The 141,931-nt window shown below is 38.4% G+C and overlaps 3 protein-coding genes and 1 long non-coding RNA gene across 5 annotated transcripts; 2 read left to right on the top strand and 2 right to left on the bottom strand.

Annotated features, from left to right (window-relative positions):
• The first annotated feature begins 34,175 nt into the window (after positions 1-34,175).
• Positions 34,176-35,120, top strand: LOC137012306 (olfactory receptor 5M3-like). Its single transcript, XM_067375429.1, has one exon. It carries the CDS (start codon positions 34,176-34,178, stop codon positions 35,118-35,120), a length of 945 nt encoding a protein of 314 aa, XP_067231530.1.
• A 20,631-nt stretch (positions 35,121-55,751) lies between these two features.
• Positions 55,752-68,663, top strand: hmgcrb (3-hydroxy-3-methylglutaryl-CoA reductase b). The gene is made up of 20 exons (XM_067377031.1): positions 55,752-55,848; positions 56,675-56,861; positions 57,122-57,233; positions 57,416-57,503; positions 57,588-57,672; positions 58,658-58,763; positions 59,086-59,192; positions 59,284-59,403; positions 59,499-59,623; positions 59,705-59,919; positions 60,075-60,181; positions 61,303-61,497; positions 61,590-61,748; positions 61,857-62,014; positions 62,106-62,211; positions 62,464-62,634; positions 62,827-62,967; positions 64,294-64,452; positions 64,546-64,700; positions 64,920-68,663. Exons 2-20 carry the CDS (start codon positions 56,691-56,693, stop codon positions 64,969-64,971), a joined length of 2,532 nt encoding a protein of 843 aa, XP_067233132.1. The 5' UTR covers positions 55,752-55,848; positions 56,675-56,690; the 3' UTR covers positions 64,972-68,663.
• Positions 68,664-68,803: 140 nt separating this feature from the next.
• Positions 68,804-109,969, bottom strand: LOC137013332 (ceramide transfer protein). 2 transcript variants are annotated; one of them, XM_067377032.1, is made up of 18 exons: positions 109,634-109,969; positions 106,960-107,094; positions 87,691-87,807; positions 80,914-81,021; positions 80,677-80,815; positions 80,246-80,329; positions 78,473-78,630; positions 77,731-77,823; positions 77,552-77,638; positions 75,533-75,625; positions 75,291-75,371; positions 73,475-73,570; positions 71,957-72,089; positions 71,342-71,412; positions 71,137-71,265; positions 70,890-71,019; positions 70,589-70,723; positions 68,804-69,197 (listed from the first exon to the last, which is right to left on the bottom strand). In XM_067377032.1, the coding sequence occupies exons 1-17, from the start codon at positions 109,775-109,777 to the stop codon at positions 70,596-70,598; spliced, it is 1,926 nt and encodes a 641-aa protein (XP_067233133.1). In that variant the 5' UTR covers positions 109,778-109,969; the 3' UTR covers positions 68,804-69,197; positions 70,589-70,595. The 2 variants fall into 2 exon arrangements, with proteins under 2 accessions (XP_067233133.1, XP_067233134.1); XM_067377033.1 differs by lacking the exon at positions 75,291-75,371 and having other exon boundaries at positions 109,634-109,968.
• A 22,062-nt stretch (positions 109,970-132,031) lies between these two features.
• Positions 132,032-135,028, bottom strand: LOC137013092 (uncharacterized). The gene is made up of 3 exons (XR_010893657.1): positions 134,749-135,028; positions 133,474-133,550; positions 132,032-132,365 (listed from the first exon to the last, which is right to left on the bottom strand). It is a non-coding gene; the product is annotated as an uncharacterized lncRNA (long non-coding RNA).
• Between the last annotated feature and the right edge of the window lie 6,903 nt (positions 135,029-141,931).

Genomic DNA, 141,931 nt, shown 5'->3' with positions numbered 1-141,931 from the left:
AATATATGCAAAGGGGCTTCTGAAGCCTGCTCTCTTCCCCTCCTTTCGCGCTCGTTCGACAAAAGGCCAAAGTTTGTTCCTGGCGTCTTTGGTACTTTGGGTTAATTCTTCAAAAATTCGGATTTTCCTTTCTTTGAGAATGACCACGGTTCTAGCATCCCTCCAGATTTTATCTCGGACATTGCGTGACAGAAACTGTACGATGATGCGACGGCTCGAGTAAGCTCCCATGGGCTACATCAGGTGTGTAGAAATCTGGTCTGCAATCTCCGGAGACACTTTGCCGAATAAGTCGATTAGGATTTTCTGGACATCTTCTCCTCTCTGCTCCTGAATACCGGCACATGCTGATTCCACCTCCTCTTGTAAGCGTCTAGTTCCTCACATTTGTCACGTACACAGTTCTCTTTTTCGAGTGTTTCCACCCTGTTTTGTAATGCATTTACCTTGCTTGATACCTCTTCAATTTGATTGCTCGTAAACTCAAGCGCCTCAGTCACACTGTTTAGTTAACTTGTATTGTCTTTAACCATTGCCTCCAGAGTTTGCATACAATTCAGTTTCCATTTGCATATATTCAACTCTCTGCAAAACTTCCATCAGATGCGAATTGGAGACCGTCTGATTATCCGATGTCGCTCTGTCACCCATTTTTTATTTTTTTGGAAGGTGGTTTAGGAGTTTCAGTTAAGGAAACTTTAAGTCATTCGAAGCATCATTGACTTTGAACACAACATCCAGAGAATTCTTAGCATATTAATGCATGGCACCACAAGTAGGTTTATTTACATCCATCGCCCTCGTTGAAAAGTTAGAAAAACGAAAAAAGACTTACTCAAATCAGTAAAGTTATTATTTTTTGTCCTTTTACATATTAAATCTTCTGTTAATTATAGATGAATGCACATGGATGTTACTCAGTCGTCATCCAGCCTCTTCTTTTGAATCATTCAACTCTTTGTTTAAATGACTCTCTCTGGCCTTCATTTATCAAATGATCATAGGCCAGAAACTGTGCGTACGCTCGTTTCCATGCAAAATTTGGCATTTATCAATATGAGCATGAGCATGCTCTAGTGTGAGCATGCAGTGACTACGATAAAATCTCACGTCAGGTCTCAGCTCGTGTACGCATGTTTTTGAGTCTTGAACTTGCGTGCAGCATAGTAGATCTGGTGGATAATTGTTAAGAGAACAGTAAGTTTATTTTCCTGACCGACAATCACTCACTAAACGATCATTAACTATTAAACGACACGATTAAAATGTCAAATTAAAATTAAATTAGAATAGATGTCTTAAAATACAAATCCTTTTTTTTTCGCTTTCCATGTGGAAATGGCAGAGACAATACAGAGAATAACAGAGTAATATAGGTATAAAATAATAGAACTAGGGCTGTCACAATATTAGATTTTTCACACCACGGTTATTGTGGCCAAATTTCACGAAAACGATATATCGCGATATTTATAGAATCCTTGGGAGGGGGGTGTTTATCAGTCTAAAAATTTTTTACTTTGTTTATTTAGTTTTTCTCTTTCAGGGTTGCTGCACATTTTTTAAAGTCAAATTTAAGGCTTTTTAAGACCTGAAGAAATAAAAAATTAATACTAGCCTATACATTATGGCTGTTACCAATCAAATTAAATCATTATCAACAAAATCCATGTTTGCAATACAGAGGTGACACAGAATGAGAAGTGGCATTAATATATTTACACAGCATTTACAATTTTTCTACATAAATTTAATTCAATTTAAATATGGATTTTTTTCTAATTTTAAATTTTTAATTAAAATGTCCCTTAAATATGAAACTAAACTAATCTGCCAGTAGGTGGCAGCAAGTCACTGTCTCAATTAGTGAGTGAGTCAACCGATTTGTTCAAATGACTGATTCATTCAGGAACGAAGCTCGGATTCGTTCGTTCTAAATGCGGATTCAGTCAGAACAGTACCGTCGCAAGGGCTGTGCCAAGTGTGCGACCGCACAGGGCCTCGCGCCTCTAGAGGGCCTCGCTCCTGGCCTGCATTTTATGTAGTTTATGTCTATTTTTTTATTAGTTTTCCACCAAACATCGATAATAAATAAAATTCATCTGTCTCGCAATTATGTATAATCAAGGCCACATGAAAAGAAATCTGCAAATAATTATTAATTTTCAAATTTCGATATTACGTTCTGCATGCTCGCACCACTATGAGCTGCTCACTCTGTGAGGAAAAAATGTCGGGTGCTGCACGAGAGCGCGACCGATTTCGTAAACACGAGTCAGGGTGGCGAGAAACGGAAACGAATTAAAAAGAAAGATGTCGCGGTGGTGGGGGAAAGGGAAAACTTACATGATAAGCAAATAGGCGTAGGCTATGCATTTATAGCCTACTATGAAAAGAAAGTTGATCAAAGACTAGCTGCGTCACTTTCAGTTTTCATCTTGAACTCTTGTCACGGATTGTGAGTGAATGCGATCATCCTTTCCTCTTTACTACTGTACAGAACGAAATAAACATGAATGAAAATAAAAAAAATATGTTGAAAGATAAAGTAGTTTACCGAACGTCAGTTCAATCAGTGTTGCAAACAATGTCACGTACCATTATACCTCAGAAAAGCCATTCGTTGACCATTAACTTAGCAAGAAAAATAACAAAACTTAATTATGTAAGTAAGCATAAGTAACTTTATTATTATACAGTTTACTTAAACTGGGTGCTCGTCTGTGTGTAATCCATCAAGCGCATCGTTTTCATTTAATTCTGGAGACTGAACTCGCGCTCTGCTGCCACACTGGAGCGCGCTCACCACCTACTGGACGGGGTGGGAATTACAATCTTACATACAAACTACATAATCTGTCAAAATGACGGACGGACTGCAGATTTTTTTCCGTCACTGCTAAAAAAAATTCCATCAAAGACGGAAAATTTTCAGTTAACGCGATCTCTGAGATATATAAATATGTATTATATATGACGTCACACTACCGCCGGTGACGCTCCACGACCGCGGTGGCGCGGTTGTCATGCCTACCGTCACAGCCCTAGCCAATACTGCGACTACAAGCAACACAACCTACATCACTGAGGCTAACCAGGCCACCGGGTTGCAACAAGATGAAGTTCAAGGTGAGGCATAAATTCAACAAGTGGCCGTGGTGACTAAAATATATAATCCGGCATACAAGGGTGAGCGATGTGCTGGTAGACACGATTAAACAGTAGAAATGTGTCAACTGATAACGATTTAATAGGCTGTTTTAGACTATCTAGTGATAGATTATCTAATCTAGTGATGCAAACTACTCAACTTTCTATGAAATTTCGCCGTTTTGAATTTAAATTATGCCATAATGATTCATGTAAATCATAAATTAATGTGACAAGAAACGTTTGCGTTTTCACTATTGGATGAATAAGAGTGAATGTTTGCACATTTTAAAATAAAATATTTTTAAATGATTACCTCATAACTACAATTAGACCTAGATCTTATTTTACCATTCTTATTTAGGCTAGTTATTATTCCCTAAGATCGCTTTTAATTATTGTTGTTGTTGTTGTTGTTATCATTATGCCATATAGGCTAGATCGCACAATAGCCTATTACCACACACGTCAAGATTGTATACAGAGTTTTACTCACTCCATTTTAAATTCTAATTGCAGCATCTGAAATAGGTCAGACCACTTTTTTACAGATGCGCGAAAGTTGGATTCGTTACTATAGCAATACCCGCACACATGCACGCAAATCAATTGCAGAGAGGGCCTCGCAAGTCAACTTCGCACAGGGCCTCGCACCTCCCTTGCGACGGCCCTGAGTCAGAATAACAAAAACATTTCTGTTGCACGTGGGCTGTTCTGCTGTTCATAATTTTGAAATTTTCGTTGGCGAAATGATGGAAAAAACAATATTAACAATACTGTGTCTGAAACTGTAACTCACATTGTTCATTTAACAATAAGTTGAAGGAACATTGCATTTGTACTGATTTGGGGAAAACGGCACTCTTGCTCGTGTGATATTGTAAAACAACTACATCTTATAATATGATAATGAAATAATAAAAAAATCGTCGGGGCAAAACATACATATGTATCGTGAATTTTGAGGGCATATAACTGCATGCATAACTACATCACGCTGAATAAGACGAGTAAAGAAAACGCGGTAGGCTACTTATTAAAAGAATCACACTTTATTTAAATATATGAACACAAAAAATCACTGTTAATAGGTTAATATAACATTTCCCATTCCATGACTAGTAAAATAATCACAACTTACTCTCTGTAAAATGGCGTAATCTGCAGGGTGATGGACACGGAGGTGGGTAATTGGTTGATGGTGTTGCCACCCTTCGCACTGACTGTAGCTAGGCAAATCCTGCGGATTGGGCTGTCTATGGAGCCGAGAAAATCCCATACTGTCGAGCTTATTTACTTTTTTCGGGTGTGGACAGAGCCTCACACACTCCCGCTCGGAATAGCTGCGCTGCGTCTTCTTGTTTGACAGGTGTCAGCGTTAAGGTGCAATACTGCCACCTGAGAGCTCAGCCAGGTACTGGCGCTGAAGTATTTACATGTCATGATATCATAAGCGTCCTATTCATTTTAAATATTGTGGTTATCGTCAATACCGGTATATCTTCACACCCTAAATTAACACGATATCGATATTTCATGCTTTGAATATCACGGTTATCGTCAATACCGGTATATTGCGACACCCCTAGACTACACAAAATAAATATTTCACTGAAAATAATAAACAGATTAACAAAACAAAAGAAAAAAACTGTGCATCAAGTAGGTTTAGTACAGGCTACGCTCATTTGACATGTTATATTAGTTTTCTTTATTTTACTGAATCCAATTGATCGCGCAGGCACCTCACTCACTCATGCAGACGCTGCAGTTATTGCTAGGGCTGGGTACCGAACTCGATACTTTTTAGGTACCGATCGAACAGCCTCGATACTACCGAGTATCGAAAAGTGTCTTGTCATTCGGTACCAAATTTCGGTACCTCAGAATGGAGCCGATCGAGGAAAGGGGCGGAGAAATGCTTTCGCTGTCTCGTTGAGGAGCAAGTAACGTTGCGCTACATTGTTATTTATATCTAAATATATAAAACTATACGCGCGAGAGAGACCCTATGTGCGAGAGGGCGATTGAATCAACGGTTTCGTTTTCAGTTTATCTCCTGGACGGGTGAGAAACGGCTGTTTATGTGAGCAGCCGGTTCACTACAGATACTGTTAACAGAAAACAAAAGTGTAGCACTGCCTGCAGAAACAGCGGAAAGCGCAATGTTTTTTAGTCTAGTTATGGACAGGTACAACACACAGCAGCTTTACATCAGCGTTCGTCCCTCAAGTCTATGGAAACACGCGACCGGTTCGTGACAGGCTCGTTCACCTGCACGAGCACAGGCTCTGCCTCTGGCTCCAGAACGCAAACAATTCTGCTGAAAAAGGGGTATCAGCGTCCTCCTGATACTGCGGATAATTTGCGGGTCGGGCCAAGTAATAAAAAAATAACATTCAAATTAATTGCGGGTGGATGAGAGATGAATCATTAATGTGTTGATTTTAATGAAGACACAGAACTCTTATTTCACGGTAAGACGCAAGGAACTTATGCTTTGATCTTGTTAATAATAATACATTTTTTGAAGAACAATTGCTGAGTGATTTAAAAAGAGCCTCACATACTTAATTTTTTGCATTGAAAACTAAACTTTATTAAAACTATTTGCACTGATTTATTGTGTTGGGTAAATTTTGTTAATTTGTGCTTTTTTTATTCCCCGCAGTGGCTCAGGAGATGAGTCTTTGAGTCTGATAAAAAGTCAACAAAGTTAAAATATAAAACCAAAGATTTTTTTGAGGTTATGTAATCTTGTTTAAACAGATTTTATAAAACTGGTACCGAAAAAGGTATCGTTTAGGTATCGGTATCGAAGTCAAGGTATCGGTATCGTCTCGGTATCGAACATTTTTGAACGATACCCAGCCCTAGTTATTGCTAATTTACATTTCAGCCATTTATCAACAAACTAAATGCAGAGAAAGATAACACTGCTCAGTTTAATGGTCCGCTATAGGTGTACATCTGTTGGCGCGTGCAATGCCCAACCAAATACATTTTTGTGCATGCGAAGGATGATGTTTTATGTGGATACTGAAACAAGAGTGAAATACAAAGCCTTAGTTTACATAATTAACAGTAGTTCAGCATCCAATGAATGTTACATTGCGAACATGGAAACGTTTGGATTCTTACCGAATAAGAGAGGTTGGTTATGTCAGCCCAATTCAGTTTTGATTTAAATAAATTCATTTCTGCTTTATAATGAATGCCACTATAGCCTAATATGTGTTTCAATTTATAATTTAATATATAATTTTATAGCAAATTATTTTTCGTTCTTGTTCCTATCTGAATAAAATAAATTTTAAGGATTTTCTGTGGAGTGAAGAGGGGCACTAAAATAACCAATTGTATATATGTTAATATTGTTTGTAAGTATTTAGTTTTATTTACCCATATTTTCTTTTTAAATTAATTTTATTGTTTGCAATTACGAGGTTGAGGGGTGTTTTTAGAGTAAGACACATTTCTTCTTCTTGCAATTACTTCCTCTTCATGGCCGGTTATGTTTCTCTGTCATAAACTATAGGGCGAGACTTCTAAAATTTGGGGTGTGATATTTAAATGACACACATTTATCAACACCCGTTCATTTGTGCAACGGAATTTGCCGCTTATGAAAGTTTAATGAATCACACGTGAGCGTTGTCATAAGCTGATTTTTTTCGTCTGGATGTACGCTGGTTTCTACATTCGTTTGATAAATCAGGGCCTCTGTGTTTGGATTCATGCAGCTCTTTGTTTAACTGATTCTCTCTGCCTTTTAATTAATTCAACTCTTTGTTTAACGGAATCTCTCTGCGTTTTGAATCACTCAACTGTTTCTTTAAATGATTCTCTCTGCCTTTAGAATCATTCAACTCTTTGTTTAACTGACTCTCTCTGCTTTTGGATTCATGCAGCTCTTTGTTTAACTGATTCTCTCTGCCTTTTAATTCATCCAACTCTTTGTTTAACTGAATCTCTCTGCGTTTTGAATCACTCATCTGTTTCTTTAAATGATTCTCTCTGCCTTTGGAATCATTCAACTCTTTGTTTAACTGACTCTCTCTGCTTTTGGATTCATGCAGCTCTTTGTTTACCTGATTATCTCTGCCTTTTAATTCATTCAACTCTTTGTTTAACGGAATCTCTCTGCGTTTTAAATCACTCAGCTCTTTCTTTAAACAATTCTCTCTGCCTTTGGAATCATTCAACTCTTTGTTTAACTGACTCTCTCTGCTTTTGGATTCATGCAGCTCTTTGTTTAACTGATTCTCTCTGCCTTTTAATTCATTTAACTCTTTGTTGAACTGAATATCTCTGCGTTTTGAATCACTCAGCTCTTTCTTTAAACAATCCTCTCTGCCTTTGGAATCATTCAACTCTTTGATTAACTGATTCTCTTTCCCTTTTGAATCATTCAACTCTTTGCTTAACTGATTCTCTTTCTCTTTTGAATCGTTCAACTCTTTGTTTAACTGACTCTCTCTGTGTTTAGAATCATTCAACACTTTGTTTAACTGACTCTCTTTGCTTTTGGATTCATGCAGCTCTTTGTTTAACTGATTCTCTCTGCCTTTTAATTCATTCAACTCTTTGTTTAACTGACTCTCTCCGCGTTTTGAATCACTCAGCTCTTTCTTTAAATGATTCTTTCTACTTTTGGAATCATTCAACTCTTTGTTTAACTGGTTCTCTTTCTCTTTTGAATCATTCAACTCTTTGCTTAACTGATTCTCTCTGCCTTTTAATTCATTCAACTTTTTGTTTAACTGATTCTCTCTGTGTTTGGAATCACTCAACTCTTTCTTTAAATGATTCTCTCTGCCTTTTGAATCGTTTAACTCTTTGTTTAACTGGTTCTCTTTTTCATTTGAATCGTTCAACTCTTTGCTTAACTGATTTTCTTTCTCTATTAAATCATACAACTTTTTGCTTAACTGACTCTCTCTGTCTTTTGAATCATTCAACTCTTTCCTCAACTGAATCTCTCTGCCTTTTGAATCATTCAACTCTTTGTTTAACTGATTCTCATTCTCTTTTGAATCATACAACTTTTTGCTTAACTGACTCTCTCTGTCTTTTGAATCATTCAACTCTTTCCTCAACTGAATCTCTCTGCCTTTTGAATCATTCAACTCTTTGTTTAACTGATTCTCATTCTCTTTTGAATCATACAACTTTTTGCTTAACTGACTCTCTCTGTCTTTTGAATCATTCAACTCTTTCCTCAACTGAATCTCTCTGCCTTTTGAATCATTCAACTCTTTGTTTAACTGATTCTCTTTCTCTTTTGAATCATACAACTCTTTGCTTAACTGATTCTCATTCTCTTTTGAATCATACAACTCTTTGTTTAACTGACTCTCTCTGCTTTTGGATTCATGCAGCTCTTTGTTTAACTGATTCTCTCTGTCTTTTAATTCATTCAACTCTTTGTTTAACTGATTCTCTCTGCCTTTTGAATCGTTTAACTCTTTGTTTAACTGGTTCTCATTCTCTTTTGAATAATACAACTCTTTGCTTAACTGATTCTCTTTCTCTTTTGAATCATACAACTCTTTGCTTAACTGATTCTCATTCTCTTTTGAATCATACAACTCTTTGCTTAACTGATTCTCTTTCTCTTTTGAATCATTCAACTCTTTGTTTAACTGACTCTCTCTGCCTTTTGAATCATTCAAGTCTTTCCTTAACTGAATCTCTCTGCCTTTTGAATCATTCAACTCTTTCCTTAACTGAATCTCTCTGTCTTTAGAATCATTCAACTCTTTCCTTAACTGAATCTCTCTGCCTTTTGAATCATTCAAGTCTCTCCTTAACTGAATCTCTCTGCCTTTAGAATCATTCAACTCTTTGTTTAACTGACTCTCTCTGCCATACAAGTAATTCAACTCTTTTTTAAACTGATTATCTTTTTCTTTAGAATCATTCAACTTTTTCCTTAACTGAATCTCTCTGTCTTTAGAATCATTCAACTCTTTCCTTAACTGAATCTCTCTGCCTTTTGAATCATTTAAGTCTTTGTTTATCTGACTCTCTCTGTCTTTAGAATCATTCAAGTCTTTCCTTAACTGACTCTCTCTGTCTTTTGAATCATTCAACTCTTTCCTCAACTGAATCTCTCTGCCTTTTGAATCATTCAACTCTTTGTTTAACTGATTCTCATTCTCTTTTGAATCATACAACTTTTTGCTTAACTGACTCTCTCTGTCTTTTGAATCATTCAACTCTTTCCTCAACTGAATCTCTCTGCCTTTTGAAACATTCAACTCTTTGTTTAACTGATTCTCTTTCTCTTTAGAATCATTCAACTCTTTCCTTAACTGAATCTCTCTGCCTTTTGAATCATTCAAGTCTTTGTTTATCTGACTCTCTCTGTCTTTAGAATCATTCAAGTCTTTCCTTAACTGAATCTCTCTGCCTTTAGAATCATTCAACTCTTTCTTTAACTGATTCTCTCTTTCTTTAGAATCATTCAACCTTTTCCTTAACTGAATCTCTCTGTCTTTTGCATCATTCAACTCTTTGCTTAACAGTTCTTTGAAATCAACCAACTCTTTTTTAAACTGATTCTCTCTGCCTTTTGAATCATTCAACTCTTTGTTTAACTGAATCTCTCTGCCTTTTGAATCATTTAGCTCTTTGCATAACAGATTCACTTTCTTTTTTGAATCATTCAAATCTTTCCTTAACAGTTCTTTGAAACCATCCAAGTCTTTTTTAAACTGATTCTCTCTGCCTTTTGAATCATTCAGCTCTTTCCTCAACTGAATCTCTCTGTCTTTTAAATCATTCAACTCTTTCCTTAACTGAATCTCTCTGCCTTTTGAATCATTCAACTCTTTGTTTATCTGACTCTCTCTGCCTTTTGAATCATTCAAATCTTTCTTTAACTGAATCTCTCTGCCTTTTGAATCATTTAATTCTTTGCATAACAGATTCACTTTCATTTTTGAATCATTCAACTCTTTTTTTAACTGATTCTCTCTACCTTTTGAATCATTCAACTCTTTTCTTAGTTTATTTTCCTTTTCCTCATACTCTTTCTGAAAATAATTGCTAGCTTTTCTGAAATACTCCAGATGTGTTGTGAAAAAACTGCTGTCTTTACTCTCTGTCATTTCCTCTATGTTTTTAAACAAATAATTTACACTGTCGTCAGTGTTGTGTAAAATGTAGTATCTGCCTCCACACATCTTCACACATGAGTTCTGTTCTGGATCATTGTCAGTAGCATCATCTATAAATAATACCATACAATAATCCAAGACCTCCTTCCCGAACACTTCACTGAGAGCTCGTAAAAGATAATTCTCTTTACCAGAGTTTTTCACATCTCTAAGTACTACTAGAAACGCATGAGGCCCAGGAAACAACATAGACTCGTATGACTCCATTTCATCTCTGATAGCTTTGACTCCCCTGCCAAAAAACAGGGGTGATGTCAAGGTTTTCAGCCAGCTGAATGGAGTTTTTAATACAGAAACCTGTCGTCCACAAATATGACCTGGCCTTAGTTTCAATTCTCCAAATTGAAAAGCATCCCTGTTCTGTCTTTTCCCAAGGATTGTGGCACATGCTTTATTCATAAGAGCATCATCACCTCCAAGCACCATCAGTCTCAGCTTCTCATTGGAGCCTGTGGACGGTCCGGCTATATCTGTGAATATGAATGATTGTTAAGTGAATAAAGTCAGAGAACAAATGCATAAATGCACAGCCAAAGAAAATTCTAATTTAATATCTGCAGACACAAATGTTTTAAAAAAAAATAAAGCAAAATTAGCAATAGCTGAAGATATGATACACTAAAAATGGTGTAGAAACAATTTTCACCAAGAAATAGTAATAGTAGGCTACTGAAAGGAGAAAACCTGAAATAATTTATTGCAAAACATACCCCAATAATCTTTGTTTTACCCCAGTAATCTTTGTCTTTCAAATACAAAATATAAAAACAAAAAATAAACACAAAAATAAAACTGTACACAAAATAGATATCTAGGCTTTAATTTGCATGAGGTGTATTTGGGCTTTTGCACTGCCCTTAAAAAAAGTTTATTCAAGTGTGCTATTAGTATATTTTTAAAGAAAGAAAGAAAGTATACTTTCAGTCTACTTTTTATGTACTTGCACTTAAGTATACTTGACTTACACTGACAGAAGTATTTGACCTATATTGTACTCAGTCTTTCGATCGAAATGTACTTAAAAGTGTAATTAAATATTCTAAGTGTACTTGACTTGTAGTTGTGTTTACTCTTTTGACATTTAATTTGTTAAATATTCACTATGTGTTTTTTCCTGTATCTATGATTCCTCTGCTTCTGTAACGTGACCTGCAGGATCTTTCTCTTCATTAAAGGTGCCCTAGATTCAAAAATTGAATTTATCTTGGCATAGTTAAATAACGTCTAGGTTACAAAGGTAACCCTCGTTCCCTGAAGGAGGGAACGGAGACGTACGTTGGACAGACCGACGAATAGGAATCTCGCCAGAGAGGCCAATCTACTTCGAGTGTAACTAAAACGAGCCAATGCATATTGGCATGCAATCATCTGCATCAGCTGCTCGCCTCGCAGTGCGGGTATATAATGAGCAGCAGGTGCGTTGCATCTTCAGGTTTTCGCTGAGGAGCCGAAATAAGCAGGCGGCAGCACAGCAGGACAACAACTGTGGCGACGGGACGTACGTCTCCGTTCCCTCCTTCAGGGAACGAGGGTTACCTTTGTAACCGAGACGTTCCCATTCAGTCGGTCACGTTCGACGTACGTCGGACAGACCGATGAATAGGAATCCCCTACCAAAGCGCCACAGGAGCTGCCCTCCTCCAGCGCTCTGTTTTTAAGCGACCTGAACCCCCTTGCCTGCGGACGGTGGGACAGGGCTAACACACAGAGAGGGTCGATCACTGTTATTCCAAAACCCATTCAGTGAGACTATTGGATAACGCTGGGAAAGCGTAACCTTTCGTTAGGAAGGAAACGCTGCGGAAGCCACATCCTTCCCCGAAGGAGTTATGTGGAGAAGTACATATGGACTAACCCCGTAGGGCTGTGCTACATATGGAAGAACTGGGGTGACTCCAATTCGGTTAGAGATGGGTTCTCCCAGAGGGAAAGACACGGGCTTCATTTAGGAGCAGCCGTGGAGAAAGCCATATGGGATCCCCGTAGGGTCACACATATGGGACCCAGCCTAAATCTGGTTCTCAGGGATGCAACGGAGTATAGGCCTGGCGCCAGACGCTCCGCCACGTCGGCTGCCGAAGGGTAACTGGAGGACTCAACAGGGTCTGCCCATAGGGACTCTCTGGAGCGAAGAAGCACATGCAGCGCAGCAAGCCGACACTAAGCCGGGGCCTCTCCGTGCCTCTGACCTGGGGCGAGAACACGGGAGGAGACCGGCTCGACACGAAGGCTATAGTATCTAGCGAATGTGTTAGGTGTCGCTCAGCCCGCAGCTCTACAAATGTCTGTTAGCGAGGCGCCACGAGTCAGCGCCCAGGAGGATGCTACACCTCTCGTGGAGTGAGCATGCAACCTGAGCGGGCAGGGCACGCCCTGAGCTTGGTAAGCCAGGGCGATGGCATCCACTATCCAGTGGGCCATCCTCTGCTTGGAGACAGCCTTTCCCTTCTGCTGGCCTCCGTAACAGACAAAGAGCTGGTCTGAGGTCCTGAAGCTTCGAGTTCTGTCTATGTACAGTCGCAAAGTGTGGACAGAGCAAAGCCAGGGCTGGGTCTGCCTCCTCCGAGGGCAGCGCTTGCAGGCTCACCACCTGGTCCCTGAAGGGAGTGGTAGGAACCTTGGGCACATAGCCAGGCCGGGGTCTCAGTACCACGTGGCTGTCACCCGGCCCGAACTCCAGGCACGATTCGTCGACCGAAAATGACTGCAGGTCCCCTACCCTCTTGATGGAGGCCAATGCAACCAGCAGCAAAGTCTTCATAGACAGAATCTTTAAGTCTGCCGATTGCAAAGGCTCAAAGGGAGCAATCTGAAGTGCTCTTAGCACCAGAGCGAGGTCCCAAGAGGGTATGGAGGGGGGACGAGGAGGATTTAACCGTCTCGCCCCCCTAAGGAACCTGACGACCAGGTCATGCTGACCAACAGATTTGCCATCTATGTGGTCGTGGTAAGCGGAGATAGAAGCAGTATGGACTTTGAGGGTGGAGGGGGACAGCCTACGCTCCAACCCTTGCTGCAAGAAGGAAAGCACGACTCCGATCGAGCACCTTCGGGGGTCTTCTCGTCGAGAAGAGCACCACTCGACGAACAGGTTCCACTTCAAGGCGTAAGCACGTCTCGTAGACAGTGCACTAGCCGAAGTGATGGTGTTAAGTACCTCGGGGGGTAAGTCACCTAGAACCTCCGTGTCCCATCCAGGGACCAGACATGGAGTTTCCAGAGGTCTGGACGCGGGTGCCAAAGAGTGCCCCGTCTCTGAGAAAGAAGGTCTTTCCTCAGAGGGATGGGCCAGGGAGGGGCTGTCGCGAGGAGTGAGAGTTCTGGGAACCAGGTCCGGTTGGGCCAGTAAGGCGCAACTAGCAAGACCTGCTCCTCGTCCTCCCTGACTTTGCACAGGGTCTGTGCAAGTAGGCTCACTGGGGGAAACGCATATTTGCGCAGGCCCCGGGGCCAGCTGTGTGCCAGTGCATCTGTCCCGAGTGTTCCCCCGGTCAGAGAGTAAAACAACTGGCAGTGGGAGGTTTCTGGTGAGGCAAACAGGTCTACCTGAGCCTCTCCGAACTCTCTCCAGATCAGCTGAACCACCTGGGGGTGGAGTCGCCACTCTCCTGGCAGCACAGCTCGTGATAGCTCGTCGGCCACACGGTTGAGCACACCGGGAACATGAATGGCGCGAAGTGACCTCAGATGCTTCCGACTCCAGAGGAGGAGATGGCGGGCGAGTTGCGACATGCGACGGGAGCGTAGACCACCTTGACGGTTGATGTACGCAATGGTCGCAGTGTTGTCCGTACGGACCAGTACATGCTTGCCCCGTAGCAGGCCTTTGAGGCGGCTCAGAGCAAGGCGTACTGCCAGCAACTCGAGGCAATTGATGTGCCAATGCAGATGGGGTCCTGTCCAAACCCCTGACACTGCATGCCCGTTGTACGTGGCACCCCAGCCGGTGGCAGAAGCATCTGTGAAAACCACAGCATGCCGGGACACTTGATCTAGGGGCACTCCTGCCCGGAGAAACAAAGGGTCCGACCACGGACTGAAGGTTTGGCACCCGGAACGTGCCGCGTTGCCACGCCCATCTCGGGACTCGGCCGTGAAGCCAGTGCTGAAGCGGCCTCATATGAAGCAGACCGAGCGGTGTTACAGCCGCTGCAGCCGCCATATGCCCCAGGAGCCTCTGAAAGAATTTCAGTGGGACCGCTGTCCTGCCGTTGAACGTATTCAGGCAGTTCAACACCGACCGAGCACGTTCCTCTGCGAGGCGTGCTATCTGTTCGACCGAATCCAACTCCATACCGAGAAAAGAGATCCTCTGCACGGGGGCGAGTTTGCTCTTTTCCCAGTTGACCCGAAGCCCCAACTGGCTGAGGTGTCTGAGCACCAGATCCCTGTGTTCGCACAACTGATCCCGAGACTGTACTAGAATGAGCCAGTCGTCGAGATAGTTGAGGATGCGAACACCCTGTTCTCTCATGGGAACAAGGGCTCCCTCCGCGACCTTCGTGAAGACGCGGGGAGACAGGGCCAGCCCGAAGGGTAGGACTCTGTACTGGTATGCACGTCCTTCGAACGCGAACCGCAGGAACGGCCTGTGCCGCGGAAGGATCGAGACATGAAAGTACGCGTCCTTCAGGTCGATCGCTGCAAACCAATCCCGGGGACGGATGCATTCGAAAATGCGTTTCTGCGTGAGCATCTTGAACGGTAGCTTGTGAAGGCTCCGATTCAAGACTCGCAGGTCCAGGATAGGTCATAACCCACCGCTTTTCTTGGGTACAATGAAGTAGGGACTGTAGAACCCTGACCTCATATCGGCTGGAGGGACCGGCTCTATCGCGTCCTTCGCCAGTAGGACTGTGATCTCCGCATGCAAGACAGGGGCATCGACATCTTTCACTACAGTGAAGTGGACGCACTTGAACCTGGGGGGACGCCGGGCGAACTGAATCGCGTAGCCGAGCCTGATGGTCCGAATGAGCCAGCGGGACGGACTGGTGAGCGCTAACCAGGCTCCCAGAGACCGCACCAGCGGGACCAGAGGAACCACAGGCGTACCCGCAGCGGGGCAGCGAGGTGGAATGCAGGGACGCGGCCCGGGAGGCTCTCTCTGCGAGGCGGCCCGAAGTGGTGTGCAACACTTACCTGCTTCCACGGGTGTACAGAGGGAGCAGTCGAGGCTTTAACTGCCTGCTGCACGCTGCTGTCCGCTGGCGACAGAAGAGGGGGATGAGAGTGGTGAGGTTCTTGCCCTCCCACTGCTCTCCGAGCCCTCCTCGGACCCGGAGATAGAGGAAACTGCTCTTTTATTGAGAATTTGGAACAAAAACAGAAGGAAACAGAAGATTCTCCACCCAGTCCTCCTCCGGGGGAAGGAGCGGTGCGGTCACCATCTCCTGTAGAGCAGTCCCATCCATCTCCGGGTCGCCCGTCCTAGGGCCGCTTGGACTTGGCCTTGCCACCCTTCTTCTTGGAGGGTGGCGGGACGGGCTGGGCGCCCCGACCGCGACCGGCTCCATGGCGCCGCTTACCTGGAGGCTGCTGTTGCTGGGGCACGGGAGCGGGGGCGGCCGCAGGGGGGCGCCCTCGGCGACGGGCAGTCTGAGGTGCTGCGGGCGGTGGTGGAGCAGCAGCTGACCGCCTCGGCAGGATGTGGCTGATGGCCTCAGACTGCTTCTGTACAGCCGAGAACTGTTGGGCGAAGTTCTCGACCGCGTCGCCGAAGAGGCCGGTCTGGGACACGGGGGAATTAAGGAACCTGACTTTGTCGGTATCCCTCATGTCCGCGAGACACAGCCAGAGATGACGCTCCTGGACCACAAGCGTGGACATCGAACGACCCACTGACCGCACCGCAACCTTCATCGCATCAAGGCGCAAGTTCCTGGAGAACCTGTGGGTCATGACCACCCTCATGCAGATCCTTCAGTGCCTTGGCCTGATGGACCTGCAACAATGCCATAGCGTGTAGGGCAGAGGCAGCTTCCCCACAGGCCTGGTAAGCCTTGCCGGTAAGATCCGACGAGTACTTACAGGCCCGGGAAGGGAGAGACGGCTCCCCCCACCAGGTGGAGTTAGGGCACAGTTGCATAGCAACGGCCCGTTCCACAGGGGTTATGCGCGTATAACCCTTCGCTGCCCCGCCGTCAAGGGTGGTGAGGGAGGAGGACCCACCGACACGGTTTCGGGCAGTAAAAGGTGCCGTCCACGTGCCAGTGAGCTCTTCATGCACTTCCAGGAAGAAAGGCACTGGGGTGGGGGGCTGAGAACCAGCCCTTGCCACCCCGAGATACCAATCGTCCAACCTCGAGGGTTCGGGACACAGTGGAGGATTCCACACGAGCCCGACCCTGTTGGCAGCCCGGGAAAGCATAGCCATCATTTCCGGGTCTGAATCGGGCACAGTTGTCACTCCAGAAGGAGGCAGCTGCGCCAAATCGTCATCCCCAGAAGCGTCAGGCTCACCCTTCGATGCAGCGATCGACATCCGGTCGTCTTGGGGAGCTCCGAAGGATACGGATGGTACACACCTCTGGGGCGGTCCACCGCGCTCCCCCGGCAGCTCTACTGGCTGCGGAGTGCAGGAGGGGTGAGGGTTCCTAGGGGGTTGGTTCCCCGAAGGAAGCGCGCTCACCGTGATCCTCAGGTCACCAGTGCCGCTGCCCGACGCAACCCTCTGAGGAGGATTGGAACGAGGCAGCGGCACTGGGACTCCGCCCCTTTGCAGGAACTGGAGTCTAGACCGCAACTCCGCGACGGTCATCTTCCCACAATGGGTACATGACTCGTCCACGAACGCCGCCTCAGCGCGCCTTAAGCCCAAGCACGCGATACAGCGTTGGTGACCATCCCGAGGCGCCAGGCAACGACCGCATCCAGCAGCACACAAGTAGAACGACATATTTAAAAAGACGCAAACTACTCGTGTAAGCTCTTTCAGGGACTAACTCTCTCAGTGCCGAAGCACGCAGGGGAAAAGCCACTGCAGCACAGACAGGGAAATGTGCAGCCTGTCGTGTGCACTCTCTTTGCAGACGCTGCTCTTACCAGCTGTCAAAACAGCCTTTTAGCGCTCTAAAGCGCACCGTTACCAGCCATGAAAACGGCCTTCACGCTGAAACACAGCTTTTTTTGCTCAAATAAAAAAGGCAAAAACTAAAGCAAAGAAGAAGAAAAAAAAGATCAGCCCCGCTGCTGTGCTGTTCCTCCTGCACCGGACGAGAAGAGCAGTCAGAGAGAGAGCTGGCTCGTTGAAGTCCGTTCTTCAAACACTCGCTCGTAGAAACTGCCGTGTTTGACATAGTAGTCCAGCTCCGAAGCGAAAAGCTGAAGATGCAACGCACCTGCTGCTCATTATATACCCGCGCTGCGAGGCGAGCAGCTGATGCAGATGATTGCATGCCAATGTGCATTGGCTCGTTTAGTTACACTCGAAGTAGATTGGCCTCTCTGGCGAGATTCCTATTCGTCGGTCTGTCCGACGTACGTCGAACGTGACCGACTGAATGGGAACAAGAGTTCAGTACATGGAAAAGACATACAGTGAGTCTCAAACTCCATTGTTTCCTCCTTCTTATATAAATCTCATTTGTTTAAACGACCTCCGACGAACAGGCGAATCTCAACATAACACCGACTGTTGCGTAACAGTCGGGGTGTACGCCCCAATATTTGCATAATGCCAGCCCATGTTCCCAACATTATGAAAGGGATTAGACAAGGGCAGCCAGTTAACGTCTGGAGCTGCACACAGCTGAATCATCAGACTAGGTAAGCAAGAACAAGAGTGAAAAATGGCAGATGGAGCAATAATAACTGACATAATCCATGATAGCATGATATTTTTACTGATATTTGTAAATTGTCTTTCTAAATGTTTTGTTAGCATGTTGCTAATGTAGTTACTGTTAAATGTGGTTAAAGTTACCATCGGTTATTACTGTATTCACGGTATCCGTCGCTATTTTCATTTTTTAAACACTTGCAGTCTGTATAATGCATAAACACAACTTCATTCTTTATAAATCTCTCCAATAGTGTAGCATTAGCCGTTAACCACGGAGGACACTCAAATTCACTCAGAATAAAACTTTAACATCCAAATAAATACTTTACTCACATAATTCGAAGCATGCATGCACGCTGCATGACGAACATCTTGTAAAGATCCATTTGAGGGTTATATTAGCTGTGTGAACTTTGTAAATGCCCTGTAATATAGTCGAGAGCTCATGTGGCAGGGAGCTCGCGATTTAAGGGGGTGGCGCCGAGTGTAAATCAGTGCATTGTTAATGATGCCCCAAAATAGGCAGTTAAAAAAATTAATTTAAAAAAATCTATGGGGTATTTTGAGCTGAAACTTCACAGACACATTCAGGAGACACCTTAGATTTATATTACATCTTGTGAAAAAGCTTTCTTGGGCACCTTTAACTTCCCTTCCCTTTTTCATCATTTTTGCTCAATGACTTTGAATCAACTGCTGTTCTGGTGATTTTTATTGGATATAAAGTCAGCTGCTGTCTAAATATGACACTTGATTTTTTATTTTGTTAGACTTTGACATCTCTTTGGTCACACTACTACAATTATCTTATAATTACTTGTAGACAGACAAACATTTTGGAATGCATCTTTTCATGTTTCAAATTATATATATATATTTTAACTTATATATATTTTACAAACTTAAAAAAGGGCTACATAAAAATTAAATTAGGTAGCTCATTGTTCAAGAGACCTGTAATAATAAAATAATATAGTGTGACAACTGCCTGATTTGAACATTTAACCCTAAAAATCGTCTCAGGTTATGACTATAACCATAGTTCCCTGAGAGAGGGAACGAGACACTGCGTCCCGAAGGGGGCGCTATGGGAACGCCCTCAGCGTGAATGCGTCTGATGCACGTGTGTCAACTAGTCCAATGGCGAGAGTGAACGTCACCGGCAGGTGACGTCACGACCAGGAAAGTATAAATACACATCCGGAAAGACTGGCTTCAGCTTAAACTGCCGAAGCAAATCGATCACAGGGATGCAGGGAGTATGGCAACGCGACGCAGTGTCTCGTTCCCTCTCTCAGGGAACTATGGTTATAGTCATAACCTGAGACGTTCCCTTTCGAGGGAACTCGCACTGCGTCCCGAAGGGGGCGCTATGGGAACGATATCCCAAAACGCCATAATTCCAAAATGCCTGTCTGTGTGAAACTGTGGCACACTAAGACAAGAGCACTGAAGAGCCTGGAGCTGCATCCAGGTCGAGATACATCATCTCACAACGTGAGTGGCGAGGATCAGCCCGCCACATCACAGACTTCCTTGAGGAAAACCCCCAACATCAAGGCCTTGGAGGCCGCCATACTCCTAGTAGAGCGAGCTCTGGCAGACAGTGAATACTGCTGGCCGGAGACCTCATACGCAAGTGATATAGTCTCAACTATCCACTTGCTAACCAATTGTATGGACGCAGGGAGACCCCTAATTGCGCGGTCCAAACAAACAGTTGATCTGAGATCCTCCACAGGGCAGCTCTGTGGATATCAGGTGTCCAGTGCTCACACTGGACACACAAGAATCCACTTTTCCTGGTCTGGATCTAAGAACAGAGGACAGAAAGCTTGCAGCACTATAGGCCATGTCATATTGGTCAGAACCATAGGTATATAACCCGGTAGGGTAAAGGAACACTTTGACCACCCCTGGTGCACACTCAAGGCACGTAGGGGATACAGATATGGCCTGAAGGTCTCCTACTCTTTTAGGGAAGAAATGGCAAGGAGGAAAACAGTATAAACAGAATCAAGCGGCTCAAATGGAGCTGCAGATAAGCCTTCCAACATAAAGGCCAACTCCCAAGCAGGAACCCTAGTGCATGTTGCAGGCCTCAGCCTCAGAGTGCCACGAAGGAAACGATACCTCAAAGGGTTATTCCCCACAATTGTACCAACGAGGTACAATCCAATACGAGGATAGTTTCCTTGTGGTTGGAGTTCTGGAGTAAAGTATGGTCACCACAACCTCGGTCGAGAGACCAGATACTATGAGTTGGGCCCCCTCAGGGGCCAAACCCACAGGTTGAATACTTCTGGGCGGGGTGAAAAATCAGGCCCGTCGCATGAGATAGGTCTCTCCTGATCGGAATCTCCGAGGGAGAGCCGTCAAGGAGAGACACAAGGTCCAAGAACCATATCCGACTTGGCCAGTAAGGCGCTACTAGCAGTAGACTTATCCCTTCCCGGCGAATTTTGTCCAGAACTCCTGGGAGCAGAACAATTGGGGGGAAAAAACGTACAGACGTAGCCTCGGCCATGTCTGTACCATGGCATCCAGTCCAAGAGGAACTGGATGTGTAAGGGATAACCACAGTGGACAGTGTGTCGTATCCTGAGACGCGAAAGATCCACCTTCACGTAGCTATAAATCTCCCAAATGAGCTTCACCACTTTGGGGTGAAGTCTCCATACCCCTGGCCTCAGCCCCTGTCTCGACAGGATGTCTGCTCCTATACTGTAGGTCCCTGAAATAAGATTGCTCTCGAGGAGAGCATCTTCCCCAGGGACCACAGGAGGATCTGGTGCGCCAGATAGTGGGCGCAAACGCAAACCCCCCTGTTGAATTATATAAGAGACCATCGATGAATTGTCTGTTTTCCCAGACAGCTCGATGACCTCTCAGGTCTGGAAGGAAGAACTTCAACGCATTGAAGCCCGCCATCATCTCCAGGCAATTAGTGCCACGAAAGATGATGACTCCTCAACAGCCCTTGAGCTGAGCGGCCTTCCATTACCACTCCCCAGCCTGTGAGAGAAACATCTACCATGAGAGTGACTCAATGATATTAAGCTCCTAACACAGGTCCCTGGGACAGGAACCAACTTTTCCTCCATATAACCAAGGCGCGGAGACACCGCTGCGTGATCTTGATCATAGGAAGTGGATTCCCCCTCAGGGAAAACCCTTGGTCCTGAACCACCACTGTAAGGGTCTCATGAACAGCAGGCCAAAAGGTATCACCGTTGGTCATCAGTTTTACAGTGAGTGACTGGCCTAGTTATATCTCCTGTGTGACTGAAAAGATTGCAGCAATACAAGTGGGCGACAGAACGGCCCGCAGCGTCACTGAATCCATACCATGCCCAGGAAGGTGGTTCTCTGTAATGGAGAAAGCACACTCTTCTTGGCGTTCAGCCACAACCCCAATTTTTTATGAGCAAGAACAACATCTCAATGTTGAACTGACCATCTGTTCCGACTGCGCTAATATTAGCCAGTCATCTTATCAGTTCATAATGCGTGTGCCCTGCAGCCTGAGCAAGGCCAGAGCTGCATCTACGCATTCCATGAACGTGTGGGGTGATGGATCTAGACCAAATGGAAGAACCTAATATAGGTATACTTTGCCCCTGAAAGCAAACCCGAGGAACTTCCTATGCTGTAGAAGGATGGAGACATGGAAGTATGCACCCTTTAGAACTATCATGACAAACCAGTCCTCAGATCTGGTTTAGAGTCAACATTTTGAACCTAAGTCTCCTGACTGACTGATTCAAATGATTAAGATCTAATATAGGATGCAACTCTCCATCCTTCTTTGGAACAAAACAGTAGCGGCCCTAAAAACCCTAACTCTCTGCTGGGAGGAGGAACCCATTTTGTAGCTCCTTTCGCAAAAGAGTTTACTTTTTGCTCCATTACCAGAGCCCGCCCATTGAGATACATCTTTGGCAGAAGCCTCAACTCTGCCAGAAAAACCACAAAAGGGAACCAGCCTCTCAAGACTGGTCTCTGGTATACCTAGAGCAGCCACTTTGGTGACCTGAAATACACTGGCAGGAAATAACCCATATGACTGCTTTTCGACCCTCCTCAGAGGGTGCGAACCTGATCCAGCGTCGAGTGAGCGCTGAATCAAAGCTTGCTGGAAACCGCTGCACCCCAGAGCACTAAGAGTGATGGGGTTGGCAGATCGGTCCCCTGAGGGCAACGAAGTGGCACGGGCACCGTATACTGAGGTGTACACCGCTCCACCCCGCAGGGGGCTGCCCCAAGAAGCCTAACACCACAGGCGTCAGGATCTACATGAAAGGCTGAACTAATACATGAATCTAACTACTTAAAGTCAGATAAATATGTATTATTTTAATTTCTCAAAATTAAATTACAGCCAACTGTCCATTTAATTCCTCAAAATTAAATGCAACAAATGATCTATCAGACACGTTAATATGGTCTGAAAGAAATGCTAAATATAGTATGTATGTATATATAGGCATATAGGCCATACAGGCCATACACACATCAAATCACATTTAATCTCTCAAAATTAAATGCAGTCACATATCAACCAGACAGGTAACAACGGTCTGGATGAAAGTCTAAATAAAGAGTTATTAGTGCAGACATATAGCTTTTTTTAAAACCAGGCAATATCCCATTTAATTCCTCAAATTAAATGGATCAATGAACCACCAGACAAGTGTACACGGTCTGAATGATTGGTTTAATATTTATAACTGCTGTCTGCACACCCTAATCTACGCGTTGCCTCGGCAAACACGCTAGATCAGAGCCACTAGAATCTTTATTGCAGTTTGCAGACACGAAATCTACGCGTCGCCTCGGCAGACGCGAGATCCGTGCCACTAGATTCTTTATTGCAGTTTGCAGACTCGAAATCTAAGCGTCGCCTCGGCAGACGCGAGATCAGAGCCATTAGATTCTTTAATGCAGTTTGCAGACTCGAAATCTGAGCGTCGCCTCGGCAGACGCGAGATCAGAGCTACTAGAATCTTAATTGCAGTTTGCAGACTCGAAATCTAAGCGTCGCCTCGGCAGACGCGAGATCAGAGCCATTAGATTCTTTAATGCAGTTTGCAGACTCGAAATCTGAGCGTCGCCTCGGCAGACGCGAGATCAGAGCTACTAGAATCTTAATTGCAGTTTGCAGACTCGAAATCTAAGCGTCGCCTCGGCAGACGCGAGATCAGAGCCATTAGATTCTTTAATGCAGTTTGCAGACTCGAAATCTAAGCGTCGCCTCGGCAGACGCGAGATGAGAGCCACTAGAAACTTATTGCAGTTTGCAGACACGAAATCTACGCGTCGCCTCGGCAGACGCGAGATCCGTGCCACTAGAATCTTTATTGCAGTTTGCAGACCCGAAATCAACGCGTCGCCTCGGCAAACGCTTGATCCAAGGCCATAGATTCTTTATTGCTTAAGACTTTATTCCCTCGAGAAAAAAGCCAAGAGGTGCAGAGCTAAAAATCTCGATAGTGCATCACATCGGGAAAAATGAATGAACACTGTCAGATCCCCTTTTTTTACAAGAACTGACGTGCATGCTCTGCTCTAAAACAAACAACACATGAATCGCGTGTATCCCCACTCGTACAGTGGCGAGGGCAGGGAAGCACACATGACTCAAGTTGCTATTTGCTCGCCAATAAGCTTCTGTCTAGAATATATATAATGCTTGAGGACAAACAACAATAAATAGACAGAGACAGTTTAACACAGAGCGCTTTGCTGAGGCACAAAAGCTGAAGCCAGTCTTTCCGGATGTGTATTTATACTTTCCTGGTCGTGACGTCACCTGCCGGTGACGTTCACTCTCGCCATTGGACTAGTTGACACACGTGCATCAGACGCATTCACGCTGAGGGCGTTCCCATAGCGCCCCCTTCGGGACGCAGTGCGAGTTCCCTCGAAAGGGAACATACATTAATTTTTCTCCCTAAATGTTTCACATTAGTGTTTTTTCATTTGACATTCCAGAAATTCCACATTAAGTTATCGATGATCATGTGTAGGCTACATGGAAACAGCTTCAAATATGATTGGCCTATCTGTCAGTTCATGCAACACTGATTCAGTAAATTAAAGTGAAATGAAGTGAAATACAAAATACAAAAAGTTTTGTTAATTAATTTCATACAGATACTGACCTCTGCGTCTCATCGCCATACTGTAAAGAATAACCAAAATGTGAAATGGAGCAACAAAATGTCAAATGACTGTTAAAAAAACTCAAAAAGAACCCGTTTTGGGCCGAAAAAGATCTATTTCAAAAGTGAAAGTGACAAAAGCCTGATCTTATACCTGTGTTCTGTCATGCCCCTTTGGCCTTTTAAGGCTTTTCTTAACCCTACTGGAAAAACCAGCTCAAGCTGTTTTGGAACATGTTAGCAAAATCTATTTAAGACAGATAGTCTTTGATGTTGGCTGGTAGATGGTAGCATGATAAGACCACCCAAAACCATCTGATAACTGGGCTATTTCTGTTTTGGGTTTGAAGCTGGTTTCTCAGCTTGGTGGAGCTGAATTATAGCATCTGTAAATTAGATAAGATTATTTCTGATAATTTCTGATAAAATAACACTTTAAGAATAAAGCATACAGACAAACAGACACAGAGTATATTAAATTTATTCCTGAATATCAATGAAACATATTCATTAAAATATATATATTTGTGTTTCTCAAGTGATAAATTATTTAAAAGGCAGCAGTAATAAATAATATTTAAGTACTTAGATTATTCAAAATCATATAAACGACTCAATTTATTATGGCCTTCAGCTCTTCCTCCAAACAGTCACATTTTGAGAGGCTCTGAAGCATAACACTTTTTCACCTACAGAAACCAAACTTCATATTTATAGACCTCATCGGGCCTGAAAAGTTCATGCTCTAAGTCATAAGCCAGTTCAACAGGAAGTTGGCTATTATGGGTTGTTTGAAAAATGCATGCTCTGGAATTTGATATACTCCGCAGCCAAACTCAGTCAGCATGAAGTCGATACATTGAGGATGCTAAATTGAGAGAGGATTTTTAATATCTTGAACAGTTTGGCCGTGGCGAGGCAACAAATTTATGGTGAAAAAAGGGAAACAGGAAGTGTGTTACAACTTTTGCATACATTGATTTTGATGAAACTTCAAGGCAGCAGGAAGTGTGTCACTTTCAAAATAGTTTAAAACCGCCCTTTTATCTTTACCTGGTTTGCTTCAATCTTCATCAGAATAATGCCAAGACACTGCAGTTGTAGACCTGTGAAAGGATTCTTGATATCTAGAATACTGTTGTCATGGCAACTCATTAAAATTCATATTCTTTTTAGGGGTTTCTGAGGCATTTATCATGCTTCAAATTGCATGAAACTTGACACGCACTTGTTGTCAGCCAGAAGACATGGTCAAAGCCCTAGAAATGGGTGTGGTGGAGGGGTCTAAAGCACCACTTTTTGACTAAAGTTAGTGTTGCCATGGCAAGGGATTAAATTAATGACGTAAAATGGAACCTGGAAGAGTCTTGTATCTTGTAAATAATAACCATCTATTTCTATATAATACTATAAAATTATTTCTATAATAATGCATTATTTGCAAGTTAAGAAAATATGCAGATAAAAAAAATGTAATACAAAGTATAATGACTTCAATTTTAAACAGGGTTGAGAAGTTTCAGACATAATTAATTACTATTATTAGCTATCTGTAAAAACAAATCTGCATTATTTATCCTTTTGATCTTGCATTAAAAAATAGCAAAAATCTAACCTTTCATTGAAGTAAAAGAATTGAAATTAGGGGAAAACTCACATTATGAAATAAATGTTTTTCTCCAAAACACATTGGCCACAATTATTGGCACCCCTAGAAATACTTATTACATTTTTAGCACACAGGGTGACTAGGAACATGAAATTGTCTGGCCATGCCTTCTTGTTCCACAGGAGTACAAATATGAGGAAACACAAAGGCCAAATTCCCTTCATCATTCATCACAATCAGTATAACCAAAGAATGTAGTTCTATCAGAAAGAATCAGGAGGCAAGAAAACATTGGACATGTCCATACGTACAATCCAGAGCAGGGATGGGCAACATCAATAGTGATGAGGGCCAACATTTTTTCTCCTTGATACCAGGGGGCCAGATTACTAATCCGCACTCTTACCCAATTTACTTTTTATTAAGGGAAATTAATGTAATTTGTTTTTAAAGATTTTATGTACTGTAATACAAATGGGGAAACTTTGTTTTCAGTTGACAAGCAATATTAACTTCTTTATCAACATCTCAATGGCATTTTCTGTAAATTTGCAACAAACAAATGTACAGTCTATTTTTGATTACAAGCCTAGAGAACATTTTCAACTCAGCCTCGTTAAAAAGTGCTTATTTTAAAATAGTTGTTCCATATGGCATTACCATAATCCACATCTTACCATGAAAATACTATTTTAAAAAATGTATAATTAAGTCATTTAATTAAGTGCATACATTCCTGTAACGTTAATTCATTTGGCAAAAAAAAGTTTTGTTGACTATGCATTTTACCTTTGAATTCTAAAAAAACTGCAACTCTGAGAATCACCAGTTTCTATAGAAAGACGCGCATTTAGGTCTGCGCATGCGCATTAGCTTGATCCAGCCTGAAAAATAGTGGGGGTTTTTTTGGCATGATTCGAGCGTTTAGAAACTAAATTTATGAGCCGGTTGTTGTTAGATTTCATTGGTGATTTCAAATATGAAATTTAATCGTAAGGTTGGCGAGTTTTGGAGAATTTTATGTTTCCCCATTCAAAGAGATTGCATGATGCCCAGGATGCCCGAGAGGCTTTTCAAAGATGGTTGCCGAGTGAAATGACTTGTCTTAAAGGGACTTTGTTTTAACTTAATCAAGGGGTTAATACATTGTATTCAATATTGCTAATCAACTTTATAGTAATACGGCATTTCTTTTAAAAAATGAAAAATGCAGATTTATTATTTATGTATCATATATATTTAACCAGGCTTCCTCTCATAATATAGACGCACATCTCTGTGAAAAGTTGAAACTGCTTAGGAAAAATGTTCTGTGTCTATAGTCTACCTGTTTTAATGCTGTCATCTAGTGGTTACAATATGAACTCTTAAGATCATTTAAACTGCTTCATGGTTTCGTTATACCTTTGATAAACTATTTTGAGAAACATGAAATGAAATTTAAGTGTTACAAGAATTAATTACCAGCATCATATTTGATTTGTTTTTAATTTGCCCTTTAATTGATTTATGGGAATTTAATGATTTGAGACCCAATAGAAGTAAATGAAGACAAACAGCAAAAACCTCATCATTTCACAAATGAAGATGGAATTTCACGATTTTTCTTTCATCCATCTTTATTAAGATAAATATGACAGGATAATCATTTGAAAAGATGCATATCAAAGTTATATGCATTTGTGCATTTTAAATACAATACATAAATTACAAATTAATATTGTCCTGATTTTAAAAACAATGCTTATTAATCCCATAACGCCCACATGACATACTAAATAATAATCAGAAATATGTCTGAGAATATGGACCTCATACTCAAGGAGGAAAAAACATTTTACATTCTACATTTTATTCAGAGGCCCAAACTAATAAAAAATATGCAATTTGGTGCAGTTGCTGATATTTATATGGCCAAAAAGTAAGATGAAATTCTGACTAGCTTAAGCCTTGTCTGTGAAACCAGGGGTATATCTTATAAGATGATATTGCTTAATTTTATAATCTAAGGACTATAGTTTTTATTTTTGGAGACAAAACATATAATATGCAATGGTGACTGAAGGATTGTACAATAAATATCAAAAGCCTGATGTATCATAATCACATTTTAACACGATTTTTATAGGGAAAAAAAGAAGATTATTTTAAAATTATTTAGGAACACCACAACATTCATATTTGGTGCATGTATAACATTCTGCAAACATTGCAGGCCCATTTTAGTCAACATGAAATCATAATTCACCTATTTTCTAAATGCATGCTATAGATCTTATTGTGAACAATTCATAATGTAAAAAATAATGTTGTTTTGATTGCATCAGTCTTTGCATGCATTATTTGCATAATATTACAATTTTTTGCGCTGTCCATTGGGCTCTGTTTGTTGACCTTGTACTTCAGACTCATCAGTGGTTTCTTTAAATTGCCTCCCTGGGAATTTGTGTGTTTTGAGAAATAATGACCCCTAATTAACATGTTTATCAAATTCGTCTTCCTTTTCTCAAAGGCATTAAAACATGACCACAGATGTTTGTGAGCAACTGTTGCCATTTTAATCAGCCATTAAGTCATTTTCTACTGTATTACACACATTCAACATTTCTGTAATAACAAATATATTGGAATCCTCTTTAGCCTTGTAGCCTTGCGACACAATTTCACTTTTGTGTGTGGATGTCACTTTGCAGTATGTCCTGTATGTCCTGCTGGTCCTTTTAGCAGTGTGAAAAACATAATTTTATTCAAATACTGAATGGACAGCCTGACAGCGCACAAACAGCGCTCCCTTTATAATCACTAAAAAGCATTAATCTCAGTTCATCACAATCTCACAAAGTAATCATATAAAGTAAACATTATTAGAGCAATCATATTATAATCAATGAAGTTATCTACACTGCACAATAAATCTCTTATTTACATCATGTCTATACTTGGTTATATTAAGAGGATTTGCAAGCATGCAGAACTTTTTGACCATTGAGTGGATTCTGATTAACTTAAACACTTCTGATTGTTCACTCCATTCAAGAAATCAATAGATATGTCTGTGATTGGCTACATTGCTCAAAGCTGAAAAACACAAAGTAAACCTTTCATTTGAGTGCAATGGCATAGACTAAATTTTCATTCAAATCACAGTGATTTCAGGAGGAAACACTTGTATTCAGGAGAAATAGCCAAATTAACACAATATATTGAAGATCTTAATTATTAAAAAATCTAAAAGTTGCAAGTTACAAATCCGATTCCAAAAAAGTTGGGACACTGTACAAATTGTGAATAAAAACAGAATGCAATGATGTGGAAGTTTCAAATTTCAATATTTTATTCAGAATACAACATAGATGACATATCAAATGTTTAAACTGGGAAAATGTATCATATTAAGGGAAAAATAAGTTGATTTTAAATTTCATGGCATCAACACATCTCAAAAAAGTTGGGAAAAGGCCATGTTTACCACTGTGTGGCATCCCCTCTTCTTTTTATAACAGTCTGCAGACGTCTGGGGACTGAGGAGACAAGTTGCTCAAGTTTAGGAATAGGAATGTTGTCCCATTCTTATTTAATACAGGCTTCTAGTTGCTCAACTGTCTTAGGTCTTCTTTGTCGCATCTTCCTCTTTATGATGCACCAAATGTTTTCTATGAGTGAAAGATCTGGACTGCAGGCTGGCCATTTCAGTACCCGGATCCTTTTTCTACACAGCCATGATGTTGTAATTGATGCAGTATGTGGTCTGGCATTGTCATGTTGGAAAATGCAAGGTCTTCCCTGAAAGAGACGACGTCTGGATGGGAGCATATGTTGTTCTAGAACTTGGATATACCTTTCAGCATTGATGGTGCCTTTCCAGATGTGTAAGCTGCCCATGCCACACGCACTCATGCAACCCCATACCATCAGAGATGCAGGCTTCTGAACTGAGCGCTGATAACAACTTGGGTTGTCCTTGTCCTCTTTAGTCCGGATGACATGGCATCCCAGTTTTCCAAAAAGATCTTCAAATTTTGATTCTTCTGACCACAGAACAGTTTTCCACTTTGCCACAGTCCATTTTAAATGAGCCTTGCTTCCGTATTTTCTTTTCTCAAGGAAATGAGAAAAGAAAATACGGTTTCAGAGAGGAAATGTGAAGAAAAAGTGAAGAAAATGTCTCCCTTAAATCCAAAATTAGCAAAATATTAGCAAAATGTTCTAATAAATTATAATGAGGATGGTCAGAGATTGTGGCTTGACTGTTGTCACTAGGACTGTGGTTTGTCCATGACTCTCACATCTGGGACCAGTCAGAGAAATGATGGCCCAAGGGGGACAATTATCAACCCCATGATGGTTAATGACTCTGGATCGCTTTATTCTCCTCTCAGGCCAGTTAAATATCTGGTAAACAATGTCTAATGCTGGGAGACAAACAAGTTGTAATGTTTGTGGAAACTATCCCTCTTTACAAAGTATGACGTAATTATTTGAATAACTTTATAGTTGTAGACCAAAGACTTTTCATGATAATTGATTTTTTTATAGAGCTTATGCCACCACATTATTAAAGTGTTTAGAATGTCATTTCAAAATCATTCCATGTGATTTATATTCAATATCTAAGGAAAGCCTACACTGCAGGCCCTGTTTACACCTGGTATTAAGATGTGCTTTGGTCGATCAGATCACAAGTAGACGAGGGATACACATGCCTGTTTACTAGGGGTGTCACGAGATCTCGTGAGACTAAAATGTGACAAGATTTCTCGTCGAGGCGAAAAGTAGTCTCGTGATGTTACCATGACAGAGTGTTAGGATGATTAGGAAAGAATATGCCACCGCTACATTTACATTACGCCTCCACTGTCGTTTTGCTTTGTATTTAAATAAAAAAACATTTAATTCAGTTGGATAATGGTCACCGCCGCTCCATATTTACAGAGTACGCGCGATCGCTGAAAGTGAAAGTAAACGCGAGCGCGATTTCAATACCCCGCATTTTGAAAGCGGCTCCCTGATGAATACAGATATCTGTCAATATGAAAGCTATCTTAGGCTGGGCAGTGTAGTTGTAACCATCTCTTAGCTCTGTATCAAAGAAAAATGTTGGTCTTATTTGCACTTTGAATATTGAGAAAATAAAAAAAGTAAAAATCTTGTCTCGTCTCGTGAACTCAATCTTGAGTCTCGTGAGATACCTGTCTCGTCACACCCCTACTGTTTACACCTGGTATCTTAATCTGTTTATTCTGTCCACTTTCAACCACTTCTGTCCTGATTTCTTCAAGGGAGTGTCTATGTGTGGGTAAATGTTTTTTTCCCCCCAGATCTTTCAATCGAATTAACAAAATAAGCTTGCACATTTTAGATATAAATGCGAAAGGATACGATGGAAAAACATACAGAGCCTCAGCTTTCGTTTCTGCTCTGATAGCCACAAGACCACGCCGAACACTGTGAGTGCATAAGAAATGGTGCATAAATGTGCTTGCTACATATTTGGTCTTCAAACCAAACTTGGGTCTTCTGCTGACAAAGTTTAAATCCCACCTGTCTAGCAGGATTCCCATAATGTTTAAGCATTAGGACAGTAGGCGGAGAGTAGGCACGTTTTTGTGTCTGTTCAAACACATTCGACCACATGAGCGTTTACACTATGAAAGCAATCCGGTCAAATGTGTTTACACCTGGGATTAAGATGCATTTTGGTACCTCAGGGCTTGGTGCTTGGACCACTTTTCTTCTTCATCTACATGTAATCATTAGGATCTCTCATTCAGAAACATGGCTTTTCCTATCACTGCTATGCTGATGACACACAACTCTACTTCTCATTCCAGCCAGATGATTCAACAGTAGCTGCTCGCATCTCAGCCTGCCTGACAGACATTTCTGCCTGGTTGAAGGAACACCACCTTCATCTCAACCTTGCAAAGACAGAACTGCTTGTGGACTCAGCCAGCCTAACACTTCATCACAATTTCTCCATTCAGCTATAGGTTCATTAACCATAACTTCTTTCAGGAAAGCCAGGAACCTTGGAGTTGTGATTGATGATCAGTTAAACATCCACTGGCTCTGCACCTCTATACCTAAACTCACTACTTTAGGCTTATTTGCCCTCCAGAAGCTTGTGTTCTGCAAGTAAATGCCATCTTGTAGTGCCATCCAGAAGAAGTACAAAATCACTTTCACTGACCTTTACCATGTCTGTTCCCTTCTAGTCCCTCCGTGAGTCTTTAGACATTTTCAAGAAATGGCTAAAGATGCATTTTTTTTTTCATCAATACTTGATTCATTACTACTCCTCTAATCTATGGAATAAATGTTTCTGCACTACACACACCAACAAAATAAATAAATAAATAAATAAATAAAAATACTGCAGCAATAGTGAATGTTTCATAAACTAGAAAAAGGTGTAAAACCTAACAAGCAATTATAGCCTAAAGAAATGTTAATATGTTGTTAATGAGCTTTCAAATGAACCTGCTTCTTTATTTTTACTCATTAACGAAAAAGCTTAAATTTGTTAACCAATATAAAAGTAGGTACTATGTCATGAACTGAAACATTGTAGGTTTTTATTACTGATTCCTACTGTATTCCTAAATTACATAAGTCTACTTCTGAAATATGAGCTTTATTGAATTGAGAACTAGCTGTCTTACTCATGAGAAGAGATTTTACAATGTAACGTCTGACCCAGGATCTGGTAACACAAAAGCTACCCAAACGCTGAGTTGTTACGTCTGACCCAGGATCTGGGTAACACAAAAGCTACCCAAACGCTGGGTTGTTACGCCTGACCCAGGATCTGGTAACACAAAAACTATCCAAATGCTGGGTTGTTACTTCTGACCCAGGATCTGGTAACACAAAAGCTACCCAAACACTGGGTTGTTACGCCTGACCCAGAATCTGGGTAACACAAAAGCTACCCAAACGCTGGGTTGTTACGTCTGACCCAAGATCTGGGTAACACAAAAGCTACCCAAACACTGGGTTGTTACGCCTGACCCAGAATCTGGGTAACACAAAAGCTACCCAAAAACTGGGTTGTTACGCCTGACCCAGAATCTGGGTAACACAAAAGCTACCCAAACACTGGGTTGTTACGCCTGACCCAGGATCTGGGTAACACAAAAGCTACCCAAACAATGGGTTGTTACGCCTGACCCAGGATCTGGGTAACACAAAAGCTACCCAAACAATGGGTTGTTACGTCTGATCCAGGATCTGGTAACACAAAACACTGGGTTGTTACACCTGACAAAGGATCTGAGTAACACAAAAGCTACCCAAACTCTGGGTTGTTACGTCTGACCCAGAATCTGGGTAACACAAAAACTACCCAAACACTGGGTTGTTACGCCTGACCCAAGTTCTGGTAACACAAAACCTACCCAAACTCTGGGTTGTTACGTCTGGCCCAGGATCTGGGTAACACAAAAGCTACCCAAACACTGGGTTGTTACGCCTGACCCAGGATCTGGGTAACACAAAAGCTACCCAAACTCTGGGTTGTTACGTCTGGCCCAGGATCTGGGTAACACAAAAGCTACCCAAACACTGGGTTGTTACACCTGACCCAGGATCTGAGTAACACAAAAGCTACCCAAACTCTGGGTTGTTACGTCTGACCCAGGATCTGGGTAACACAAAAACTACCCAAACACTGGGTTGTTACGTCTGACGCAGGATCTGGTAACACGAAATACTGGGTTGTTACGCCTGACCCAGGATCTGAGTAACACAAAAACTACCCAAACACTGGAAAAATACCCCTACCACAACCGCAAAAAAACCCAGGCTCAACCCAGGACTTGGGTAGAAAGAGTGTAGTTCCTTCACCACTTAATATGCCGATGAGTGAAACTAAATGATTTAAACTAAATCATATTCAATAATCATATTCCAAATTTGACATGTTATTTGGCTTTGTTGTCTTTTTTTCAAGTTAAAAGTAAGGATGGCAAAGTTTGTAAGGACCATAATTAATCCCAAGATGCTTTATGACATCTTCAAATGATTTCCCAACTGGAAAAAAAAATGTTTTAAGACATTCAGCTCTTCACATGCAGACACACAGCTCCAGATTTGTTGATCTGATCGTTTGCCTTTTTTTCTTTTGTCTGATTTCCCACAGCCAACAATGGATACTGAAACCCAATGAGTACATTGTAAATTAATTTAGCCATTTTAGCATATATTTATTAATATTGTCTTATGTGCATTTTTTTTATTGCAGAAAATCATAGTTTTGTGTGATTTGAAGCAACATCCATAACCTGATGGATAACATGTCTTATCCTGTGATACTGACTCTCATGGTGCCCAGAGAATCTAAATCATACAGGCATATATACTTCACTTGTTTTTTTATAATTTATCTGCTTATATTGTCAATTAATATACGTCTTGTTATGATCATTATCATGACGAAAGCACTTCATGAACCGATGTACATATTCTTGTCTTATCTGTGTGTAAATGGGGTTTATGGAGCCACAGGATTCTACCCTAAAATTCTGTCTGATTTAATGTTGGATTCATATGTGATCTCCTCTCTCATGTGTGCTCTGCAGATCTTTGTTATTTACAGCTCTTTACTGAGTGAGTTTACAATATTAACAGTGATGTCTTATGATAGATATGTAGCCATATGCAAACCTTTAGACTATCATTCCAAAATAACTAACTTCACCTGTGTGAAATTAATTCTGTTTTCATGGATTCTTCCCAACGGCGTCTCAGCAACAGCAATCCTGTTATCATACTTGAGGCCATTTTGTAAATATCACATCGACAAATTATATTGTGACAACTGGTCAGTTGTAAAACTGTCTTGTACATCATCTTTTGTGAATAATATCTATGGATATATTTTTGCTGTTTTATTTATTAGCTGTGCAGTTATTGTCATAATGTCCTATGTTAAACTGATCTCTGCATGTAAAACATCTTTAGAAAACAGAAGGAAATTCTGGCAAACGTGTCTGCCACACATGTTATCACTGATAAATTTCACTTTTGCTTTGCTTTTTGATATAACGTACAGCAGATATGGTTCAAATGACATTCCAGAGAGTCTGCGTCATTTTCTGGCTTTAGAGTTAGTTATAGTTCCTCCTGTTTTTAATCCTGTAATGTACGGGTTAAATATTAGGACAGTGCGCAGAGTTTTTTTCTCGTGTATTTCAGCAAGAGTGAATGTTTTAGAAGCTAAAAAGGCTTAAATCCTCGATAGTTACTTGATGTGCTCTACTGAAACACACATGCAAAATGGTGTCATTTGTTTTATAAATTAATTACAGCAAAATGTAAGAAAAACAAGCATATACAAGCTGTCCTTGGGAATAGAAATCATAAAACATTCCAGGAAAAATACATTTGTTATGCTTTCACTGCTCCCAAATGCACTTGTCTAAATGACCAAACAAATATAATTAGAAAAGGCCTGACTTGTATAGTTTAGTATGAAAAGAGCTAAATTACTGTCAGTCTTTTTTGTGAGGTTTTCCTATATTTTACTTCCTTTATATCTTACTTCAATTTTACTATTTAAATATTTTACTTAAAATTATACTGCTATTTTACATGTACACCAATAATGTGATTATTTCCAATAATCAGACTTAACCCCATGTTAACCCCACTTATGCATGTGGGGCATAAGTGACATAAAATTACATATATTTCGAAAACTGACACTTGAGAGTTTACAGTTCAAGATAGTGAATAACACTGATTATCTCTTCATCACGGCACCTGTTAGTGGATGGATATATTAGGCAGCAAATGAACATTTTGTCCTCAAAGTTAATGTGTTAGAAGCAGGAAAAATGGGCAAGCATAAGGATTTGAGCGAGTTTGACAAGGGCCAAACTGTGATGGCTAGACGACTGGGTCAGAGCATCTCCAAAACTGCAGTTCTTGTGGGTGTTCCCGGTCTGCAGTGGTCAGTATCTATCAAAAGTGTCCAAGGAAGGAACAGTGGAGAACCAGCGACAGGGTCATGAGCGGCCGAGGCTCACTGATGCACATGGGGAGCGAAGGCTGGCCTGTGTGGTCCGATCCAACAGACGAGATACTGTAGCTCAAATTAATCAAGAAGTTGTGGACAGAGGTGGACAATCTGTAAAAATGTCATCATTTAGTAGATGCATTTATCAAAAGTATTTAATTCACTCTCTGTACCCTGACTGCAACATTATAATTAACTTGGGTACATCATTGGATTATTTCCTTTAACAGTATGTGTTATTTTAAAGTTCATATAGTTATATATAACTTCAAAGTTATCAATTAATATAAAACACTCTTCAAACCATATAAAATTATTTTATTATCAGTACTATATGGAGTGAGGCTTATTTTATTATTCAAAATTGTACATTCAGAGTATAAACTTTGCAATATTAGAATCAACTGTACATTCAGATTAGTTCAAGGGTCATTACATGAAAATATGAGATTTTAAACCATTCAAATATCTATTTGCTGTTTAACATTATAACATCATAGTGTCACATATCCCGTGTCTCCAGAACTCCATTTCCCATCATCCTCTTGTCTCCACACCTGCACTCACTTCCCTCGTCATCTCCCCATCATCACTGATCATCTCCACCTGGACTTACTCGTCCGCACTCCCTATATATATGGACTCACTCCCTTCACTCCTTGTCTGTTCTTATGTTAAGCTAATGTTATACTATGTGTGTTTGGTTGTGTCTTCTCTTTTGTTATTAATAAATACCCATTAATTGTGGATCTTTGTGAACACCTCATCTCTACTACAACACTAGCACGTAACACATAGACACCTAACCCATAATGTAAAGACAGTGTTGACCTGTTCTTTTACACCAGTTCACTAACACTGTTAAAACACAGGCAGGCATGAGTGAACCCTTTTTCATCTCCTCCAAAAATTATTTATTCCAGGATGCGTTTCTGAACTAATGATTCCACCGAAATATGACATCTTTACAGAAACGCAAAAGAAATAAACAAATAGAACATTCTTGGTATGTCAAACGCCATATGAGGCTGTTAGCAACAAATTAGTGTGTAAATACATCCTGTCACACACTGTTGAGTATACAATGACATTGACACCATAATTTGATAAAAATGTATCTCAGAAAAAGCTGGTTAGTTGTGAAAAAAGCTTCTGCAAAATTTGTTTTATATTTTAAATCTAATGCAATGAAATTTAGTGTGGGAGGAGATAACTTTTAACACCCGTGTTCACCAGCAGTCAAATATGAATTAAATAAGGGTCACCTGTTCACTTTAACAAACTCATTTGAGACCCACTAGAGAGATCTTGCATTATGAGAGTTTATGCAATTTATTCAAATTGAAATGTACAAGTCAGGGGCAACTGGCCATCTGGAGCACTGGGACATTTCCCTTTAAAGGGAACCCTGGGTATTAAGACTTGTATGACTTAAAGGGGGGTATAATGCTATTTCATGTAGTCTGACTTATTTACACTGTTAAAGAGTTGGATTCTCATGCTGAACATGGCCAAAGTTTAAAAAAACGAGTTGGATATATTTCTGTGTCAAATACACTCCTTCAGAGTTCATACATGTTTTGGAAAGTTTTTTTCGAGTATGGCCCTATATTACATCAAAAAGGGCAGAATTCCCAGGTCCCGGTCATGAGTCAGAACCGCAGGTGGTGAGTAAATCTGCATCAAATGTCTGTTTTATTGGCAATCGGTGCGTAAGTGCATATAATGTAAACAACACGAACGTATAATGAATCAAAAGTTATCCAGGGATAAACAGGGTGGCGGTGACAGCAGCAGCTGAGGTGGCCTGGGATGAAGTCAAATCCCCGGCCTGAATTATTGTCTCAGTCCGCCACTGGAAGACTGGAATATAGTACACAAGATGCTTCATGGTGTTTTTGCCTTTTTTAGAGCTTGACAGATGTGGTCACGATGAACTTCCAGTCTGGAAAGGAGCAGTGTAAAAATACATAGTCATACAGACTTGCTTTGGAGTAAAAGATGACAGACATTTATTTTTGGTTGAACTGTAAACCAGGAAAATCCTTAAACTCACCTCAGGAAAATCACAATGCATGGCCTGTGTAAAATTTTAGGGACAATATTATTACATTTATTAATGTTACAGCAGTTAGTGAATCTTTTGAGCAAAAGATTCATTGAGTATAGTAACATTAGGATGTATTTCAATAGATTTCTTACTATAATGTAGACATAATTCCTTGTGGTTTCTGGATCCCAGGAGATCCACTGGTTTGTGAATCATCTCTGCTCTTCAGTTCTTCTTCATGTTCTGTGTTTGAGGACAATATTTCAGTACACAAACCTCTAAACTTTTAACATGTTCTTAACTCATTACATTGGTAATATTGACTGTCCCAGTGACAGTGGAGATAACAGATGTTATAATACTCACCAGAAGGAGGAGGATCTGCTGTGGTATGATGATGTTCTCTGGACACTAAGAAAAATGATTAGTGCCAATATCTTAATGTTAATGCATTTAGCAATATATATATATATATTTTTTTTTTTTGAAAAAAATCCATTGAATACAGTTTGTAACAGCATATTTCAAATATAATGCTTACTGTTAGGTGGGTCTATTGCAAAGCTGTTTCGTCTTACAGGTTTCTGGATCCCAAGTGATCCAGTGGATTGTGAATCATCTCTGCTCTTCAGCTCTCCTTCATGTTCATACAGAGGTCTGTCTTTGTTCTCAGACACTATAGAAAAAAACAAATGATTTTCTCTAGCATTTCCTGTAGCGAATTCAGTCCACTGAGAAACTGTTTGTGATTTAAACTTTGAGTGTTGTTAAATTCAAAAGGTTACAGCATTAGAGGACACCTTTGAGTATAAACCTAGTAATAACCCCAGTGAGCCTGGTAAATCTAAAGGTAATTAATTGTACAGATAACAAACAGTAAAATACTCACCAGCAGGAGGAGGATCTTCTGTGGTCTGAAGAAGTTCTCTGGATCTCACATCTTTTACTTCTCTCTCTCTGATCTCCAGCTCCTTCTGTTTTTCATCCAGTTGCTTTTCTCTTTTATGCACGTTTCTCTCTCTCTCATGCAGAACATCTTCTTTAACTTTTGGATCGGTCAGATTATTTTCTTTTAACTCTTCTATTTGTCTTTGAAGTTTCTCTATGTTGTCCCTTAACTGATTCTCTCTGTCTTTGGAATCATCCAACTCTTTTCTTAGGTTATTTTCCTTTTCCTCATACTCTTCCTATAGCTTTTATGAAACACTCCAGATGCTTTGTGAAAAAACTGCTGTCTTTTCTTTCTGTCGTTGACTCTATTATTATAAACAATTCATTAACACGGTTGTCAGTGTTGTGTAAAATGTGGTATCTGCCTCCACACATCTTCACACATGAGTTCTGTTCTGGATCATTGTGTCTAGCCTGATCTATAAATAACACCATACAATAGTCTAAGACCTCCTTCCCGAACACTTCACTGAGAGCTCGTAAAAGATAATCCTCTTTACCAGAGTCTTTCACATCTCTGTGTACTAACAGAAACGCATGAGGTCCAGGAAACAACATAGACTCGTATGACTCCATTTCATCTCTGATAGCTTTGACTCTGTTGCTGAAAAACAGGTATGATTTCAAGTGCTCTAGCCATGTGAATGGAGTTTTTAATACAGAAACCTGTCGTCCACAAACATTAACATTCCTAGGCTCTAATTTTCCAAATTTAAATGCAGGCTTTTTGTTTCTTTTCCTAAGGATTGTGGCACATGCTTCATCCAGAAGAACATCATCACCTCCAAGCACCATCAATCTCAGCTTTTCATTGGACCCTGTAAATGGTCTGGCTTCATCTGTGAATGATCCAATTGTTAAAGCAAAGTCAATAGACAAATACATAAAACTTGTGTGTGACACTAAATTTAGCATTGAGGGTTATTGAGTATTGAAATGTGAATATTGCACAACACTGGAATACTGGGTTCCAAACAGTGACAATTTATATACATTTTTAGCAAATTGGGTATAAAGACTAATGGCCGTAAGTTTTAAAATGTGCCACACACAATAATTCCAACACCACTGATTAATTTAGGTAGTACAAATTCTAACATTCAGTGCCATTTTACTGAGTGAAATGAAACGTGTGTCAACATCAAAGAAACTAAATTAATGTGCACCTGGTTGATCTTGATCTTGGTCCTCTGGCATGTTGGTATATGACTGTGAATCTAAGGGGTGAAAAACACTTATAAATTTAAAAAAAAAAAAAAAAAAAAAAAAAAATACCAGACCCAAAGATGTAATTAATTTTCAACTAACCCATTAATATACTCTAAAATACAATACTATAATACTACCAAGTCCCTATAAAATAAGAAAACAAACTCGTTTCTGTCAAAATGTACTGTGGCTGCCAAATTAGTACTTACCATGCTTTCCTACAAGAGGAACTGCAAGAAAATATTAGACAGAGTGTCAGAATTCCTTCATAAAAAAAAAAAAAATGTATTACAGTTATATGTCAAATGCATTACATTTTTCACATGATGAATAATTTCATCTTCTTTATAAGAAAATAAAAAGCTGACACGACGCTTTGAACTGAAACCTCAACGTTCAGCGTTGTGATTGTGGTGCTGCAGCTGGAGATCCTTAAAGTCTCTCCATATGTTTGTTTTTCGGCGTTCCCTACATTTACCCCAAGACCAAGGGAGGACGTGATAACAATGGTTAAGTAGCTAACGCTATAGTTGTCATTAAAGGGTAAATCTGTAAATTCGTGGTATGTTAATTAATTCAACAAAGATTCAGTTGTTTAAAAGTTAGATGTGGTACTCACTCAGCTCCTTTTCTTCTGTGTGACCTGCTAAATACAAAACAAGCAGTTTTTGTTAATAGCACATAGCCTACTCGGATTAGTCCGCAGGTTATAATCTGGGACCTTGTAATCTACAAAAAAAAACAGGCCGATGAATTCATCTTCAGTATTCAAGTTCTCAAGAAAGATTGAGAAAGTGGGAGTATATAGTTACCGACCTCTGCGTCTTCGTCTCCTCCCCATACTGCAGAAAATGAAAATAAATAAATAAATAAATGAAAGGAAAGGAAAGGAAAGCAAAGCAACAAAATATTAACTCTTAGAAAAATTCAAAATAAACCTAATTTGCATACCTGAGACAATCTTACGCAAAAAGGCTTGTTTCGAAAGTGAAAGACTAATGCTGCGTTCACACCAAACGCGAATAGAGCGTCAAATTCGCGTCTACCGCGTCTAGTTTGCCGCTTGAACATTTTGAATGCATTCGCGCGTCTAGAGCGAAATAGACGCGCGTAAAAAACAAGAGTTTGAAGCGAAATTGACGCGCGTCCGAGGCGAGTGGGAGGGGCAAGTGCTAGGCGGTTGTCTGTTTGCAAGATGGCTGATGTTGATCGTGCGTTCATCGAGAGAGCTACCACTTTGTATTTGCTCTGGAGAGCAGAACAGCGGCGTAGGAGTCAGCGTCGCGGGAAGGCCGCGGGTCGATAAACGTGTACGTGATTTAAAAGTGAAATGTGTATTTACAACTTACCAGGTAGCCCAATCTCCTCACCGACACTCTTCCAAGCGAGCTCCTTTTTATTCCTGTCTGAAGTATGAACTTGTGTCAGAAATCTCTGGGTGACTGCTCACTGATAATATCAGTCGTTCCTCCATTTTGAATGAGTGACTCCGAGCGGGCCTGCCGCCACAGCAGCAAGCAGGCTCCTGATTGGTTAACGCGGCGCGAATTTACGCCAAAGTTCAAATTTTTCAACTCGGGCGTCAGACGCGAATTCGCGTCAAACGCTAAATGCACAAAAAGCACCATTCGCGCGTAACGCGCGTATCGCGCGAAACGCTCAATTCGCGTCATTCGCGCGAACTAGACGCGCGAATGAGGCGACCCGCGTCTTCCGCGCCGCGCTAAACGCCTCATTCGCGCCGCGAGACCTCCAGACGCGCGTAAACGCGTCTTTACATTGACTTAACATTGAAATCATTCGCGCCAGACGCTCTATTCGCGTTTGGTGTGAACACAGCATTAGAGACAAATCTGGTATCTCGTGCGTGCGCACAGATTTGCGTAAAATCTGCGTGTGAATATTTTCACGAACAAATCATGATACAGCATTAACTTTCATATAGACTAGACCTACTAACATTTATTTTTAATTTAAGAAGAAAAAATAGAAACAACTGAAACGACACGTAGTACGTAAAAATCACATTCTCTAAGTTCATATGGCCGTAGCTGGGTCAATGCCACTGACTGAAGTTTGGCCACCACTGTTGCACAAGTAATTTGACCGCATTAACAGTGGACTCTCTGTTCAAATAACTGAAACTGACACAAAGGCCACGTACACACTCCAGCTGAACAAAGTTGTCACTTCACCTCTTAATATGAAAAATTAACAAGCCCAAGCCCATATAAGTGTACATGGCGACACTGCAAATGCGCGCATTTGGCAAAGCAGCTTTACAAGCATAAACAAATAAACACAGCAGAGAAAGACCGAGCTCAACGGTCAACACACATTTATTAATTTACAATTATTCATTTTGCAGACGCTTTTATATCCAAGCGACTTACAAGTGAGGAATACAGTAAGTGATTCATCGTGAAGAGACAAATAGACAAGTGCAGAAAGTTCCAGACATTGCTTAGAGTAGCATACAGTGGTGGTCAAAATTATTGGCACCCTTGTTAAATATGATCAAAGATGACTGTAAAAATAAATCTGCATTGTTTATACTTTTGATCTTTAATTCATAAAATGAGCAAAAGTCTAACCTTTCATTGAAGAAAAAGAATTGAAAGTGGGGGGGAAATTACATTATGAAATAAATGTTTATTTCCAAAACACGTTGGCCACAATTATTGGCACCCTTTTATTCAATTCTTTTTGCAACCTCCTTTTGCCAAGATAACAGCTCTGAGTCGTCTTCTATAATGCCTGATGAGTTTGGAGAACACCTGACAAGAGATCAGAGATCATTCCTCCATACAGAATGTCTCCAGATCCTTCAGATTCCCAGCTCCGTGTTAGTGCTTCTTCTCTTCAGTTCACTCCACTCATTTTCTTTAGGGTTCAGGTCAGGGGACTGGAAAGACCATTGCAGAAGCTTCATTTTGTGCTCAGAGACACATTTTTGTGTTGGTTTTGATGTTTGTTTTGGATCATTATCCTGATGGATGATCCAACCACGGCCCATTATTGGATTTCTAGCAGAAGCGGTCAGGTTTTGATTTTTTATCTGCTGATATTTGGTAGAATCCATGATACCATGTATCTGAACAAGATGTCCAGGACTTCCAGCAGAAAAATAGGCCCACAACATTAAAGATCCAGCAGTATATTTAACCGTGGGCATGGGGTACTTTTTATCCATGTGTGCACCAAACCCATCTGGTGGGTTTGCTGCCAAAAAGCTCTTTTTTTAGTTTCATCTGACCATAGAAGCTGGTCCCGTTTGAAGTTCCAGTCTTGTCTGACAATTTAATATGCTGGAGATTGTTTCTGGATGAGAGCAGAGGATTTTTCTTGAAACCCTCCCGAACAACTTGTGGGGATGTAGGTGCTGTTTGGAAATTTTTTTAGGCTTTCTGAGACTTTTTGAGACTCAAGACTCAACTAATCTCTGCAATTCTCCAGCTGTGATCCTTGGAGAGTCTTTGGCTACTCAAACTTTCCTCCTCACCGCGCATTAGGACGATTTAGACACACGTCCTCTTCCAGGCAGATTTGTAACATCTTTAGTTGATTGGAACTTCTCAATTATTGCCCTGGTAGTGGAAATGGGGATTTTCAATGCTTTAGCTATTTTCTTACAGCCACTTTCTATTTTGTGAAGCTCAACAATCTTTTTCTGCACATCAGAACTATATTCTTTGGTTTTTCTCATTGTGATGAATTATTAAGGGAATTTGGCCTTTGTGTTTCCTCATGTTTATACTCCTGGAAGTCATGGTTCATGATCACCCTGGTGAAAAAAAAAAAAAAAAAAAAAAAAAATATATATATATATATATATATATATATATATATATATATATATATATATATATATATAAATGGGAATAAACTTCAGAGATATTTTACTCATAAAAAATTCTAGGGGTGCCAATAATTGTGGCCAACGTGTTTTGGAGATAAACATTTATTACATAATGTCATTTTCCCCCCACTTTGAATTATTTTCCTTCAATGAAAGGTTAGATTTTTGCTCATTTTATGAATTAAAGATCAAAAGGATAAACAATGCAGATTTATTTTTACAGTCATCTTTGATCATATTTACCAAGGGTGCCAATCATTTTGACCACCACTGTATTTAGGAAGTGAAAGCTTTAAGATGAGGTTAAGTGCTCTCGAAAGAGATGAGTTTTCAGCTGTCTTTTGAATATTGCCAGGGATTCCGGATGAAGGCAGGGAGATCATTCCACCAGCATGGAACAGTGAACAAAAATGTTCTGGAGAGTGATTTTGTGCCTCTCTGTGATGGTGGCCTACCACAAGCCTTCTCCTTAAGCGATCGCAGGCTTAGAGATGTAGACTCGTAAGAGTGAGTGGAAGTAGGGGGTGCTGAGCATGTGGTAGATCTGTAAGCAAGCGTCAACGCTTTGAACTTGATGCGAGCAGCAGAGAGATGAACAGAGATGAAGAGAGGTGTGATGTGATGGCAGTCCAGCCAGAGCACTGCAGTAATCAAGCCTAGAAATGACCAAAGCTTGGACGAGAAGTTGTGTTGCATGTTCTGTTAGAAAGGGCCTGATTTTCCTGATGTTGTGTAGTGTAAATCTGCATGACCGAGCTGTCTTTGCAATGGTCTTTGAAGGTCAGTTAGTCATCTGGTCGACATTGATGGGGAAATTGATGAACATAAGTCCATCAAGCATGTGTTTACATAGAAAAACAATGGAAATGTAGCACAATGGAATGGGGGGAAAAAAACGTAAAGTTTAGACAAACAAAATGAACATGGGTTATATACACGCTTGCGCAAAGTAGGCCTAAATTATTCAAATATATACATATCCTGTGATAGCACAAATAAATGCGCAGCTGTCTGCATTTGTACTTTGTAAAGAAAATATAAATGAACACGCTGTTGCATTTTTAATAACTGTGGCGAGAGGGGCGTGGTTCAGTGGAGTCTGCAACCGGAGAGAGAGCCGAGAGACACATGGTGAGTGAGTGGGTTAAATGTAAATCACGAACACCTGTTTCTAATTCCAGTAATTGGCGTGGAGACAGGATAAAACACCAGGAGAAGCAGGAGTGTGTGAGAGAGAGAGGGACTGCTGACTGAGAAACACTGGGACTGATCTGGAGATCGCTACTGGAGTGAAGCCCGTCTGTGGATGTGGATTATTTGTTGTGTGTTGCACAGACTTTTGTTTGGTCCCACAAGCCTCCATGGGGTTTTCCCCTGCGGGGTGCTGGACGTCCTAAGAGAGACTTGGGAGGACGGACCATCTCAGGCCAAAAACGAAATTCAGTATGTGCTGGACTTGAGAACAAAACTCCACAATTTGGGGTGGCTATCCATGGAGAATTTGTTACAAGCCCAACACAAACAGAGCCAGCTGTATGACAGGGGGACCAATTTACGCAAATTTTCACCGGGAGATAAAGTGCTTGTATTGCTCCCCACTTTTCAAAATTACTTGCAAAGTGGCAAGGACCATTTGAGGTTACATGGCAAATTGGTGAGCTTGATTATGAGGTGATACGTTCCGATAGGAGAGGAGCACATCAAATTTACCACCTCAATCTCCTTAAAAAATGGAATGAGGAAGAATCAGTGATGCTGGCAACAGTGATTAGCGGAGAGGATGATCTCGGGCCCGAGGCGAATGTCAAAAAACAATCCCTCACTCTGGCCCCTGGGGGAGACCACCTCTCACCCTCCCAGCTCACTGATTTGACTAAATTACAAGCAGAGTTTGCTGACGTGTTTTCTCCCCTACCGGGCCGTACGGGCCTCATTCAGCACCACATCGAGACGGAGCCGGGTGTGGTGATTCGCAGCCGGCCATATAGGTTGCCTGAACACAAGAAAAAGGTAGTTCAGGCAGAAATAGGGGCAATGCTTGAAATGGGGGTAATAGAAGAATCCAGCAGTAACTGGGCGAGCCCGATAGTTTTGGTTCCCAAAACAGAGGGCTCAGTGCGGTTCTGTGTGGATTACCGCAAGGTGAACGCTGTGTCGAAATTCGACGCGTATCCAATGCCACGGGTGGACGATTTGCTTGACCGGCTCGGTATGGCTCGATTTTATTCGACACTGGACTTAACAAAGGGATACTGGCAGATCCCCTTGTCGCCATTATCCAAAGAAAAGACAGCTTTCACGATGCCGTTCGGATTACTCCAATTCGTTACACTTCCGTTCGGGCTGTTTGGGCACCAGCCACCTTTCAGCATCTCATGGATAAAATTTTGCGGCCCCATGCTGCGTATGCTGCTGCCTATCTGGATGATATCATCATATTCAGTAATGACTGGCAGTGGCATATGCAGCATATGAGGGCCGTCCTGAGATCGCTGAGAGGGGCCGGGCTCACGGCCAAACCGAAGAAGTGTGCGATTGTGCGCGTGGAAGTAAGGTATCTGGGCTTCCACTTGGGACATGGACAGGTGCGTCTCCAAATTGATAAGACAGCAGCGATTGCGACCTGTCTGCGCCCCAAGACCAAAAAGGAGGTTAGACAGTTCCTCGGGCTGGCGGGATATTATAGAAGGTTTGTACCTAATTATTTGGACCTCACCAGCCCGTTGACGGATCTAACTAAAAAAGAGGCACCAGATACGGTCCAGTGGATGGAGCTGTGCCAGCAGGCCTTTACCCAGGTGAAGGCTGCTCTATGTGGCGGGCCATTGCTTCACTCTCCTGATTTTTCTCTCCCTTTTATGTTGCAGACTGACGCGTCGGACAGGGGGCTGGGGTTGGGGGGGCTGGAGGCCGGATTGCTCCCCGGCCTGAGTTGGCCGGTGGGGGTATGTGGCAAGGGGGGCGTGGTTCAGCGGAGTCTGCAACCGGAGAGAGAGCCGGGAGACGCATGGTAAGTGAGTGGGTTAAATGTAAATCACGAACACCTGTTTTTAATTCCAGTAATTGGTGTGGAGACAGGATAAAACACCAGGAGAAGCAGGAGTGTGTGTGAGAGAGAGGGACTGCTGACTGAGAAACACTGGGACTGATCTGGAGATCGCTACTGGAGTGAAGCCCGTCTGTGGATGTGGATTATTTGTTGTGCGTTGCACAAGCTCAGTCAGCAGTTAAAGGCGACTCTGTCCTCTTCCTTCCCCACGAACTTGAACATATTACAATAACTTTTGAAGCTTTTATTATTTTGTGTTGTTACTGACAATTATTTGCCATTTGATCTGCTAGGGCTACTCAAGGAGCTTTACCAGATTTAATCTCCTTGTCCATGGAAGAGAATTTATGTCACGCAAAATTACACAGGAACGATGATACAGTTTTTAACCAGGGTTTGCTGGAGTGCAGTTACATGAAATTCGTTTTGTGTGTTCCAATATTACACATTTCTTTCTAAGGTATTCCACGCAGGTAACATGGTCAGTTAGATGAATATGAAATTATTTTCTCTAGCTTTTTAAGTAGGATTTTTTTTTTTATTAATTAATTTATTTATTTAGGCTATTGCCACCCCAATGAAATCGCTGGGTATTACCTCACCACCCCTGAAAAAAAGTTCTGGCTTGGATGGCCTGTCTGAGTGGCCTTAAAGTCCCCCTGTTAATAATTTTATTCCTTAAATCTAATCTTTGATCACCAAAATTATATATTTTTTCATATATATATATACAGTATATAATAAAACTTAACCCCTTCAGACCTGAATTATGTTCCACAAAACAATTGTATCCACTTGATATTTGATCTTCTTTAATGTAGAAATGATCTTTAAAAAAAAAAAGATTTGTGCAAACTCATTTTTTTATCAGATTTTTTTCATGTCCACTGGACATCAGGGCTTAAACAACAAAAAATGTGTCATATTTTGCAGTTTTTTTATGATTGCTTACACACTAAAATTAAAAATAACACACAGTTACTAAAACTCTACACTCAAATAGCAAAATCTCAGCCCAGATCTGCACAACTAAGCACATTCTCAGCCTCACACTTTTTGCAAAACATTACACACATTGTTTTGCACAACAATAAACACACTTCTCTACATTAGACACAGAAATCTAACATAATGTCACTTCTTTGCCATTTCAAGACACTGCTTTCCAAAATACCACACCTATAAACCAATTGATCAAACACAGCCATCAGGTGTTCAGACACTTAGGTGCTTAACTGTAAACTCAACAATCAGATGCAAGTACTATAAAAAGGCAAAAGATGAGTTTGTGTCTTCAACAAAATGGAAGGCAATGTTGCAGTAAGAAGAAGAGGGAGAAACATCATTGGCCACAGAGCTATTTTGAATGTCCCAGGCAAATGTGGTGTTAACATCACAATATATTTGGCAATCACACAGAATGTGTTCCTCCACCAGCATGCCAACTTAGGCCCTTACAACACGGCCCGCATATTCACATTTTTGACAGACTGCACAAAATCGTCACAGCAGAAGACCAAATGAATGCAGATGAGATACATTATCATATGGGACAATTTAAATTTCCACCTATCTGCTCTGGTCCAAAACTGGTTTACAGTAATTAGCATCCACAATTGTCACTCCAATACATCCCACCATACTGTCCCTTCCTTAAACCCATTGAGGTTTTTTTTGTTTTTTTTGGCATGGAAGGTTTACAATCTCCAGCACTATGTCAGGATATCCCTCATTCAAGAGAAGGCCTGACCTAATTGATGCAGTGTCTGTGCAAGGATGGATTCACCATTGAAGAAGATCCTTCCCTCGCTGTCTTGCGTGAAAGGACAACGCCTGTGATGTGGATGAAGTGCTATGGCCAGATCCAGCTAGGCCAAGAGATGATGCTTAGGTGTTTTTGTTTACAGTTTTTTACAGACGCTAGGACACATTTCTCAATACTTAGGTCACTTTTGCAAAACTCTTCACACAGTTCTCCTAACCAACTTTCAGCTTGGCAAAGCAGTTCATTTCACATTCAAAATGCACTACAACTACCAAAACACTTTATTCAGGTCTCAAATCAACTCATTCTTCCAGAACACTAGCAAAGGTTGACAGCCGACAAACACACTTTGTCACCCACAAAACAATGACATTACAGTTTTTTCCAATTGCTAACACACTAAAATGACATGCACAGCACAATTATTTAAACTGACACACAGAGAGCAAAACTTCTTCTCAAGTCTCCAAAAGTCTAAACACCTTTTCTGTTTTACACACATTTTGCATTTCAAAATAGCACTTTTTAAATTCACTAAATACAGTTCTCTGCATAAGACACAACAATCTGACATAAAGTCACATGTTTGCCATTTCAAAACACTGCCATTCAAAATGACACTACATGAGCTAATTGGCCAATTACATGTGCCACCTGGCCAAACACCTCAGTGGTTAATTGTTAACACTTCAATCAGGATGTAAGCACTATGAAAAGACCACAGGTGAGAACCTTTTTTTTTTACAACAACAATGGAAGACATTGCAGAGAGAGGAAGAGGAAGAGGAAGAGGGAGGTTGAGAATAAGAGGGGGAGGAAGAGTGAGAGGTAGGGGTAGAGCAGGTAGAGGAGTTCATGGCCAAAGAAGACAAACACTTTCAAATGAAATCAGAGCAACCTTAGTAGATCATGTCATCAACCATGGGTTGACAATGCGTGAGGCTGGACAGAGAGTGCAGCCAAAATTTAGCCGTTTTACTGTCGCCTCTGTCATCCGGACCTTTAGACTGGAGAACAGGTATGTAACCAAAATTTCATGTAGTACACATGTAGTATACCCCATGTCATAGTGTATCAGTTGGGTGACACCTGTTTACTTAGTGTATGACATCAGCCATTCATGAACTGTACAAGTTTCCTGTACAATGTACTCTACTGTGGGGGAAAATATTTAGGCTGCATTGTCCAAGCCCTATATATATTTTTATTTTATTTTTTCTAAAGGACTGAGAGACGACACCATGGTGGAGGAAGGGGCCAAATGTTCACCAGGGTACAGGAAGCTGCCATTGTAAACTTGGTTTTGGAAAATAATGAAATCAGATTACGAGAAATTCAAAGCCACATCATCCAAGACAACACCTTATTCAACAACATTCAACGAGTTAGTCTGTCCACATTGGCTCGCATTCTCAAGCGAAACCAAATCAGAATGAAACAACTTTATAAGGTGCCGTTTGAGAGAAACTCTCAAAGAAACAAAGAGTTCAGACGAGCATATGTGGATGTAAGTACTATATTGACTGCAGTACACTACACACAACATTGTTTCCCAGTGTACTGGATAACACCATATTGAGTGATTTTTGTTCTTTGTTTTCAGGGAGTACTGGAAATGGATGCTCATGCAATCCCACATGAGTTCATCTTTATAGATGAGGCTGGGTTCAACCTAGCAAAGACCAGAAGAAGAGGGAGAAACCTCATTGGCCACAGAGCCATTATAGATGTTCCTGGCCAACGTGGTGGGAACATCACAATGTGCGCTGCCATCTCCAGTATGCATGGTGTCCTCCACCGTCATGCCAAACTTGGACCATACAACACAGCCCATATTCTCACATTTCTGGACAGACTTCACAACATTCTCATACCACCAGAGCGTATGAATGATGCAGACCATCAAAGAAACCGGTACGTTGTAGTATGGGACAACGTGAGCTTTCATCGTGCAGCCCCAGTCCAAAACTGGTTTGCTGACCACCCAACATTTCTCGTGCAATACCTCCCACCATACTCACCATTTCTGAACCCCATAGAAGAATTCTTTTCGGCATGGCGGTGGAAGGTATACGACCGGCAGCCCTTTGTGCGCATGCCTCTTGTGCAGGCCATGGAAGAGGCATGTGATGAGATTGATGTGGGTGCAATTCAGGGATGGATAAGGCACTCAAGGCGCTTCTTCCCTCGATGTCTGGCAAGGGAAGATATTGCCTGTGATGTTGACAAGGCGTTGTGGCCAGACCCGGCTGTGCGGCAAGATGCTGCCTAATTATTTTTCTTGCCTTTTTTTTTTGTTTGTTTTTTTTACTGTAATATATTTTTTTCAGAAATTTTCTTTTTCAGTTTACTTTTTTTGTAAGAATATTTTTGTTCAGTCCCATGTAAATATATCTGCTGTGCTTATGTTGTACTGACTTGTTTACTGTAGTGAAGGAAAAAAAATAAAAATGTTGCAACAGCATGTGTGTGTATCTGCAAATATTTCTGTGCATGTGAACAATCTGATACATATTTTAGTATTATGGCAAAGCATACTAAAGATGGGGGTGCTTTTCATTATGCCCAACAGTGTGTAGGTGGTTAGGCAAAAATCTGGTAATATGAATGAAGTGTGTGCCATTTCATGCAAAAGTTTGATTTTGATAATGCTCTGTGTAGTTTCGGTTGCAGTGCTTCATTTTGCAGGATATATGAGGTATTTTGCAGTTTGGGTGTGTGGTTTTGTGAATTGTGTTAAGTGTTTTGATAAAACCAGACTAGTTTGAAAAATTGTGTGTTAGCAATTGGAAAAAACTGTAAAAACACTAACAACATGTAGCATTATACAATGTTTTCTTGTGTAAAACAAGGACACATCTCTGTTTATAATTCACTGCAATATATGTTACTGGAATGAATCAGACATGATGCAGAATTCGTCAATATTTTATGTCGTTTATTTATTTTTATAAATTCCAAAATACAAGAATTTGTATACACACCATCCACTGATACAGATACAATTCAATTGTTTTTATAGCATTTAATTTTAAGATTTAAATATATATTTCATTAAAATATTGCTGTAGGAATGCAGCAAATTGCTGTCTTATTGAGTTTTGTATTATGTTATTGTTTTGAACACAAGTTTAACAGTTTTGAAAACAGTATGTAAGCGTGTGCAGATTGGCCTGTACATACAAAGAGTTTTGGCAGTTGTTGTGTCTGAGTGAGAAAAGAATTCATGAAATTTGAGAGATGTAGTCATTGAATGCATTTTGTGCCAAAGCAATGATAATTGATCCTCAGTTTAGTCCACATAGACTTCTGTTGTGCTCACTGTGTGAAGAGTTTTGCAAAAGTGACCTAAGTATTGAGAAATGTGTCCTAGCGTCTGTAAAAAACTGTAAACAGTTGGACCAGCCACAGCTGATTCTCATTGTAGATGAACATCTACACAGGTGTTACTCTTTCAATTATATTACAAAAGGAGACAACATAAAATATTGACGAATTCTGCATCATGTCTGATTCATTCCAGTAACATATATTGCAGTGAATTATAAACAGAGATGTGTCCTTGTTTTACACAAGAAAACATTGTATAATGCTACATGTTGTTAGTGTTTTTTAGGTCATTGTTTTGTGGGTGAAAAAGTGTGTTTGTCGGCTGTCAACCTTTGCTAGTGTTCTGGAAGAATGAGTTGATTTGAGACCTGAATAAAGTGTTTTGGTAGTTGTAGTGCATTTTGAATGTGAAATGAACTGCTTTGCCAAGCTGAAAGTTGGTTAGGAGAACTGTGTGAAGAGTTTTGCAAAAGTGACCTAAGTATAGAGAAGGAAGGAAGAGGTGAAGGAAGAGGAGGAGGAGGATGAGGGGCAAAGAGTCAAGGAGTCAAGGAGACAAGGAGTCTCAGATGAAATTAGTGCCACTTTTCCATGACTATGAGGGAGGCTGGGCAATGAATTCAGCCAAACTTAAGTTGCTTCACTGTCGCCTCGATCATAAGAACCTTCAGAGAGGAAAACCGGTAGGTGTATCTCAGTGTACTCTACTGTAACTTCTGAGTGCTGTACTCTGTTACAACACATCAGGTGGATCAGGCATGCATGAGGATTTCCCCCGCTGCCTGGATAGGGCCAGTACAACCTGTGATGTTGACGAGATTCTCTGGCCTGTCCCAGAACAAAGTGATGCTGGGGCAGAATATGTTTGTTGTTGTTTGGTGTATTGGTCTGTACATTACATTAAGGGATGAAAAATGCACAAATGCACATATGTTCATCATGTGAAAAGTTCTGTGAGGGGGAGAACCACAAGCAACACAACTTATTACTGGTTTTTGTTTTTGGTTTTTTTAGTGTTGTTTTGAATTGATCTCAGCAGTGTGTAAGACTATGTGGCATAGTTTCAAGAAATGTGTTTAAGCAATTGAGAAAAACTGTAATATTTTTGTCGTTTGCTGTGGGTGAATGGGAATATGTGTGTATATGTCTGTGTGTGTTTGTGGTGTGTTGTGTGTACTTGCTGTTTTTGATAAATACATGATTGTGTGCATATAGCATCAGGGCATCAGTGTGTGTGTGTGTGTGTGTGTGTGTGTGTGTGTGTGTGTGTGAACTTGTTTATATCATGCAACAATGATTCAGTGAATTTGTTTTGACTCACGCATTTCATGTTCTTTGTGACCTGTAAAATACAAAAATAAGCCAACATCATACTTTATTAGTTGTTATACAGGCCATAATGACCTTGAACTATCATGACCGTCAAAGAAGTTTGCAAGATGCATTTACAGATCAAAAGTCAGAGGAAATATTTAGTCATTTGAGTTACTGACCTATGCGTCTCCTTGCCATAGCAGAGAATAAAAAAGAAGAAATGAAGAAACAAAATGTCTACTGTCAGAAAAACTCAAAATAAACCTCTTTTGGGACTAAGACGATCTTCCGCAAATAAGCTTGTGTCGAAAGTGAAATTGACAAAGGCTGTTCTTACCTGTTCTGTCACACCTGTCTTTATTAGGCTAAAGCTTTTATTATCATGCTTTTACGTCATACTTTTCTTTGGTTTTCTACTGAATGCTCAGAATGGTGGATCTAACTGCAGTTTCATTTCATTCATGAATTATATAGCCTACTTGTCATTTATTATTAATATTTAAGATATTTGCTAAAGTTCCCAACTTCCCATCGTTTTCTCCTCTCCATTAACAACAACACTAAATGAAGAAAAACAGTTTGATCGTCTTAATTCATTGCTTCATGTCAAACTCGATTAAATAAACTAGAAGAATTAATACTTGTTATTACAGTTTTTCTCAGTCGCTTTGGTGCATTTCTCACATCAATATTTACATTTGCACAACAGTTCATGCAGTTCTCAAAACAATTAGTACAAACTGCAAAACCTAGTTGACACCTGCAAAAGCGTGTCACTTGCTCAAAATGGATAGGTCATTCCTCAAAAGCAAGTATTTATGTCAATGAAAGTGTCAGTGTCATCAAGATGAAAAGTCCTGAAACCATTGTTTATGAACAAGATGGTCAAATGGCTTTGTCATGTTTTCATTATGACAGTTTACTCTGTCAATGTTTTCCAATGCAAAAAAGTCAGATCTTGGTGACACTACCTGAAAATGCTCAAGACGGCACTATATACTATTTGCACAGCCATTTGAAAAATACAGTAAAGTTACACATTACTGTATTTAGTGAGGTAACTGAGTACAAGACACTGAATATGTATGTTTCACATTTTACTGCATATGCTCTTTGCAATTCTAATTTGTTCACAGCATTGTGCAAAAGAAAAAATACACCCTTATTTGCAACAAACATAAACTCCCTTTGGGTAGAGCTGTGCACAACTGTAAACAATATTGCAGTACATATGGCAAATCTTTACTGTAACACTACTGTACACTACAATACACTAAATGTGTGATGCAGTAAAGCTGTACGTCTAAATGTAAAATGTACAGTGACAAGTTCTTGTCCCACTGGAAGCTTCATGTATGACACGATGACAGTAGTGCAGTGCAGATTGTTTAGTGCTGAATTACTGTCCATTTATACACACCTGTTCTCCCGACGAAATGTTTGAATAATTGAATTTACAGTGGTTCTCCCAACATTTGGCTGCACCCTTCGACCAGCCTCAGCCATTGTGAGGCCGTGATTGACAACATGATCCACAATTGTAGCCCTGATTTCATCAGGGATCTGCCTATTGGCCTCTTCTTCCTCTTCCCCTGTTTTGTCCCCTTCCCCTTCTTCCCCGCACCCTTACCCCTCTTCCACGAGGCTGACCTTCCATTTCTGTGTCACAGTATTGTAGAAATGGTACACACTATGTCCTGCTTGGTTCGTAAATGCTTGTAAAGTGGGAGTTTATGGGATTCAGCTCTGACAGTGATTGTAGAGAAGTGGCTTATCATTGGTTGCAACTAATGCTTCACACACCCCTTCTTATCAGTGAAAGTTGAGATTCACTTGAGAGAAATTGTTAAATTTAGGAGACATTTTCAGGAAAAAAAAAAAAGATTTTAAAAAAATGTGTAAAATTTGTGTGACAGATTTTGACAACTAGTTCAACATTTTTGTATGTAATGACTCAAGCAATGAAATGAGGACTATTAATTTTATATGGAATGACTATTCAGCATTTACAAGTATAGTTAATTTTGACTGACATGACATAAGCAAATGATAATGTTGTAAATAGCAGAGAGTTGTATGAAAGCAATTGATGCATGTCCAAAAGCATTTGCAATTTGTTCGAAGGAATGAGAAACTGCTACTATGATGTGCACAAATGACTAAATGTTGTGGAGATTGAACTAACTGTTGTGCAAATGTAAAGAGTGATGTGAGAAATGCACCAAAGCGACTGAGAAAAACTGTAATACTTGTCACTTGTTATTTTTTCGCGTCACATTGACCCTCTCTCTCGTGTAAGATGACGTCACGCTCGCTCGCTCCGGGCGGGTCGTGCGCGAGCCCGTTGAGGGCGGATTACGTCAGTTACAGTCACCGTGTAACACGGACACTGATCGGAGGAGAACAGATGAGGGTATGTAAGAATATTTCAGACATTAACAGTTAATTCTTTAACTTTTATATTTAAAACTCTTACTTAAGCCGATATATTGAGTCATCTTGACATTTGTCGGTGTTGTTGTTGAATACGAAGCTCAATGACAGCTGTGACTCCTTCAGCTCATGCTAAATTAGCTTAGCATGCTGTCAGCTCATCCTTATGACAAACTTACTGAGGCTCGATATTAATAATCAGTTTAATTTAACGTGTTATAAGGGCTAAATAGTGTGTTTATGGTGACTCCAATCTCTGTTATAGTTTAAATGTGTGTAAATGTGCTCATAATAATGCTAGAGAACCAACATTAGAGTTTGTCATCACTTAGCTTTCATTACTTTGCTCTTAGATATGTTTTATGTGTGAATAGTTTTGACGCCTCTTCAGTTTATTTTCATCAAAATCTTCTCATATATCTTTTAAGAGATGACATTTACCGTCTAAGTCCATAAAAATTGCTTGAGAAGAGTGTAATGTTAGTAATTGTTAACCAAAATAAAAATTTATAATGAAAAAGAGCAAAGAAAATAATTTGGAAAACATTTAGAATAGTTTATGCTGAGTAATATTAGTCATCCATCACTGTTTTGATCAAAATTGTCACCTTTTTTTAGTGTTTTTTTTTTTCACATGTTGGAAATTAGGAAAGCATAATAAAAATGCTAAATTCAATTAAACTTTAATTCTAAACAGTCGTCAGTGCTGTAAATAGGCAGTATCATCTGGATTTTGACAGCTGCTGGCATCAGTTCAGATGTTTTATATGTTATCAGGTGATGATGTTTGTATGCTCTGTTATCAGGTGACCCACTGAAGCCATGATGATGCTGTCGCGTCTCTTCAGGCTGCACGGCCTGTTCGTCGCCTCTCATCCGTGGGAGGTGATCGTGGGAACGGTTGCCGTGACGATGTGTCTGATGTCCATGAACGCTTTCGCTACTAATGACCAGATGTGTGGCTGGAACCATCAGTGTCCCAAAGTACAAGAGGTACAGCGGTCAACTTTAGTGGACTTCAGATGATAAGAACCAATGAGCTCCTCCACTGTCCACTCACAAAATCATTGACGTAAAAGTAGATCTCTCTGTATATTTACTCAGAAGCTTTATGGCTTAGTTCTAGCTCACTTTATAGTGCTGTAAACTGGGAATTCTGATCTTTACAGAAGCATAACTTACAAGTTATATATAAATATAAATTATATAAAACCAATATTAATATGCAGATTGTTTGTGTTGCTCATTTTTAGAAAATTCTAAGCAGTGACATGCTCATTTTAACCATCACACGATGCATAGCCATCATTTACATCTACGTTCAGTTCAAAAACCTTCGTCAGCTCGGCTCCAAATACATACTGGGTGAGTTTCTCTCTGTTCAAACTCATTTTACTTCCTTAATGTGATTTATTTCCAAATGACAAAACAAAAAAAGATCAGTTAAAGTTTGTCCTGGGGAATTGGATGGTCCCTACGTAATTTATGATTGATCACAATTTTTGACTCTTTATAACAAAAGCATGTATTGTTTATTTTGTGTCCAGGTATCGCTGGTCTGTTCACCATCTTCTCCAGCTTTGTGTTCAGCACTGTGGTCGTTCACTTCCTGGGCAAAGAGCTGACAGGACTGAAGTATGATCTCATCTGACTCCCACATTCATTATCATTATCTTTCATTAGAGTTTGTCTGTAAACGGTGTCCTCATGTTCCTGCAGTGACGCTCTGCCGTTCTTCCTGCTGTTGATCGATCTGTCTAAAGCCTGCACACTGGCCAAGTTCGCTCTCAGCTCAAACTCACAGGTACAGAGAGATCTTTTTGCTGGTAATATACATTTAAACATCATGAATATTGACTTTTGTTTTTATTTGACCATTACTTCAAGAGCATGTCTTTCCTGAGTGTTAAGATGGATGTTTATAGTGTTTTGGGTTTTTAAAAATGCAGAATTTTTAGAACATTTAAATGACTTCTTTGAACCAGTTCACGCTGTCCATATTTAAATAAATAGATTAAAAATTGATGATGCAAATCATTGGTTTGTTTGCATCATCAGTGAAGTGAACACTATAAATAATAAACAAAAAATACACATTTAAAAAATGTTTCTGTGATATTTTGATGCAAAAAATGTAAACAGCTATATATATATATATATATATATATATATATATATATATATATATATATATATATATATATATATATATATATATATATATATATATATACAGCTATGGAAAAAATTAAGAGACCACTCCAAGTTCAGAAATCAATGTTAAGTGCTCTCTTAATTTTCTATCTTAATCTATCTATCTATCTATCTATCTATCTATCTATCTATCTATCTATCTATCTATCTATCTATCTATCTATCTATCTATCTATCTATCTATCTATCTTAATCTATCTATCTATCTATCTATCTATCTATCTATCTAAACAATATCCAACTTCATTCTCATACATTGAGTATATACTCATGTAAAGCGACATATGTACTACAGCAAAATCTCAACTTTGTGATTGTTTATATCACAAAATGTAACTATTACTGTATCAGCCCACTCTAATCTGCTAAACTAGAAGGCATGAAGATATTAAGATATTATAAACATAAACATCATGATTTTCAGTAAAACTACCTTGAAACGATGTGAAAAGTACTTTACTAATTAGTCTTGAATTGATATATGCATGTATCTGTGTGAATATTGCTGTTTGTTACTGTGTGCTGTTGTATTGGTGCATATGAATGTAAATAATGACTGGTCATGTGACCCACAGGAGGAGGTCAGAGAGAATATTGCTCAAGGCATGGCCATCCTGGGACCCACGTTCACGCTGGACGCGGTGGTGGAGTGTCTGGTCATCGGTGTGGGCACCATGTCTGGTACGTTAGTGCAGTGTCTCTTTCTTGCTTTCTTTACTATTGTTTTCCTCCAAAGATGTTGACAAATAAAAAGCAGGGTTATTATGATAAAACCTGGATGGTTTTTGTGATCTAAGTGTGATTTCTGGGTGTGGAAAATGATAAAATCTTGTAAATCTTTAGGGTGAATATTTTTTACATTTTGCTCCGCTTTAAAATAATTTTTAGTCATGGCAAATGTATTGGTTAGAAGTCACTCGAACATTTAAAAAAGTCTTAATCTGGCTTTAAACTTCCTATTTATACATCTCTCACTGTCCTGTCTGTTCCTGTCTGATTCCAGGTGTGCGTCAGCTGGAGATCATGTGTTGTTTCGGCTGCATGTCGGTTCTGGCCAATTACTTTGTGTTCATGACGTTCTTCCCGGCCTGTGTGTCGCTGGTGTTAGAGGTCAGTGCTGGATTTGTTTCTTGCTTAAGATGTTCTGCATAACATATTTGTGAGTGAACATTGACCCCAGTCTCTCACCCGTCTCGTCCAGTTATCCCGTGAGAGCCGTGAGGGTCGGCCCATCTGGCAGCTCAGTCATTTCGCTCGTGTCCTGGAGGAAGAAGAAGGAAACAAACCCAACCCCGTCACTCAGAGAGTCAAAATGATCATGGTGAGCTCTGACAATCACGTTTAGAGACCAACAAAAGGTCATACTCTGCTTTTCTGTATGATTTGTTTTGACTGGTCTGGTTTTGTGTGCTTCAGTCTCTAGGTCTGGCGCTGGTTCACGCTCACAGTCGCCTCGTGACTGAATCTCCGGCGCACAACATGAGCAGTTCAGACGTGGTTCTGCCCACACCCAACATGGAGTCCGACAGAGCCATGTCCAGGTACGAGCTGAGAAACACGGCGCTGTTTTTGCAATGATTACAACATGATTACATTTTTAACAATCTTGTTTTTCTTCTCAGTGTGGATTTGGAGCAGGTCATCACGCTCTCTCTCGCTCTGTTATTGGCGGCCAAGTACGTGTTTTTTGAGCAGGCTGAAATGGAATCCTCCCTGTCAATCAAACCTCATGTGGCCACACCCAACTGCGCCCTGACCAATAAGAGAGGAGGAGAGGACCGCTGTCAGAGGGAGTTGGCCCCGCCCAAAGCCCTGAAGGGGGTCCAAACTAATAAAGGTGAGCACCTTTAGTTCATTATTTCAGCTTTTTTCCCCTGTCGTTCACTTGTTCTTCCCTTCTTTTGATTGATTAATTCTTTTATTTTTTGTTTTTATTTCTGTTGTTTAATTTCATTGCTTCTGATTCATTATTCTGATTTATTGATCCGTCAGATGGAGACGGACACCATGAGGAGGAAGAAGCGGATGAGTGCCGTGAGCTCCAGTCTCACCAGCGCCGCCCCGTGGACGAATGTCTCACCATACTTAAAGACCCCAAAGTAATTAATCAATCAATCACGTTAACTAGACTTGTGCCGATATTCGGTAATGCGATAAATCGCGATAATGAATATGCGCGATATTGTAATCGTCGGCGCTTCAGAATACCATAAATAATCATTTATTTCCAGTTATTAATTTTTTTATAAGGCAATTAAGAATACTTTACCCATCAATCGTATAAAAGGCACAACACTGCTGTATTCTGCGTCAGAAGGACACGCGCTCTGATGTAAACAATCCCAGCGTGCACGAGAAGCTCATGGCGGAACCAGTGAAGGAGACGAGCTGAATGAAAGTGCGCGTTTACTCTCTGACAGCAGAGGGCGCTGATGGAACAGCAGCGTGCAGCGGTTACCACGGAAACCGTGCAAACAAAGTAACTGCGCTAGTGAAGTTTTTAAAATGCTTCAAACAGCCATTCAGTTTTTGTAATCTCAGTGTTGTTCATCACGGCACCAAATACTGAATACTTCAAAAAAAGACTTAAAAGGATATTTATTTTCAAACCTAAACATTTTTATATTTTAATCTGTACTACAACATGCCCTAATGATTAGAAATGTTCTGATTATTTGTTATTGTTCAGTAAAACATACAGCTTCATTAGTTAACATGTTAATTCATTATCACTAAACTGACAATGAAAAATACTTATACAGAATTAATTATTATTAATTAATGTTAATTTCTTAGTTACTATTTAATAACTTTACTAAAATGAAAATAACTTATTTAATGGACCTGAGATAAAACTAACAATGATCAACAAAAAATAACACTTTCTGTAACAAATGTAGCTATTGCTCAATCTTAGTTAATGCATTAAATAGAGTAAAGAGTTATCTGTTGTTCTTTATAGCCTCATTCTTTTGCATTTTAATCTGTTTGAAAATTTCAGTCAGAGTTGTTTTTGTTTTATTACAAAAAGAGTTCTTGAACCTGTTAAACTGACAAAAATGGTTTTGCAACTTATTTTAATAACGTGATAATACCGTATACCGTGATAAAAGCTTCATCAATTAATCGCAACATGAAAATTTGATACCGTCACATGCCTAATGTTAACTGATCTTAAAACATCATGTGCTTCACATCTTCTCTCTCTCTCATCTTTAAGAGAGGAGCTCGGTTTCTGAGCAACGCTGAGGTGACGGCATTAGTGGAGTGCAGAAGTATTCTGGGATACCGTTTGGAAACGGTGCTGGAGAGTCCAGAGAGAGGCGTGGCCATACGCAGAGAAATGCTCTCCCCCAAACTCCCGGACTCGTCCGCGCTGGAGAAGCTTCCCTACAAACACTACGACTACTCTAAGGTGCTGCTTATGATCGGCTGCAGAGCTGCTCTGGAGATCCAGAGTCACATGTGTGATGATGCGGTGTTTAAATGTCGTTTCCTCGCTCTCAGGTGATTGGCACTAACTGTGAGAACGTGATTGGCTACGTGCCTGTGCCAGTGGGCGTGGCCGGACCACTCCTATTGGACGGGAAAGAATTCCATGTCCCCATGGCAACAACGGAAGGCTGTTTAGTGGCCAGCACCAACCGAGGATGTAGAGCCGTCACCGTGAGTCATTCTTATTGTCTTCATTATTTATTTTTTTAATGTTTTGTTCTCTCTCTGATTGTAAGTGTGTCCGTCTCCTCACTATCACATGTGTGCTTGTGTCTGCAGTTGTCAGGTGGCGTGAGCAGTCGCGTTCTCGCGGACGGGATGACCCGCGGGCCGGTGGTTCAGATGCCGTCGGCGTGTCGGGCGGCAGAGGTGAAGGGCTGGCTGGAGAGTTCAGACGGCTTCAGTGTCATCAAACAGGCTTTCGATCACACCAGCAGGTCAGAGGTCAAAGGTCACATACAGAATGAGCCTTATAAAGCACTGCCATGGGAGAGTTTCCAGTGATAACTTTAGCTCTGTGTTTTTCAGGTTTGCTCGTCTGGACCGGCTGCAGGTCGCTTTGGCCGGGAGGAACCTGTACATCCGCTTCCAGTCTCAGACCGGAGACGCCATGGGCATGAACATGCTGTCAAAGGTGTGTGTGATGAAGCAGAGCTTACAGCTGATTTATGGGGTCAAGAGTTCACACAGCATCTGAACTTCCTGCCTGAACTTGTATATAATAGATGTTCCTGCTCTCTTTTGAATGCGCTATTGAATGCGAGTCTAAAACAGAGCCCAAACTGATTGGGATTTTTCCCTGTAAATATTTAGAGATCTTTCCTACGGTTGCTGTGTGTGTGTCATGAAGGTTTGAAGTGACGGTGGTTGTGTTTGATGTCCGTAGGGAACAGAAGAGTCTCTGAGCCGACTTCAGGAGCGCTATCCTGACATGCGTCTGTTAGCCGTCAGCGGGAACTTCTGCACCGATAAGAAACCAGCTGCTGTCAACTGGATCCAAGGCAGAGGAAAATCCACAGTGTGTGAAGCCATCGTACCAGCACGAGTGGTGAAAGAGGTCAGACACTTAGACACTTAGTTTTTGTTCCTCTAGGGGGCATCAGAAAGCTTTGTTAGATATTTAAGTATACTAATGTCTCTAGTATAACCTTCTCAATCTGTTCAGTGCATGAAACACAAGTGGAAATCCACCCCAGTGATTAAATGACTGAATGAAGGCTGTAGTAATATTGTGTTGTTGTGTTCGCAGGTGTTGAAGAGCAGCACAGCCGCTCTGGTGGAGCTGAACATCAGTAAGAATCTGGTGGGCTCGGCGATGGCCGGAAGCATCGGCGGGTTCAACGCTCACGCGGCAAACATCGTAACGGCCATCTACATCGCCTGCGGACAGGTGCGCGTTACACACTACTTCTGATCATATAGTGCAGGAGTCATCAGTGCATGTTATTCTAAAGCAAAAATATTAACAGGAAAAAATAATATTTATAATCATACTTATCTATTGACAATCCAGTAAAAATCCAGTGGATAAAAAGTTTCTGTTAACATTAAGTGCAATGCGTTGTGTATTTATGTATTTAAAAAGATAAAAATGTATTTAAAAAGTGTCCACACACACACACAGGTTTGTTTTTGTGAATTGTGGGGACATTCCATAGGTGTAATGGTTTTCATACTGTACAAACTGTGTTTTCTATCGCCCTACACCTAAACCTACCCATCACAGAAAACTGTGCACATTTTTACTTTCTCAAAAAAATTAATTCTGTATGATTTATAAGCCTTTTGAAAAGTGGGGACGTGGAGAATGTCCTCATAAGTCACCCTCGCCTTGTAATACCTATGTCATCATACACATTTGTGTCCTGATATGTCACAAACACACACAATATTTAATATTTATACAATAACATAATATACTATAACATTTAAACTTGTTCTTTTATTATTTACATATTTTTAATCATATTATGCATTGTGAATGTTATTATATGTTAGAATATTATATCATAATATGTTATAGTGTAAATGTTATGCCATATTTTTTGGTATTTGGTATTATGTTATTTATATAAAATATGGTTTATTGAACAAAAATATTTAAATTAACAACAATAGCCATTATAACAGTATAAGAAGTAAAATAGGAAATAAACACAAGCAAACAGTTTAGTCAAACGTACAAAAGCAGCGCTCTAGTTAGTATAGGATTTGATTTCAATGTAAATATAAAGTTATGAACTTTAATATAGCCCTCAAGCCAAATCTTGACAGTAATATTGGAACAAGTAATATATTAATAAGACCAAAGATTGCCGTTTGATGCACTCAAAATGAATTATACCTCATGTTTAAACACCATCTACATAAGAACCTGCAGCAAATTCCCGAAGGACTGGCAGAGATGAAGCTGTTCTCTGTGGGTACATGAGCGCTGAACAGCCGCTGACGGCCTGGAGCTCACATCTCCGAAAGCGTCAAAACAAATTTTCAAATAGGTGCTACATGTTTACATATAAATCACATATTTGAGGTGACATACAACTACGTTCTCACCTAAAAGACTCTTAAAACTACATTGTTACATGGCTGGAATGACCAACCAATCAGATTCGAGAACCAGAAAGAACTGCTGTATATATATATAATTACACATTTTATTATATATCTATATGATGTTACTCCTTGTAATTACAGATTATGTTGTGTTTTGTAGGATCCTGCGCAGTCGGTGGGCAGCAGTAACTGTATTACACTGATGGAGTGTGTTGGGACGGATGGAGAGGATCTGTACATCTCCTGCACGATGCCCTCATTAGAGCTGGGCACTGTGGGGGGGGGGACTGGTCTGCCTGCACAACACGCCTGTTTACAGGTAACACACACACACACACACACACACACTCGGACAGCACTGAGGGTCACTGAGGCTCTATGTGAGATAAACCCATGATGTGTGTGTGCTCAGATGTTGGGTGTTCAGGGTGCCAGTGATCAGTGTCCCGGTGAGAACTCAAGGACACTCGCTCGGATCGTCTGTGGTACAGTGCTGGCCGGAGAGCTCTCGCTGATGGCCGCCCTCGCCGCGGGACACCTCGTCAAGAGTCACATGACTCACAACAGGTCAAACATATGTAGTATACAACTATACATATATAACATATAGTATAATGTTCTATACATTAATATAAATATATAAATAAATAAATATATATATATATATATATATATATATATATATATATATATATATAAAAATGTAATTTTTTCAAAAATATATTTTTGTATGATTTTACATTGTTTTGTTTGTATTCTGAAGTTCTTTTACTCTCTCTCACACAGGTCTAAAGCCGATATTAGAGAGACTGAATTGCAGCCAAAGGAAGGTTCATGAAGCACATCACCCAGAGTACTCTGGGAAATGAAGTCTTGAGCATCTGACGTTTGTGGTTCCTCGTGTTCATTCTCAGGGCGTCTGAAGACACGGCCTCTCGGAGTGGACAGATGTCCAGAGGAGTTTTCTTCTGTGAAGCAGCTTATTTTGCAGTCTGAATGGGAATTATGGGAAATACTAATACTTTACGTTTACTTTGTGCCTCAATTTTAAAAGGCAACTACTTGAGTAAATGAGCAAGATGCCCAGTGATTGGCTGCTTGCATTTGTGACTCAGTCACTGCTCATTTTACTGAATCTGTGTGTTTAGTCTTGCACTAAAAGCCAAAACTGTTACTTGCTCAAGATTTGTCAAAACCTGGTAGAAGTTGATAAAGCCAAAACATGCAACGTTTTTATCACTTGGTTGAAAATGGGACGAGAAAACAGGCTTTTTTTGCACACGGGCAAATAGTTTTTAGACTAAATAATGATCTCAGATCAGAGCTTGATGGATGATTTTGCAGTTTGGACCTTCAAGAGCGTCAGATTGTGAATGAATGTATTTAATTCTATGTCTAATCACGCCAACCTCACTGTGACAAACTCCACTGATGGACCTTATAAACGAGGTGCTAATGTAATTTATAATAGTGATTTGAGTTTATGAAGTGTGAATGTCTGCACTGTTTGAATTGTGTGTTATGAAATGAGTGTTTCTGTATTGCCACTGTATGAATTCATGACTAAAGTGCTTCAGCTTTTCTTGACAAAAGCAAATCCTTTCACTTTCTGACTACAGAAAGCGCTGATAAAGCCATATCTGTGTCTTTTAAAGTTGCTTTGTCTTGCTTATTTCCTGCTAAACCATGGATCAGATCAGCATATTTTTAAATTGTCAGTATTTTTTTTTTTTGAACTTTTAAATGCATCAAACTGGAAAAATAAACATTTACAAAGTATTTTGCATTTTGTGTGCAATAGATTTTTTTTCCAAGAATTGCCTTTCAACAGAATACAATTTCAGTGTAATCCACAGCACACTTTGGCATGTTCTTTTAATAAAAATATTCTTTATATTTATTGTGCGCATGATTTACCATTTCGTTCCCTTGATTTGCTGAATCGTGCGCTTTATTACTATTTTGTTCCCATGATTTGCTGAATTGTGTGCTCTATTTACTATTTCATTCCCTCGATTTGCTAAATTGTGCGCTCCATTTACTATTTCGTTCACTCGATTTGTTAAATTGTGCGCTCTATTTACTATTTCATTCCCTCGATTTGCTAAATTGTGCGCACCATCCCCAACATTGACAGAATTTTCTGGCTTTCCGCGCTTTCACTGTCATATGGTAGGTGGCGCTATTATTCATCTTCTGAAAGAACACAGAATATCCAGATCAAAACAAGCAAAAAACAAGTGATAAAAGCATGTTGTAGTTTGAATAATATATATATATATATTTAATTTTCATCCCATTTTTACCCACATTCAAGGTTGATAAAGAATACATGAAGCTAGAATAAAACTTTTTTCTTTTATGGTTTCTCATGTTTATTCTCAGATGTATTTAAACCATATCTGTATTAAATATATCAGCTGTATGTAGCAAATTTATTTGTGAGTTTCTAAAACTCAGAACAGCAACAACCTGAACAAAATGTAACGAACATTATTCGCACAAAGAAATGATCAACACAACAGTCAGGATGCAGAAAGATGTCAATCATTTAATTCCTCTCTAACAGGCAGCGGCGCCGCCCTCTATTCACAGTACATGTTTATCCTGACACCTTTAGTGTGACGCGTATGCACACAAAACATCTGAAACCCAAGGACTTTACATTCAGTGCAAATGCAACTAATAACACACTAGACTGTATTAGAGGGACACACAAGCAGAACTCCTCTCCTGATTGGTTGTTTCCATCGAAAAACCTTCCAATCAGGGGAAATCAGGTGTATGTTTTATTTTTATTTAAGTAACACATTCAGCTTTACGGTTTCACTCCGGTGGATTCGTACATTCGGGTTCAGTGAGTGTCTGGAATGTTTAAGTTGTACGAGCGTGACGTTTTGAAGATCGCATCTGGTCGAAAGCTTACCGTAAACACTCAGATGTTGTCGTTGTGCACCTGCTCTACGTTTGACTACTTTCTGTCCTCTAAAGCATCTTTAACAGTCTAACATGTATGAAAGCTTGTTTCTGCCACTAAATAAAAAAATTACGTGACTTTTTAATCTCACAATTTTGACTTTTCTCGTAATTGCAGGTTTTTAATTTTGCAATTCTGACTTTCTGACTAACGTTTTTCTCACAATTGCGATATAAACTCACAATTGCAATTATAGTCAGAATAGCGATATATAAACTCGCGATTGCGAATTATAAAGTTAGAATTGCGATATAAACTCGCAATTCTGACTTTTTTTCTCACAATTGCCAGTTTTTAATCATGCAATTCTAACAATAATTCGCAATTGACTTTCTCAGAATTGCGAAATAAACTCGCAATTGCATCTTATAAAGTCAGAACTGCGATATATAAACTCAATTCTGACTTTATATCACGCAATTGTGAGTTTAAATCTCGTAATTCTGAAAACAAAAAAAAAGACAGAATTGTTCAATAAGTCGCAATTACTTTTTTAGTTCATGGCGGAAAGAAGCTTGCATAATCATGGGAACAATTTGAACAATGAAAATGTTTAGCAAAAAATTTAAAAGTTCTTGTCGTTCTGCAAAAAAAAAAAAGATTTTATAACTCAGTAATTTTGTCTTGTTTTCCAATACAAATATCAAAAAATTCTTAAAATCAAGATACATTTACTGGAAACACAAAACGACTAAAATTTTCCCCAAATTTTTTTGTTTTATCAAAATTAATTTTATGCCATTTTCGGGCTTCATTGGCAGATATTTTTTCTTGTTTTAAGTATAAAGTCAGTGAATTTAGATTTTCTTAAGTCATTTTTCTTAAGTAAATGCATCTTGATTTAAGAATGTTTAGATATTTGTACAGAAAAACAAGACAAAAATACTGAGGAAAAAAATCTAGTTTGTGCCTGGTAAGATTGTTTATGAATGCTTGACATTTAGTTTTTACTTTGGAAAATTACATTTGATAAAGAAAAAATAAATAAACAACTAATTCTACCCAAACTACAACTACGTATGATCTACGCCCCAAATTTAAACCGCATCTCCCTATTGGATAGAATATTTGACTGCCATCAGAGCTTCTCCAATGAGAAGACACTTTTCCGATGACACAATCTGTCCTTGCTGATTGCAAAATCACGTTTAAATAACACAAAGTACGAAATCAATATTAAAATGATCTTTGTCGTGGCTGTGGTTTTGATGTAATGGACGTGGGCGGCACGATCAGCAAGACGTACCAGATCAATAATGAGGCACTTCTCTAGAAATGTTTGGACACACACTTCTCAGTCTCTCTCTCTCACACACACACACACACACACACTCACACACTAAGGCATATGGAGTTGGATTAGTCAGGTAAAAGCATCGACTGACGATCTCAAACAACAATGAAATTATATACAAATAATCTGTGCACAAAGTTCGCCTGACGTATTAAAATTTTTTGCCTGTTACGATCGATCTGTAATTGTGCTACGGTACGTCAGCCGCTGAGACACGGATATAACTAAAGATTACGTCGCCGAAGAAAAAAATCGTCCACGTGGCCTCTTCGTCAGCGGCAGATTTTGCGCTTCATAAAAGAGACGGCGAACGCTGAAACGAAAGGCAGGCCAACGAAAGCCCTCGAGTTCATTTACACACATGCCTTTGATTCGATACTGAACGTCGACGATTATACGTGGACAATGAAAGCAAAGCTGAAATGTTTGTTCTAAACAAAAAACACTAATAATCGGGACTAAAACAGCCAGTCTCGTGTGTTCAGCTTCAAAACTCTCCGTCATATATAAACTTCCCATCTCACTTACTTACATACATACATATATATTTATATCAATATAGATCTCTGGCAGAAAACACGGGACAGACGTTGGCGTTTGGCTTCTCTAGTCCTCTGCCTGTGTGAACTAGTGCGGCGCTACAGAACGGCTTCAAGCGTCTACCGATGAGCCGCTGCCGGGGCTTCCTGTGGCAGCGGAGTTCAGAAGAGTCGGGAGAGGGACGCGATGAGTCTTCTGTGTGGCGAGAGGAGTGTGCGGGAACCGGAGCCGCTCGGGCACACTGACGGCAGAACTGAGGAATAGTACAAAAAAAAGAACTTAATAATCAATTTCACAAAAATAATGTTATTAAATGCATAATAACATGACTAATGAAATGGTAACGCTTTACAATAAGATCCCATTAGTTAATATTATTTAATGCATTAACAACGACTAATGCATCTCTTACGGTATTTATTCTTTGTTAATGTTAAGTTAATAAAAATGCAGTTGTTTGCTGCTAGTTCATGTCAGCTAAGGTTCATTAAATAATATTAACAGATGCAATGTATTAGTAAATGTTAAAATTAATATGAACTAAGATTACTAAATGCTTAAGAATTATTTTTCACTGTTAGTTCATGTTAACTTCTTATTGTGACCAATAAAATGAATGATGATAATAATAATAATAATAATAATAATAATAATAATAATAATAATATAAATATTTATTAATAATAATAATAATAATAACATCATAACTTACAAAATAATTAACAATAATACAAATATAAAATATATTTAAATATATAATAACATAACTGATAAAGCAGTTAACTAATATAACATTTAATTGTGACCAATAAAATAAATTACGAAAATAACAATAATAATAATACTAATGACAACAACATCATAAAATAATAATAATAATAATAAAATGCTAAAATATATTTAAATATATAATAACAACTGATCAAATAATAAAATAATATATTATTGAATAATATGATTAAATATATAATAATAAAATAAATACATTAGCAGCACAAATAATAAAACATAATATATTTATTTTGTTATAAATTATAATAATGAACTAAAATACAATACAATAATTTATACATTTTAATTTTTAAATAATATGGGTATTTTTATATATTATTTATATTGTGACCAATAAAATCAATGATAAATATTAATAATGATGATAATAGCAACATTAATAACATCATAACTAACAAAATAAATAATATTATGATAAAATATATAATAACATAACTGATCAAATAATAAAATAATATATTATCTAATAATATGATTAAATAAATAATAATAAAATGAATAATAATACAACTAATAATTAAACAAAATATATTTATTTTATAATAAATTATAATAATAAACTAAAATACAATAATACAATACAATACAATACAATACAATACAATACAATAATTTATACATTTTAAATCATTTTTTATATATCCGAAAACAATAAGGGTATTTTTAAAGATAACATGAAATTAAAATTAACTGTTTTTGGATGAAAATGAATATTATTGTTATTGACTGAAAGTGTAAAAAAATAAAAACATCTTCCAAACCATGTCTTGTCTTTAAACTCTGACTAATATGTTTTTCACCATTCCTGTCACTGTTAACATTAAACTCATCATGCGCTGTAGCTTGTTGTACCTGGTGCTCAGAAGAGGATTTGCTTTCCGGCAGTTTTCTCCTGGACGTAGGAAGTGAAGCGCTTGAGGAATTTGGGATATTCTCTCTTCGCCACGGCCCTCAGGACAGACGCAGGAGCCCATCCGCCAGGATTCACTGCAACAACAACAACGTCCAGTTAGCATTCATATACACCTCATTTAATAAACAGATGTGTTGAACAGACGTCCCTACAGTCATTGTATTGTAGTCATCGAAACATTTAGAAATACTGATGTATTTAGATATTTAATATTTCATAAAGATTATAGGTAAGAAGTACCGTTGGCCACGTATGTGATTTTGCACAAGATGTTGTCTCTGCTGATCTCTTTGTCGCCCTCTGGTGGACTGACCAGCGTCTGGCAGATCATCGCGATGTTGATTTTAGCACGAACGCATCTGTTGTTTGGCTACATGAAGACAAAAACAACGAAATATGGCTCTCCAGACTCACTGAACTGCTGCTTGATTAATCAGAGGCAACACGAACACACTGAGTCAGCGGTCGCCACGGAGACCAGACTCACCTGGGCATTCTCGTGGTCGACCGAGAAGTTGCAGACGAGCCATGTGTCTGGATCGTTCTCGTTATTGGCCACGATCTTACGGATGGCAGACAGATAGAGGACGTCTCTCTGGGACGCTGGCCACACTCTCTGTGTGAGGAAAACACAACATGAGGAAGAGCTCTTCCAGAACACTGACCCGCTGTCATTCAGCCTCTCTCCTCACCTTATGAGTCTGGTAGATGATGACGGCGTTATCGGACAACGTCTCCACGATGTTGAAGTTTTCAACAGTAGCTGGAGACAAAAAATGAGACCAGATATAAATGAGCTGAACAAATAAATGCTTTCATAAATGGCGTGGATATTAGTTATAAAAATGCACTAATAAACTTATTAGACAATTCTAGGAATAGATTGATTAAACCTGAAGGAATGTTTTGATTGGCAACTCCCTTTTTGTCTTTGTATATCTTTAGAGGTAGAGATAGATTAGGACCATTAAGAGGTTTCTGATCAGACGTTAATGTGAAGTATCTGTCTAGTATTAAAGCATGTAAAGTGTGGTAAGAGTATATGATGCTTCCAGACTGCGCTTAGTCATCAGATGTGCTCTATTATTAGTGATATACAGCAGCAGAGCCTTACTGGATTATATGTAGGCGTCATACAAAAGTCAAATGCGCTGTTTATAGATTCCATATTGATCATATTTTTGGTGCATTTTCTTTAATCTTTAGGCTTGATAAATGAACAATGAATAATTTTAGCTTGAAGCTTGGATGTCTGAAATACAGGGTGCTCAGGTAGAGGATTTTGTCTAATTTGTGCGTATACTCACTCTCCCAATCGTTACGGACATCCGTGTCCCAGAAGTAGTGGCAGACCTCATGACCTGTGACCCCTTTGACAGAGTGTGTGGCCTTCAGAGGGTCTAGCACGATCCCGTTCTCCTCCACCTCCCTCCGGTACACCTGAGACAGAGAGATAGAGAGTGAGTCTGTGGACCAGGGTGTGTTTGGGCTAAAACACACACGTTAGACTGAGTTTTAGACGCAGTTTTAACCTTTATAATGAATTTAAGTGAATCTTCCAGTATTGTTTGATCATCATACGGTGCTAAGCTAATGTCATGATGTTCTTATAGGCACAAAAATACATAGAAGTGCTATTGTTAACAAAAAATGAAACTAATTTAAAAAAAAAAAAACATTTTGAAATAAAAATGAAATTAAAGAAAATATAAATATTAGATGAAAACATTAACATAATCAAAAATTAGAAATGTTGCCTTGGCAACAAACTGAAATTAAGTCTAAAACTAAAACTAAACTAAAATAATATACATAAAAAATATAAATAATAGAACATAATAAAAACAAAAAAAACAAACATCTAGACTAAAATGAAAATGAAAGCTAAAAATAAAAAAATAAAACCCAATTAAACACCAAATTAAACATCAGTTTAAACTAAAACTAAAATAGAAAAAAAAATATATAATTATATATAAATAAAAAAACCCTAATAAAAAAAGTGACCAAAATTCAAACAAATTCAACAGAAAACTAAAAATATAAAAATAAAACCCAATTCAAAACATCAGTTCAAACTAAAACTGAAATAAAATATAAATATAAATAATTAAAAATAATATAAAATATAAAAAAAATTTACCAAAAAAAAAAAAAAAAAAAAAAAGACAAACATCTAAACTAAAATTAAAATAAAAGTAGGGATGCATGATATATCGGCCGATATATCCTCATTTTTAATGTTATCATTTTTGGCCCGATAAGAAAATTTGGCCGATATATATATATATATATATTTTAATGGTGAGACTTTTGTTTTTATAACCAGGCTCTCAAAAATTATATAAATTTTGATTTTATCGGCCAATATATTGATTATTGGCTTTCAAATACAAAGAATTATCGTTTATCGTATCGGTCAAAAGTTTTTATATCGGTGCATCCCTAAATTAAAGCTCAAAATATAAAAATACAACCCAATTAAAAACATAAGTTTAAACTAAAACGGACAGAAAATATAGATAAATATAAAAAAAAAAACTAAAGTAATAAAAGTGAAGAAAAAGAAAGCTGAAAAAAAAAATACAACTCAAAACATTACTTAAAACTAAAACTGAAAAAAAAAACAAAAAACTGATAAAAACAATAATTTAAACTAAAAGCTGAAAACATGAAAATAAAAATTCAATTCGATACTATAATAGTATGCTACCAAAAACACTGTAGAGAACACAAATATTGGGCTAAAGAGTGTTTAACTCATTTGAACTATTTTTCACTGTTCTGAACTCACTGTCCTGTATGTGGAGGACTGCTGAACTCACCTTCATCTCTCCCTCCTCCACCACAAGCTGCCAGTTTGCATCTCCACCCACATCCTGCAGAGAGTAGGTCATGTGATTCTGAACCATCTCCTCCACCTGCCCAAAACAAAGCACAGCAAGGAGGTCAGAGGTCATGCCTTCATTTCAGAGGATCTAAATAAACAAAACTAAAAGTGAGCAGCAATCAGTCAACATGAAACGCCTTTCACATGTTTCACTTCTGTACTGTATGAGTATTTCTGAATGAAACAGAAAAAACTTATCCCTTCCTGAAACGCAAACAGCAAGACTTTCTGAGGTCGAGTTCAGCCTCCATAGAATCTCCACGTACCGTTTATTTGATAATATTGCTGTAAACTTTATTACAGGCATTCAATTACTGTTTTTAAATAAAATAAAATAGCTATTTAACCCTCTGGTGCTGAAAACGTTTAAGTTTTTTTTCTTCATCAGAATGGTACCAAATTTGGTAAAGGTTTTGGCACTTACTATGTGAATACATACATACACAAAAAAATCATGGACATGATTCAAAAAGGTTAAATAGTCCTGAAAAAATAGTCACACTCGTGCTTCACGCAGTCAAAAAATGACTGTATTGGAAATGAATAGGAGACGAATTTCAACTAGTGGAAACTTTTGGTACGGCAGCCAAACAAAATCTTACCGAAAGCTCATTTTTTGAGATATCAAGCTCAAATTCGGAGCACAACTTGTTTAGATTTATGGTTTTGATTTTCTTGCAGTTTTAGAGTAAAATGTGTACATTTCATATCAAAATTTAAAATAGTATTTGTGTGCATTTTTCATAACAATAAACGTAAAAATCTGTAACTTTTTTTAAGTTGACTTTTTAAAACTTTTTTCACTTTAGCAATAATTTGCCAAGTCTCATCTTTAAAAAGAGATCAGAATTAAAGCATTCAAAATTTATGACCATTTAAGTTGGAAATGTAATGCTCAAAAAGTGAATACATGGATAATAACTATAGCATACATATAATTTAGCACCCTAAATTCCCCTAAAAATACAAAATATTAAATAAATACATTATAATACATTAAAATACATTATATTCGTTTCATTGAAATAATTAAAAAAAAAGAAAAATTTGGTCTTTTTTGACTGACACACGAAGAGCACCAGAAGGTAAAAGGCATTCAACATCACATTAAAATGTGAGTATCAAATATGAACCATCAGGATTTTGAGGAACATTTATTAATTCATCTTTAAATCATCTTGCATTGCAATTATGTTTTCCCTCATAATTTAAATGACAGAGCTTTGATCATAAAACTAAGCATTAAATATGATCTTACTAAGACTGATATTTATATGCATTTTATGAAATGAGTCTAGGCATAATAAACTAAAATAGGCATTTAATCAGCCATTTGTTTACATACATTACAAACATGCAATAATAAAACCAGGAACATAAATTAAGAAAGCAAATTTGCTTCATTTTGATTTCATGGTGACTAAAGATAAGATCATTGTGTGAGGAAAAGTTATTGAACATGCAAATTATATTTTCAAAAAGCCAAACACACAAAGACAGACCGAAAATGGAGGTAACAAGACAGACTAAGTGGCTGTAATGTGCTGTTAACAGTACAAGGCATCATGCAGACTTACTAATAATACAACTGGCTGTGTTTCAAAACAGAGTGCTGCCTAGCCAGACAGTATTTTTGGGCTGACTCAGCAGTTCACTAGGTTTTGAAATAGGTTTTGCAAATAGGTGCAATGTAACATGATGTCAAGAGCTTCTGATGAGTCTGGGATGAGTGTGCTAGAGGGCGCTGTTACCTCAGCACTGAACCGGTGCTCATAGAGAGAAGGAGTGAAGACGACAGCGGAAGATGAGGGAGAGGAAGGACGAGAGGGGGGCTACACGGGTGAGGAAGAAGAGAGAGATGCAGCTTCATCAGGAGTGGAAAATAAACCCAAAACAAAAAGAGACCAAGACAGAAGAACAGAGCACAACAGGGACACAGGAAGAGGACTGCAGATGATCATGATGAGGAGACGACGAAGAAGAACAAACTCACCTTCTCAGCGAATCGGTGAGAGCCCACGGTGGAGTAGGCGTCTCCTGAAGGCACTGAATTGCTCCTCTGTATCCTGCTCTTCTCACACTGAGACTATAAAAACATACATATGTTAATGATAAAAACATATCTGGAAATATATGTAGGGTGGGAAACCTGGGACTTTTTTTATACACAACCTGAAATGTACTGTAGCGCTCACATTAATTAATTCATTTTAACATTAAGGCCCTGATATACTACACTATATATATATGAAATCAAAGAATGAACTGATGTGACATAAACTTTGTTTGATTTTGTTCAATATTGTTTTGTGTTCATTTTGTGAGTCTGAAATGGCTTGCTAAAGCAAACTCTCAGGAAAAGTTAGCTCCAGCTGCCAAACACTTTCATACTATCATTGGTGAGTGACGATAACATAATAGGAGGTGTGCGCTGAGGCTCCGCCTTCGTTCATGCAGAACTTTTCTCACTCATTTCGTCTGTTTGAGTCTGTTGAGGTAAGATCTCCGCAGGTGAAAACATGAACACACTGGATAGCGAATGAAGTTGTGCTTCTGATGAAATGAGACTGACACTGTTTTCCATGTTTGATACTGTAAAGCTGCTTGCTTTTAAGTGATTTTTTTGAATAAAATGCCATATAAATAAATGTGACGTGACTTTACTGGAGTGCTAAATTGCAGAGCTCATGCTAACATGTTGTTATGGTCAGATCAGCATTTTGCGACCATTTTTCCTGCCGCAGCGATCAAAATTTGTCAGCACTCGCGCAACCACCATAACGTTGCCCAACATCAAATAGCAAACGTAAAGAAAGCGGAACGAAACTGGGCTACTCATTTGTGCTTCACAGACCGTTTATCAGTCAGGACTAATGTCAGTGCAGCACGACTCTCAATGTGCATTCTATCCATCCTAAATAGCATGTGACATTAGTAATATTCAATACTATTTAGGGCAGATAGGGTGGATAGTATGCACACTGGAATGCAGTGCTTGGCGTGACTCGCGAGTCGCAAGGCATATTTAAATGTTATTTTTAATGCAATGACCTAAACATTATTTGTTCCTCCTAATATTTTCAATCATTTTGCTTTTGAATTATTATTTAGACATTATGAATGATAATGCTGCCCTCAAATGTTAATCTGGAGCCTTGCAAACTTAATAAAACTGCATATTGTAATTTCTGTAAGTTAAGTCTATTTATTACCAGGGGATTTGTCAGTAATACAGTCAAAAAGGGGGAAAATGTTAATTTATGAAGTCTTACTGTATCTCTTTTTCTTATGAGCGTAGGCGGATCTTGGGCTCTGTTGTAAATAGTTATTAACTTAAAATGTTCAATAAATAAAGAATCACAAAAAAAAAAAAAAAAGGGGGGAAAATGTGAATAACTGTCTGCGCTGTAGGTCTATTTAAGGTGTGCCCCTAAATTTTCTGCTTATGCTCCTAAAAGATGCTTTTCTTATGCTTTCTATAAAAGGAAAGCTTGCCGTTTTCTCATTTTTGTTGTGTTTATTTTGTTACTGAGAGGAAAGCACACAGCACATATCCATCTAAACGCTCTTTTGGCAGTGTGGCCTGTGTCAGATTATAGTATATCACTGCTCATGGATCTCGAACTACATTTTACCCCTAAATGAAGAACAAAAAAGAACTTCGCTGTGAGTATATCAGGGCCTTTAGACCGTATCTGGATTCATTTTTATGTCCCCAAATTTAAGACCTCTTAAAGGGATAGTTCACCAAAAAGTTAAAATTCTGTCATCATTTACAGAAGATATTTTGAAGAATATGGGTAACCAGCTGATAGATGACTTCCATAGTAGGCAAAAAACACATCAACTGTTTGATCACTGACATTCTTCAAAATATCTTCTTATGTGTTCAACAGAAGAAAGAAACTCATACAGGTTTTGAGGGTGAGACAATTTTCATTTTTGGGTGAACTATCCCTTTAAAATGATAAAACTTTTGTTAAGGCTTTGATCAAATGAATGTAGGACACACCTGCTCTTCTATTTTGTCTTGTCGGTCCAGAGCGGCCTCCACGGCGTCAAAGAACTCATCTTCATTGATCAGGCTGTTTGGACCCTCCTGATGGACAGAACAAGATGAACATCTTCACACAGTTCACAGCTTTTTTTAAGCTCTGCAGGCCTCAGCACATGTGCAGAAACCAAACCCACCTCGTAATCAGGCCCTCCGAAATGAGACTTCTTCTTCAGCTCAGACAGGGCTGATTTATACGCTTCCTCCACCCTCCTCCTCTTCTCCATCTCCTGTAGAAAGCAAGAGGGGGAGTGACTTTAGCTGACTAAACACTCTGCTGCCGTAATGTTTAATGTCTTGGCTTGAGTAGATCTTGTCTCGGTGTGATGTGGGCAGAGCGAGAGACTGTATCGATGCGGGATTGTTCTGAAGCGCTCCATTGTTCAGACAGAAGCTCGTTCTGATTGTATATGTCAGTATTGTGCTGAATGCTGCTGACTGCGACACATCGGCAGACAGATTCAGCTCCACCTCAGTAACACACGCTCACCACTTTCACACACAAACCCATTAAAACGGCTGGATTAACTTTTCTGGCAGATAGCGCGGCAGTCATTCACAGAAACGACGGCTACGGCTTCCATTCATACACCATCACCAAAATGATGCTCAGACTCTCAGATAGGATTCGTTTTCCTGAAAATTACTGGCAGGATTTTCAATAGCAGCACTGGAAGTATAGTGATTTAAATGAGTATAAATGAGTAGTCATGGAAGCCCTACTTTGTACATGCATTGTACAAGTTCACATATAGCATCAATACAAACATTTCTGTCACAACTATCTCAGCCGGGGCTGATTCATTTTGACAACATTGTGACTCTGGCAGATATACCATCCCTCTCTTGATTTTAGCAGGTCAAGGACATGAATCGTACCTTATCCAGTCTTTTCTGCCAGCTGTCCTCTCTCTTCACCATCAGGTCGATGCAGTGAGAAAGTGTAGCCAAGATCCCCGCCGTGGTCGCCTTGAACGTGATGGCCTCTCCTTTAAAGTCTATCCCATTAATTCCTTTATGACTCAAACACTGGAATACTGATGGAGAGAGAGAGAACAAATCTAGTCACACACTTGACAGATTTCACACAAACATACATATATATTAATAGTTGTCTAATTTATATTAATATATTTTATAAATAGATACATATGTATTAAACAGTAATATAAAAATATTTATATATTTAATTTATTTGTAATATATATATATATATATATATATATATATTTATATATATATATATATATATATATATGTAACATGAATAATATATATTAATAAGTTGTCTAATTTATATTAATATATTTTATATAGATGCATATGTATTAAACAGTAATATATATATATATATATAAAATACATATTATTTTGTGTATATACATGCTGTTATATATATAACATATCTATATATATTATATAATATATATATATATATATATATATATATATATATATAAATAAAGAAGAATGATTTCTAAAGAATGATTTCTGAAGGATCATGTGACACTGAAGACTGGAGTAACAATGCTGAAAATTCAGCTTTGCATCACAGAAATAAATTACTTTGTCAAATATATTTAAATAGTACAGTTATTTTAAATTGTAATAATATTTCACAATATTACTGTTTTTTACTGTATTTTTAATTAAATAAATGTAGCCTTGGTGAGCAGACGAAACTTCTTTTAAAAGCATTAAAAATCTTAGTGGTTCCAAACTTTTGGACTGTACTGTATATTATATTATATTATATTATATTATATTATATTATATTATATTATATTATATTATATTATATTATATTATATTATATTATATTATATTATATTATATAAAACACAAACATGCATAATATATATTAATAAGTTGTATTATAATATATTTTATAGATTATATATATATATATATTTTTTTATTTATGTTATAATATATATTTTATATTAATATACACATATAGGAATATGAAAAATATAACATACATATATGTATTATTATCATAACATACATATATGTATTATTATCGTTATATGTATATGTTATATGTATCATATATGTAATATTATTTTGTGTATATACATGCAAGTGTTATATTTTATTTATTATATTTTATATATATATATATATATATATATATATATAATATATATATATTATATATATTATATATATATATATATATATATAATATATATTATATATATTATATATATATATATATATATATATATATATATATATATATATATATATATATATATATATATAACAAAAATATTAATATTAATTATTAAATCATAATACAAGAACAGAAACGGTTTGATGACCACATACAATTTAGCCATTTAGTATTTCCACTAAAAAAAAGCAATGCAGAAATGCATAACTCAATGAAAACATCTCAAACACAGCTCTAGTGGAGAAATGCTGACTTTATGTTATAGATTTCGCACAATTCATTACAACAAGCTTAAATTACTGGATCGCTGAAGTAAATGAAGTGGACACACTGCTCAGATTGTCAGTGCTGCCCCAGTACCGTCTCCTGGAGCTGAATCAGAGAGAATTCATCGAGCGTGAAACCTGCTGAAGTTTCACATGAGCAGAAATCAGTAGCGACGTTCCAGACTATGTAAATGTGCTCACACTCACATTTCTCCTTGCTGCCGTTGTTGTTATGCAGGAATTCTCCATCGGGGCGAGTGGTAGGGAAACCATCTTCATCATCCTCCACGACTGAGATGAGAAAACACACACACACACTGTCAGACTGAACTCATTGACCTGTGGTTGGTGGTGCCCAGATCGGCCCATTCACATACTGAGAGTCTACTGTAGACGCATACTGTAGTACAGGGGAAGGACCAGGACGAACAAAAGAGGCAGTTGATAATTTGTGTGAATCAACAGGCCCTTGTGCTGTAACAACAGATGCATCCAGAGAGAGAACGAAAGCAGAGGAATCTGGATGCTGCCACAGTCTGAATGAGTTTCAGCGTTGTCTAAACATTCCTGTCAGCAGATTCACACCGTTCTGACTCACATTCAATATCCTGATCTCTGCCACCACAACATCTACTCACTCTTGTCTCTCTGGAGCTCGTCTCTGTTCACAGCGTCAGCGCAGCCGTCAAAGTATTTCTGCAGCGTGTCCACCTGCCTGCACAGGATGTCCCGAAACGTCTCCATCTCTGCCAGCTTCTCCCGCAGACTGTGACCCTTCTGTGGGTTACATATGCAAACTTATTGGATTTCAGAGTAGGGAGGAATGGCATTTCATATCAATATTGGTTATCGGTCTATAGCATTTGTGTTCTCACCTTAAAGGAGGAGGTGGAGGTGGCTGAGTATCCGCTGGTGGCAGATGTGAGGGAAAGCATGGAGCCATGTCTCCTCAAACTGGACTCCGAACCATAACCAGATTCAGCCTAGACACAGACAGACAAAGATCATGTGATGTTCAGGAGCGCTTCCACACTAAAGACTCTTGTCCATCTGACAGCAGAGTTTGATTTGTTTGGTTGGTGTAAAAGCCAGGTTCATCTGCAATCTGACATAATTTGCAGAATTTAAAGACGACAAGCAGGACTAGCGACCTGAAAGTGAAGGAGCAAATGACTTTTGCATTGCAGCTTGTCACTGCAGAAGTTACACTATTGTTCAAGTACACTGAAGAAAAAAAATCAATACCGTTCAACACCATTGAATTAGGGTTTTCATTCAAACACAATTGCATTGTGTTAAACTGACTTCAAACAGTTGCGTTTTGTCTTGACTCAATATTTTCAACATGTTTCAATTAAGGAGGGCAAAAATAACATTTGATGCTTGTTCAATTTACTTAAAGGATTAGTTCACTTCAAATTTCCTGATAATTTCCTCACCCCCATGTCATCCAAGATGTCTTTCTTTCTTCAGTTGAAAAGAAATTTGAGGAAAACATTCCAGGATTTTTCTCCATATAGTGGACTTCACTGGGGTTCAACTGGTTGAAGGTCCAAATGTCAGTTTCAGTGCAGCTTCAAAGAGCTCTACATGATCCCAGACGAGGAATAAGAGTCTTATCTAGAGAAACCATCGGCCAAAAAAAAAAATTATATACTTTTTAACCACAAATGCTGGTCTTGCACTGCTCTGCGCCACACATTATGCATTCACGATGGAAATGTCACGTATGACGTAGGCGGAAGTACCGATCCAGTGTTTACAAAGCGAACGTTCAAAGACTAAGTCAAACACATTTTATATAAAAAAAAAAAAAAAAAAAAAGGTAAAACAACAATGTTAGATGATTTTGAAGTTGAAACTGACATTTGGACCTTCAACCCATTGGTAACTGTTGAACTCCACTATATGGAGAAAAGTCCTGGAATGTTTTCCTCAAAAATTTATTTTCAACTGAAGAAAGAAAGACATGGACATCTTGGATGAGATGGGGGTGAGTAAATTATCAGGACATTTGAATTCTTAAGTGAACTAATCCTTTGAGTAAATGAAGTTAATCCAAGATGATTCTTTTCAACCACTTTACTTAAATCATTTATGTACCCTTAACTCAAATGGATTTAGTTGCGTTAAAATAGCATTATAGAAACTAGAAACAGGATTTCCCCTTCCCATCATGCTTTGCACTGGGCTGGATAGGGAGAGTAAATGGTCGAAATAAAATGTTATTTTATGCGTTTTTTTCCATCAAGATGAAAAAATGAGCAGACTTGTTAACATTTAATGTTCTTTTATGTTTATATTTAAAGAGTTTCTGGTATGTTTGTGTTTTTGGAGGTTACAATTGTGGTGAAGTGTAGAGCATGTGCTTGGGGTGAGGACCTGCTGACAACAATTAAAGCTGTTTTAATAAAAAAAAAAAAAACTACTACTTTGTGCAGGCCCTGGACGTAACAAAACGTCTGGCTAACACCTAACCAGGTGTAAAAGGTTTTCTTGTTAGATAACATTTGTAAAAGTTGTAAAAACTGTTCTGAACACATTCACTAAATAATTTTTGTTTTATATTAATTTTAGGATAACTAAATTAGGAATGTTAACCTGATTCAACTAAATGGCATTGAATTAACCTTATGTAATAAACTTAATATGTTAATTAAATACTTTTGAGTGTACGATTTCTTTAAAGAAATTAATACTTTTACTCAGCAAGGATGCATTAAACTGATCAAAAGTGACAGTAAAGACATTTATAATGTTACAAGATTTCTATTTCAAATAAATGCTGTTGTTTGCAACTTTATATACACAAAAATATTACATCAGAAATGTTTCTTGAGCATCAAATCATCATATTAGAATGATTTCTGAAGGATCATGTGACACTGAGACTGGAGTAATAATGCTGAAAATCCAGCTCTGATAAATAAACATTTTACAATATATTCACATAGAAAACAGTTCATTTAAATTGTAATAATATTCCATATTTTTTTTAATTTTTGTACTGTATTGTTGATCAAATAAATGCAGCCTTGATGAGCAGAAGAGACTTCTTTCAAAAACATTTGAGAAATCTTACCAACGCCAAGCTTTTGAACAGTACAGTTTATTTAATTTTTGCCATGCTCACCAAAAAACTCATGATCTCAGTGTAGCTATAAACAGCTAATGCTAAAGCTCATGATGACGCAAGCGTATTAGCTCAAAGCTAAATGAACAATACATGATCTGTGAGGAGGGGTGGAAATCTATAATACGAGATTTACATCGATATTTACAGTCAACCACACTTTAAAAACATTAAAACTGGTCTGTGTGTGTGTGTATGTATGTGAGTGGTTGACTTTTCCACAGCAATTTCCACTTCATCTTCAGGGTTTGTCACTGACAGAGAGCACAGAGAGTCACTTTCCATGAAGCCAGAGCTCTCCTGTGGCTCATTTCATGAGTAACAGCCTCTGGAAATAGTTTCTGAGTTTATTTAGAAGCATAAACACACACAATGACTGTCTCCCCATGAGGCTTCTGAGCGGAGCATGACGGCACAAGCCCAGGTTACTGTATCTTTCCTCCAGACGAACAATTTTGACCTCTGTACCACAATCATAAACACACACAATCTGCTCAATCTGAAAGAGGGAATGAAATACAATGTGAAAATCATTCACTTCCCTTCTGACGTTCCTCATACTGAAACAAATTTGAACAAATGAATCTGAGCTCAGTCTGAACACACACACACAGCCCACAGAGAAATAGGAACACACATATAAACCTACACAAACAAACAAACCTTTCCTGTAGATAAGAAACACCTGTAAACACATGATTTTACAGTCACAACAAACTATTATTAAATAAATGTACATCTGTCAAAACAGATAAGAGTAAAAAAAAATTTAAAAAAAACCAACCAGAACAGAAAACAATCTTTATATATCAGCTCATCTATCACTATCAGAATTTTTAGTGATTGAATGATGAACACGTTGCATTATGGGATACTGTATTCCTTGCCATCTGCTGTATACTGCACATTTTGGATATGCATATGGAAAAAATGCACATTTTGTAGCCTAACATGAATATTTACACACTGTCTTTAGTGAGAATTTAACATTGTCCTCCACTAGATGGCAACAGTGAGCTCAGTCTACGGTTGAGTGGGTTGAATCTGAGGTAACTATAGGGTAGAACCAGAGATAACAATTCAGAGCCTCAATCAAAGCCAGGTCAGCCCTGGATTCACTCCAGCCAATCAAACGCACGCTTACTGTGACTATGGCATTGATAACACCTCCACTGACCAATCAGAAGTCAAGAATACTGGTAGTGTCTGAGGTACACAATCAATAGCCTTGGATGATAACAACCATTAATGCCGTATCACAGACCAGACACACCAAATCAATAAACCCAATCAGGTGATTACAAAAGACAACAAGAGAGAGACAATGAGTTGGAATTGTAATCAGTGTTAATTCAGCATTAAAACATATAGTGTGCGTGTGTGTGATGTGTGCAGTGTTATTTTAGTATAATACACTACTATATTTAGTATAGTATGGTTATAATCTAGTATTATAGTCAGTGAGCGCGCGTGTGTGTGTTATCAAACTCCGCTCATGGACAACGACAACAAAAAGAGATGAGATGAAATCAAGCAGGTTTTGTAGACACACAAGCGCACATCTCATTTCCAGCAGCTTTATGTGTATGTGTTGACACACTGAGAGTGAAAGGCTTAACACAATACAGCTCTGATTAGATTTACAGATTACTCTCACTATCTGACACAACAGCAGATCTGAACAGCACCGCCCATACGGGTCTGTGTCACATCCTACATGTAACTCCAAACACAGATTTGTTATTAAAGGTGCAATTTTACTTTTTCTGTGGATCCCACATCGGAAAATAAGCTCAAATTTGCAGTATGGGAATACTTTGGATATAGAAAAAACAAACACGGGTTTGTCCTCAAGGATAGATATCCGGTTTGCAAAAAATGTGAATGCAAAGTAGCTGCAAACACATCTAACCTGTTCGCCTATATTCGAGAACACCATCCGTGCAGATAAAGCGAATGAGCCGTACCGTTTCAAGTGTCAGGTCAATCAAATGCTCTCGAGAAAAATAATGTCTCTCCCCCTAAAACCAACAACAAGCACAAAGCAAATCACTGTTGTGACAACTAATTCCTCTGTCCCACCCAAACTTTCTAAAACAAATACGTCAATACAAGAAAATAAAAATCCACTTGTCAAGTGATTTAATGATTAAAAACATTCATTACTGAAGCTGATCGGTGTCTGTGCTTCTGGACTATTCCCTTTGTACCCTGATGAGAGATGATAGACAGAGGCAAAGTGTCAGTGGGAAGAATTTCAGGAGTGATTCAGACCAAGGGGCCTCTTCCAAAAAGAGCCTTGAGTGTGTGAGTCACTATCAGAGAGGGGTCATCCTCAAGGCAAGAGAAGGATGAATGGACGGGGGAAATACATGCATGTGCGAAAACACTCCCCTCCCCTCTCCCCGGCAGAAATCAGAAGCACGTGTGGATCAGGGTGCGGCCTCAAAACACGAACAATTGTGCAAACTCAGCAGACCTTGAAAGAGGAAGACCAATAATACACACATACACAAAAAACAAGGTCTGAAATATATAGCTAAAATAAAAAATATTTTTTAAAAATTTTAATTTTTTCAAATGTTATGCATTTATTATTATTAATTCATTATATATTATATTATTAATAATAATAAATGCATAACATTTGAAAAAATTACAATTTTTAAAAAATATTTTTTATTTTAGCTATATATTTCAGACCTTGTTTTTTGTGTATGTGTGTATTATTGGTCTTCCTCTTTCAAAGTCTGCTGAGTTTGCACAATTGTTGTGTATATATATAGTATAGCGTAAATAAAGCACAAAAGAAATTATGAGCAATGAAAGCTGTTCTGTTGTAAATTAAGTCATGAAATGACCAAATATGCGATTAAAGCTGCCTCAAAACTGTGCATGCATGTATTTGTTGACATGGTTTAAAGCTATTGTTATCCAATTTGTTGGCCTTAAAACATCTTAAAAATGCACATATGTACACCAGGGAAATCTAAATTTTCTCGGAGGAGCATGCCTCCGTACCCCCCTAACAAACAACATTTTCTCACCTCAGTAATTATAAAACCCGTCATACAGCCCTGCTTATATCTAATGAAATCTGAGGTAAATGTACATTTCTCCAAATGTGCACACTTTTGGACTAAAAGTTTGTATGTGTATGCACTGTGATCAAATGGGACCAAACGCAATTGAATGTAGAGGGTTGTGTATCTTTATTTTATTAATAACTACCGATTGATTTTGCATTTTCTACCAGAAATGAAGAATTATAAAAAAAAAAAAAAATAAAAAAAAAAAAAACTTTTCAAAACATCCACCCCTGTTTTTTTCACAAATCGCACCCTGTATATTATATATATATACATACATATATATATATATATATATATATACATATATATATATATATATATAGAGAGATAGATAGATAGATAGATAGATAGATTTTTATATCTATCTATCTATCTATCTATCTATCTATCTATCTATCTATCTATCTATCTATCCATCCATCTATCCATCCATCCATCCATCCATCCATCCATCCATCCATCCATCCATCCATCCATCTATCTATCTATCTATCTATCTATCTATCTATCTATCTATCTATCTATCTATCTATCTATCTATCTATCTATCTATCTATCTATCTATCTATCTATCTATCTATCCATCTATCCATCCATCCATCTATCTATCTATCTATCTATCTATCTATCTATCTATCCATCTATCCATCCATCCATCCATCCATCCATCCATCCATCCATCCATCCATCCATCCATCCATCCATCTCCGAACACGCACACACTCGCCCCTCTCATCTCATTTCTAAAGTTTTCCGTCGCTCAGTAGCTCCAATCATGACGTCTCATTGTTCCTCTCATCTGCCTTTGTTTTCATTTCTATCTGTACCTGCCCACATCCTCTCTCTCACTATAGAGTATTCTACTACAGCTCTGTGAGTGGTATGTTCACTCGTGCATGTTAGTGTTGAACTGCTCCATTTGTGTTTTCTGTATGCTCTATGAGGAAGAGTGTGTTAAATATCACGTATGAGCATCACACATTGTTTTTATTTGCGTTACCATAGGATTGTGGGTTTGTGACCTAAACCGACTTCCTCGTGTGTGAGTGTGTGTGTCACTTCAGTGCTCTGCCCTTCAGAAGATGTAAACAGATTGAATCACATTCACAATCTCACACAATCTCATTCTGATTTCTCATCTCAAAACATTATTATTCACTTCTGTGACTCCGAGTGTAACTAACCCACTCTTAGATTACTTTTCAGTAACAGGGCTGAAAAAGACAGCAATGTCTGGTTTCAGATCTACCCACCCAGATATGTCAGATAAAAATAAAAAGAAGCAGTGGTTGGTTGTCAGTCAGATTGCTTCTTCCTGTCAACAGGGGTGGGTCTGAGACAAACCAGACTTAATACTGATAGTCAATAGTCTGGCTGTGTGAGAAAAGAGCATGCTGGGTAAAGACAGGCATGTTGGGGGAACTCACCCTGTGCAGCTCGATGGAATCGATCCACTGGTTGCGATGTTCTGGGTCCTGAGCCCGGAGATACCACACGCTATCATTGACACTGATGTCCAGGCGGCACTCGTCAAACTCGTGAGGCTACAGAGAAAAAAGAGAGAATACTTTTTAGATTAATAATATGCATGACCTAATTATCAAACACCATTACTAATGATAATGAGATTTCTATTTTGTAAACAAGGTGCTTTTTGGTAATGGAGGGATCCAATAATTTAATCTGATGCTGATGAACCAAGTCAGGACTACACAGAACCACCACTACCAAGAGAAAAAAAAAAAAAAAAAAAGAGCCTTGACCCACAAAGCCAGCTGGGAAATGTGAGATATTTCCCTCAGAAAAAAAAAAAAAAAAAAAAAAAAAACTAACAGCATCCATGTCTGCTGTGTGAGTGTGTGAGTGAGTGTGTGAGCGAGTTTGGTATTATTGCCAGATGTTGATCTCTGCAGACCTCACACTGCTCTATGAAATCCAGATGAGGAGTCAAACACTCCTCTCCTTCAGTCTGATACACTGCGCTCCTCCCACTTCCTTTCACTCTTCATTCTTTGCCTCCCTCTATCCAACAGCATATTGGAACTGGGGTGCCTCTGGGCTCAGTGCTTGGACCACTTCTCTTTTCCATCTACATGTTATGACTAGGATCTGTCATTCCAAATCATGTTTTTTCCTGTCACTGCAAGAGATGGGTACCGAAATCCGGTATTAAACGGACCCGGGGGCTAAATTAAGAAAGACTGCAGTATCAATAAGCTTGGATTTTACCGGTTTTGCTATCGGTACTAAAGAAATTAAGAACATACACATACTATTTATTTTGCGCTCTCTTGCAAATTTTATATTGCTCTATCCCTAAGTCTAGGGCTGCCTTGACTAAAAATATTTCTGAATGACTAGTAGATTAGTCGACTAATCGCACGTTTATAAATAAACATAATAATGAGGCTTTAATGCCTACATAGCCTAATCAGCATTCAAGTGCATGCATAAAGCTTGCCACAGCGTACCAGAAGAAGTAATGATTATGAATGAAAACAGCAAGGAGATTGCTTTAACATTTTAATAATTAATTGACAAACTAGTGTTTTCTGTGTTTTTGGCTGCAGTGATGAAGTTGACAATGCTGACTCTTCAACTCTGCAGTAGTAGACGCGCCTATATTCACGTTTCATACGGATTGCATAACCTGAGATTATTTGTTTTCCAGTTGAATTGGTTCATTTAAAAGTAGTAATTTCACTTTCTATAGGAGATATTTTTCATGTCTGTGAGGAAAGTTTACATGGAGTTTCTGTTTTTTTGGCACGCACAAGTTCACAGAGAGAAACTGCAGAAATTGCACCGTTTGCTTTCATTATTTTACAAAAGCACGTTTTGTTGTATTGACAGTGCACACAAATAAAAGACTCTTCACAGATTCAAAAGATGTATTACTCTTCTATGTATTATCTGTTTGTCTAAAAATGACAGCGTATTTTAAGTGCAAGTGATCGCACCGGCACCTCCATGTTAACTGTCGTGCAGTAAGCGTGCTACTATTCAGCTTTCACACTCCGCACAAACACTTGAATAGCCCACATTTTTTCTATGTTAATATTAAAGCAAGTGGCAACGTAAAGTTGCTACTACTGAAGTACATGAGTCAGTTGACTGCTTCAGAGAACTAATTCAGACCAATTTGACAATCGGTGATTCAGATGAACGGATCTGACATAACCACTTAAGGGAAAATCACAGTGTATGTTCGTTGTTGCATGCAACCATCAATGACAAAGCTATCAAAAGAAAACTGTTTATTTTGTTTTCACTCACAGAAAATGCTGTCTGACACAAACCTCACATGAGTAACAACCACAGTCCCAACAAAGAGATATAATCAGACTACATCAATAGAGACAGAGGATTTGAAACACCGCAAACGGTATGACAGACACCTGGTCTTCTGGATGAAGCATGAGGAGCTCATTCAAAGCCTGACACTAATCACAATATGAAGAGGCATGACAGGAGGACACATGAGGACAGAGAGGAGCTGTTTTAATGAGACAGAGAATAAATCGCTCACATCTGAGCAAGGACACATCACTTATCACACCACAAAACAAAACCACAAAACACACAACACACAGAGCCAGAGGCCAGGATGTACAAAACACTGAGACATGAATCAGACAGTCTTTACATAGAAACATAGTATCTGCCTGCTACAAATCCCAGAGTTCAAAGGAGACTGTAAAATTGAAAAACTTAGTGCCTTGCCTACTTTCCCACTCATGGTCTTCCCGGTCAAAAGCAGATGAACACCTGAAATGTAACTAATATTTTTTTCACTAAAATTGTATATTTTTGTTCAATAATATTTAAGCTTTAATGTCATATTTTGAGGAAATTTTATCTTACTAATTTATGCATTTTTTTTTCCCTCCATGGAAAACAATACATTATTCAATTAATTCAGTATTTTGTGTTAAAATAGAGACAAGGCCAAAGAGGTTGTGGATTTTTTGATTTATAGACATTCTCAAAGACTACTTTTTTGTCAAGGTTTAGGTATTTTTTTGTTTGAAATGTTGATTTGATGTGTCAGTTTTTGCATTATTATTACAGTCAAACCTGAACACAGAGAAAGCATTCTGTTACACACAACATCAAAAATGTAATAAAAATGAACAGGAATACTTTCAGAGCTTAATCCATCAGGATGTGATCTAATTTGATTCTTCTGGCTCAATTTTGCTATATTGTCATAGCCACAACAATTCATTTGTGTGTATAATTGTGCATGTGTGAATGTGTTTAGTGTACTTGTGTTTAGTGTAGCCAAATGTCCTCAATTATATAGTGAAATATTATGACAACTGAATAGTGAGGACATTTTACTGGCCCTCACTAGTTAAAAAGGCTTATAAATTGGCCCAAACATGTTTATTATGTAAATCTATATATATATAGATTATCCAATATCCTATTCATGCAATATCCTCACTAATAAAATGAAACAAACATGTGTAAGTGTGTGTTTTGCACTCTATGTTTTCGAGCTTAACTCATCAGTTTTACACATTCAATTGATTAGACATGCTTTTTGATTATTAAAATTTTAAACTATTTAAGCATTAAAATGGAATACAGAAAATGAAAATGGAAAAAAAAAAAATGGGGAAAAAATGGATTTCATAGAGGCTATTTTTAAGGGATCACAGGCATGTTAACAATGTGAGACTATTCATAACGCAGTAACACTTTGCTGCCTTATAAGATGCACTTGCGGAGAAGACAATCCCAGAATGCACTGCAACAAGCTCAGTCTTGGATCTGTTGCACCTTTACAATGTCAGTGTTTGAAAAATGGCTGTTATGATGTTGAAAATGTCACTTTAGATTTAAGAGTGCTTATATTTATACATGAAACCCAGAAGCAACAGACTGACATGGGAACATTCAAGTGCCTGTATGGGAAAAGCACTGAGGAGGATTCTGGGAATGGAAAATCGAGACCAATGCAAGGGACCCCAAGAAGGTCACAGTGGGTACTGAGAAAAGACACTAAAATAAACAAGGGTCATCACTACGGGACTGACTTCACCTGGGAGACCATCAATTTCACGGCAATGTACACAAACACACACATATCACAACACTGACACGCAGATGTTAAACAGGACCGGCATCTGTTGATTCATGTGTTTCCATCTCAGGTAGCGCTGCATTGTGGGTAAATATGCAGTGCAGAGCTTTGGTAGTGTTGTAAAACTTTGTGAACCGACATCTTTGTTCATCTGGTAACACTTTACAATTAATTACATTAGTCAATATGAACTAAGAATGAAAAATACTTAATCTTAGTCTTAGTTAACGCTAATTTCAACATTTACCAATATATCTTTAAAATTAAAAATTGTATCCGTAAATATTTTTAACAGATCTGAGCTAACATGAATTAACAATGAACATTTGTACTTTTATTAATACCTAGTTCAGACTACACCATATTTTTGTCTGTTACGATATTCACTGTGTCAGATTAGCTAATTTTGACTCCTAAATTCTTATTGTGAACAAGAAAGATGTCAGACTACAGGTTGCTTCCTGACCAGTCATCTTTTGCCATGTTTAATGACATGCGTGACATCATCAAGAAGGCGGAACTAGCAACTGACTTCGAGAAACAAAGCACCTTCGCTATCTTTTGGCACCATTTATACACCACACACTATACGACATAAAACGGTGGACTCTTGTGTCCCGATGGCCATTGTCGTTAACGAATCACCAAGACACCCTACATCAAATAGATCATGCTGATATTGTGCAGTCTGAACCCAGCATAACATTAACAAAGATTAATAAATGCTGCTACAAATGCATTGCTCTTTGTTAGTTAATGCATTAACTAATGGGACCTTATTGTAAAGAGTTACCGATAATCTCAAGAAGACACAAGTTAAATGAATATATAATGAGCAATAAAACTTTCTCAGTCCTTTGACTCTGATAAACATGAAGCTCATTAATATTAATGAGAGTGAGAGAGAAAGAGCAAGTACAGAGCTCTTGCTTTCTCAGTGAATTATTGGAAATCTTCCATCGCACACGTGAGCTGAACTTCAAACACTCTGGGTGGACACATTCATTCTTGCTCCAAAGATCAGCTTCACAGCACACACACACACACACTTGCTCTTGACACACACAGGCCTACGTGTGCAAAGTCAGGAGAGAGACAGCGAGGGAGCCTGTGAAATTTACAGCACCGTGTCAACAACTAAATGAAATGTCACATATACAATATCCCAGTAATAGGACAATAATCAACACGTCGTGTGTGGCAACATACTGCAAGAATGATGCATTATGTAATGTTTCGAGAGAGTAAAACACAATACACAAACATTCACAGCTGTATGGCTTTCGTACAGTAATGATTTATCTAATACACAGATGGATCCAAACTAAACCTACATCTAAAGACAACAACAAAATCGGCCAAAAACAGAGTAATTCATTACAATTATACAAGCCAGACCCATCTACTAATCAACTAGCTGATTGCAATCATTATTTAAAGGGGTTCTTGATAATGATTTCACTTTTTTACCTTTAGTAAGTGTGTAATGTTGCTGTTTGATCATAAACAACATCTACAAAGTTGTGATGCTCAAAGTTCAATGCAAAGGGAGATATTTTCTTTTACAGAAATCACTTTAAGGACTACAACAAGCTTCTTCCCAGGTTGGTGACATCACTAACCCTACAATTTACTTCTTCCTGAGTCTCTCCATCAGTGTCGACTCCGGTTTGAACAATGTAAGGCTGAACACCGTTACTGACAATCCTCATTTCGGCTGCGTGAGATTCTCCAGCTTTGTTGTTGTTGAGCTGCTAAAGCTCCACCCTCTTTTGGAAAGGGGGCCGGGAGCAGCAGCTCATTTGCATTTAAAGGGACACACACAAAAACGGTGTGTTTTTGCTCACACCCAAATAGGGGCAAATTTGACAAGCTATAATAAATGATCTGTGGGGGATTTTGAGCTGAAACTTCACAGACACAACAGAGACTTATATTACATCTTGTAAAAGGGGCATAATAGGTCCCCTTTAAGGTGGTATTTGAACTGATACTGGAGTATGTTTATTAAAAAGTCAGTCGTTTGATGCCAATTTTTAATTGCACAAAGCAAATTGACTAAAAAGCTCTGTTGGGTAATTAAATATATTTTAAAGGCCGTAGACAACAGTTTTAAAATTATTTAATGTGCCACAGAGCAAACATTAAAACATCACAATGTTCCTGATGTTTATTGAATAATAGTCTGCCAGTGGTTCTTGGGAGTTTAAAATTGTAAAAAACTTGATTTAAGTTTCAAAGCCAAACACAATGGCACCAGTGATGAGAATGAACAGCTCCATTCCTTTTCCTGATAAAAAAGCAGATGAAAGACAAAGAGCAGCTCAACCCAGCATTCAGTGAACAAATGAAGACTTTGAGGTGTATTAACCAAAATGACAATTAAATTATTAAAATCACAATAATCTGTATGTCAATTAATAATCAACAAAAATTCATGTTCATGATAGCCACAGTTCAAGGTCTACATTTAAAGAACAAATCTCAAATGACCATGAAGATAATGTGTCCAGGGTGTGAAATAAGTACATTGTGCTGAAGTCCACACTTAACTCAAAAGGTAAGCAGTATGGAAACTTAATCAGTCGCGTTAATGTGATTAACCAGCAGATACTGATACCAGGAGCTGATTAATGATGGATGTTAAAGGGGCAGTTCACCCAAAAATGAAAATTATCCCAAGATTTATTCAATCTGAAGCCATCCTAGATTTATATGACAATCTTTCTTTCAAAGGGGTCCTTGATTATGATTTCACTTTTTTAACTTTAGTAATTGTGTAATGTTGCTGTTTGAGCATAAACAACATCTGCAAAGTTACAACGCTCAAAGTTCAATGCAAAGGAGACGAATCTGAGATATACTTAAAAATATCCTTAGTCGTCCAAGGTTTATAATGTTTGTGAATGGTAACCTACAATCTGAAAACTGAATCCTCCGACATTTCTCTTTAAAATTTCTCATTTTAGACTTCTAATTTGTGACCAGTGTTTTGTTTTGCTCTCTCCTCTTCGCCTCCACGTTTGTCATTGTGTTTGGGTCATACGGTCGTCTGCCGGAAGCTCGTATATTTGAATTTATAAAGTTTTATACATGAATATTTTTCTTACAAAAACATCCCTTTGCTTCAAAAGGCATTTATTAACCCAACGGTTACACCCAGCTCATTCAACATGAGCTGCAGAGTTTATGCAGTGCAGCAAGAATCAGAGTTCACGAATCAAGTGATGAGATGACTGACAAGACCATGGCGGAGGATTTGTGGCACAACAGAGCCTCAGTATTTCAGTACTCCGCATTTTGAAAGCGTGCATGCTGATATTTCCTTATATGAAAGCTATCTTATACTGGGCTGTGTAGCTGTAACCATCTCTAGCTCTGTATCATGTTTCAATAAAAATGTGGTCTCTATTTGCACTTTAAATATTGAGAGTACTTTGATTATGGTTGCACTTATTGTTTGCACTTAAGACTAAGAGAAAAATGTTATTCATTTTTATGCATACTTTTTTTTATTTCTATGGTCAATTTGTGGAAAGGAGTTCAGTTAGGAGGTCAAAAGTTGTAGAAGCTCATAAATCATGTACAGTAAGGTCTGAAGAGACTGAAACCACACAGAAGAGAAGCCAGTCAATTGAGTTTGTGGCAAAACCTTTTACAGTGCTTGAGTATTGTTGTCTTTCACTGCATATGATAATTCATACTCAGAAAGCAGAACTGAAATGACATTCATTACAAGATGATTAGTTAAAACATTTCAAAATGCACCTACAGACTATTTTTCCAGTCATGCATTTCATAATTGAGGATTTCTTACAAATCTTGTGTCTCGTCTCATCTCGTGAGCTAACGGTCTCGTCACATCCCGACAGCAAGAGAGACAGCAAACAGATGAGTAAATCACTGTTTACTGAGAAATTCAGTCTTGGATCTGGCTTTGGAAATCAGAAACACAGGAAGGTGGGACCAGCTTGAATACAAGAGGAAAAGACAAAGGAAACACAGGCCATGCTGACTGACAGCTTAGGACACAGGATGCAAAGGAAGGGAGCATGTCATGTGACTAACTAACCTGCTTTTATCGCTAGGTTAAAGTGTGTCTAGATGTGACTACAGATTGCTGGTTGGAGCAAACACAGGAGGAAGGAAGTGGAAGACAGGAGAGATGAGCACAGGGACTTTCTGACTTGACCCCGGGGGTCACCAAACAGGATTCCATCAGCAGGGAGCAAACTTCCCGTTTCAGACAACAGGCCTGTCGTACGCCTCTCGTTATCTCTTTTCCTTTTATTCCAGATCTACACAACCTCTTTTCTCACTCGTATTTAAAAATAAAAATCTTTCCCTCCTACATCCCAGTGTCTCCACGGTGCCATCACCACCTCCTCGGTTTTCTTTACAGGACATTTCAGGGTTCACTAACTGTTTGATCCATAATGGAGGCCGTTTGACACCTTCACACACGGATTCACTCAAACCCATTTTAACAAAAGCCCTCTGAAAGCCTGAGGCGCTCAAAGGCTCCAGCAGAAATGGGCTAATCGAACTTTACAGCAGCTCTGCAGTGACTGCCTCAAGATTTAAAGGGACAAAACGCCTCCAGTCGATCTTCACAATCACAAAAATTGTGATTCACCAACCTGCAGATGTCATTAGCAGTGTTGGGGAAAGTTACTTTTAAAAGTAATGCATTATTGTGTTACTCCCTAAAAAAGTAACTGTTACTTAGTTACTTTTTATGAAAAGTAATGTGTTACATTACTTTTGTGTACTCACCTGGGATGGGCTTGCTTGTTTGTTTTTTAATTACAAGAAAAATATATATATTTTTGGCAAATATTAATGCCCTTTCACACCAAAAGTGATATTAAAAAGCCTCAGGCTTAAGGAAATGCATATTCATGCCTATACAGTAAAGGGTGCAGTTCAAACAAACTATTCAGCTGTGCTGCCATTCTGGAATACAGAAGAATAGGAACAGGAGATAGTGTTGTCACTTCGATACCAAATCGGTACTGAAATTTTAAAAATGTGATGCTTTGAGCACTCTTGAGTGGATTCATAAACACCTCTGATTGGCCATTTTGTTCACAAGCTCAACAGATATGCCTGTGATTGGCTACAATGACCAACACATGGGAGTGTTTGAATTTGAAAGTGTTTTGAAGTAGTAGGCGTCTATCTGTGGACCGGTCCCACTGAGAGACACCTGCTCCCAAACACTCCCATGTGTATCTGTGCAAACGCTCAGTGAAGAGCATCATTTACTATTTACAACATGTTTTTGAAGCGTTGATCACTGTAGCCAACCACAGACATATCTGATGAGCGTGTGAACACAGTGGCCAATCAGAAGTGTTTACAAATACGCGCAACAGCACTCAAAGACTCACATTTTTAAAATTTCAGTATCAAAAGTCAGTACTTTTTGAAAACACTACAGCGCTTCAAACCATGAGATCGCATACAGTAAGTGAAAGATGCCGTAATGGGTCAAAATGAGTGTTTGTTTTTGCTTTGTAAGAGTTTCTGCGTCGCATATGTTCTCTCAAAACAATGTGTATACTGTGTTGCGTGTAATGGTAAATTGCAGCATGCATTTGTGGGAAGCTTTGATGCTTTCAACTCAATGAGAGCAAAATAAAACTGCATGAATCGAAGCGTTGCGGTGTTGTTGATCCCCTCTTCCCCCTTCACTCCGCAGCTTAACCACACCCACTTTTGTAGCATTTTTCAAAACTGCATTGAGAACTGACTGCTGCTGAAACAGGGGGTTTCTTGACCCTTTAAAGACAATGTGTGAAAATTGTAGCACTAGCATCACTAAAAACAATCGTAACAATAATAATTGCTTTCACAAAGATAGGTTTTGACAAAGAAACCGCTGCTGGTCAAGGTGAGGAAAACAGGTGCTGCCGTCTGTTTCAGATATTTCAACACTGGTTGTGTTGTCTGAGGAAGTGCAAGCACACTTTGTGTGATACTCATTTGTGGTGAGTCCAAACCAGGTCACAGTCATGACTTCAGATGGTGGCCCAGAGTTTACCATGTGACAGAAGGTGAGGACATGCACACAATGGCTAAGAGAATGAGAACAAGCCACTTGATAGACCTCCCCTGGGTTTAGCACATCACACTAATCGAAAATGCAAATGCAAACACACACACACACACACACACACACACACACACACACACACACACACACACACACACACACACACACACACACACACACACACACACACACACACACACACACACACACACACACACACAATGTCATTGACATTTTAAAATGCACTTGACTCCCTTTCTCTCCAAGGCAGCTGTAACTACAAAAACCGTTGCCTTTATCAAATATTCAGCAGGTCAATACTAGTGTGTGTGTGTGTGTGTGTGTGTACATATGTTGGGCATGAGTGCTAAGTGATGATATATTTATAAACTGTAAAAATTAGCCTACTTTATAAAAAGTGGCAGGTGTGCAAATACGACTTTGTGAATCAGTATATATTTTTAGCACATCTTCTCAGAAATGACACATGCATGGATAGTTTTAGGGAAAAACAGAAGATTCGATTTCTCTGAAATACAGTTATGAAGACATTAAAAAGCCATTTTTTTCAGTTTGCAATGAAAGCTTTGATGAAAATTAGCATGGTAAAGTAATATGTCATCCTACAGCGATGTTCTGCCACGACAAAAAGAACCAATGCTGCTGTTTTATTTCACCAGAGCTTCATTTAATGTCTGAAAGGCTTTTACACACCGTTTATTGAACTCGGTGACACTGCCGACATCAGCGTTAATAAAAGATGCACGTCCATAAAAACTCTCCTCTTCATTGTCTGCCTCAGTGCTGCTGTAAACTAATGACAACGAACTCCTCTTCTGTTACAGAGTAAACATCCAGTTTCTGTTTTATCACCACACATGGGCTAATACTGAACTCACTCAGAACAATCTTTATAAGAATAGTCATTTGAATGAAAATACTGTGTTCATTTGGTGAGATGTTTCTGTGTAAATGACTCACAAAAAACTGTGGCATGCAAATGTTGTGAAGATCATAGAATCATTTTCCCATTTTGTGGAGCCAGAGAGGTTCAGCACATGAGAATCAAGTCATGTTTACAGAAGACTGACGGGTCGGTAACTCATCTGGTAGCAGTTTTGATCAGGTTCTCTTGTGGTTTAGGTTTGGATAAATGAAAGCATTTCTGGACTGGTATAAATGAGAGAGCAATCTGAACAATATTCAGCCCAAAACCCACATGAATTATCTCAAAAAACCACAGCAGAATACACACAGGACCTGCCGGGTTTGGACACTAAAGAAAGCGTTCACAAACACGACAGGAAGACCCAAGATTGATCCATTTTATCTCTAGTAAAACCAGCAAAAAGAAACGAAAACCATCAGTTCAAAATGAGTGTAACTCGATACACACTGTTTGCACATTTAAATTGCTTTTATGGTTTCTGCTTTTCCTCTTTTGTCTCGTCATCTCTGATTCTTTCTCTTTTACTTCTCTTTACTCTTCTTACTTAACATTAAAGGTGCTAAAGAGGATGTTTTGTTTTATATATTTTTGAAATATTACTTGAAACTGTCTTTACTAACTGATAAAAGACTATTCATTAGGTGCACTGAAAGGAATAATATTAATATACATCATCTGTGCACGAGGTAGGGCCTTAAAAACATCAGCCAATTGTTTACACGATCATCGCGTAAACGATTGGCCCTCTGGCTTGTCAATCACTGCCGTGACGTTCCTTGTGAGAGACGAGCGCGGCTGCGCGCTCCAGTAACTTTCCACACTCCACAGGCGCCGCATGCAATGTTTTTGTCAGGAGACAGGAGTAACAACTGCAGATTATGAGTTACCTGCGGTGAGTCCGACATAATGAATCCACGAACACGACACAGCGAATGCCGGTGGTAAACACTCGTGTTCCAATACTCGTGCACAAGTTTTGGGAGGCGTTCCCTCGAAATGGGCTGTGAAGGAGGGGGGCTGTTCTTACACATGCGCTGATTTCAAAAACTCACTAACAGTCTTTGGTTTCTCAGTCGACGAAAAGATCCTCTTCAGCACCTTTAAGGACTGTTTTCTGATGTATATATTAGTAATGTAATTTTAGAGTAAAATAACCATTTTATTTTACAGTACAAGAGTGTTGTTAAAATATTAAACAAAAGAAATATATTGTATTTTTAATAATAGCCACAATAGTGGGAATGTGGCTTAAGAAACCTCAAGTAAAATGATATATTTAAAAAAACAAAACAAAAATCTGAAAAAAAAAAAATCTGTGAAGGAATTACTTCACTCCAGGTGAAAATGCAGGTAAATTTCACAAATAAATGACAAAGAAATGGCAAATATAGGGCCCTATGATTTCTGTGATGGAGAAAACGTAGATGGAATCACGGAATCAAGTCATAAAAATTTAATGTTCTGTATAATGTTTAAAGTAGAAAGAATCAAATAGGGCTTTCTTGTAAAACATACTCCAATATGTTTATTTACAACTTCAAAAAATTATTTTAATCACAGTGAAGCTTTTCCTAAATTATCCAACCATAAAGGAATTTTGCCATATGAGTAGTCAATTTGCATTTTTTTTTTTTTTTTTTTTAAATCACTAAATTAAATTTTCTATGCAGATGCGCTTCCCAACAAAACCACCCCCCTCATTCCAGAAATGAATAATTCTTCACAAATATAGCTATTCAAGTCATCTGGTGCAAATTCTTGTAATTTTTTTATATAGCAGAAAAACTAAATATTGCAATTTCAGTTTTTTTGTTTTTTTTTTCCAATATCGTGTAGACCTATTTTTATCTTTGGTTTAAAATAAAAGCAAATGAAGATCAATAAATGCCAAGAATGGTGCAACAAGCACTGGTCTTTCCTCTTCAACATTTATCTTCTTTCTTCTGTAAACTCTGCCTGTCCTGACATGTGCTGCACAAGATCCCACGGCGACGTTTGCAATGACCCGCCCTGCACCAGAATAACCTGTACCTGTGTGTACCTGTCCTCCTGCATATCCCTGATACACCGAGAGTTTTCCCTCTGCTCCTGTCAGACTATGACACAATCCAGGTCCAGCACAGCTCAAAGAAAAATTGCATGTTTACGGGCCACGCTTTCAGAGAGCTTAGCAAGAAAGAAAGAGGCAGAGAGAGAAAAAAAAAAATCCTGCTCACGTGAGGCTAAAACTTGGCAGGCGAAAGCACATAGTTCAAGTTCAATGCACTGTGAGTGCTGAAAGCTGTGTGCCGCGGTCCCTTTATTGAGGTTTTTTTTCTGGGACTGAATATGGTGGTTGATAACAGATCAAGCTCAAAACAATACAAACTAAATGCAGAAAAAAAGAACTTTGCTGGATATGTTGCACATTAAATTTATAGGGGTTCGTAATTATGATTTCACTTTTTTAAACTTTAGTTAGTGTGTAATGTTGCCGTTTGATCATAAACAACATCTGCAAAGTTACGACACTCAAAGTTCAATGCAAAGAGATATTTTCTTTTACAGAAATCACTTTTTAAAGGACCACAGCAAACTGCTGGTAGAGGCTATAACAAGCTTCTTCCTGGTTTAGTGACATCACAAACCCAAAATTTACGTAAACCCCACTCCCGAGAACACACAACAAACAGGGCGGGGCCATGTTGGGCTGCTTTAGAGAAGAGGAAGAGTTGTTGTAGTAGAGTGTTGTTGACATGCCGTCATTTTATGCCAGACCGCTTCACAATCGAGGGTCAATTCAACACAAAAGATGAACATGACGGCACATGCTAGTGGATGAGTTGAATCAACTCCACAGCAACTACATCAATTTATCCACTAACCATTCAGAAACGTCCAGTTTCATTCTAAAAGTTGTAACTTCTTCCTGAGTCTCTCCATCAGTGTCGACTCCGGTTTGAACAATGTAAGGATGAACACCGTTACTGACAATCCTCATTTTGGCTGCGTGAGATTCTCCAGCTTTGTTGTTGTTGAGCTGTTAAAGCTCCACCCTCTTCTGGAAAGGGGGCGGGGAGCAGCAGCTCATTTGCATTTAAAGGGACTCACACAAAAACGGCGTGTTTTTGCTCACACCCAAATAGGGAATTTTGACAAGCTATTACGGGTGTGACGAGATTAAATTGTGAAGAGATTTCTCGTCGAAGCGAAAAGCAGTCTTGTGATAATGTGAGGGTGAAATTAGGATATAATATGCCACCGCTACGTTTACATTATGCCTCCACTGTCATTTTGCTTTTTATAGAAATAAAAAAAAAAACATTTAATTCAGTTGGATAATGGTCGCTGCCGCTCCCTATTCACAGAGTACGCACGACCGCGAAAGTGAAAGTAAACGCGAGCGCGTGTTCAAACGCGATGTCAATACCCCGCATTTGAAAGCGGCTCCCTGATGAATGCAAATATCTTCCAATATGAGAGCTATCTTAGGCTGGGCAGTGTAGCTGTAAGCATCTCTCAGCTCTGTATCATGCTTAAAGAAAAATGTGGTCTCTATTTGCACTTTGAATATTGAGAGAGTGCTTTGATTATGGTTGCACTTATTGATTGCACTTAATACTAAAAGAAAACTGTTATTTATTTTGATGGTAACACTTTACAACAAGGTTTCATTAGTTAATGTTAGTTAACTTTACATGAACTAAGGAAGAACAATACTTCTACACTATTTTAGTTCATGTTAATTTCAACATTTACTAATACATTGTTACAATCAAAAGTTGTACTTGTTAACATTACTTAATGCACTATCATGAACTAACCATGAATGACTATTTTTATGTTTAATTAACATTAAAGATTAATAAATACTGTAGCAAAGATATTGCTCATTGTTGATGTTGGTTAATACATTAATGTTAATAAATGAGACCTTATTGTAAAATTTTACCATTTTTATTTATACTCATTATTTCTATGAACAATTTGTGGAAAGGAATTCAGTTAGGAGGGCAAAAGTTGTAGAAGCTCATAAATCATGTACAGTAAGATCTGAAGAGACTTGAAGCCAGTCAGTTGAGTTTGCAGCAAAACGTTTTACAGTACTTGAGTATTGTTGTCTTTTACTGCATATCATAATTCATACTCATAAAGTAGAACTGAAATTACATTAATTACAAGATGATTAGTAAAAACTTTTCAAATGCACCTGCAGATTATTTTTCTAGTCATCTTTGAAGATTTCTTAAAAATAGTGTGTAAAAATCTCGTCTCGTTCTCATGAATTCAATCTCGTGTCTCATCTCGTGAGCTACCCGTCTCGTCACACCCCTACAAGCTATAATAAATTATCTGTGGGGTATTTTGAGCTGAAACTTCAGACACACTCTGGAGACACCAGAGACTTATATTACATCTTGTGAAAGGGGCATTGTAAGTCCCCCTTTAATACTTATCAAATCACTAATCCTATGTAGAGCAATAGAAGCATGCATCACTAACAATGTGAAAAAGAACATGTTGGATTCGTTAAGCGATGTTGACAGACCGATTAAATCAGACTGAGTGTCTGTGAAATTGTTTGTGTCATCACACTGATTGATCCTTCACAATCCGCCTCCATCTCCTGAGGTCTGAAATTCACAAATCTAATCAAGTCCAATTCAACAGCCCGAGTGTCTCACAAAAAGACACACAATTAACACCGTTTCCAGCTAATGTGCTGATCTGAGCGCTGAAGCAGCGAGACCCAGTTTTATAGGGACACACAATGAGGCATTCTGGGTTTAGATCAGATATCCATGTGGAAGGTATAATCCTGTTGTGTCTGCAAGGGTTAAGCCTGTCTGATTTTGGGGTGGTCCTGTGGTCTTAGACACTTAAAACTGTAATGTGTGAGCCGTTTAAGTATGCGTGAGTCATGTGAGGACAGTGTAATCGCAGGCGGGAAGATCGGTGTGACACAATAACCTGTTTTTTGTGAGGATTTATGAGGACAGATTTGCTGCCGTATGTGTGCTGAATCAATCTGAATAAAGCTGCTTCATATTTATTCGGAGAAGAACAGATTTACTAAGAAAGGGAAATAAGTTTAGATGCACTTTGAATGCAGAAAATTTATCTGTTTAGTGTTTATGCACTCTTGAGATTACAAGAAAATACTTCGTCCAGTGACCAGAGCCCAAAATTAACAGCAGCAAGTGCCAAATGAGAGTAAGAAAACAGTTTAAACACAGTGGCCAGATGGCAGGTACATTTATGAGGAACTGCAACATAATACATGGCTGAAATCAAACGGTTAGAATGAGTCTGTTCCTCGCTGAAACACAAGAGAGTCAATACACAGACGTACAATCTGTCAGCTGAAGAAAACATTCATTGGGGCCCTAGTATGATTTCCACGGTGCAGAAAACAAAGATGGAATCGCAGAATTCAGTCATAAAAATGGAATTTACTGTTTATGGCGGAATGTCACGGAATTTGTCAAATTTTTGACGAATAAATAAAAAGTAGGTCAGTACGCTTGGAGCGGCATTTAATAGACAGAGCCGTAGATCACTGACAAGCTGCGCAATATTGCGTTCATATCACAGATGAACCGCCTTCGATAATGAGCGCGATATTGCGTGGCTTATCAGTGAACAGGCTCTGTCTATTAAATGCCACTCCATCTGAAAGCAGGTGATGGCGATTTAGCGGCAATCAGGGACTGATACCTGACAAAATGTGCGTGACAATCACATGCGATATATCACCCAGCCCTACTCCAGAGCCGCTCTGAGAGTCACTTCATGAACATTTTACCATTTCATTCGAGAAAAACTACCGTCACATCATAAACAGAAACTCAAGGCAACCCGTCAAAACAAAAGTTTGGTTCAACTTGAAGAAAATATGACAGAAATATATTACTGTTGTATAGTAGAATTTAGCTACGTCTCAATTTAATAATACTACTACTAATAAGTTTTAATAATAATTTTATTTTTGTAAGGAATAAATCACAATTTTAGTTTTAATTTTAACAGTAAAGCTCTATTGTGCGGCACTTTGATATGATTAAAAGATTAATTAAATTAATTAAAAGATTAATTAAATTAATGTTTTATGCCTTCATTTGATTGCCAGAAAAATTTAAATACACAAAACAGAATTTCTGAAAAAACAAAAACAAAAGATTTCATAAAAATTGAATTTAAAAAAAAATAATAATAAATGTTATTGTTTTTATGAATTTAATTAATTAGATATGCTTTTTTATTATTCAAATATAATTAAACCATTCAAATGGAATACAGAAAACGTAAAACAGAAAACAAAATTTAATAAAAATAAAACAGATTGAGGGAATTTTTTTTTTACATATTTTATAGGGCCCTAAAAATATATATGTTTTGTTAAACTTTGAATAAATTGTTGTTAAATTGTGCAAGTTTCATAATTACTAACCATTTAAAAAAAATGTAAACAGAAAAAAAAAAAAACAGAATTCGGAGAAAAAAAAAAACAAAACAAAAAGAAATTCAGAAAGAATTTCATAGGGCCCTACATTCATCATGGCTTGTGCATCATTTCTCGAAAAACTAGGAATATTCCTTGCATTAAGCTACAAATTATTGGGAGCAAAAAGCCCAATATTGTCCAATTTTTGACAGAAACATGCAAAATGGCTTATATATGATGCACAACGACCTGCACTGAAACTAAAATGCAAGGACTAATCAGTTAAATAATTAAATATAGAAAAAAAAATTTGTAAAAAAGGTGTCAGTGCCGGTAAGCAATATTTAAGGCTGATAAATTCTGTCAATTCATTCACCATTGGTCCAGTGTGGCGGAAAGTTAATTTTGTACCCTAAATGTCACATTTCCATCACACGCTTGAGTTTAATACCAAAGTTAATATTTATGCTAAACCATAATGGTTAGAGTTCAACAAATACACAGCTGAAAAAAGCCACTCTCACGTCACACAGAGTCTTAAAACAAAGGAGCCATTTTTCTCTCGCTCAAAGGCAAAATGCAAAACACCAAATTAGAATGTCGAACTCACAGCATCTACCGGCAGCTTTAAACACAAACCACCTGAACACAGGCTGTGCACACGCTCACAAACCTACAAATCCCCTCATTCATCAATCCTGACTATTTCAGACTTCACTTCTCATTTTTGGGTGTTTAATGAGTTTGCTTATGGCTAAAACGGCAGAGCAGACTTGTATGTTAAGAGTTTCGGTTTAATCATTGAAGGACCAGCTGTAACAGGGTCGCCATAAGGACTTGTACCTCTCCAGTGGTCTCCATAACAACACAACCTTCGCCCTGTTTCCTCATTTTCAGTGGTGACGCAAGATACTTCAAGAATGGAGTGTTGCAGCACATGTCGAAATCTGTGTGGTCATGAGTTAATCTTCAACGCAATGCAGGGAATTCTCATTTCAATCTGTTTGTCTAATATCTAGAGCTAATCAGATCATAAGCAATCAACCTGAATGGTGCATTAAGCAGTTACCTGAGCACATTCAGCAACATCTAACATCCAAGAAAGGAGTCAAACATGACATATTAAAAGGCAAATACAGTGTCTCTGGGCTTCTGCAGGTGCACAAGCTTGAATTTAGCATGAATTGGGGGAAAATAGGCCACAGTCTGTCTATGCCAGGCCGATTGCCTGTGGCAAAGGATCGTGTCTGTCCTCCGTCAATCTCTTTTCTCCTCTCCCCTGCCCTAAAAAGAGCTCTCAGCACATCTCCTGCCTCAGCGCTAATCATTTTAGATGAAGCACAACCATAACACCAAATCTAATTTCTAGAGATGCAGCAATACAGACATTTTATAACCAATACGATGGCCCAAAACAATTAATGAAGTTTCAAGTATTCAATTCACCGGATTATACAAAAGCAGATATTTCCACATGGTTATTAATGTGACATCACATACCTCAAGTCAAGAAATCAGAAATTAAAATATTATAATGCACAAATATAGTTATTGTACAATAAAATATAGTACTACTAAAGCTGAGAGGAATAGAAGACCTTATATAATCAGACTAATATTGAAATTTCATGTATCCCTTCTAGAGATGTCATCAAATCATACCAAAAATCTAGTAGTCAGTACAGATACCACCAAAAGGACACAATACTCAATACCAAAGTCAATACCATGGTTAAAAAAACAAAACAAAAACAATAAAACTTTATTTAAACCTTTCAGGACCTGAATTTTATTTCAGAAAATGGGGGGAATTCCCCCCTTAGGTTACTCTTTGGGGGGAGCACCATTTAAATATTGTAAGCAGCAAGCTCATTGGCTGCAGATGCAACATGAACCAATCAGCTTGTGCCGAGTAGTTAACGCTAAGAATATCATCAGTTTTGCGTTAAGCACCCATCAGCCTTAAAATGTTGATACCGACTTGGTACCGAAGTATTGGTTCTCATGACCCTACTGATTTCCATTCAACTACAGTTCTATAGAATCCCAGCATAACAATCTCCAATTTGAACCAATCCAAGCTTTTGTTCTGAATGCACATCATCATTCTAAATTTGGCTCAGCTCTGAAATTCCCACGGCTGTCTGGAAGGATCTTTCCCCAGGATACTCACTGTGATGACAGCCTTGCTGAGGCAAAGGGAACCACGACAGCCGTACTCTCGTTCGTCTTGGGATTTGTAGTAACTCAAGGTGTTGTTCTTCAGCACGACCCAACGGTCCTGCCATCCGTGAATGTAGTTAGTCCACTGCAGAGGGAACACAAAAGATGAAACTTTGATATGAGAAAACCACAGAGAGAACAAGTATGAGTTATTATCATTTCTATCATGACAACTCTGAGAAAATTTTTTGCACTGTAATGACAGTGCTTCCCACAGGTTTGAAATATACTTGCGGTGGTAGCCGGGTGAAAAATCCTCCCATTACCCATGGCACAAAAATGGTCTACTACATGTGACAAACAAATAATGTGTGATTTTTAACAGTATTTTTATTGAAATTAATTTTAATTACATAGCATACTATTACATACTAATATTATGCATTATTATGCAAAACTACAGCATTTAAATGGTTCTCCTTTTACGATGTTCTCCTTGCTGTCATATAGTGTCTCTCTCAGTGAATGGGACACAGATTTTACTAGTGAATAGTATATAATAATATATGTGTCAAATAATGTTCTTAGTCTTTTCTTCCTGTGGGGGGGACTACAATAATTTACTATGAATTAAATAGAAATCAAATTAAATACAATTTATTGTGTAACCAAAATACAAATAATGCCCAAAAGAAAAAGAAAAAAACTTAACGTGTGACTTTTAATTATAAACAAGCCCGAAATACACCAGGACTCTTATTTTGAAATGTCTGTACTCTTGCAGATATAAAAGTATACGGATATAAAAGTATAAGAGGATAAAAATAATAAAAGCAAAAATGTCTCCAAATATACTTGGGCGGCCGTTAATATACCTGGGTGGCCTGCCCAAGTAAAGTCTATGTGTGGGAAGCACAGAATGATATGGAAATGTTAAAGTGGACCTATTATGCCCCTTTTCACAAGATGTAATATATTGTTCCCAGTGAAGTTTCAGCTTAAAATCCCCCACAGATCATTTATTATAGCTTGTCAAATTTGCCCCTATTTGGGTGTGAGCAAAAACACGCCGTTTTTGTGTGTGTCCCTTTAAATGCAAATGAGCTGCTGCTCCCGCCCCCTTTCCAGAAGAGGGCGGAGCTTTAACAGCTCAACAACAACAAAGCTGGAGAATCTCACGCAGCCAAAATGAGGATTGTCAGTAACGGTGTTCATCCTTACATTGTTCAAACCGGAGTCGACACTGATGGAGAGACTCAGGAAGAAGTTACAACTTTTAGAATGAAACTGGATTTTTCTGAATGGTTAGTGGATAAATTTATGTAGTTGCTGTGGAGTTGATTCAACTCATCCACTAGCATGTGCAAATCTTTTGTGCAAATCCAGTGTTGAATTGACCCTCGTTTGTGAAGCAGTCCGGCGTAAAATGACGGCATGACAACAACACTCTACTACAACAACTCTTCCTCTTCTCTAAAGCAGCCCAACATGGCCTCACCACCTTTGTTGTGTGTTCTCAGGTGCGGGGCTTATGTAAATGTTGGGGTTAGTGATGTCACTAACCCAGGAAGAAGCTTGTTGCAGTCTCTACCAGCCGTTTGTTGTAGTCCTTAAAAAGCAATTTATGTAAAAGAAAATATCTACGCGCCATCCAGAGTTTCATGACTGAACTAGGTATTAACTAAAGCCATAACATATTACATCTGCCACGTTGTCATTGTCATGTGACCTACGGCGTGAGTTGCATTGCTTCACTTCCATCCACAATTCCTCAAACAGCAAAAACAAGTACATAAATGATAAACACTGGAGTGCACACAGCCATATTATTCACTTATGATGACAATGCACAACTGATTATATTGTTGAATATATAAATATCCTCAATGGAGAAGGTGTTTAAGTCATTGCATGTGGAATAATTCAGTAATCTCTCATGGAAAACGCTCCACTCATCACAAAACCAGATGATCAGCTGTCTGAGTCATGAGGAGAGGTTTTCTCGTTTAATCCCATCAGGAAGAAAAGACGAGCAGATGAACTCTAGTAACCCCTACTAACTCCAGCTTCAGCTCATGACCTGCTGCATCCCTTCAGTATAATTATACTGATTATACATGCATAATGAAAGACATTCATGTATCACATATTAAGTAGACTATTAATAATTTAAAAAAAAAAACTTGGTTAACACAACCTTGTGGTCTAAAGAGCAGCATATGGTCACCTTTAAAAAAAATAAAACCAAATTATCATTAACGTAATGCGAACAAATAATGATATATTTTTAGTATTTGTTGCACTGCGTTTGACTTGTGCTTAATTTAATTAAAAAAAAACAAAACAAAAAAAAACATGTGTCTGGGCTGTAATGAGAATATAATGAGAGTCATCAATGAGGAACAGATCAGAAGTAAAAAAAAATATATATGTATATATGGCATATTACGGTGATGTAAAAATCTGTTTAAATGTCATAAAAATAATGTCACCATGCAAAATATCTTAGTGACCCTAAAATATGCATAACTACAATTGTTCCTTTTGATTTTAAACATGTTCTTGACAGGCTTCGTGACATTTACCTAACTGACTGACGTTTGTTTACATCGGATCAGGTGGAAACACACACACAAACACGCGCTTTCCCTGTTCGCGAGGCGTTATTCGAGATCTTTACCCACCTTACTGAGCACCCCGCTGAATTCCACCACCCCTCCGTGCGGTCCGGGTCCTGGTTCGGCGTCCAGATCCTCCTCGGAACCGGAGGAGTTCCAGCTCTGGCTGTCCGGCAGGAGCCTGCCGTTAGGAAGCGGGCTGGAATTCATAACGAACGCTCGAACGCTCCACTGAGGGGGAAAAACGACAAAAACAGAAGGATCGCGGGCGTAATATCAGCGATGAATCTCGGTTAGAAGGCCTCGCATCGATTATGCTGTTGTATATCCCGAAAATAAGCGATAAATGTGGAAGTAAACCGTCCGTGTGTTGATTTCACGCGAGTCTGTGAGCATGTCAGCGTGAGGCTGCGCGAGGCGAGAGCGAGAGACACCCGCCCCCTCTCTCTCCCTCTCCCTCTCTCTCTCTCTCTCTCTAAAAAAAAAAAACGCCCTCTAAATCAACATCAGCTGCCAAAAGAGATTATGTTCACTCACAATAACAAAAACACGCGAACGGATCGAAAAAAAATGTGGCAAAAAATAATAATTTCACCATATCTATTTTTCCCTCAATTTTTTACGCCAACGTCATCCTCAACGGCGGAGGCGCGCGCTTGCAGCTCTACCTCCAGCGCGAGGGGCGCTGGCTAGTGTATGACGTCACCAAAGCGTTGTTTCCTTAAATGGAAACTTTTGCCCCGCCTTTCTTCAGAAATGATTGGCAGTTTGAGAGAGTTTGAAAGCACCAAGCTTTTGGATTTTACAGCATTTGGGTGAATATTAATAATATTCTTAACAATAACGTAAATGATTGATGTAAACATTAATTATTTATCATTTTGTCGATATATTGGTATATTGGTGTGTGAGTAACGTTTATTTTTAACAAATATTGATTGGTTAAATGCTAAATAGCGGTTGGTAATCATGGTAACGCCACTGTAAACAGCAAAACATTAACGTTACGTGAGGCGATTCCCATCTTAATATCAGTATATATATATATATATATATATATATATATATATAACTACCATTCAAAAGTTTGGAAACATTACTATTTTTAATGTTTTCGAAATAAGTCTCTTCTACTCATCAAGCCTGCATTTATTTGATCATGTGACACTGAAGACTGGAGTAATGATTGTGAAAATTCAGCTTTGCATTACAGAAAAAAAATAATATTTTAAAGTATATTAAAATAGAAAACCATTATTTTAAATTGTAATAATATTTCACAATATTACTGTTTTTTCTGTATTTTTGACTTTCAAAAACATTACAAATAGTAATGTTTCCAACCTTTTGAATGGTAGTGTGTTTATATATATATATATATATATATATATATATATATATATATATATATATATATATATATATATATATATATATATATATATATATATATATATATATATATATATATATATATATATATATATATATATATATATATATATATATATATATATATATATATATATATATATATATATATATATATATATATATATACAGAGAGAGAGACTGTTGTGGGTGGTTTCCAGGCCTTTGCTATGTAGTTGCTAAGGTGTTTAGCATGTTTCTATGCGGTTGAGTGTATTGTCTTTGGTTGCTAGGTTGTTTACTAGATTACTCAAATCACTATATGAGCTATAATGATAGTGATGCTTGACTTATTAGTAAACACTACAAATAATGGAATATAAATGTGATTTGTTAAATTAATTTTAACTTATTCCTTTTTGCTTTGTGTTATGATCATTTAAATGCACTTATTCTTAATAAAACAGAGTTTTGACGTTTGTTTCTGAGTTTCAAATAAATATGCCAGGTATATTCGTCAAATTCACTATCTTGTCACACGGATCAGGGAAAAAGCATGATGTAAGTGGGAGAATCCTTTAGTGCAGATTCATATACGTTCTAAACAAACAGAAAAGTGTGACCCACTTCCTCTTCCTGTTGACCTCTGGTGGAGAGTGTGTACTAGTGGTTTGTCACACACATGACCATGAGCTACAAATCAGTTGCCCAAGCACAACTGTGTTTGTACTTTAAATAAAAAAAATTGAGCCTGTGATTTTCCAAACATGTACAAAAAATATATGTGGAAAAATATTCAGTTCAAGGTTGTGGCCATGATAACATTGTTCAAAAAGTGTCAAAAAGTATCACATTTATGTTTCATCAGTTTTGGCATGTGAATGCAAGCTCCATTTATGAGCTCAAGGTTGTGGGAAAACCAATGAATAAATACATAAAACGATACATATACAATAATCACATACAAATGTGTGTTATATTAAACAAATACTAAACGCTGAGCCTCAGAATACACAAAATGCCTACTGAAAGTGACATAATGTACTTAAAGTGCTCTATTTTCATGTTTAATTTTGTTTTATTTAAAAAATGTATTTAGATATCACTTATAGTACATTTGAACCCATAGTGTACTACAAGTGGTAACTAAATATATTTTTTTAATACAGAGATGGTATATTTAAAGCACATTTTAGTTCATATTTCATGCTGTCTCAAAATAGCACAGTTGAGTACAATTAGATGTTCTTAAGATTAGTACTAAAGAAGAAGTTTTAGTATATTAAGTACAAAATTAGTGCGTAAAAATAGAGCACTTGAAGTACATTATAGAAGTGTACTTTTTTCACCTGGGCATTCTCTGTTATATGTATCCATTTTTAATGTCAATATGCCTTGTTGTACTGATTTTTAAAGGCTTTATTTAAAGCAAATAGTACACATTAGAAGTAAGGATGCACTTATATAGTTATTGTGGCTAATAACCAATAATAATAGGCCTTTTGAACTTTGGCAACTGCATGGAGACACCCTTAAAACCACTCCAAACATCTTATCGAGAGTAATGCAATAGCATTATGGTGGTGCGATGTGCACATGCAAGAATTACTCATATTTTCTTCAGAATTTGTTTAATATTATAAGTCATCAAATAATTGTAATTTAAGATGTTTCATTTTTTGAGCTGTTGGCATATTTTCATAGTTGTGGCAGCAGCTGATGCTGATTTAAAGAGTGATTATACTTCCAGGCTATTTTTGTAAAATTGCATTTAGCCTAATAATAGATGCACAGATTGTAGTGTGCATCTTACAAATGGCAGATGAATTTTTTTCTTCAGTCATTGTGATCAGTGCTCAGTATCCTCCATTCATAGCAGTTGTGCCCATTAGCTGTGCATCATTCCCCTGTGACCGAAGCTCAGATATTCAGGTCACTTTACCACACTGAGCTCTGCTAACTGGAGAAAGAGGACTCTGTAATATAATACTATAGACCACAATACCACCTCATTAGTTTTGCCATTAAGGTTACACATGCATATCAAAAGCAAAGCATTAGTGCCCCACCATAAAATGTTCCTGACACTTTCCATTTGTTCACACACATTTTGTCTGACAGGAATGGGTGAACTGCCTTCCTCTGAAACACTGTGGCTGTGTGCTGGAGAAGAAAAGAGGATTGATGGATGTTACGGATGGATGAAGGTGACTCAGTGGATGTGTCACAATGGAGGTATGATGATTTGAACGAATATGTCAAGCTGAAAAAGTTGTGGCCAGGTAGTAGGATGGATGGATAGGCATCCCAGGCAGTCATGTTCAGCATATATATGTATATATATACACCGATCAGGCATAGAAATTATGACCACCTTCCTAATATTGTGTTGGTCCCCCTTTTGCTGCCCTGAGCCGTCGAGGCATGGACTCCTCTAGACCCCTGAAGGTGTGCTGTGGTATCTGCACCAAGATGTTAGCAGCAGATCCTTTAAGTCCTGTAAGTTGTGAGGTGGAGCCTCCATGGATCGGACTTGTTTGTTCAGCACATCCCACAGATTCTTGATTGGATTGAGATCTGGGAAATTTGGAGGCCAAATCAACACCTCAAACTCATTGTTGTGCTCCTCAAACCATTCCTGAACCATTTTTGCTTTGTGGCAGGAGCATTATCCTGCTGAAAGAAGCCACAGCCACCAGGGAATACTGTTTCCATGAAAGGGTGTACATGATCTTCAACAATGCTTAGGTAGGTGGTACGTGTCAAAGTAACATCCACATGGATGACAGCACCCAAGTTTCCCAGCAGAACATTGCCCAAAGCATCACACTGCCTCCACCGGCTTGCCTTCTTCCCATAGTGCATCCTGGTGCCATGTGTTCCCCAGGTAAGTGACGCACACGTGATGTAAAATAAAATGTGATTCTTCAGACCAGGCCACCTTCTTCCATTGCTCCGTGGTCCAGTTCTGATGCTCACATGTCCACTGTTGGCTCTTTCAGCGGTGGACAGGGGTCAGCATGGGCGCCCTGACTGATCTGCAGCTATGCAGCCCCATACACAACAAACTGATGCACTGTGTATTCTGACACCTTTCTATCAGAACCAGCATTAACTTCTGGAACAATCTGAGCTACAGTAGCTCGTCTGTTGGATCGGAACACACAGACCACCATTTGCTGAGTCTTGGCCGCCCATGACCCTGTCACTGGTTCACCACTGTTCCTTCCTTGGAGCACTTTTGATAGACACTGACCACTGCAGACCGGGAACACCCACAAGAGCTGCAGTTTTGGAGATGCTCTGACCCAGTCGTCTAGCCATCACAGTTTGGCCCTTGTCAAACTCGCTCAAATCCTTACGCTTCCCCATTTTTCCTGCTTCTAACACATCAACTTTGAGGACAAAATGTTCACTTGCTGCCTAATATATCCACTCACTAACAGGTGGCGTGATGAAGAGATAATCAGTGTTATTCACTTCACCTGTCGTAATGTTATGCCTGATCGGTGTATAATCATACATTAAATATATATGTTTTGTCAACTGTTTGGCCCTTCATTAATTAGACAGTCTGTGAAAGTGCCACTCATTTAGTATTTTCTCTTTCTATTTCTTTCTCTCTGTATTTCTTCACCTTTCACACAGTGAACACACCAGATGCAGTGCACATTCCTTCTCTGTGCCCGTCTGTCTTACTCATGGGATTGAAGGACTCATGTGAACATGAGTCAGACACAGTTGGCAATGAACGAACATGATCTTATTAGTCATGATTATAGCAAGGGATCTTATGGCACAGGCGCACCCACATTGTCTTATCCTCTTTCACTTCCTTACTTTGCAATTATTAAAATTTCATTGATTACTGAACACAATAAATGATTTTGGACAGTTGGAGTTGAAAATTACATTCCGGCTCCTTTTTTTAGCATCAGACTGTGATTTTATTCAGTTGGAGGATTAAAAAATGTATGATATTTTGAGTCGATTTTGTTATCATGACTTTTAGCAATGAGACACATGATTCTGCATGAGTTTGTTGTGTGGAAAATCTGGTAGTGTATCATCACAGGTTGTTTAGTGTACACATTCTAAAAATTTCTACATTTCCCATAATCCTCCCTGCCAGTCACATGCACACACTCCATTCCAATCATCATCTGCCACATACACCTGAAGCTTGTTATCTAGACTATAAATGACTCACACACACCTCCTGATCGCGAAGTCTTGTTTACCCCGTGTGACATTTCTACCGGTGAACTTGCGTGCAAAGCGTCAGACGAGCTTGAGTGCGAGGTAGCCGCCTGGCTTGAAAGCGACACGGCCGACAAGCTTGAGAGCAAAGCGGCTGGCTGGCTTGGGTGCGAAGTGCTGAAATCAGCGGTGGATCAGCCACACCGGAGTGCAGCGCTCTGTATGTGGCAGATGATGATTGGAGTGGAGTGTGTGCATGTGACTGGCAGGGAGGATTATGGGAAATGTAGTCCGGGAACTGACAGGATTTGTGACAATCATAGCACATGCTAACATAACTTATTTAACATATTTAATGAACAAGTGAGATATTACTCATCACTGACAGTCATTGCTCATAGAGTCAATGTAGTGTTTACCTTCATGTATCTGCTCTTCAGCACAATGGTAACCACAAAAACTCTTTTAAATGTCGAACATAACAGCATTAAACACTAACAGGTCTTTCCCTTCACTAAAAACAAAAAAAAAATATTCTCCTTAAACCCTTGGTATACTTAGCTTTTTTACACGTATGCTAGCATACGCACACAGCCTTGCAAAGTATACTTCACTTGACTCGTACACACTCCATTGTCGCTGTAGCTTGCATGCGTTCCGGTCTGTTCTGTTTATGCAGGTTTTCTTCGACTACCTTGTGAATCGACGCCCCCAGGGCACAGTTGCCACATTGTGGATAAACTAATTACTGCAAAAAAATGAAATGCACATGTGTGACCTGCGCATACAAATAAGCGCAGTTAAAAAAATCAGCTGGTGCGCCTACAGTACGCACATACTTTTCTGATGATGAAATTCACGTCACGCACACTGTACGCTGACCCTCGAGTATGCGTAAAAAGTGAAGTTTACTCTGGGCTTCATCCAGTCCTATGCAAAGCATCCTGGGAATTAGAAATACACTGCCTAATTTCCGAAGTTATCAAGACAGTTTTATTAAGTTACTGCAACTTAATTTTTTTAAAAAGCCATTTAATGAAGAAACAAAATAACGACTTATTTAGTGATGACCGATTTCAAAACCCTGCTTCATGAAGATTCGGAGCACAAATGAATCATTGTGTCGAATCATGATTCAGATCGCGTGCCAAACTGCCAACGGCTGAAATCACGTGACTTTGGCGCTCCGAACAGCAGATTCGATACACTGATCCATTGTGCTCCGATGCTTCCTGAAGCAGTGTTTTGAAATCGACCATCACTAAATAAGTCGTTATTTTGTTTTTTTTTTGGCACACCAAAAATATTCTCGTCACTTTATAATATTAATATTGACCCACTGTACTCACATGAACCGATTTAAATATGTTTTTAGTACATTAATGGATCTTGAGAGAGGAAATGTCATTGCCTCACTGAGCCATCGGATTTCAACTAAAATATCTTAATTTGTGTTCCAAAGATTAATGAAGGTCTTACAGGTGTGGAACGACATGAGGGTAAGTAATAAATCCCAGAATTTTCATTTTTGGGTGAACTAACCCTTTAAGTTGATGTAATGATCAACATTATTATGTCAACAGAACTCTATAAAATAATGTTTGCAACTTAGGTTTAATTAAAACAATGAATTTTTAACTTGAAACCATGCTTTTATTTAAGTTTTGGTAACAAATCCCCTGAATTACTTTTAAGAGTGTAATACCCAGTTTTTCTCTGTAACAATTTACAAAGTGCATGATACTTAGTGTTTTAAAAATCTGTTCAGGTTTTAAAAGTTGTGTAGTAGCGCCTTAAATATGACATTGTGTTGTTGTTCATGTGCGCTCATCTTGAAAATCATTCCAACATGACTTCAAGGCTTTAGATGTACATATTTTTTTGCGCTATGAATCAAATTTTCCTGACGTTTAAAGTTCTTGGCCTCAACCAAAATATAATTGATTCCAACCCTTTCTCCCGAGATAGATACCCAAGGGAAATTCAGGAGCGTACACTTCCATTTCCTGTAAAAAGTGTTTTTATGGCATTCTACACTGTTCATTCAGGTCTGTATGGACCTTGCGGCTGTGTCATGTGTTTCGACTCTGGCTGAGAGCCTGGTTCGGTCATAAGACCCATGAAGGAGACCACAAGACCTCCATCAAGACCTCCATTAGTCCAACAGAACTCCTCCTCTTCCCCCACACGCTCCAGATTAGCAGCGTTCCTCGGAAAGCCAGGCACGACTGGGAATTAGACACGTCTCTTGATTCTGTGGAGCTGAATGGCTCGTTTGGCATGGCATCCAGTTTAGATTGGTTGATTATGGTTTAGCATGGATTTCAGCATGTGACTGACAATAATATTACATAACCTCAAAGCCTGTACATGAACAGTGGACTCTGAGGCATGTGAGGAAGTTGAAGATGCCGGAGATGTTTAACTATGAGTTGACGGAGACCTGAGAAATGCTTTATGTTCATTTAGTTAAAACAGCAGCATGTGAGATTAAACGTCACACATTTCACTTTGTCACTTTCAGTTTTGAAAGGCTATTCTAGGTGATTTCCAGATGTTTTCTTTCTTACCTTCATTCATTTTATCTTTCTTACTTTCATTTCATTTTATTATTTAAGAAGTCTCTTCTGCTCCCCAAGGCTGAATTTATTTGAAAAAAATACAGTAAAAACAGTAATATTGTGAAATCTTATTACAATTTAAAATAACTGTTTTTTATATTGTAATATATTATAATATATATTATAAAATGTAATTAATTTAAATTGATAAAGAATTTATAACACCAAATCATCCTATTAGAATGGTTTCTGAAGGATCATGTGACACTGAAGACTGGAGTAATGATGCTGAAAATCACAGCTTTGATCACAGAAATAAATTACATTTTACAATATATTTAATTAAAAAGCTATGGAAGCTTGTTTCCATCACTAAATAACTCAATAAAAAAGGCAATTGTGACTTTTTATCTCACAATTCTGACTTTTTTCTCAGAATTGCAAGATTTAAACTTGCAATTGCGAGTTATAAAGTTAGAATTGCATGTTATGAAATTAGAGACAAAGTCGGAAATAAACTCGCAATTCTGACTTTATAACTCGCAATTCTGACTTTATAACTCTCAATTCTGACTTTATAACTCACAATTCTGACTTTATAACTCTCAATTCTGACTTTATATCTCACAATTCTGACTTTATAACTCGCAATTCTGACTTTATAACTCGCAATTTTGACTTTATAACTCGCAATTCTGACTTTATAACTCACAATTCTGACTTTATAACTCGCAATTCTGACTTTATATCTCGCAATTCTGACTTTATAACTAGCAATTCTGACTTTATATCTCACAATTCTGACTTTATAACTCTCAATTCTGACTTTATAACTCTCAATTCTGACATTATAACTCGCAATTCTGACTTTATAACTCTCAATTCTGACTTTATAACTCGCAATTCTGACTTTATAACTCACAATTCTGACTTTTTAACTCTCAATTCTGACTTTATAACTCTCAATTCTGACTTTATAACTCGCAATTCTGACTTTATAACTCTCAATTCTGACTTTATAACTCGCAATTTTGACTTTATAACTCTCAATTCTGACTTTATAACTCACAATTCTGACTTTATAACTCTCAATTCTGACTTTATAACTCTCAATTCGGACTTTATAACTCTCAATTCGGACTTTATAACTCGCAATTCGGACTTTATAACTCGCAATTTTGACTTTATAACTCGCAATTCTGACTTTATAACTCGCAATTCTGACTTTATAACTCGCAATTCTGACATTATAACTCGCAATTCGGACTTTATAACTCGCAATTTTGACTTTATAACTCGCAATTTTGACTTTATAACTCTTAATTCTGACTTTATAACTCTCAATTCTGACTTTATAACTCGCAATTTTGACTTTATAACTCGCAATTTTGACTTTATAACTCTTAATTCTGACTTTATAACTCGCAATTCTGACTTTATATCTCGCAATTCTGACTTTATAACTAGCAATTCTGACTTTATATCTCACAATTCTGACTTTATAACTCTCAATTCTGACTTTATAACTCTCAATTCTGACATTATAACTCGCAATTCTGACTTTATAACTCTCAATTCTGACTTTATAACTCGCAATTCTGACTTTATAACTCACAATTCTGACTTTTTAACTCTCAATTCTGACTTTATAACTCTCAATTCTGACTTTATAACTCGCAATTCTGACTTTATAACTCTCAATTCTGACTTTATAACTCGCAATTTTGACTTTATAACTCTCAATTCTGACTTTATAACTCACAATTCTGACTTTATAACTCTCAATTCTGACTTTATAACTCTCAATTCGGACTTTATAACTCTCAATTCGGACTTTATAACTCGCAATTCGGACTTTATAACTCGCAATTTTGACTTTATAACTCGCAATTCTGACTTTATAACTCGCAATTCTGACTTTATAACTCGCAATTCTGACATTATAACTCGCAATTCGGACTTTATAACTCGCAATTTTGACTTTATAACTCGCAATTTTGACTTTATAACTCTTAATTCTGACTTTATAACTCTCAATTCTGACTTTATAACTCGCAATTTGGACTTTATATCTCGCAATTCTGACTTTATAACTCACAATTCAGACTTTATAACTCGCAATTCAGACTTTATAACTCGCAATTTTGACCTTATAACTCTCAATTCTGACATTATAACTCGCAATTTGGACTTTATAACTCGCAATTTGGACTTTATATCTCGCAATTCGGACTTTATAACTCGCAATTCTGACATTATATCTCGCAATTCGGACTTTATAACTCGCAATTCTGACATAACTCGCAATTCGGACTTTATAACTCGCAATTCTCACTTAATATCTCGCAATTCGGACTTTATAACTCTCAATTCTGACATTATATCTCGCAATTCGGACTTTATAACTCGCAATTCTGACATAACTCGCAATTCGGACTTTATAACTCTCAATTCTGAGTTTAAATCACACAATTCTCACTTAATATCTCGCAATTCTCACTTTATATCTTGCAATTCTGAGTTAAAATCACGCAATTCTGACTTTATAACTTTCAATTCTGACTTTGTCTCGCAATTCTGACTTTATAACTTTCAATTGTGAGTTTATATCGTAATTCTGAGATTGCGAGATAAAAAGTTGCATATTCCCTTTTTATTTATTTTTTTAAATTCATGGCATCAACAAGTTTCCATAGAAAACAGTTATTAAAAATATTTCACAATATTTCTACTCTTACTATATTTTTGAGTAAATAAGTGCAGCCTTGGTGAGCAGAAGAGACTTCTTTCAAATTCAAATACATTAAAAAATCTTAATCCGCCACCAGAGGACTTCAATGACCCTTCAGTGAGTTTAAAGGAGGAGGTTCTATTCTGGAATAATCTTGCCATCTGTTCTTCTATTGCAGTTGTGGAATGTCAGACTTCCAGAATATTCCAACGCTTCCCACCCAGTTAATCAAAGGGTCATCCAGAGTTCTAGAATGCGGGCGAAATCTCATACTAGACGTTGTGAGTGTTGGGTAATATGTGCATTTACACCGAGTCACAGGCTCACGTTTCGCAGATTACTGCCAGAGCTAATGCTAATCTGAGCGATAGTGTTGACGGGCTTTACTGATCGGTGAGAACCCTGTCCATCCGAGCAGTGTGAATTCTGTTCTGTGTGAATTCTCACAGCAATACAAAGTTATCAGTCTGTAAGCACACAATATGGGTTTAAAACTGATTTAGCTACATGAAAAGATTATAAATAATCAGTGGTACTGCCTTTTCCTCTTTCTTTGCACAATAAGGGGTTCAAGTTTTGCAAATTTTTAAACAAAGGCACTTTACTGTACATGGGAAAGCAAAGATCTGTGGCTTGTCGAAGCAAAATAGCTACTTGGACTCATCAGAGTTTAATGTTTATGTTTATGCTATGTGGCGTAAATTATGCATGGTGATTCAACGAACATGAGTCATTCGCTGGACTTTCATGAGACTCATCTGCACGGGGAATTGTGTAATCTGCTGTTCAGAGAAATGTTTGAATGTCTGGGAATGGATGCAGTTTAATTAAAAGAGTGTTTGGCTATAAAGGTTTATGTACTGTAACTTTACAGTCAGCATTAATGGAACATCACATGGCAAGAGCTGCTGCTGCTGCTGTGATTGTGTGTGTGTGTGTGTGTGTGTGTGTGTGTGTGTGTGTGTGTGTGTGTGTGTGTGTGTGTGTGTGTGTGTGTGTGTGTGTGTGTGTGTGTGTGTGTGTGTGTGTGTGTGTGTGTGTGAGTAGAGTTTTTTCACATTCTGTATTTATTTGTATTATTTTATTTTATTTTAAACATGCCCCACATGCTTTACCGTTAGTTTTAATAATTAATAAAATAAAATAATTAATGATTTTATTTATTTTATTTTATTAATAATTAATGCAAATTATTTAATTGAAGCATTAAAAATAAAAAGAATAAAACAAATTAAATTTTCATTTATTTTTTTTATTGTCAACATGCTCCATGTTTCACTGTTAATTTTGTATATAATAATTAATTATTAATTATCAATAATTATCATTAATAATTTAATTAATAAAAAAAGATTTAACTGGAGCATTAAAAAGAGAATGAATAAAATTAAACAAATCTCATTTATTTTATTTTCAATATGCCCCATACACTTTACCATTACTTTAAACATTGGTAATAATTATCAATAATAATTGACTTGATACAAAATTATTTAATTGAATTACTAAAAAGAAAAATAATAAAAGTACAAAAAAATCACATTCTTTCTTTATTTTATTTTATTTTATTTTATTTTTATTGTCAACATGCCCATTATTAATTTGCTTGATAAGAAAATATGAAATTGAAGCATTAAAAAGAAAAATAATACAAAATATCATTTTATTTTATTTTATATTTTCAACATGCCCCACACACTTTAACATTAATTTAAATATTATTAATTATTATCATTTAATTATTTACTTAATACAAAATTGTTTAATTGAGTCACTACCCATTATTAATTTGCTTAAAATTAAATTGAAGCATTATAAAGAAAAATAATACAAAATATTATTTTATTTTAGTTTTATTTTATCTGTCAACAACATTTATGACTTATAACCAACTTTACAACCAGTCAGCTGATCACAGTGCTGTGTGTGACACACCCACACCCACCCACACCCACACACACACACACACACACACACACACACACACACACACACACACACACACACACACACACACACACCCACACACACCCACACCCACACCCACACACACACACACACACACACACACACCCACACACACACACACACACACACACACACACACACACACACACACACACACACACACACACACACACACACACACACACACACACACACACACACACACACACACACACACCCACACACACACACACACACACACACACACACACACACACACACACACACACACACACACACACACACACACACACACACACACACACACACACAGGGCTGCCACAGCATGTTAAATTCTTGCACTCACTCCCCTAAGGGTGAACGGCTTGTTTGGTGAGACATTCTCTCTCAGTCATTCAAAATTACTTCACTTTGCTATTCTCGTGTGTGTGTAGGTGTGTGTGTGTCTGTGTGTGTTCCCACTCAAATTGTCTCTGCTCAGTGAGTCACCAGCTCTTGAGCAGGAGAAATTCCGTCCCCACCCTAAATGATTCCGTATGCCGGGGTTCAGGGGTCTCGCATCCGCCTCCTACTGGAGATAAACAGTACGACACTCAATGGCTTATTTTTGCTTTTCTCTTTTTAAAGGGCTACTAAATATTTTATACATAAAGAAAATAAATTATGCTGCAGAGTAGCCTACTAATGTATCAATTACGGTACAGTAGCCTATGTATAAACTAAAAATTAAAAATAAAAAGTTTCAAACAGTAGTATTCTGCACTGTCATCACATTATTTAGCGACTAGAATCATGCATGAAGTTATGTTTCATTATTAATTCAACGAAGTGTCTTAATGTTTGTCAGTTTGATTTTGCAGTTGATCAAGAACGAGATATAAAATCACAGTTAATAACCCCATAACATTTCTATTATTAGCATAACTACTAATGATATTACAGTTTTGACAGAAGCATATGAGGAGAGACGAAGGGAAAGAAGAGTAAAGGAAAATATCAAACACCCCCTAAAGTCAATGTAATTTTGAGATATAAATCCTCTTGTTGTATTTGATATTTTCGCATGTTTTGTTTTATTGTGTAGTTTGTATGTCTGTGTGTATATATATATGTTGTAAGTTTATAATAAAAAAATAAAATAAAATCACAGTTGATTTTGTCTTCAGTTCAGCTGTCACACTGGGAAAGGAATTGGCGAGTTGTATTGTGTAATACAGTACCTCTGGTTGTGCACTGCACATTTTGGCAAATGATGTGGCTCGGCTGGGTATGTCATGCAGAATATTTGCATACTGTGCACAGTGTACATACTGCATACTGCAGAAGGAAGAGCTAGGGTCAGACTGGAGGTGTTATAATTATATTTACTGTATGTAAAAGCAGTAGAAGCCTATGTATGTGCTGTTAAACACTGACAGTACAAGATTCTGACAGATTCAGTGTGTGTGTGTGTGTGTGTGTGTGTGTGTGTGTGTGTGTGTGTGTGTGTGTGTGTGTGTGCTCACACCTTCCTGTTAACCACCTGACCTTCGCTGCACTTTGACACATTTATACATGATATTAAATGCCCGACTGTCGTCTGCTTTTTAATGACTCCACCAAAAAATCAGTTACCATTCCAGTAATTAAACTGAAATTACCAAGGTATTGTGTAAAAATTCATTTAATTGAAAGATTAAATTAAGGATAAATGATGATATAAAATAAACATTCATTTTAAATTTGTTAATCTAAATAAAATTACAATACATCTTTAAAATATTTCAAATACATTTTTATTAAATAATAAAATATAAATAATATATAATAATTTATTTATATATGTATATATCTTTATATATATATATATATATATATATATATATATATATATATATATATATATATATATATATATATATACTGTATATATGTGTGTGTGTGTGTGTGTGTGTGTTATAATATAAAAAGCAAATAATTAAAATATATTGAATTATAAAACTGAATACAGATTTTATTTATTTAATTGAAAGATTAGGAATAAATAAAATAAGCACAATGTATATAAATTAAATAAAACTGTATTTAAAAATAATAATTTATATATATATATATATATGTGTGTGTGTGTATAATATGTGTAGATTTATATTATATATTTATATAACAATAAATATATATATAATTGTATATATAATTTATACATATATATGTGTGTATGATATATGTAGATTTATATATATTTATATAACATAATATATGTTGTTATATATGTGTGTGATATGTGTAGATTTATATAAAATACAAATAAATTGAAATTGTAATCATAATTTAAATCAAAGATTAAGAAAATAATGAAATAAACATTAATTTTAAATTTACTTAAAAGTATATATATATATATATATATATATATATATATATATATATATATATATATTGTGTGTGTGTATATATATATATATATATATATATATATATATATATATATATATATATATATATATTATATATATAAAATAGATGTATTATACAAATTTATTATTAAACAAATTGAAATTGTAATCGTACTTTAATTCAAAGATTGAGAAAAACATATTGAAATTAAATAAAATATACTTTTTAAATAATAAATATAAAAATATATAATAATTTATAGATTTTATAGATTTATAGTATTGAATTTTAAAATGATACAGATACAGATATTACAAACATAACACACTATCCAGACCTCACAGAGAGATCAGACGTGTCAATGCCTCAACACAGAGACAGAACAGAGCTTCCTATATCGCTGTCTGCACTATTCCTCCCTCTCTTTATCTCTCAAAGTATGATCTGTGTATAAAGTCACTGGTCTCTGTCTCTGTGTTTAAATGCTGCAGGCGTAGTTGCTCTCTGAATCAAAGCAGCATGTGATTTTGCACCTGGCAGGAGCCCAGCAGAGGGAAGATTTCTGTTTCATAGCTCAGGAGAGTTAATGGGGTTTCAGTTTAAGTGTCTTTGTCACAGATGTTTCTCCTGAAACAGACTATAAAATGAAGCTATAAAATGAATGTCGAGCAGCTCAGATCATTTGAGGAGAAATGTTTGAGTTCATATTAGAATCTGTGTCCTTTAATTGAGACTTTGGTGTCTTGAAAAAAATGTGAGCACAGCTCTTCTGAAAGGAGGAGCCATACATGAGATTAAAACATCTGAGAAACAGCAAAAGTCATTTTGCATTTGTCTTTCCAGAGTTCAGAGGCGTTTTTCCTGTGTATTTACACTCAGACAGACAGCAAACAGTAGAGATTGGGGCCACATTTGCCTTTCCCAGGACTGTGTGTGTCTCTGTCGGGGAGAAACCGTGACCCCAAATTTTCTTTGTCTGTGTATGAAAGTGTGTCTTTTTGTGGCAATATCAGTGTTTTTGCATGCACAGCGGCTCCAAAAAGTATTTAGACACTGGAGTCATACTTAAATTTGTCTGTCATTCGATCACAATCAATCAAAGCAAGTGTCATTGACTGTAGAAGATGCATAAACACACTTTACTTTGGATGCATGCACTTTTTTGGGCTTCAAAATCTCACCCCCATTCTCTCCCATTATTAAGCTGGGAAGAGCCTAAATATATTTTATTTTAACTCCAATTGTGTTTGACTGAAAGAAGGTAGTCATATAGGATCACCTAGGATGTCTTGAGGGTGAGTAAATCATGGGATAATTTTCATTTTTGGGTGAACTAATACTTTAAAAGGTTTGTTTGTTTTTGTTTTGTTTCAAGAAAACAACATTTGTATTAGCGGTACATGTCCAGAACCTCAACAAAGACAGCGCTTCATGCAGCTCTGGGGGATGATGGGAAATATTCATCTAATGAGTTGATATCTGGGCTGTGAAGAGGCTGAACGTTTCTGATAGAAAACAAAGGCAGCTGTTGATTTGACAGTGTCGGGTTAACAGAGTTCCTCTCCCTCAGGGTTTCCATTTCCTCCATGATAACGGTTGGCTGAGCACAAAGAGAAAGACGAAAAGAAAGAACGAGAGAGAGGAGGAGAGAGGAAGTCATGCAGCTCTGGCCCACACACACTTTGATTGTTTTATTAGTGAGTCCGCACTGCACCAGCATTAAACCGTCACATGTCCAGCGTTCAGCACTGTAATCTAATTTCAGCTGTTTTCACTGTGAGCGCACGTCCTTCAATCTGAACATCCCACTGCTGTTCTAAGGGTTTGAAAAGCAACATACAGATTTTCACCAGCTGATTTCTATTGATTTCTCCATATGTAGTTTCCTTTTACACCATCCCACTGATGTCTTCATAGCTGAAGTGTTAGTGTGTGTATATGTATATATATAAATGTGTGTGTGCATATGTGTATATATGTAATATGTGTGTGTGTATATATCATTAAGTGCTGTCAAATTGATTAATCGCGATTAATCGCATCTAACATACAAAGTTTGTGGTCCCACTTTATATTAAGTGGCCTTAACTACTATGTACTTACATTTAAATTAATCATTTGATACAGTGCACTTATTGTGTACATACATGTTTTTACATTGAACATTTTAAAAACACCTGCATGTAATTACATCTGTAATTAATTTCTGTAATTATATTTATGATTACACTGTTGACCCATCCCTTAACCCTAACCCCTACCCTTAAACTTACCCATACCACCAAACCTGTCTCTAACCTTACCCGTATCCCACCTCAAAAGCAGCAAAAGTGTTTTGCAATTCAATATGAACCCAATATGTACCTTTAACTTATTTTTTGATGTAAGTACATAGTAGTTAAGGCCACTTAATATAAAGTGGGACCAAGTTTGTAAATATATAATAGCCTATGTGTTTGTGTGTGTGTGTGTGTGTATATATATATATATATATATATATATATATATATATATATATATATATATATATATATATATTTGTGTGTGCACACAAACTTTTATGTTAGATGTGATTAATTGCAATTAATCGATTTGACAGCTCTTATATATATATATATTCACACACACATACATATTACATATATATATATATATATATATATATATATATATATATTCACGCACACATACATATTACATATATACACACATATGTACGTATATATATTTTACAAACTTTTTGTTAGATGCGATTAATCACGACTAATCGATTTGACAGATCTTTATATCTATATCTCTTTGTGTATGTGTATGTAATATGTCTGCGTATATACATATAAAGCACTGCCAAATCAATTAATCGCGAGTAATCGCATCAAACCTAGAAGTTTGTAAATATATAATATATGTGTGTGTTTGTGTGTATGTAAATATATTTGCAAACTTTTATGGTAGATGTGATTAATCGATCTGACAGCATTTAATTATATTATATATATATATATATGTATGTATGTATGTATATAAAGAGCTGTCAAATCGATTAAACACGGTTAATCACATCTAACATAAAAGTTTGTAAATATGTAATGTGTGTGTGTGTATACAGTATATATATATACAGTGGGTACGGAAAGTATTCAGACCCCCTTCAATTTTTCACTCTTTGTTATATTGCAGCCATTTGCTAAAGTGTTGTGAATGGGAGACTCAGGCTGGAGATCCAAGTGCAGCGTTTATTAAAGTGGAGTGGTCGTACAGGCAGGGTCAAAACAGGAACAAACAGGAACAGTGAGGAACAGGCAGAATCGTAGTCAAGGGACAGGCAAAGATCAGGACAGGCAGCAATGGGTCAAAAAACAGGGAACAGGCAGTAACGGCAACAAGGAACAGGCAGACAGGGAATACAGGAAAACGCTCGGAATTGCAACAACAGTTAAACAATACTTCGCGGTGAGGTGGTGTGTGTATGAGTCTTTTATAGTCCGTGTAATGAGCTGCAGCTGGGTGTGGTGATTAGTGATTAGTGTGAAGTGTGTGCAGGTGAGTGGCAGAGAGGATGATGGGAGATGTAGTCCGGGATGTGACAGGAACAGGCGTGATCGTGACATAACGCCCCCCTCCCGGAAGGCGTGTCCTCGCGGCGTAAAAGGAACAGCTAGGGAGGGGGGGTGGGTGCATTGGAGACTGGCGTGTCGACAGGAACGAGGTCCCCAATGCAGATCCAGGAACCCGGGCAGCCAAGGCGGGTCAGGTGGTTCAGGCGGCCACGGCGGGTCAGGTGGTTCAGGCGGCCACGGCGGGTCAGGTGGTTCAGGCGGCCACGGCGGGTCAGGTGGTTCAGGCGGCCACGGCGGGTCAGGTGGTTCAGGCGGCCACGGCGGGTCAGGTGGTTCAGGCGGCCACGGCGGGTCAGGTGGCTTGGACGGCCACTGCAGAACAGAGTCCATAGATGACCCCAGCGGGTCAGAGTCCATTAGTGGCCATAATAAATTGCAGTCCAAAGGTGGCCATAACCGTTCAAAGGCCCATGCCAGCAGTGGTCGGGCAAGGTCCCCACCCACAAGCTCCCCACCCTCAGGTATACTGCCCCCCCCAAAAAAGTTCTTGGGGATTTCTGCGGGGTCTGTCGCAGGTTCCTGGGCAAGGAGTTCGAGTGGAGCCAGCAGGGCCAGGCGTGTGGGTGAAGCTGGCAGGGCAAGACACCTGAGTGGCGCTGGCAGCGCAAGGCGTTTGAGCGGCGCCGGCAGGGCTGGAAGCTTGGATGGCGCTGGCAGGGCTGGAAGCTTGGGTGGTGCTGGCAGAGCGAGGAGCTCCGTAGATGCCGGCAGGGCGAGGAGTTCAGGTGGCGCCGGCAGGGCAAGGAGCACAGGTGGCGCCGTCAGGGCAAGGAGCACAGGTGGCGCCGGCAGGGCAAGGCGCTTGGGCGGAGCAGGAGAGACCACTGGAATGGTCTCCAGACCCACAGCGGCCTCTTGAAGAGCGTCTGTGTCTTGAGGAGAGGAGGACGCCTTCTTCCTCCTCCTCCTCCTCCTCCTCTGAGGGTGAGGCGATGGTTCACTGGTTGGAGCGGATTCTGGAGCGGACTCAGTGGCTGGAACGCCCCCTGCATCCTTACGCACCGAGGGGGCGGCCATCTTGCCCGTGGGCACTGGCAAAGCAGCCATATTGTCCATCGCATCCAGGGCGCTTGAGTCCATGGCAACCGGTGAGCTTGAGAGCGTTGCAACCGGCGAACTTGAGTACGAAGCGTCCGGCAGGCTTGAGTGCGAAGCGTCCGGCAGGCTTGAGTGCGAAGCGTCCGGCAGGCTTGAGTGCGAAGCGTCCGGCAGGCTTGAGTGCGAAGCGTCCGGCAGGCTTGAGTGCGAAGCGTCCGGCAGGCTTGAGTGCGAAGCGTCCGGCAGGCTTGAGTGCGAAGCGGCCGGCAGGCTTGAGTGCGAAGCGGCCGGCAGGCTAGAGTGCGAAGCGGCCGGCTGGCTTGACGTGACGTGACTCTGGGCGATCAGCGGCGATGTGGCGTTGCTCTGGGCGATCAGCGGCGACATGACGTTGCTCTGGGCGATCAGCGGCGACATGACGTTGCTCTGGGCGATCAGCGGCGACATGACGTTGCTCTGGGTGATCAGCGAAGGCGTGAAGTTGCTCTGGGCGATCAGCGAAGGCGTGACGTTGCTCTGGGCGATCAGCGGAGACGTGGCATTGTGCAGGGCGATCAGCAGAGATGTGACTTGGTGTTATGATGGTAGCCGCCATCTTGTGAATGTCCTTTGGCGCGGCAGCCATTACATGATTCGGCGAAGTGTCGCATTCCTCCGCGGCACCCACAGAAAAGGGAGAGCCGCTCAGCTGCAATGCCAGATCAATATAACATTCCAATGTCCCACCAGGCTGATGTAATGGCATGACGGAACTGAGCGGATCAGATAGTCCACCGCGAAAAAATATCATGAGGCACTCCTCATTAAAACAAGTTAACGGTGCCAGTTCAATAAAGTCCATGACATATTCCTCAATGGATCTGTCTCCCTGATGGAGACCTATTAGCTGAGCCGATGGGTTCATATTAGAGGTGACAGAAACACTCACGGTAGCTGCTGGATCTTGGTGTGGCGAAGTATTCTGTTGTGAATAGGAGACTCAGGCTGGAGATCCAAGTGCAGCGTTTATTAAAGTAGAGTGGTCGTACAGGCAGGGTCAAAACAGGAACAAACAGGAACAGTGAGGAACAGGCAGAATCGTAGTCAAGGGACAGGCAAAGATCAGGACAGGCAGCAATGGGTCAAAAAACAGGGAACAGGCAGTAACGGCAACAAGGAACAGGCAGTAACGGCAACAAGGAACAGGCAGACAGGGAATACAGGAAAACGCTCGGAATTGCAACAACAGTTAAACAATACTTCACGGTGAGGTGGTGTGTGTATGAGTCTTTTATAGTCCGTGTAATGAGCTGCAGCTGGGTGTGGTGATTAGTGATTAGTGTGAAGTGTGTGCAGGTGAGTGGCAGAGAGGATGATGGGAGATGTAGTCCGGGATGTGACAGGAACAGGCGTGATCGTGACATAAAGTCATTTAAGTTCATTTTTTTCCCCCATTAATGTTCACACAGTACCCCATATTGACAGAAAAACACAGAATTGTTGACATTTTTGCAGATTTATTAAAAAAGAAAAACTGAAATATCACATGGTCCTAAGTATTCAGACCCTTTGCTCACTATTTAGTAGAAGCACCCTTTTGATCTAATACAGCCATGATTTTTTGAGAAAAATTTAACAAGTTTTTTGCACCTGGATTTGGGTATTGGACAGGTGATGAGCAGTGCCTGGTTTTCTCCACCCATACCACTTAGAATTAAGGCCAAAAAGTTCTATCTTGGTCTCATCAGACCAGAGAATCTTATTTCTCACCATCTTGGCAAACTCCATGCGGGCTTTCATGTGTCTTGCACTGAGGAGAGGCTTTCGTCTGCCTTTACTGGTGGAGGGCTGCAGTGATGGTTGACTTTCTACAACTTTCTCCCATTTCCCGACTGCATCTCTGGAGCTCAGCCACAGTGATCTTTGGGTTCTTCTTTACCTCTCTCACGAAGGCTCTTCTCCCGCGATAGCTCAGTTTGGCCGGACGGCCAGCGCTAGGAAGGGTTCTGGTCGTCCCAAACATCTTCCATTTAAGGATTTTTGAGGCCACTGTGCTCTTAGGAACCTTAAGTGCAGCAGAAATGTTTTTGTAACCTTGGCCAGATCTGTGCCTTGCCACAATTCTGTCTCTGAGCTCTTCAGGCAGTTCCTTTGACCTCATGATTCTCATTTGCTCTGACATGCACTGTGAGCTGTAAGGTCTTATATAGACAGGTGTGTGGCTTTCCTTATCAAGTCCAATCAGTATAATCAAACACAGCTGGACTCAAATGAAGGTGTAGAACCATCTCAAGGATGATCAGAAGAAATGGACAGCACCTGAGTTAAATATATGAGTGTCACAGCAAAGGGTCTGAATACACACTAAAAACTCCTGGGTCAAAAATAACCCATAATGGGTTATTTTTGACCCAAATCCTGGGTTAAAAAGGGACCAACTAATTTCTGGGTTATTTCAACCCAGAAAAATGGGTTATTCTTTTTGACCCAACTTCTGGGTTAAATACCTGACCCAAATTTTGGGTTAAAATAACCCAAAATTGTAGTTAATATAACCCAACTTTTGGGTCAAAAGAACAACCCCAATATCTGGGTTGAAATATCCCAGAAATTAGTAGGTCCCTTTTTAACCAAAGGTCAAAGGTCAAAAATAACCTAACTTGGGTTACTATGCCAGTATGCCTTATTTCAGAAAATAAAACTTCAGAAACTTACACACTTCAAGCACTTTTACATTTTTATTGCATTAAATTAAATTAAACTCTACACACTTGGACCTATTTATCTTAGGTCACACTGTAATAACATTAGACATTAGAAAAAATAGAAAAATAAACAACTCATTTTCTCTCAAACATTTGACAACATTCAATAACTGGATTGAACTTGAGGGACAAGATTTTTGATAGTGTCCTCATCTAAGAGAAGAAATGCCTCCTCATCTATGTCTTCACCTGAAAGACAGAAAACAAGACAACATGAGTATTGTTAATAAGTCGAGACAATTGTGAACCACTCACCAGACACTCTTTGATTATCAAGCTAATAAATAATCACTCTTAAGGGAATGCTGTTGGTTTTTTTTTTTGTTTTGTTTAAAAAAAAAAAAAAAAACGTGGCCCAATTTGCTAGTTAACTAATGTGGTTCTTTTGCAGCATTACCCATTTTGTGTGAATGACAGTCTATACTGTCCATCTTTTTCTTTCATTAACAAGTGTAATAATGACATTAATGCAAAGGTGAATATCTGGCCCATTATTATGCATAACAGCTTAAAGACAAGGCACAAGTATCTTTTAACTATAAGGGTTATTATAGAGATGCATTCCCCACTGTCAAAGAAGTTGTGACTGTCACAAAATCTTACACTGACACATTTAAGCCATATTCAAGAAAAATATTTAGGTATAGAGAGATGATATGAGGGCAGTTAAAGGGATAGTTCACCCAAAAATGAAAATTTGATGTTTATCTGCTTACCCCAGGGCATCCAAGATGTAGGTGACTTTGTTTCTTCAGTAGAACACAAATGATGATTTTTAACTCCAACCGTTGCAGTCTGTCAGTCTTATAATGCGAATGAATGGTAACACAATTTATAAGAGTCAAAAAATATGCTTAGACAAATCCAAATTAAACCCTGCGGCTTGTGACGACACATTGATGTCCTATGACACGAAACGATCGGTTTGTGCGAGAAACCGAACAGTATTTATATAATTTTTTACCTCTAAAACACCACTATGTCCAACTGCGTTCAGCAATCGCTTAGGTTTCTCACACAAACCGATCGTTTCTTGTCTTAGGACATCAATGTGTCGTCACGCGCCGCAGGGTTCAGTTTGAATTTGTCTAAGCATATTTTTTGACTCTTATAAATTGTGTTACCATTCACTCGCATTATAAGACTGACAGACTGCAACGGTTGGAGTTGAAAATCATCATTTGTGTTCGACTGAAGAAACAAAGTCACCTACATCTTGGATGCCCTGGGGGTAAGCAGATAAACATCATATTTTCATTTTTGGGTGAATTATCCCTTAAAGAGTAAAAACGCTCACCTCTAAAATTCTCTATCAGCCCAGACATCCGCCACTCAGTTAGCTTATCAGCGACAAAGCTGTCCATTTATAATGACCTGAAGAAAACATAGCAATAGAGGTTAGCAACAATTTGAAGACTTGAAACGCTTCTTTAACTCTCACTACTTAAGACAGTAGGGCACTGTATAATATGATAAGCACAGCGCAGCTGGTTAACATAACTATTGTGTAGCCTCGTCGCTCTAGCCGCGGCTAAAGGGGGTCGCACACCGGAAGAGAAGCGTATTTAAAATTCAAACACATTATTCTCTATGAGTGTACACACACCGGCGGGCGCCATTCGGCGTCTGTCCGCGGCGCCCAGCAACGGTTCGGGACCTTGTTCAAAATCCTGCAGCGCCACAGAGCGCCATGTACATCGATTTATATTAAATTTACACTTATTTGTCTCAAATCGTCGTTAATGTATATACTGACTTCACCATGTGCTGCAATATAAATTTAGTTTTACATTAATTTACAGAAATCAGCTGCTTGAATGAAAATTGCTGATGTTATTGGATTTTCAGGTGATATTCTCAATTCATTCAGTTAACGGACGCTCTGAGGTAAAGTGTTCAGACTGCAGACTCAGCAACGGTTGTATTTAATTATACAGTACAATCATAACATACTACTGACATTATCTTAATTTCATAATGTCCTAAAACATAACAATATTGCTGGCCATAAACTGAGAAAGTACGCGATACCTTGAGTTGTCCTAGACGCGGCGCAGCGCGGCGCTTCTCGTCCGGTGTTCGACCCCCTTAACGCGGCATGAAGTCGCCACTAGCTGCACTGTGCTTATCGTATTATTACCAGTATTATAACAATGAGATAAGTACAGCACAGTTTATGAAAAATAGAATTTAAAGACCGTGTAAAGTGAATTCAGTCATTTTCTTCTAAACACATTAAATAGATCATACGTTTCTCGATGTGTAAAAAGCACAACCATTTTGACACCTAATTTCATGAACTTATCGTTATTTTTAATCATTCAAATTTGGCTGGGTGGTTAATAACACTTTCTTATTTAGTCTGACAAACTCAAAACACATATTTATTTTGACTTTACACGGACTTTAAACTAGTTAGATGTTGTCGCGATATCCGTGGGCGGCTACGTGCTAACCACAGAATTACCACGGTAAGCCATGGTCATTTTTTCAACAGATGGTGCTAAACTAGCAACGGGGACATGGACACAGAAAAGTTTACGTTACATTGACACTGAAAATACTTGCTTACCTTGAACACGCGATGAAGTTGCACCGAAGAAGCCCAGGCCAAAACGGATCGAGTGCGTTCAAGTTCAAGTGACGGTTGTTTCAAACGACTGTTGTGAGAAAATTCCAGAACAACAGCGAGGGCGGGGGGAAGGGGCGTTAACCCAGAACATGGGTTACTCTTTGAAAAATAACCCAGAAACCTAAACAACCCAGGAATTGGGTCAAAATATTAGCCCTATAACCCAGAAAATGGTTACTCTCTGAAAAAATAACCCATAATTTTAACCCAACACAAATAACCCAGAAAATGGGTTAAAGAAATAACCCAGGAGTTTTTAGAGTGTACTTAGGACCATGTGATATTTCAGTTTTTCTTTTTTAATAAATCTGCAAAAATGTCAACAATTCTGTGTTTTTCTGTCAATATGCTGTGTGTACATTAATGAGGAAAAAAAATAAACTTAAATGATTTTAGCAAATGGCTGCAATATAACAAAGAGTGAAAAATTTAAGGGGGTCTGAATACTTTCCGTACCCACTGTATATATATATATATATATATATATATATATATATATATATATATATATATATATATATATATATATATATACATAATGTGTGTGTGTGTGTGTGTATGTATATTTACAACCTTTTTTGTTAGATGCAATTAATCATGACTAATTGATTTGAGAACACTTAATTATGTGTGTGTATGTGTGTGTGTATACATATAGAAACACACACACATACATATATATATATATATATTTACAAACTTTTATGTTTAGATGCGATTAATTGATTTGACAGCACTTTCGAGGGTGTTCAAAGGTGGTTGCTATGACATTGTTAATGGTCGCTAGGGTGTTATGTGTTGTTGCTTTGGCATTGTGGATAGTCACTAGAGTGTTGCTAGGGTGTTCTCAGTGGTTGTTAAGGAGTGGCAAAGCAGTCTGCAGGGTGTTTTGGTTTAAAAATGTTACTTTTGACTTTTGTATGAACCTTTTATTATTTGAAACCGTTCCTTGTCCTGCAGTTTAAGATTATTAAGCAATAAATTATGTCATTGTTTTCAGTATCTTTAATCAAAAAGGGATGCTGGGTTTCATATTTATGAGCCTAACTGGAAAAATTATAGTAATCATCATTTGCAATGTCTTTACTTTTTTAGTTTCTTTAACGATAAGGAGTAAACAGGCTTAAACGTTCGTTTCAGTTAGTCTTCGGTCAAACCTTACAACACATCACGCTGTGTGTCTGTTTCTGTGCGGATTGCAAATCACTGGGGTTTGTGGGAATCATATTTCTCAATATTTCAGTAAACGGCTCAGACAGGATGATGCAGTCTGACGACACACACATACTGAATAAAACCGTCCCTCAAGAGCTGAACACATCATTACAGGAGTTTAATGATGGTTGTTTTTAGATTAGGAAGAATTTGGCTTCTTTGCTTTGCAGCTGCATTTGTTTTTTCAACATTTTCCTCTCAACCTCGCTTATAACAAAACAAAACGTGCTAATCATAATTTTCACTAAAATACCATTGAGTTAAATCATAATAAATGTACATGACATCTTCTCCAAACAGTGTAAGTAGAAGCTTCAGAATATTTTTTGTCTTTTGAATGTATTATTTAATGATTGGTGGCTAACATGAATTATTAAACAATAGCTTTACTCTATAGATTTTTTAAAAACTCTGAATCATACAAATGATGCAGGACAAGCTACACACCAACAATTAGGGAAACTACTAGGGCTGGGACAATACATCAATTCTCATTTTGATATTTTCTCTCTGTCTGGAATCGATTTCTGAGCTTAGTTTTAACAGCAGATGGCGCTCTAGGCTACTTTTTAACGGCACACTCAAATGCTCATGGAGAAGACTGCTGGACAGCGCTCGTGCATTCAGCTGAGTCATGTAAGTGGTTAAACATACTTGCACCTCGGCTCGAATTAATGTAAACACTGCGAACACCCTTGTAATTAAACCTTTTGAATTTTATGAATGATTAACTTAGGTTTAAGTGGTGTGTGTAAATGAACTGGAAGCAAGCAGAGTACTGGTGTTTCTAAAGCACATAGTGCCATCTGCTGTTGAAAACATAGATCAGAATCGATTCAAGAGAGGATCGCGATACATCGGAAAATATCGCTAATCGAGAAGCGATGTATTGTCCCAGCCCTAGGAACTAGTAATAATAATGCTTGACTTAGAAAACACCACTAACTTTGGTATTTTGGCAGAAATAGTCAAAGAGTGGAGATAAAACATCGACAGGGGAGATGTAAACATTATTTGTAGGAAAAGCAGCGATATTACTTAAAACATGCATACATATAATATACATAGGCTATGTAGTATAATTTTAACTTACCTCTGTATCTTCTGTCGGCAGTTGCGCCAGTCGAAATGTACAATAACTAAAACCTAATAAAATAAAAAACTAGTAAAAATGAAAACACACAACAAAAGTAGCCTACTAAAACATGAACTAAAATTAAAATGAAAACAGAAAATATACAAACTAAATCAAAATATTAATAAGTACTATAATAGTATCTCAATGACACTAAAATAACTATGAAGCCATGGACTCTTTGTTTTTGTGATTATCCTGTTGAACATCACTGTTCTTTTAATGTCTGTCCAGTAGGGGGTGTTACGTCACAAACGTTCAGTGTTCTGATCCAGGGTCAGTTTATCTTCACCCAACCGCTGCTAGAACATGTTGTGAGGAAAAACTCCTTAACTGGAAGAAAATCAGCCTGTTAAAACAAACCGCATTTGTGTGTTAGTGTCGCCCTGATAAATGAGATAACCCAAATCCACAAGCCACTGTCATAAACACTCTGCTTTCTTTAGCCTGTGTGTGTGTGTGTGTGTGTGTGTGTGTGTGTGTGTGTGTGTGTGTGTGTGTGTGTGTGTGTGTGTGTGTGTGTGTGTGTGTGTGTGTGTGTGTGTGTGTGTGTGTGTGTGTGTTCTGTCTGGAAGTGAAAACACTTGTAATGTGTAATACTTTGTGGAAACACTACCATTTAAAAGTTTTGGGGAAGTAAGATTTAAAAAAAGAAAAAGAAAGTAAGACACATTAAATTGACCAAAAGTGAAATTTATAATGTTACAAAAGATTCTATTTCAAATAAATGCTGTTCTTTTGAACCTTCTTTTCATCAAAGAATCCTGGAAAAAATGTATCACACTAGTGTAAGTCTGACTGTGGAGAAGAAGGTGATGTCATCACAGACTCTCTCTGGACCATTTAATGGTGACCATAACAGTATTTTATTAGTCATTAGAGTATTTCATATCTGTAGTTCATATGTCATCCTTCACTGTTCAGCGGTCTGAGGAGAAATTGTTCAGAAAGATTCAGCATGTGACCATTTAGAGCTGTTTTCGTCTCTCCCTGTCTTATATTTTCTGTGACGGTGATCTCAGATTGCAGCTCTGCTGTGAGAAATCGTTCATCACGCGTTTTTTCGTTTTGTCTGATGATGAGTTTGTCAGAAGGATTGCTGACTGCGGATATCGACCTGCTCTTTTCTTCGCTCTCAGTGCAGAGAGAAACGACCTGAAATTGATTCTCAGTCCTCGACACACACTGATTCTGCCACTGTGTCTGTTTCACCGTCCTGGAGGAATCGTATAGATTTATTGTCTTAAGAGACGCAGTTTTACCCATGCAGACTGCTGTAGAGATCAAAGAGCTGCAATGAAATTATTTGTGCACTACATAGTTCTGAGTACAAAGTCTTTATATATATACGGTTTGTGTCTACATGTAATCTAGCTAACTGGTGTAGCCTCATTGGCACATTTGTCATATCTATCATACTATTGTCTATGGTATATGATATGATATGATATGATATGATATGATATGATATGATATGATATGATATGTGATATATATGGGCTGCACTAATCTTAATGAAGCATGGTATTTAGGAGAGAAGAGAAAAAAGAAAGTAGCCTATATTTTGCATTAATAAATTGTTTTATTTATTTATTTATTTTTATATTAATATGTTTTTTAATATGTTATTTGTAATTATGTATATGAAAATTTAGATAAATTATATATATATAAAAAAACGTGTGTGTATGTATATATATATATATATATATATATATATATATATATATAAATATATAAGGCATGTGACGGTATCAAATTTTCATGTTGTGATAATTGCTGAATTTTTTATCACGGTATTGAAATAAGTTGCAAAAAAGTGTTGTCATAGTATAACAGGTTTAACAAAAAGAATTCTGAACATTTAAATACAATAACGCAGTACACAAAAAATTATAAAGTAAAATGTTTCAAACAGATTAAATTGCTAAAGAATTATAAAGAACAACAGAAAATAAGTATTAAGTATTTGGTGCTGTGATGAACAATATTGAGATTACAAAAAAATGAATGGCTTTCATTCAGTGCTTCTCCTTCACTCCTTCCACCCTGTGCTTTCTCTTGCATGTTGGGCTTTTTTACATTTTATATGGTTGATGGGGAAAGTATTCTTAAAATACATTATAAAAATTTAAATAAATCATAATAAATAATTATTTACGGTATTTTGAAGTGTCCACGATAACAATATTGTGCATATTCATTATCATGAAATATCGTGTTATCAATTATCGGCACATGTCTAATACACACACACACTTTGTCATTATTGTTATTTATAAATGTGTGAATATAAAATTTTTTATCTAAATTTATTTTATTTTTTATTCTAATTTTCATGGGCATGGTTTACTGTTTTGTTCCTTTGAATTGCTGAATTGTGCGCACCATTTACTATTTCGTTCCCTCAATTTGCTGAATTGTGCGCACCATTTACTATTTCGTTCCCTCGATTTGCTGAATCATGCGCACCATTTACTATTTCATTCCCTCAATTTGCTGAATTGTGCGCACCATTTACTGTTTCGTTCCCTCGATTTGTTGAATCATGAGCACCATTTACTATTTCGTTCCCTCGATTTGCTGAATTGTGCGCACCATTTACTATTTCGTTCCCTCGATTTGCTGAATCATAAGCACCATTTACTATTTCGTTCCCTCGATTTGCTGAATTGTGCGCACCATTTACTATTTCGTTCCCTCGATTTGCTGAATCATAAGCACCATTTACTATTTCGTTCCCTCGATTTGCTGAATCATGAGCACCATTTACTATTTCGTTCCCTCGATTTGCTGAATTGTGCGCACCATTTACTATTTCATTCCCTCGATTTGCTGAATTGTGCGCACCATTTACTATTTCGTTCCCTCGATTTGCTGAATTGTGCGCACCATTTACTATTTCGTTCCCTCGATTTGCTGAATTGTGCGCACCATTTACTATTTCGTTCCGTCGATTTGCTGAATTGTGCGCACCATTTACTATTTCGTTCCCTCGATTTGCTGAATTGTGCGCACCATTTACTATTTCGTTCCCTCGATTTGCTGAATTGTGCGCACCATTTACTATTTCGTTCCCTCGATTTGCTGAATCATAAGCACCATTTACTATTTCGTTCCCTCGATTTGCTGAATCATAAGCACCATTTACTATTTCGTTCCGTCGATTTGCTGAATCATGAGCACCATTTACTATTTCGTTCCCTCGATTTGCTGAATTGTGCGCACCATTTACTATTTCGTTCCCTCGATTTGCTGAATTGTGCGCACCATTTACTATTTCGTTCCCTCGATTTGCTGAATTGTGCGCACCATTTACTATTTCGTTCCCTCGATTTGCTGAATCATGAGCACCATTTACTATTTCGTTCCCTCGATTTGCTGAATCATAAGCACCATTTACTATTTCGTTCCCTCGATTTGCTGAATCATAAGCACCATTTACTATTTCGTTCCCTCGATTTGCTGAATTGTGCGCACCATTTACTATTTCGTTCCGTCGATTTGCTGAATCATAAGCACCATTTACTATTTCGTTCCCTCAATTTGCTGAATTGTGCGCACCATTTACTATTTCGTTCCCTCGATTTGCTGAATTGTGCGCACCATTTACTATTTCGTTCCCTCGATTTGCTGAATTGTGCGCACCATTTACTATTTCGTTCCCTCGATTTGCTGAATTGTGCGCACCATTTACTATTTCGTTCCCTCGATTTGCTGAATCATGAGCACCATTTACTATTACATTCCCTCGATTTGCTGAATTGTGTGCACCATTTACTATTTCGTTCCCTCGATTTGCTGAATCATGAGCACCATTTACTATTTCGTTCCCTCGATTTGCTGAATTGTGCGCACCATTTACTATTTCGTTCCCTCGATTTGCTGAATCATAAGCACCATTTACTATTTCGTTCCCTCGATTTGCTGAATCATAAGCACCATTTACTATTTCGTTCCCTCGATTTGCTGAATTGTGCGCACCATTTACTATTTCGTTCCGTCGATTTGCTGAATCATAAGCACCATTTACTATTTCGTTCCCTCGATTTGCTGAATCATAAGCACCATTTACTATTTCGTTCCCTCGATTTGCTGAATCATAAGCACCATTTACTATTTCGTTCCCTCGATTTGCTGAATCATAAGCACCATTTACTATTTCGTTCCCTCGATTTGCTGAATTGTGCGCACCATTTACTATTTCGTTCCGTCGATTTGCTGAATCATAAGCACCATTTACTATTTCGTTCCCTCAATTTGCTGAATTGTGCGCACCATTTACTATTTCGTTCCCTCGATTTGCTGAATTGTGCGCACCATTTACTATTTCGTTCCCTCGATTTGCTGAATTGTGCGCACCATTTACTATTTCGTTCCCTCGATTTGCTGAATTGTGCGCACCATTTACTATTTCGTTCCCTCGATTTGCTGAATCATGAGCACCATTTACTATTATATTCCCTCGATTTGCTGAATTGTGTGCACCATTTACTATTTCGTTCCCTCGATTTGCTGAATCATGAGCACCATTTACTATTTCGTTCCCTCGATTTGCTGAATTGTGCGCACCATTTACTATTTCGTTCCCTCGATTTGCTGAATCATGAGCACAATTTACTATTTCATTCCCTCGATTTGCTGAATTGTGCGCACCATTTACTATTTCGTTCCCTCGATTTGTTGAATCATGCGCACCATTTACTATTTCATTCCCTCGATTTGCTGAATTGTGCGCACCATTTACTATTTCGTTCCCTCAATTTGCTGAAT

The sequence above is a fragment of the Chanodichthys erythropterus genome, chromosome 22 (genome assembly GCF_024489055.1).
Source record: "Chanodichthys erythropterus isolate Z2021 chromosome 22, ASM2448905v1, whole genome shotgun sequence".
Lineage (NCBI taxonomy): Eukaryota > Metazoa > Chordata > Actinopteri > Cypriniformes > Xenocyprididae > Chanodichthys > Chanodichthys erythropterus.
The sequence above is the reverse complement of the archived record's forward strand: the minus strand, read 5'-3'. Positions and strand labels throughout refer to the sequence as shown.

Coding starts and splice junctions, on each gene's coding strand:
- LOC137013332 (XM_067377032.1), bottom strand. CDS start 109,777: ATGAATTCCAGCCCGCTTCCTAACGGCAGGCTCCTGCCGGACAGCCAG. Junction 107,095..109,633: donor TCAGCGGGGTGCTCAGTAAG/GTGGGTAAAGAT, acceptor TTCCCTCTGCAG/TGGACTAACTACATTCACGG. Junction 70,724..70,889: donor AATCACATACGTGGCCAACG/GTACTTCTTACC, acceptor TTGTTGTTGCAG/TGAATCCTGGCGGATGGGCT.
- hmgcrb (XM_067377031.1), top strand. CDS start 56,691: ATGATGATGCTGTCGCGTCTCTTCAGGCTGCACGGCCTGTTCGTCGCC. Junction 57,234..57,415: donor CGGCTCCAAATACATACTGG/GTGAGTTTCTCT, acceptor TTTTGTGTCCAG/GTATCGCTGGTCTGTTCACC. Junction 62,212..62,463: donor GCATGAACATGCTGTCAAAG/GTGTGTGTGATG, acceptor TGATGTCCGTAG/GGAACAGAAGAGTCTCTGAG.
- LOC137012306 (XM_067375429.1), top strand. CDS start 34,176: ATGGATAACATGTCTTATCCTGTGATACTGACTCTCATGGTGCCCAGA.